The sequence below is a fragment of the Sorex araneus genome, chromosome 10 (genome assembly GCF_027595985.1).
Source record: "Sorex araneus isolate mSorAra2 chromosome 10, mSorAra2.pri, whole genome shotgun sequence".
In the NCBI taxonomy this organism is placed as follows: Eukaryota; Metazoa; Chordata; class Mammalia; order Eulipotyphla; family Soricidae; genus Sorex; species Sorex araneus.
In genome coordinates this window covers 6,376,489-6,498,384 of record NC_073311.1, presented here as the reverse complement: position 1 = coordinate 6,498,384, position 121,896 = coordinate 6,376,489, and the positions used below count along the sequence as shown (strand labels likewise).

The following is a 121,896-nucleotide window of genomic DNA, read 5'->3' as shown; positions in this document are numbered from 1 at the left end:
AGGCTTCTCTCCCCCACCCCTGGGGCTCCACATTCCACTCTAACTCTAATGTTTTAAAGGAGTCATTGGCCTGCCAATAGCTCTTGTGACCTGGTCGGTTGGAACAGGAGAGAGGCCTTTACATTCTATTGGTTTGAAGCAACAAACTGTTTCGAGTGATTTAGATAGAGGAGTCTCGTGTGAGTGTGAAGAGGATATAATTCTAAGGAGAATTTGGAATGAAAGAGACATGATGGTGTTGGGGGGGGATGGGGAGAGAATGGCTCACAGAGTAAAGGAAAAGAAATTACACACTCTGTGCTGGAATAGGGCAGGGGGGTGGAGGGCTCCAACCTGAGGTGTACCGTAGCCTTATTTATGTCTTTTCAAGGAAATAGCCAAGCCTTTGAGGTATTTTTTCATGCAGCTGTGACATCAAATCAGGGAGTGAGTGCTAGGTTATCTAAGATTTTGTCAGCAGGTGGCACTTCTTTCCTTACCAAATTCTGTCTCTCCAAGGAAAGAAGCACTGCTGTGGTCTGAGTTGCTCTGAGGTCTTGTAAAGACTTATCAACCTTTCCCCTCAGTACCCTCTTGAAGCAACTTTGTCTGCAGCATGTTCTATGTTTTATTTATGTCTTTTTTTCCACAAAGAATTTCCAATTGCTTCCAACATATGAGGAAGAGAGAATAGAAACAGCAATTTAGATGGGGCTGGAGAGACTATAGCTGGTAGGGCGCTTGGCTTGCACATAGCAGACCTGGGTTCCATCACTGGCATCCCATACGGCCCCTCAATCACTGCCTCAGTGCAGAGCCAGGAGTAACACCTGTGGATCGCTGGGTGCAGCCCAACAACAACAACAACAACAAGCAATAGCAATACAGAATACACACATACACACACACGGTTAACTGAAACCCATTAAGGTTATCAATATCTACACACCAATATATTCAGTTATAGACATATAGGCAGTAGTTTTCCTCTGAGGGAATACATTTCAAGACACCCACCCCTCCAATGAATGCCTGAAACTATGGTAATACTGAGCACTAGGATAGTTTTATATGTTTCTTCCTATGATAAAGTTTAATTTATAAATTAGGTTCAGTAAAAGGCTAACAGCAGCAATCATAAAATGGAACAATTATAGCAGTGGATTGTAATTAAAGTTATGTGAATGCAGCTTCACTCAGAATATCTTATTGTAATATTTTGACTATATTTAAGTCAAGCAGTGCATGAGGGGAATGCTCTCTGTAGAAATATACATTAGGAGTAGTTTTCATTAGGAGAGCTTTGGTGAGTGTCCAGGGAGAGAAGAGAGAATTACTTTCCTAGGATTTGAAATGAAAATGCATGTTCTTACACAAGTTACTGAAAGCCGGTTTCTGTTGTATGCCCTTCTAATTTCACAAGCTTGATTTACAGTAAATTATTCTCCATCTCCAAGACCCATGCAGCACCTTCACTCCCCGGCAGGCTGGAGCTTGTGCCATCAGCCTTGCTCCGTTTGCGCGCTCGACATTTCCAAGGTGCAGCCGTCACTCGTTCATTCTGTGCAGAGGGAGCTCGGGTTGTCCGCCAGACTCAGGCGAGGCCTTGGGCCCCCCGAGCGTGCCCGCTAAGTATGCTGAAGGCGTGTCCAAGCCATGTGCTGTCAGCTTGCTCTTGCGGTAGAAGAGGGAGGCAGGTGCACAGCCGGGGACTCTTCCAGTGGCTCCGGGCTGCTCAGAACTGAACGTGAAATCTGCGATCGGGTTATCCTGCCGAGGTGGGGGGAGGAGAGAACTGCGCCTGGCGCGGGTTTCTGTCGGAGCCCGGGGCCCCTGGGCCTGCCTGTCCCCGCGGGGCCGCCTCTCCCCGCCCACAGGGCGCGGGGCGCGGGGCGGCGGCTCGGGGCTTTGTGGCGCGCGCGGGTTCCAGGGCCGGGTCCCCGCATGGCCAGCCCCGCGCGCCGCAGCGGCCGCCTGGACGCCTTCCTGCGCCGCCACCTGCCGCCCGCCACCTACGACGCTGTCCGCGCCTGCGAGCCGTGCGTCGTGGTCTCGGACACCGAGCGGCGCGCGCTCAAGTACGTGGTGCTCAGCGACCGGCTCATCTACCTGACCGAGAACCCGCCCAGGTCCATCCGGAGGGTCGTGGCGCTGCGGGACGTCGTGGCCATCGACCTGGTGAGGAGCGCGAGCCGGGCGGGCCAGACGCCCCCCTCTGGGGGCTCCCCACCCCGCTCCCGACCCCCTCTGCCTTGCCCAGCCTGGACCCCCGTGGTCCCACGCGGCACTTCTAACTGCGTTGCCCTCCGCCACGTAGGGAAGGGGTGGGTGGCTGTGTGCGCTTGGCATCGAGGTGTCTTTGCAGCGCCCTCATTTGTGAGAGTAGGGCTGCGCAGTGGAGAACATGGTAACAAACGACCTGATCAAAAAGTAGCACTGTAGCACTGACCTCCCGACTTGTTGGAGCGGGCACCAGTAACGTCTCCACTGTGAGGCTTGTCACTGTTTTTGGCACATCAATACACCATGGTAGCTTGCCAGGCTCTGGTATGCGGGTGGGATACTCTCGGTAGCTTGCCACGTTCTCCTAGAGGGACAGAGGAACCGAACCCGGGTTGGCCGTGTGCAAGGCAAACGCCTTACCTGCTGTGCTATTGCTCCAGTCAAAAAGTGCATTTATTATTATTATTATTATTATTATTATTATTATTATTGTTAGTTTTGGGGGGGAAACATAGTGTGCTCAGAGCTTCCTCCTGACCTGGCAGGCTGGAGGAACTATTGGGATGCTGGGAATCAGCCTAGGTTCCCGCGTGCAACGCAAACGCCCTGCCTGCTGTGCTCTCTCCTGTCTGCAGAAGTACACTTTAGTTACTGCTTCCCTCTTTGAGCCTGTGCCTGCGGTGTCTGGCACTCTACCAGGCACTGACATGCACAGTGCTTCTTCAAAGTCACTGCAGAAGGAACTTAAAAAAAAATTATGAACAACTTTGTAACTGCATCTCACTGTGATTTTAAAAAAGGTAACAAAACCCATCTCAATGCAAAGAAACACCATGTGGTAAGTGTTTGCCTTGTTTACCTTTTCTCTCTAGCTCTTTGAGTGGGATGGGTGCTCAAAATATACTCTGGATACTAGGTCATCTCAAACAGGACTTTTGGTGCCTAGGGGACTAGGGGGGTAGGAATCTAGCTCAAGGGGCTGGAGTAGATGCTGAGTATGCTGAAGGCTGGGGGTTCAGTCCTTAGCGCCACATGGTTCTGGGAGCACTACACTGAGCAATACCTGAGTACTTGGGCTGTGGCCCCTAAACAACAAAAGCGAAGGTCTTATTACAGTGGTTAGGGCATTTGCCTTCCACCCTGACAACCCAGTTGTGTCCTCAGCACCAGATATGATGCCCACAGCCCACCAGGGCTTATCCCCGACCACAGACCCCGGGGAAACCCTGAGTATCATTGGTGGTGCCCTGCACCCTTCCTCCACCCCAACAGCAGCGAAGGTCTCTCCCCAGCTGGTGAGACTTCCTGGGAGAGTCATCCGCAGTCCTGAAGGGGAGAATCAATGCAGCCCAGCCTTGCTCTTGTGTTTGGTGTCTGCTGCTACCCGCAGCAGCTTGAAAGCAGTCTTCTCTCCAATTACCGCTTCCCCGAACCTGGCTCCTTTGTCTCAACTGCTCTCTAGGCGCATCCTTCCTTATTCCACGGGGACAGGTGTCTAGCCCGGTTTTTCTTACCTGTGTCCCTGTGGATCCCCCAGGGAGAAGTTGGCGAGACTCTTGCTGGGGCTATATTGCCAAGAGAATTGTAGCTTGTTTGGAACACTTATGTAAGAAAAGAATAAAATTAAACAAAAACAGTAATTGCTTGTGTTTTTTTTTCTTCTTAAAATGACACTGTGGGTTAATACTAATGTTCAAGTTTATTTGCTTTTTTTTTTTGAGTGAAAGTTGGAAACAAAAGTTTTCCTTTACTGCTATTATTTATATTCTTTTGAGCTCGATTAAAAATAATTAAATTTAAGACTAAATGTTTTTGTTTTGTCTTGTGGGTCACGCCTGGTGGATGCTCAGGGGACCGTATCGGATGCCCAGTCTTGAACCCCAGGCAGCTGCATGCAAGGCAAATGCTCTACCCATTGTACTATTGCCCTGGCCCCCAGACCAAACGTTTGAAAAATTAAACTCTGTTCCCCCTCCTATCTGCAGGTATAAACATTTATTATTTTGAGAGAAAGTAAAGTAACTTTAGGAAATTATTTCTCTGCAACCAAAGATATTTTATATGTTTAGTAGTTACTATGGGGTCTTGGGGGTTTTGTTTTGTTTGGGGGCCACACCTGGTAGGATCAGGGCTTACTCCTGGCTCTGTGCTTGGGGATTATTCCCAGCAGGACTCGGGACCATCTGTGGATATGTGGTGCCAGGTATTGAACCAAGGTCAGCCGTGTGTAAGGCAAGTACCTACCTGCTATATTAACTCTCTGGCCCCACAGTATATATTTCTAACTGTGAGACTCACACAGAACAGTGAAGTCCCCCAAATGTTCGCTCAAAGAATCCTACAAAAGGCCCTCCAATGTAGGGCCCGAGAGATAGTACAATGGGTAAGGTGCTTGCCTTCCCCATTTTGACCTCTAGCCATCACATATGGTTCCTAGCATTGCCAGGAGTGACCCATGAGCAGAGCCAGGAGTAAGCCCTGAGCACCATTGGGCGTGCCCCCCAAATAAAGCATTAATAAATACATACAAAACAATGAAATGGAGAGATTGTTTTGGATTATCCAAGTGAATAATCACAAACTTGTATAATCACAACAATATAATCACAAACTTCCTCAGAGTGGAAAAGGAGGCAGAAGAGTCAGGTGCATGGTGATACCATGACAAGACTCTTTGTGAAGGTGGGATGGGGCCACTAGCCAAGATATGTGGGCCCCTTCTTCCTCTTAGAGCTGGGAAAGACAAGCAAACAGGTTTATTAGAGCCTCTGGAAGGAATGGGTCATTTTAGACTTCTGTCTCCAAGACAGTGAACAAAAGACACGTGTGTTGTTTAATGTCACCAGATTTGTGGTTCCATATTATAAGTTTTGTTTTGTGGTGCCAGGAACTGAATTGAGTCCAGAGCTACAAGCTTGGAAGGCCTGAGCTTTACCACTGAATTGCATCTGTGGCCCCAGTTGGTTAAGGTGTCGGCTGTTTGTTTGGAGGTGGGCACAGCCAGTGGTGCTGGGGGGTTACTTCTGGCTTAGTACTCAGGGGACCATTTGGTGTCAGGGGTTGACCCCTGGGCTCCCTTTGACCTATATCCCCTGCCCCCATGATGGTATTTGAAGTAAGCCATGATTTAATAGTGTTTCATGATCAGGAATTTAGCCCAGTCAGGTCTTGCATGTGTGAGGCCCTGCATTCCAGCCCTGGCACCATGAACACTCTTATTTCAGAGAGAAAAAAGTATAATCTGGCCAAGCACAAATTCCTTAATTTCTTTATCTAAGCTTTGTAATAATATAATTCGAGAGTTCTTATAGTCTGGTGGCTTATACTAAACTCTAAAAATATGTGTGGAAAAATGAGTGCCACAGAATTGCTTTACCAGGTACCCATTAATAACCTCGGGCAGGGTCGAGCAGTTAACCTCCAATGGACACTGTATATAAGCCACGACTACACAATGGAGAATTTTCCCGATTTCTGCATATGCCACATCTAGTCATCTCCTATCCATGCAAACTCTGTCCCTTCAGTTCTGCTATTTCAGTGCTAGGCTGTTTTGTTCTTTGAGAACCAGTCATTCCTTCCATGAAAGACAGACTGTTTATTTTTTATATATACTTTTGAAAGACAAACGGTTTAAATCTCCATTTCTGGTAGGGTGTTGCCTTCTTTCTGAGGCCAACTCCTTAAACATCCCTCTTCCATTCTCACAGTCTCATTTTACTGTACAAGTTTGCCTTCTTGTTATTTAACTTTCAGTGCACTCAGGTTTCCATTCTGCTTTGTTCTTACTGTCACTTCGATACGGACCCTTAGCTAACCAGCCCTTTGTGCCTCTGAGGCAGAAAGTCCTGCTTGCTTGATGCTTAGCCAGACTCCTCTATTTAATTCATGTCACATGCCACAGTTACACTTTCAGAAAACATATGCAAATAGATATATGAAATTTCATTCTTTTCCAAAGGGGAGGGTGAAAAATGGAGATTAAAATAAAAAAAATTAAACAGGGTCAAGAGAGGGGGTTCAAGTGACTTCATATGCAGGCAGCCCAGGTTTCAGCACTGCTCCCCTGAGTTTTGCAGGGATTGATCTTGAGCACTGGGCAAGGAGTAGTGCCTAAGTATCACTAGGTGTGACTTATCCTCTGCCCAAAAGAAAAACAAACAAAAAAAATAGAATTTGGATTGGGTACAAGGGATATTTCCTTTACAGTGAAGGTCCAATCCAAAGCCAGAGAGATACTGGGGCGAAGGTGCTTGTCTTTCATGTGGTCAACCCTGCTCATTCTTGGCACACATGACTGCTCAGGCCCTGAGCACAAGGCAGGGGTATCCTGAGCACCACTGGATGTGGCTCAGTTCTGCAAATACATTCAGCAATTTCAAGACATATGACTCGTTTCCTAAAAGAAAATTTCTAAGTTTGCCTGAGCAGAACTTATACAAAAGTGCCGTTGTCTTTATAACATGCTGCCCTAGGCTTTCTCTAGAGCCCCAGGCTTCAACCTGTGTCTACAAACCAGTGCCCATTAGTGGAAATTTCCAAATGGTCTGGCAAGAAATTTCCCCCAATCACGCAGAAACAGTCCACCGGTGGAAAAAGGTTGAAGAGCACTGCTCTAGAGCTCTGGTTTAGCTCTTGTTAGCTTCTAAGAGGGAGTTAGGTGTGTGCTCTCAAGTTTTCTGTCTTGAAGGTTTATGTAACATTTCATCTGTAAAGAGCAAATTTATGTTTCTTTTGTCTTGAGGTCACCTCTGGCAATACTCTGGGGCTACTTCTAGCTCTGTGCTCCTTGGCCTGTGTGGTGCTGGGGATCATACGCAGGCCTCTTGCATGTGAAGACCCCTGTATAAGGCATTCTTTTAATGGTTTTTGTTTTGTTTAGTTTTGGGGCTACATCCACCAATGCTCAGGGAGTTACTTCTGATTCTTCACTCAGGAATCACTCCTGAAGGTGCTCAGGGGACCATATGGGATGCCAGGGATGGAACCTGGATCAGTTGTGTGCAAGGTCAATGCCCTACCCACTGTACTATCTCTCTGGCCCCTTAACCAATGCAGAAATAGGCCATAGGCAGTGTTTAAGTGGCTGCTGTTATTTTGGCAAAGAATCTCTGCTTTCCCTCTTTTATAATCAGATCCTAAGTTATTCTTTCTCCAAATTGCTCTTCCTTGGTATAGGAGCTAAGGCACTTGTCTTATGTGCAGTAGCTTTGGCTGAACCTGGTTCAATCCTGAGCATTTCCTACGGTCTCCTGAGCACAGAGCCAGGAGTATCTGCTGAGTACTGCTGGGTGTGGCTCAAAAACCACCCACAGACAAACAAAACAAATTGCTTTTCCTTTACTGAGCCCCTGAGGTCAGGTGTCTTCAAACTGTCTAGGGCTGTCTCTCCAGGCCCTAGAAGAGATGAGATGATCAATAAATATGGAACTCTTCAACGTAGTCCAATTCACCCATTTCTAAATTTTTTATCTATAATATACATTTGAAAATTTAGTACTTTGTTTTTATTCAACTTCTACTTTCTATTTGGATGTACTTAGTCAATTCACTTAAATTCCTCCACTGTAGAATAAAGGAAGTAGAACCTTTCTTTCAGAGTTGTTGGGAGGAGTACATTCATTAAAAATCTGATACTAGTGAAATAGTACAGGGGCACCGAGGTATGTGGCACAATGGGAGAGCACCTGCCTCGGTGGGAGACTGTGGCTGTGATCCAGACTCCGCAAAGGGAAAACTAAGTGTTTGGTACATGGTAAGCACTACATACATGCTATTAACTCATATTTAACAATAGTTACTAACAGCTGTGCTCAGGTGTATTCAGTCTCTCTGGGTTTGCTTTTTTCAATGCCAAGGATTAAAACCATGCATCATGCATCAAGGCATACACTTTACCTGAAGTCACATCCTTAACCCTTAGACATAGCTAATTATAGCTCATCATGAATCTGTAAGATTGATATTATCCTTCTTTTCTAATTTACTTTTGGGGAGGTAGCAGATTTAGAAATAGAATGACTGATTCCTAAGCTCTGATAGTGCATACTGAATTATCTTGGGACCAGGTTATGTGGTTGGGTTCAATTCCTAGGCTGGGTTCAATTCCTAGCATCACATGTTCTGTGTTCAATCCTGGCATCACAGCACCACATGATCACCCACCCTAGCAGAACTTAGTGAGATCCTGGTGGTCCTCCACATCTCTGGGTCTGGTCCCCTCAACATTAAAAAAAAACATGCCTTAACTGTGATGGAAAGATGGTACACTGGTGGGGACACTTGCCTTGTACACAGCCAATCCAGGTTCAATCCCTGGTACGCCATATGGTCCCCTGAGCCTTGCCAGGAGTGATCCCTGAGTGCAGAGCCAGGAGTAAGCCCTAAATACCCAAAAGCCAAAGGGAAAACATTATTTTGTTTATTTCCACTTGAGTTGTTGTTGTAATGGCTGGGGCTCATTACACTTGATTGTGTTACTCACACACTTTGTATGGCAAGCAAAGCAAGCAAGCAATAGACTACTGGACTCCTCATCTGCTATTCTTGGAAATAGCTTAATACGTTCTGAATTAAACTCTAGCCTTCATCCTCCTCTTGGTTTTATATGCTTTAGGAAATTGCATCGCCTTCCATAACTCCCACCTTTTGCCCTCACCCCCCACTCTTGGTTGTGTTGTTGGAGGTTGTACACATGCCTGGCTGTGGTGCTCACTGGGGTTTCCCATTAGGTTGTGGTGCTCACAAACTCAACTGCAGTGCTCTCCAAGATTTTCACTCCTTTAGTTGTGCTTGCACAAGTGCTCAGCCACAAATGTTGCACTTCCTGGCTCTGGAGCTCTCACATCTCTTTTGTTAAGTTGCTGGCCAGAAGTTAAACTTTTTTTTTTAATTTTATTTTGTTGAATCACCGTGAGATAGTTAGAAGCTTTCATGTTTGGGTTACAATCTCACAATGATCAAACACCCATCCCTCCACCAGTGCACTTTCCCCACCACCAATATCTCCAGTATACCCCCCCTTTCCCACCCTCCCCCTGCCTCCATGGCAGACAATATTCCCCATACTCTCTCTCTACCTTTAGGCATTATGGCTTGCAACACAGACACTGAGAGGTCATCATGTTTGGTCCATTATCTACTTTCGGCACACATCTCCCATCCTGACTGATTCCTCCGGCCATCATTTTCTTAGTGATCCCTTCTCTATTCCATCTGCCTTCTCCCCTCCGCTCATGAAGCAGTCTTCCAGCTATGGGGCAATCCTCCTGGCCCTTGTACCTACTGTCCTTGGGTGTCAGCCTCATGTGATGTTATTCTATACTCCACAAATGAGTGCAGTCCTTCTATGTCTGTCCCTCTGTTTCTGACTCATTTCACTTAGCATGATACTCTCCATGTCAATCCATTTATAAGCAAATTTCATCACTTCATTTCTCCTAAAAGCTGCGTAGTATTCCATTGTGTAGATGTACCAAAGTTTCTTTAACCAGTCATCTGTTTTAGGGCACTCGGGTTTTTCCAGACTTTGGCTATTGTGAACAATGCTGCAATGAACATACAGGTACAGATGTCATTTCTACTGTGCTTTTTTGCATCCTCGGGATATATTCCCAGAAGTGGTATTGCAGGGTCATATGGAAGCTCAATTTCTAGTTTTTGAAGGACTATCCATATGTTTTACAGAAAGGCTGGACCAGTCGACATTCCCACCAACAGTGAAAGACTGTCCCGTTCCCCGCCACATCCACGCCAGCACTGGTTGCTTTTGTTCTTTTGAATGCGTGCCAGTCTCTGTAGTGTGAGATGATATCTCATTGTTGTTTTGATTTGCATATCCCTGATGACTAGCAACGTGGAACATTTTTTCATGTGCCTTTTGGCCATTTGTATTTATTTTTTGAGGAAATTTCTGTTCATTTCTTCTCCCCATTTTTTTTTTTGATAGGGTTGGAGGTTTTTTCCTTATGCAATTCTACTAGTGTCTTGTATATCCTGGATATTAATCCCTTATCCGAAGGATATTGGGTAAATATTCTTTCCCATACTGTGGGCTCTTTCTGTATTTTGGTCACTGTTTCTTTTGAATTGCAGAAGCTTCTTAGTTTGATGTAGTCCCATTTGTTTATGTTTGCTTCCACTTGCATGGTCAGTGCTGTTTCATCCTTAAAGATGCTTTTAGCTTTAATGTCATGGAGAGTTCTGCCTACATTTTCTTCTATGTACCTTGTATTCACGTATGATATTGAAGTCTTTACTCCACTTTGATCTGACTTTTGTGCCTGGCGTTAGACAGAGGTCAAAGTTCATTTTTTTGCAGGTATCTATCCAGTTTTCCCAGCACCACTTGTTGAAGAGGCTTTCCTTGTTCCACTTCACATTTCTTGCTCCTTTGTCAAAGATTAAGTGGCCATAAATTTGGGGGTCTATTACAGGATATTCAACTCTGTTCCATTGGTCTGCAGGTCTGTTTTTATCCCAATACCATGCTGTTTTAATTACTACTGCTTTGTAGTAGAGTTTGAAGTTGGGGAGGTGATGCCACCCATCTTCTTTTTTCCAAGGATTACTTTAGCTATTCGTGGGGGTTTATTGTTCCATATGAATTTCAGCAGTGTCTTGTCTATTTCTTTGAAAAATGTCATGGGTATCCTGATAGGGACCGCATTATATTTGTATAGTGCCTTCGGCAGTATTGCCATTTTGATAATGTTAATTCTCCCTATCCATGAGCAGGGGATGTACCTCCATTTCCTAGTGTCCTCTTTTATTTCTTGAAGTAGTGTTTTGTGGAGGTGGGCCTTGAGCATGGCTGTGACTAGGCTCTGGAGGTCTTCGGCCACCGGGAGCTCTGCTCGGGGTGGGGAGGGAAACTGGAGCCCATCCCCTCCGAGGGACCCCAGGGAAGACAGGCAGGCGCGCGGGCAAGAGACTCTCTGTCTTATACAAGGTATAAGAGATACCTTATAACCTACTTCTCCCTCTGGGAGAAACTGGCAAGCTACTGAGAGTTTCCTGCCCACGTGGGAAAGCCTCGCAAGGTCCCCGTGGTGTATAAATATGTCAAAACCAGTAACAAGCTAGATCTCATTCCCCTGACCCTGAAAGAGCTTCCAATGCAGCATTGTGAGGAAGGACGAGTAGAGAGAGATTTCTAAAATCTCAGGGCTAGGATGAATGGAGACATTACTGAGACTCGTTACTCAATACATTTGACGATCAATGGGATGATGATGAGTGTTTTGTAATTTTCTTTGTATAGGTCCTTCACCTCTTTGGGAAGCTTAACCCTTTTTGTGGTGTTTACATACCACTGGCTGTGGTGGGGTTGGAAATCACTAAATGGCACCATGACTTTCAGACATCAGGGCCACCAGGTTCACATAACAGTGGATAGGATCCTGCTGAATGCATAAAGGATACTAGGGATCTGAATTCATGACCAGATGCTTGGAAAGAGATGCTCTAAGCCACAGAGCTATTTCTCTGGGTTCTTCTATTCTCTCTATTTTTCTTAAACCGCACCTGGTGATGCTCAGGATTTACTCCAAGCTCTGTGCTCAGGGATCACTATTGGTAGTGCTGGGGATCGGACCTGGGGTTGACCTTGTGCAAGGCAAGTGTCTTACTGCTGTACAATTTCTCTGACTCAACATAAATTGGTGTCAGAGAGAAAGAATAGGGGAGTTAGTCTTGCTTTGCATGTGGCTAACCTGGGGTTTGATCTCTGGCACCACATGTGATCTTTGAGCATAGAGCTGGGAATAGTCTCTGAGCACAGTTGGGATTGAACCCCAGTCAGCTGCTTGCAAGGCAAGTGTCCTATCCGCTGTACCATCTCTCCAGCCTACTGCCTCTTTCTGCCTCCCACAGTGAGAGCAACTGCGTGCTGCCAGTGAGTGAAGGAAGAAGCATCATCCTTACTATAACTTCTTATATAACTTCTTATATAATTCTCCCTACTTCCCAAAGCACATGACGTGGCTAAGAACACAGGAATCATCTCAAGCAAGCAACAAAGAAAGCATGAAGAGAGGCAGATCTGAGCATCAAGAGATTTGTGAGCAGGCTGAAGAGATAGTAACAGGCATAAGTGGTTTGCTTTGCATTCAGCCAATCCTGGGTTCTATCCCCGGTATCCCAAATAGTCCCTGATAGGGGCTGGAGCAATAGCACAGCGGGTAGGGCATTTGCCTTGCACGCGGCCGACCCGGGTTCGATTCCCAGCATCCCATATGGCCCCCTGAGCACCGCCAGGGGTAGTTCCTGAGTGCAGAGCCAGAAGTGACCCCTGTGCATCATTGGGTGTGACCCTAAAAGCAAAAAAAAAAAAAGTCCAAATAGTCCCTGAGGACCACCAGGATTAATTCCTGAGTTCCTGAATGCAGAGCCAGAAGTAATCCCTGAGCACTGCTCGGTGGAGCCCAATCCCTCCCCCACAAAGGAAAGAGGTGGTAAATGCGTATCCGTCACCTGGCTCCTTAACAGCTTGCACAGAAGAATCTGGATATTGCATGCAAGTCTGGAGCACCCTTTGCCAATGCAATTTCCTGTTCTATCCTGTGATTTTAAGCACGATGTGCTGGTCAGCATCGCCTCCAACCACTCCCAAATCTGAGTGCTTTCTCACAGCTGAAGTTCACAGTTCCCTCGAGCTATTGGCACATTGTGGTTTAGCAAAGGGCTCTGCTCATCTTAGTCACAAAATCAGGTACTCAGTCACATCTTAATCTCATAGCTCCATCTCAGAATATCCTAATCACCGTTGACTGGTTAACTTGATCAATTATGTTTTGATATTTACTTACCTGTATAATCATTTCTATTTATTTTTAAGCCCCACTTGGGAGCACTGGGAATTTCTTAGGGCTTCTAGTATTCAGGGAGCACACAGGCCATGCCTGGTGATGTGGGGGGGGGCGGGGGGGGGAAGGCTGAGGCTTGTGGTGCTAGGGATCAAACCCAGGACCACGAGGGTTTGTTCAGCCACGAGTACCACTTTCCTGACCTGTACTGATGTTTCCATTTCTACACATTTCATTATCCTGGCTCCTGGTCCGGACCATTCTGAACTTCAAAGAGGACTGGCAAGTGTGATCCTGCTACACGTGATTCCATGTGTCTGGAAGACAGAAATAGGAATGTTTGTGAAGTGCTCTAATTGGCAACATTTTATTTTTACATTTTTAATTCTTTTGGTTTGGGGCCACATGCAGCTGTGATCATAGCTTACTCCTGGCCCTGTGCTTGGAGATCACTCCTAGCGGGGCTCCAGGAGCTTTATATGATGCCTGGGTTCAAACTTGGGTCAACTGCATGCCAGGCTAGCACCTTACTAATGTACTATTTCTTCAGCTTGTAACTTTTCTCGAATGTGCACTACATACCACTCAGTTGCTGTTCTAAGTATTTAACTTGCAATTTCCTTTCTGTCCCTTGGATTTGGGGCCCTGTCCAGCCGTGCTAAAGGGCTGCTCCTAGCAGTGCTCAGGGGACCGTGTGGTGCTAGGAAATGAACCAGATTCCTGCATGCAAAACATGTGCTCGACCCTTTGAACTGTCGCCCAAGGCCCAAACTTTCACTTTCATTATCCTTAAAATAACTTCAGATAGTACTGTTAGCTCGGCTTTGCAGATAAGGAGACAGAATGGGGAATTCCAGCAATTTGCCTGAGGTTATTCATTAAATGGCAGAACCAGAATCTGAAACAGTGGGTCTCATCCCGGAGTCAGTGCTTTTCACCTATGTGCTGCAACAGGTGAGGTGCATCGTGGAGCATTAGAAAGGAAAGGTTTTCGCCTCAGAGACGGTGATTTTCAACTTTCAGACTCCAGCACATGTTTACAGGTGGAAGGTGGCCCAGCACTGCTGAGTACCCTGAATATTGCCAGATGATCCTGTCGATCAACAAAACCAAAAAAGAAAGAATATTGTATTGACAGAGTCCTCAGAGGCTCTGACTTGGTTTTGACCAAGCTTTGCTTGCTGCCGGAGCTCAGAAACATCACGGTGAATGGGAACTGAAGACATTAGAAACTAGGTATCAGCTGCTGAAAGCGTGCAACTGCTTTTTTTTTTTTTTAAATGAAATTAGAAGCTCAAGGCTATGAAGTCAAGCTGTTTCTTGTTGGGTGGGGGGATTGAGGGCCACATGCAGTCGTGCTCAAGGGTTGCCATGGTGGTACTTAGGGGGCCATGTGGTTCGGGAGATTAGACCCAGGGTTTCTGCATGCAAACCTGTGTCCTAGACCTTGTGCTCTCATTCTGGCTTTGGAATCAAGTTCTTTCCATGATTGTTCTGTGCTGTCATAATGGTTCACATGAATGTACTAGCTGATGTTCTCTATTCTTTCTCTATTCTATTTTTTTTTTTTTTGCCATACCCAGTGGTGCTCAGGATGTACTCCTGGCTCTGCAAACAGAAATCACTCCTGGTGGGCTCAAGGGACAATATATGGTGCCAGGGATCAAACCTGGGTAAGGTAAACTCCATACCTGCTATACTATCTCTTCATTTCCAAGCTGAAGCTTCTTTACGAGTGACCCACTGATGTCAGTGGGCCCACGAGTGACTTATGTGAAGTGGGGGAGAGAAATACGGTCACTTTCTCCCCATCCACCTCTGCCATCTGGGACCCAGGGTTACTGGGTTCTTGTCTCACCTTAAAGAAAGGAATTTCCTGAGTAGACAAGCATTGAAGCAAATAGATTTTATTTGGAGGTTTTTTTTTTACATAAGAATTTTATTTTATTGAATCACCATGTGGAAAATTACAATGCTTTCAGGCTTAAGTCTTAGTCATACAATGCTGAAACAACCATCCCTTCACCAGTGCCCATATCCCACCACTGAAAAAAAAAACCACAGTACACCTCCCATCCCGCCCACCCCCCCGCCCCCCCACCCCGCCTTGTAACTGATAAATTTCACTTTACTTTCTATTTATTTTGGTTACATTCAATATTTCAACACAAACCTCACCATTATTGTTAGGAGCACCCCACTAGAGTCAGACCTGTTGTGAAGAGAAATGAGGTTTTGGATTTCTGTATTTTAACAACTAAGTCCAGGGAGATTTCTTCCGGATATTGGATCATTGCAAGCTTGTAAACCCCATCTGTGGTCATCATAATATGGCGGTTCCCACGCCCTTCATCCCCGGGAAGGGACAGGCGCTCGAGAGAAATACCTTTCCCCTCCCGGGCGGGCATGGTGTCTCGGCTTAGTTCTCAGACTGGAGACATTCTGCTAGTAGCTGCCCATGTTGAAATTGGTTCAGCTGGGTCTGGATTCGTGCTCGTGCAGCTGTGGAGCACGCACGTGCGGCCCCTGGGGTCACATCTCAGCAGCTGCTTGGAGGGTTTTTGAGGGTGTGGAGGAAGAGACAGAGAGAGAGCAATGCACTCAAGAGAGAACGCAGGCTTCCCCAAGGGCAGAGAGAGCCCCTAGACACATCCCAGCATTAGACATGAAAGCATGAAAGTACACATCTCAAGAGGGGAGATGCGGGTGACACATGTGCTCAGCCACGTGGGCACAAGCAGCACATGAACTCGGACAGCATATGCGCCCTTCCTTTGTTCAAGGTGTCTTATAGGCTCTTCTCAGGTTGTCTGGATCTGGAAGTTCTGGAGTCCTCTCGGGGCTGGATCACATTTTAATCAGATTAAGGGAGAGGTCCAAAGTTTGAGGAACTTCATGGGGAGGGGTCCAACCTCCTCAGGGTCTGCTGAAGGTCTTATCAGGTCTGTTTTCTGTGTCCACAGGGTGGTTCAGTCTTAGGCTTTTCCTCCTGAAGTTCTGTTGATCTAAGTTTCGTTGCCGAGGGCCTTTCTCTGCCTGTCTGCTTATATCACCACAACTGCATATAGAATGGTGAAACTAAATGTGGAACTCTTTGTTTCTTGTTTTTGAATCACACTCATCTGTGCTCAGGGCTTACTCTTGACAAGCACCTTACCCACTGTACTACTGCTCCAGCCCCAGAGATTTTAAAACTAAAAACCTCTTAAATATCTGGTTCAAAATACATTTCTTTATGATTTACTATCATTAAATGTTTGCTTTGTATACACCTATATGCCTGGGTTTGTGTAAACAGTTCCTGGGTGAAAAGGGTTGTGAGTGAGAAAAGTTTAAGCGTCAGTAATGGGAGGAAAAGGCCAGGTTCTTATTAGGCCATACTCCAGAGTTGTCATCTGGTTTCTAACTGTGACAATATGGCACACTGGCAAATTTAAAATCATTGACAGTCACAAATCTGGGAAAGGAATTGTGAATCCCACAGGAGGGAATAGTCCCAGACTCGGTGTGCAGTGCAAGGTCTAGAAAAACAGCAGACAAACATGCTGATTGGTTTGGTTTCATCACACTGACAACTTCAGTTGGTAAGATGGTTCATGAAGAAGCAAGACCCCAGAGTTGGACTCTTTAACAAAATCCCTAAAGATAGCATGATAGTACAGGGATTAAGGCACTTGTCTCTCTTGTGACTGTCCCTGCTTTTCACGATCATGAAATCCCGTTAATCACCGATTTCTCGGGCGGACTCAGTAACATCTCATTTCGTCCTTTCCCTGAGATCTTAGAAGTCTATCTCAACTCGGCCCTCCTAACGATGTTGCACTGGGGGCTCTTCAGGGTCAGGGGAATGAGATCCAGCTTGTTACTTGACTTTGCATATGAATACACCATGAGAAGCTTGCAAGTCTGTCCCATGTGGGCAGGAAACTCTCAGAAGACTGCCAGCTTCTCCCAGAGGGAGAAGCAGGCCAAAGATATCTCATGGCCGCAAAGCGGCCGTGCCCTTCTGAGAGCTTGCTTTTAAGTCTCACTGGATGTTGGCCGTTGATGGGATTACACACACCTGGGTTCCTCTGCCGGTACCTTCATGCATGAGGCCTGTCCGAACGTGTGGAGAGGGGCCTCCAGCATGGCTGTAGCTAGGTTCTGGTGTTCTTCGGCCACTGGGAGCTCTGCTCAGGGTGGGGAGGGAAGCTGGAGCCCATCCCCTCTGTGGGCCCCGGGGAAGACAGCCAGGCGTGCGGGCAAGAGACTCTGCTTTGACCCTCTGCAAATATATAGTCCCCTGAGCATTTCTAGGAGTAGCCCCTGAGCACCGCTGGGTCTAATCTTCAGCCTTCCACCCTGCAACAATAAGAAAACACCAACAGAAAATCCAGAGTTCTTTGTCTAGGAATGTACTACCTCAAAGGACACCGCCTTTAACAAAAACAAAAGAAAAGATGATGAATTCAGACTAAGGTATAAAGTAAATATGGAGCTGTCCCCCCAAATACTAGAAAACAAGAAATAAGGCATACCCATTGCAATTTGAAGGTAGTATTTTAAGAGGAATTAATACTCACTGAAAAATATAAATTTGATCGAACGGTTTAAATACCTTAATAAGTGCTGTTTTTTGGAAGATGGATTTTGAGTCCCATCCAGCGGTACTCAGAGGCTACCTCTGACTCTTTGCTCAGGGGTCACTCCTGTGGTACTCAGAGTGGGCTATATGGAACCATGGCCAGACACTGGAAAGGAAGTCCCTTGATCCCTATATTATCATGCTACCTGTAGAGATTTAGATAAAGAAGTTAGGGATATTTCAAAACAATTGTTTGATTGTCTTATGCCTAACCTGATTCCTCCGAAAGAATAACAAAAGAGGTCAGAAAGATCCTTAAAGGGACTAGCTCATGTTTTGCATGCAGAGACTTGAGTGAAATCCCTAGTGCCATATGGTCCCCTCAGCACCAGCAGAATTGATCCTGAGCAGAGTTAGGAGTAGCTCTTGAGCACCAACACATGTGGCTCCAAAACAGACAACAAAAAGAATAACAAAGAAAGAGTATCCACTTCCTCTTAAAATGCGCTTACTGCTGTGATTAAAGCCTAATATTAGGCTGAGTGGGGAGTGAATGGGACTTGGTATCACATAGCTGACATTCTTCTGAATAATCAAGTTCATTGGATACAAGGACTCTGTTGGCCATGAACTCTGTGCCAGCCTCGTGTCAGGCACCTTGATGGAATATCCTGTTTAATCTTATTAACTCAATTAGGAAAGTGATAGCTTTCTTTTCATAAATGTGAGAACTGAGGCAGAGAAAAGGAAAATACCTGCCTGGGGTCATGTGTTGAGAACATCTCTGAGCTTAAACGTAAATCAAATCCTTGGTCCTTGCAGCCAGCATTCTCTCACTGCTTGCACATAGTAACTGGTTTTCTATAAATTCATGGTATTTCTTTACTGGTTTTTAGATTTTGCAATAAGCGTAACATACTTAACTGATTATGCAAATTACAAGGTTCCTGAGCATTGTTTGACAGGAAGAAGGGGTGAAATAATTAACAAAACACTTGTTTTGATTTCTCCACACCACAATAGTCTAGATTTAAGACTATTGTCCACCCAAATTGAGGGGTATCTTTGCTGTTTCTGAGGAGGTCTAAGAGCAGGTTTGGCTGGGAAGACCCTGGTAGGATGTAGTATCTTTTCCATCGAGTTAAACATTGAAAGTCTTTTTTTTTTTTTTTTGCTTTTTGGTTCACACCAGGCGATGCACAGGGGTTACTCCTGGCTCGTGCACTAGGAATTACTCCTGGCGGTGCTTGGGGGACCATATGGGATGCTGGGAATCGAACCCGGGTCAGCCGTGTACAAGGCAAACTCCCTCCCCGCTGTGCTATCTCTCCCGCCCGGAAGTCTTTTTATCTCTTGTTCTCTTCTTCTCCTTTTTTGTTTTATTTTGTTTTTGGTTTTTGGTTTACATCTGGCTGTGTTCAGGGATTACTCCTAGTTCTGTGCTTGGAGATCTCTCCTGGAGGTGTTCAGAAGGCCATATTCAGTGCTGGGGACTGCACCTGTGTCGGCATGTGCAAGGCAAAGCACCTTGCCTGCTTTATGATCTCTTTGGCCCATCTCTTAGTTTTTTTTGGTGGTGACGTTGTGCCCAAACACAGTGTCTTGCTCAGCTTTAAACCAAAACCACTCAGAGAATCTCCTGCAGTGTGATGGGTCAGTCTCCAGTCTTCCGAACAGGTTAATTCCTTTTGGAATATGTGGGTAGATCACTCATACTAGAAATATTCATGGATTCCAAAAATAGCTCTTCTCGTTAGACTGCCTTAGGGATTGGTACTCTAAAGCCCGTGCAGAGGATAATGAAAAAAAAAAAACACCTGGTGGAGATTGAAATTAGGTCTGCAGTAAAAATAATTATGACAGTGGAAGAGTTTTCTAAAAGCTTCTACTTAGGAATAAGCTTAACAACTGTGGCACTGGTATTTGTTCCTGTGGTTTAATTTAAGGGAGATCCATTCAGATTAGCTCCTTATGTTGATTGGCCACTTAATCAGTCAATTGAATTCTTTGGGTTGACCATTAGTCCAACTGCAGATTCTCTTTGGATCAGGTAACTAATTATATTGCAAATTTGAGTGAGCTAATTTATTACTTGCTTCTCTTTTGGAAGTTGTAGTGTCTTGCTAGAAAAAACACAGGAACAGCTGCATAGGAAAGGGGTTTTAATGGCGATCAAACAACTAAAGTTGGAAGGATGTCTGCCGGCACGGGCTAGAGAAGAGCTTCGAAGACAGGGAGTCGGGGTCTGTTCTGATGTTCAGCAGAGACAGTAATGTAATATTTCATACATATTCTGGTAGTTTATTTTTAGCACCTATACTTATCCATGAGGGAGAGTGGGTAACATGTATAGTTGTATAACATACAAAGAACATGTGTCCCATGTATAGAAAATGTCAGAGAATGTCATTAGCATTGTTCATTTACTTTAATCTTGTAGTTTTATGTTTTGGTTTTGGAGACACACTTGGAGGTACTCAGGGCTTACTACTGGCTCTGTGTGTAGGAATCATTCCTGGAGTTGCTCAAGGGACCCTCTGGGTGCCAGGTCAAACCTGGGTTGGTCCCTTGTAAAGTGAGCGCTCTATCTGCTCTGCTCTCCCTCCAGCCTGAGCTGGTGTATGTTAGCCTGTAATGAAGGTCACGGAGGGCAGAGGTCTAAATAGGTTGTAGTGTGCAGTCTCCACTGGCCAGAACCATCTGGCCAAGGATCTGGGGTCCTTAACTCTGTGAAAGGTTCCACTTGAACCAGACCAAAGCTGGCAGAATGCAGCGGGGCAGCTTCTCTTGGTGAAAAGGCCATACCACCAAACTACAAGCTGACTTTGCCTAACACTAGAGAGTCTTTAAAAAAGAAAAAAAAATTTTTTTGGTTAGGTTAGGGGATGGAGAAAAGGAGTGAATAATAATAACAAAAAATTTTTTGACAAACACTTCCTAAATCTTGTTTCTGATGTAAATGCAATATACATATATGTATATATTATTATTATTTTTAACGAACACAATGTCTAAAATAAATTGCTAACTAGGGATTGAATTCAACTCAGTTATTTTCAGTTTGCTTTTTTCCCTCCAGGCACCGACAGTAAATTCTTTGGAGTCTTCTTGCCCCACTGACTACTGTCAGCCAAAAAGTTTTCTAGTAAAAATCATTCACCCCCCCTTGGATTTATAAATTAGCTTTGCTCAGATCTGGGTTGATAGCTCTCATGCCTCATAAGCATCTTGAAGGCTTTACAAAAATATTTTATTCTGAGCCAGAGCAACAATACAGTGCAGTGGGCACGGCATTTGCCTGGCGTGTGGCTGACCTGGGTTCCCTGCCAAGAGTTATTCCTGAGTGCAGTCAGGAGTAAACCCTGAACTTCGCTGGGAGTGGCCCCAAAACAAAACAAAAAATTTAAAAAAATATATTTTTGTTTTGTTTTATCTTCTGAAGGACCATATCACACATCAGGTGGTATGTGGGGAAGGGGCTGCTCCTATAGGTTGTTTTTGCTTGTGGATTGCTGCCAGCACTGAGAGGCATGGGGGGTATCATGGGGTGCTAGGGATCAAACCAGGCCTCTGTCATACAAAGTCTGTGCTCAACCAGTTGAACTAGCTCTGCGGATCCTTAATAACTTTTTTAAAAGTAAATTAAGAAGAAGGGAACCAGGCCAAAGAGATAGTACAGGGGTTAAGGCACTTGCTTTGCACTTAGCCTACTCTGACTCTATCCCCAGCATCTCAGATGGTCCCCCTCCAGCACGACTCTCACTCGGGGCCTTTCCCGAAATGTCTGAGTGTCCTGTTTTCCCACAAGATCTGCAATTTTGTCTTCAGTTCCACGTTAGTTTGTACTCTAGAATGTCAATTCCCAGGATATTTGGGAATTGACATTCCAGAGTATGTCATTTGTTCTAATGTCTGTCTAGAGAAGTTGGGGGACAGATATTAGAACAATTCTATAAATGTCAAAAGGCTTTAGACTGTTCACAATTCAAGATCTCAGAATAAAACTCACAAGGAAGTTTACTCAATTTTGTGTTTACTCAATTTTGTGTAAATTTTCCTAAAATTTACAGAATTACCCAGAATACTAAAGAATCAGTCTTCTGTATTTAAAAATTTAGAATACTCACATTATTGTTCATCTATGTTAAGGAAGTTAAGCATTTGTTTTCCACAAAGTTTTAACAGACCAAAACTGTATATATTTATCTATATTTCTCTTTCCATTAAGGATAAAGTAATTTTTTTGTTTTTGTTTTTGGATGACACCTGGCTGTGCTCAGGGCTTACTCTTGGCTCTGCACTAGGGATCACTCTTGTCAATGCTCACATGCATTTCTGGAGCTAACCTTGGTCCACGGTATGCAAAGAAAGTGTCAGATACACTGTACTATCTCTCTGGCCAAGGAGAAAGTAGTTACTCTGGGCTGCCTTAGCTCTTCTAAAGCCTTCCATATTCATTTTCTCTTTTTTTTTTTTTTTTTTAAATTTTATTGAATCACCATGTGGAGGGTTACATAGTTCTCAGGATTATGTCGGTTATACAATTCTCAAACACCCTTCCCTTCACCAGTGCCCATCTTCCATCACCAACACCCCCAGTATACCTGCCGCCCCCTCCCACCTCCCCAGTCCCCACCCTTGTAAATGATGTTTCGCTTCATTTACGCCTTATCACGATTACATTCCATGTTTCAACACATAACTCACTACCGTTGTTGGGGTTTCCCCCAAAAAAGAAAAGCAGTCCTATTGCCAAGGAGGCATTTGATAGTTCTCCACTGCTAAGAATATAGAGATATTAAGTCCCGCTGTTTGTTACCTAACTTTTCTTTTTCCCCTTGCCCCGCGCCACCGAGTTCACGCCTGTTTAGTAATCGCCACGCTGCCTGACAAGGGAAAAAAAAACCGAAAAGGGTGGTTATTTCCCGTCATCAGCAGGCGTGGGGCTCTGGCTTAGTTGATAGACTAGTAGAGTGTCTGCAAGCAGTTTCTGGAACCCAAGGGTCCTGCGCTGGTATCGGCTCCGGCTCGAGATTCCACCAGCGTCCCACTGTTCCATGTACATAATTTTCCCCTTATATCCCATTTCCACGCCACCAGGTCTCTTTGCTTAATGGACATCACACTATGTTTGACACCACGCCGCATTTCTTCCCGAGAAAGAAGGGTATTTCTTCTCAGCCGGCGTGGGGATATAGCTTAGTTCAGTCTAGAGAGATGGCTACCACTTTGATTGCCTTCAATATTTCAGCAACAGACTATTCTTGATAGGATCTCCCACAAAAGTCCGACCTGTTAAGGAGGAACCATTACATATTGCTGATGCTAAGATGACATTAGGTCGCGCGGGTTTGTGTATAAAGTCCAGGGAAAGTACAACCAGAAATAACATCACTACAAACTTTTACCCTTATATGGTGCTCATAAGATGGAGAAACCTAGAGAGAGACTCGGAGTTGAGAGAGAGAGAGGTTAGAGGAATTGGGGGATGCCCGGCTCCCACTGTTTCAGCGCCGTGAGGTCTCTGGTCCCGTGGCGGAATTGGTTCAGTGGGCAGCTTAGAGTCCAAGGGCGCTTCCTTGGGCTCTTCCATCGTGCTGGCTCCACAGCAGGTTCCAAAAGGAGGCACACGTGGGGGAGGTGGGTTTAAGTATCTATTGCGGTGGGCGGGGGTCACTGCCCCCGCCCCCTGGGGCCTCCCGCAGGCGCGCGCGTCCTCTTTCAGCCCGCTCAGCATTTCCATTTTGCGCTCAGGAAAGCCGCGGGTCCTGCGCTCTGTTCAGAAGGAGTTGAGAGAGAGAGAGGTTAGAGGAATTGGGGGATGCCCGGCTCCCACTGTTTCAGCGCCGTGAGGTCTCTGGTCCCGTGGCGGAATTAGTTCAGTGGGCAGCTTAGAGTCCAAGGGCGCTTCCTTGGGCTCTTCCATCGTGCTGGCTCCGCAGCAGGTTCCAAAAAAAGCTTCATTTTCTCTTTAATCAGTTAAGATATTTTATTTTTCTTTTATTTTTGGGAGTGGGAGTGATGAGCCATACCAGGCAGTGCTCAGGGTTTACTCCTGGCTGTGCCCAGGTGTTAGTCCTGACTCTTCTTGGGGGACCGTATGCAGTGCTAAGGATCTCACCCAGGTCAGCTGTTTGCAAGGCAAGCGCTTAAACAAACAAAACAACTTTTCATAAAATTACACTAAATATCCTTGGAAGTGGGTTCAACTTCTCCGCCCCTCTCAAAGAGCCGGCAATCTACTGAGAGTATCCAGTCTGCAACGACAGAGCCTGGCAAGCTAACCGTGGCGTATTTGATATGCCAAAAACAGTAACAAGTCTCATAATGGAGACATTAGTGGTGCCCGCTCGAGCAAATCGATGAGCAATGGGATTACAGTGATTTTTACAGTGAAATATCCTTGGAAGTATAGCCACTTTGCCTGCAAGTCATAGAGTATTGTCCAAACTACCTCCCTGGTAAATAATTTGGAAGGATTAGAAAGCTAACTGTAGAAAAGGAAGCCAAAAGGCAAAAATTAAATATAGGTAAGGGACTAGGGAGATAGCTCAGATTCAGGAGTATCCAGGTTCAGTTCCTGACATGCATGGTCCCCAGACACAGCCAGGAGCAATCTTCAAACTGTGTGTTGAAACCACAGAGACTGCTGGATGAGTCCTTAAAAGGACACATATAAAAAGTAGATGTAAAGAATAAAGAGCCTCTTTCATAACTGTGGCACCTTTGTAAATGAGGACATTTATCAACATTATTAAAAGAGCTTTTGTAGAGAACATTTAAAAAGAAGCAAAAATATATCCTTAAACTTATGCTTAAATAACCAATGTTCCAATCAATATTTATTGTAATTGCTTAGGTAATCAAATTATCTTGGTAACCATCCAGTACCAAAAGAGGAGAGAGAGAGAGAGAGAGAGCTGTAAAGGCCAACTGGGGGTGGGGTGACGGGAGGAGGGAAACTGGGACCCCTGGGTTTGGGAACATTGTATGACTGAAACCCAACCATGAACAGCTTTATTACTGTGTATCTCACTGTGATTCAACTAAAAATAGAAAATAAATTATCTTGGTATAAAATGTTTTGCTATTAAAGACTCAATTTAGTATCAGTATAAGATTGTCTCAGGATTGTGGGAATTATCTTCAACTCAAGATACTTTAAGCATCAAGTTAAATATTTAAGTCAGAATAGTTCCATTTTCTTGAACACAAATTTACACTTTTCAGAGTTTTAACTTTATGTATGAGTAATGTTAACTAATTTGATAAGAAAATGTCTAAATTTAGAACAAGTCCTAATAAATTAAGGCATATCATTTGTAACAATGATAAGTCTGAAAAAATATGCTAGTTTTCATTCAACTAAAATGATTATTTTACTTTTGTTTGGGTTCCACACCCACCAGTGCTGAAGGGCCACATCTGACTTTATGTTTGTGTGCTCCTGGCTCTGTGCTCAGGAACAACACCTGCAGTGCCTAGGGGACCATAGGTGGTGCCAGAGATTGAACCAGGGTTGTAGCTACAGTCACATGGTAGACAAAGACCTTAATCTTTGTCCTATCTCTTTAGTTCCTATTGAACTAGTTTTATTTGCCAAAAACATACCATAGGTATGTAAACTCTTAAGCCTTTTGAGTTGATCTGGCCAGAGAGAGTATAGGAGTTAAGGCATTTACGTTGCTTGCATGTAACTGATTTTGGTTTGATACTTGGCACTGTATATGGTCTCTCAGTACCACTCTCAGGATCACTTCTTGTCCCCGAGGCCCCAGGGGTTACTTCTTAGCAGAGAGCCAGGAATAGCCCCTGAGCACCTCTGGGTGTGGCCCATCCCTCCCTCTCCTTACACCTCAAAGGCTAGTTTTTGTAGGAATAAAATGTCTTATATATCACACATTTAAAGATGTGTTAGATTTCCTTATTTGGAGGGATTTACAGAAATATTTTTTACCTACACAAGTGCTTATTTATCTTGACAAGACAGACTTGTAGAGTCTTTATAATGTAATTTATTGATTTACTTTATTAAATATATAATGTAATTTATTGATTACCTCTGGAAACAAGAAAAGTGATCCATGAATACAAGAGGAGGTGAAGGTTTTTCTGAATCACAGGTAACTACATGGACAAAGTTTCAGTAAACACAGAAGCACAAAATCTCAAGCACAAAACACAAAATCTCAGTGATCCAGATATCGAAGAGCTGTTTTCTTTCCCCAATAGCAATGATCAGTTTTATTCAACTGGATATACTTGGTGTGTATCAGTGTGAACAGAAATCACTTGTACTATGACCAGTTTTCTACAATTTAAAGCAATTTTACTGGAGAGATTGAACAGGGATTAAGGTGCTTGTCTTGTACACAGTTTACTTGGGGTCAACCCTGGCACATCATTCAGACTCTTAGCAGCGATCCCTGGGCAGTGCTGAGCACTTGGAATTGCACAAAAACAAAATCAAAAACTAACTTTTAAACAGCTCAAAGACATGTGGCCACGTTTGTGGCCAAGCAACATCTCCAAACTCTATAATACTAACATTCTAGCAGGAGCGCACCAGATTAGATGGGAATGTAACTAGAAACCAATGAAGCTCAATGAACAAAAACATTAACACAGAAGGCTCAACTAGCAACAACAGCTTAATAAACCCTCAGACAAGCACTTCATGTCCCCATGGTGAGAAAAAGCAATTTTCACAAATTTTCTTTTACTGAAGAATGTTTTTATAATCCCATTAGCTATTTAGTGGTAATAAGCAATGTAAAATAAATTATTTTGCGCCTGCTATCGGAGAAGGCTTGAGAGGTGGTTGCAAAAATGGAGACAATGGTGGAGGGAAGGTGACAGCAGTGGTAGGATTGGTGTTGGAATATTGAATGCCTGCAACAAATGTACCATGAACAACTTTGTAACCCACGGTGTTTCAATAAAGTGATGGGAGTGGACAGAAACTGTTCAAAAACTGTAATAGGTGGATAGCACTTAGTATTTTTTGCTCATTTTAGAACCTTTTTGGGGCCTGAGCTATAGTAAAGTGGGTAAGGTGCATGTGCTGACCTGGGTTTGATCCCTGGCATCCCATATGGTCCCCTGAGTACCACCAGGAGTAATTCCTGAGTGCAAAGCCAGGAGTAATCCATGAGCATTGCCAGATGTGACCCCAAATTCCAAAATAAATAAATAAAATTTTCTAATAAAAAACCTTTCATAATTTTTCCTGGCAGACGCTGAACAAAAATATCTAATATATAATACAAACCAAACCAAAAAACTATATGAGCTATATGATATATGATAAAATGACTATAATTATATAAACATATTTTTGCAGAGTTCACTTAAAATGTTTCTGGAGAACCTTTCACATGGAAGAAAATTCCTTTACTAATTATTAAAATCTTGCTAACTAAAGTATTCCTCTGAATACCTCTACAGGTGATATTGCTGGCAAGGCCTAAAAATGCTAAGTATTTATTGAGACCTTTCCATTTTTTAAAATCATCATCATCATCATCCAGTTGATCATCAAATTTCTCGAGCAGTCTCAGTAATGTCTCCATTCGTCCTAGCCCTGAGATTTTAGAAGCCTCTCTCTACTCATCCTTCTCAATGATGCCGCATTGGAGGCTCTTTCAGGGTCAGGAGAATGAGACCCAGCTTGTTACTGGTTTTGGCATATGAATACACCATGGGGAGTTTGTGAGGCTCTCCTATGCAGGCACGAAACTCTTGGTAGCTTGCCAGGTTCTCCCAGAGGGAGAAGTAGGCTATAAGATATCCAGGAGCTTGCTTTTAAGTCTCTGGATGTTGGCAGTTGGTGGGATTACAGGGCGCCGGGGGCAGTCCCTGGGTTTGACCGCCTAGCTACTGGAAAATGGGAAATCTGGGTGGAAGAGGCCCAGCCTCGATCCAAGCAGACTTGGAGGTCTCAGCCCCGAGTCTCGCATACCTCGGTTCCTCTGCTGGTACCTTCATGTGTGAGGTTTGTCCGAACTTGTGGAGAAGGGCCTTGAGCATGGCTGTGGCTAGGCTCCAGAGATCTTCGGCCACTGGGAGCTCTACTCGGGGCAAGGAGGGAAGCTGGAGCCCATCTCCTCTGTGGGGCTCCGGGGAAGACAGCCAGGCAAGAGACTCTCTGCGTCTCTCTCTTCTGGGAGCTTGCTTAAAATCAAGAATGGCAAATGGAGCCCTTTGGAGAGAAGGAAAAGCTATTTCAGAGCAGAAAACCTCCAATCTTTCAAACCTTAGTATTTATAGTCATAAAATCTTTGTAGCCTGTTCATTATAAATGGACATTGTCTTCAATATTTCAAAATTGGAATTGGGGAGATTTTTCTCCCCAATAACGAGCTGGAGCGATAGCACAGCAGGTAGGGCGTTTGCCTTGCACGAGGCCGACCCGAGTTCGATTCCTCTGTTCCTCTTGGAGAGTCCAACAAGTTACTGAGAGTATCCCGCCTGCAGAGCCTGGCCAGCTACCCGTTGCGTATTCAATATGCCAAAAACAGTAACAACAAGTCTCACAATGGAGACGTTACTGGTGCCTGCTTGAGCAAATTGATGAACAATGGGACGACAGTGCTGCAGTGCAATATAGATAGATAGATAGATAGATAGATAGATAGATAGATAGATAGATAGATAGAGATAGAGAGAGAGAGAGAGGGAGGAAGGAAGGTAGAGGGAGGGGGAGAGAGAGAGAGAGAGAGAGAGAGAGAGAGAGAGAGAGAGAGCGCTCTCCCAGTGATATTCACCCAGCAGTTTACGGTGCTGGGTAGTGCTCAGGAGCCACTGGGGCTATACCAGTTGTGGGCTCTGCTGGCAGGGGTGGGGAATGTGGTGCCAGAGACTGAACTCAAGGTCTTGCATTTGCTTGGCATATGCTTTGCCACTTGAGTTATCTCCCTGGGATATACTTTGGCCAACAAAAATACTGTTACTATTTATTTAGCAATCCTATAGTGTGAACAGTGTCTTGAGTTCTGTTACTCAGCATGTTTTTAATAAGAACTAAAACAAATAGAAGAGGAATTGGGAAACCTAACAGCAATTGAAAAAAATTCCTAGAGAAAAAATAAGAAAAAAGAATGCAGTTTAAAAAGTTCAATTTATCTTCAATCAGCTCAATTTTTTTTCCCCTAGATCGATGATTACCCAGAATTTTTGAGTTCACCAGATAGAGAAACCAATCAACACATTCGTATCATCTATTCTGCTGTTTTAGAAAACGAAGGTGAAAAAACAAAAGGGGACTGGAAGTTCTTGTTTCCATTTCATCGTGCTAATACCAACAACAAGAAAGGTATTTCCTCCCTCCTTCTCTCCCTCCCTCCCTCCCTCCCTCCCAACTATAATCTATAACTATATGTTGTAGTACAACTATATGAACTATAAGTATAATATTGTTATGAACTATAGTCATACTGCATGTTTATGCTGTGTTTTTGTCTCCAGAACTTACTTATACCTGAAAGTTTGTACTAGTTGGCCAACACCTTCCTCTCCCATCTTCCAGCCTATATAACTGGGAGCTGCTGCAAAGGACCGAACAAAGCAGGCCACGTTAAGGTGCTTGATTTGCGTTCCTGGATCTCAGCAGAGCTGGGTGCAGCCCCACCCCTCATCCCAAAACAAACAGAAAAGAAAAAAGGAACGTGGACTATGAATTTAGCTAACCCCAGGTTTGAAACCTGACTTCTGCAAGTCACTTAAACTGTATAAGCCTCAGTTTCCCTGTGTCCATCATTGATTTACAGGCTTGCTCTGGAACATGTACTATGGTATTCTGCTGGTTGCACAGAAATGAGAGGCCAGCTGTACAGGTGGCATCCTGAGCAGATGAGAACAGGGGCTGTGTGAGGCGCAGAGGGCCCCTTCTGGTTTCAGCTGGTGTGGCTGGACCAGCCCAGGCAGTCTCTGCTAATCTCACTCTAAGTTCAACTCAGAACCACTTGGGTGTGAGAAAGGTGTTGAGTTCACTCTCACGGATGTAACTTTCATCCATGATCTGCTGTAATTATCAGACTTATTAAACCCCTGGGTGCTCACCCAGGTCTCTCATTGCACTAATTAGGATATCTAACCGGTGTTGGTTGCCTTAAATGCATATTTACCCTGATCCACAAGCATAATTATTCTTGCCTTTTCCCCTAACGTGTGCAAGAAGATAAAAACACATGCTGAAAGAAGCCAATTTTGGGTGGGAGTTTCGTCAAACTTTGCAAGAAACTGCAAGTGACATTGGAAGCAGTAGAGTCTCTTTAGAAAGAGCGTCTTGTGGAGGTACCTGGTTCTTCATTAAGTGACAGCATCCACCTGTTCTTCCCTTCTTATCTCTGAAAGTACCATCTGATATTATTCCCAAGGTCTCTTGAGAACACAAAACGGCAGCTGTGCAGAGACAGGGGCCCAGGTCAGGATGAGACGCTGCCCTTCCTAGCCGGGTCACAGCAGTGTGCTCTGTGTTACTCCCTGTCCTCCAAACTGTCGGATACTGCTAATGCAGGTGATTGTTCATGTTGGGGGCAAAGGCTCAGCGCCAAGGGGGTCTGTGCTATGAGATCCTGAAGCAGGAGTAAGGTACAGCCCCCTTCACCATCTGTGTAACCCGGAATCAGGCCTGGGGTGCAATAAGGATGATGTCATGCCAGGAGAAGCAGCCACATTTGCTACTGAGCATCTGAATAATGATAATTATTAGAACAGCCTCCAAACCTCTTGGGTGAACGCCTAGGGAATATTTATATCAGGTGGCAAATGTGATCGCACCCCAATCAACGGGATCATCTTAACAAAGGGAAGTCAATTTACAAATCACTTCGAGTAAAAAGACTTAGTTTCATCATCACACATCTGTTTGTTTGGCTTTAGAGGCACATGTGGCTGTGCTCAGGGCTTACTCCTGGTTCTGTTCTGGTGCTTGGGGAAGCCTATGTGGTGCCAGGAATGGAATTGGAGTCAGCCTCTTGCAAGGGAAGCATCTCTCTCCCTCTTCATCTCCTTTCTCCTCTCCCTCCCCCATACATTTGCTGTCTGCCTCTGACTCCTGAGTAATCACTTTGAATTGTACTTTGCAGGGCAGTGTGGGTGGGGCTCACCCAGTGGTACTCAGGAGCCACTCCTGACTCTCTGCTCAGTAGTCACTATTGGTGGTGCTTGGGAGACCATATGCTCTGCTGGGAATTAAATTGGGATTGGCCACATGCAAGGCAAGCACCGTAACCATTGTACTAGTACTCCAGCCCTGGATTGTACTTCTTTTTTTTTTTTTTTTTTTTTGCTTTTTGGGTCATACCCGGCAATGTACAGGGGTTACTCCTGGCTTTGAACTCAGGAATTACTCCTGGCGGTGCTTGGGGGACCATATGGGATGCTGAGAATTGAACCCGGATCAGCCACGTGCAAGGCAAATGCCCTACCTGCTGTGCTATCGCTCCTGCCCCTGGATTGTACTTTTTATGTATAGAGAAAAGTAGATTAAGTTCTATAGTAGTTTATTTTGGTGCGGAGGGTGAATTTGGGTCCTCATACATGCAAGGCAATACTCTGCACCTGAGCTCAGTTGCCAGCCCCTGGTATTAGGCTGTAGTCTAAACGAACAAAGCTGACAGGGGCAGAGTGACTGGTGAATTGTGTTTGCAGCTAAAGCCCTAGAATAAATTGGATTAGTAGCCCTTTCATTTCAGATGCATTCTGTTTCAACACTCCAATAGGATTTTTGGCAATGATGGAATTGTTCTCTAGTCTCTCTCTCTCTCTCTCTCTCTCTCTCTCTCTCTCTCTCTCTCTCTCATTCTGTAGTCATCTACCTCCTGTGACCATTGAACACTTGAGAGGTAAATCACCACAGGTTAATAGTTGCTGCTTACTGGTCACTATAGCTATAAAATATCTTAGAGGCTCTAATGATATATTTTGAAAGATTGACATGAAATGATCCTGAAACCAGAACAAAGCACATTTAGTAAACTATAAGTGGAAATATATATATATATACATGCATATATTCATAAACACATATTCTTGCTCTAATTTTTTATTTAAATTTAAAGCCTGTAAACTTTGATAAAACCAGTGATGAGGGGTGAAACGGAAATCACAGATACCAGTCTCTCAGATTTAGTAGACAATTTTTTAATTGAAATAAAATGATTTAAATAATTAAGCAAATTTACTTAGAGAAGTCTGAGGGTTGAGAGTGAGAGATAGATATAGATAATTAGATAGATGATAGATAGATAGATAGATAGATAGATAGGGAAAGAGAGAGAGAGAGAGGTGTTCAATAGGTTCATTAGATTCATAAGATTGAGAGAGAACACAGGCTTTTCCAGAGTGAAAAAAGCCCTTAGCAAGCATTTTCTACATAAGTTTAATGGACTTGTTTCCAAGGATTAGAATTTGGATAAACAGAACCTTCCTGAAGGTCAGTTCCAGTCCTGCAGGTGCAGTGCTCTTAATTCTAGCAGTAACCAAAGTTACTCCATGCATCACATTTAGTATGAAAATTTGTGAAATGCCTTTTATTAGATGTGTCTGTGATGACTGGACTCAAACACTTAGGTATAACAAAAATTCTTGACTTGCAGTAGAAAAGGGATTCTATCTCTGAAGGTGCAAAGGGAAACAGAAGAGCCAAACAGTGGAAGATCAGAAACGTTGGTTCTGAACAGCCTGAATAGCTTTCTAGACTCTCTCAGGAGCCCATGTCCCAAGTCTCAGCTGAGATTAGCCCAACTAGGGTCAGGAACCTATCGCTGTGCCGGTCTAGCTGCAGCATAGGCAGGAATGAATTGGTGATGAAATGAACAGAAACTTTAAGGATTTGCAAAACTCTCTATGAGAAAAACAGCCCAAAAAACACCCACAATGACTCAGCACCTCAGGAAACCTGGGCAGAAGAAACCAATAATCTCTGACTCCTCTTGCTGCCACCAAGAGGGAAGTGAGACCCAGTGGAAAGTGCTTGTGGTCAAAGATGATTGTGGTTGAATGTCGTCGGCTTTTTGTGTATTTTACAAAGGCATTTCACCATGAAACATACTATTTGAAGCTCTCCTAAGATTTTGGAAGAAATGTATGTGAGGGCCAGAGCAATAGTGCAACAGATAGGGCACTTGCCTTGCATGTGGCTGACCTGGGTTCCACTCCCAGCATCCCAGGTGGTCCCTTGAGCACTGACAGGAGTAATTTCTTAGTCTAGAGTTAAGTAGTCACCCCTGATTATCACCAAGTTTCACCCCAAAACAAAACAAACAAGCAAAATGTATGTGACGGCCACTGATGCTTATCATCATTAGTTCTGTAGAAGGGATACAGTCATTTTTTTCTGTTCTGTATTTTGTATGGACAACTACAGGAAGGAGGTTTGTCATAGAAGGGAGATGCTGGCAGGAACATGCCATAGATCCTCCAAGAACACTTGTCCTGAGTGGTCTCTAGTGCTGATGAGCCAGGCTGGACTCTAGGGAACTGAGTTGGCCTCTAGTGTGTCAACCAGAACAAGCACCCCCCCAATATTTCTATCAACAGCCCACCCAACCTCTCCATTCATTGTGGTCATTATTTCTTTTCGTCAAGCAAGGAGAAGCCCAGGCCAGAGGAAGAGTGCAGGGCTTAGAGCACCTGTCTTGCAAGCATGTGGTCCCAAGTTCAAATCCTGGTTTCTCACATGTATGGAGCAAGTGATTTTCTGCCTCACCGAAGCCAGGTGGGCACCAGATCCCTTTTAGTGATCTGACACCCAGCAATCACTACAGCTGAGAAAGGTGAGCAACACAGCAGGAAGTATGACTCCTGCTGAGCATGGGTGCACGCACAGCTAAAGTGACGCAGACCTCGATAAGCTCTGCAACCAGTGTGTGAGCACCACAGCCAGGCATATATGCGACCCCTGCTCTTCCCATCAAAAACATCCACATCAACAACAGTGAAGGAACGGGGTTGGGGAGAATACAAACTAAATAAATAGGGGCTGGAATGTAGTCCAGAGGAAGACCATTTGACTTGCAGTGGGAAAATTAGGAGTAGAAGTTGGTAACAAGAGGCAGAACCTCTAAATGACCCATCCTAGGAGTTGGGTAGAGACGAATAGGTCATGAATTGTAAGGTATGATAGGAACAGAGTGGAAAGCAGATCCATCTGGTTGTTTGAGCAGAATCGGTATAGGGTGAAACAGTGAATGTCTGTGTGGAACTTGAGACAGAAAGTATCCATCACTGATTATACCAATACATAGGCTAGCATATTACATAGGCTAGCAATCATTGTATGTTAGATGAGAAAATTCCTCTCTTTGAATTGGTGTATCCTGTATTTAACTTCCTATATGAGCTCTGTATGAACCGTGTTTATGGCTTGATCCATTTTGGTGTTAGCCAGGTTGAGCCCACATGTGTTAAATAAAACTTGGTTCTCCCTCTAATCTCTCAATCCTGCTTCTGATTCTTGGTCAGATTTTCTCTAACAGCCTGTCATGGGTGAAGCCCCGAGTCAGAGCCCCAGTACACCCTGTCCCTGCCCCCACAAAAATTCAAGTAAAATTTATCTCCTACTCTAGCTTGTTATGAAATCTAAACTTGGTTCTAGTTCAGAACACTTACTACATACTGTTTTTACTTATTAACCCCTAAAAGATAAAATATGCTGAGGCAATATGGAGAGTATGAAAACGTTTTGATGTAAGTTATGATTAGTTCTTTGATTTTTCTTTACCTTAAGTATGGCGAATATATATTATATAACTCTCTGGCAGTAATTATGAGTCATTTTTTACTCATTATTTCCTTTATTCTCTGAAGAAGTTTCATCCTTAGTATTACACTTTAAAATACGCTGTACAAAGTTCAGAAATACTTCATACTTTATAAAAGTCTGAACTCCATAGAAAACTTCTTTTTTGTCTTTTGTTTATTTTGTTGTTTGTTTCTGTGCCACACCCATCATTCTGACTCTGCACTCAGGAATCACTCCGGGTGGGCTCAGAGGACCATATTTGAGGCATTGGGCATTGAACCCGGGTTGCCTGCACGCAACCTGTACTGTCTCTCCAGCCCATGGAGTCTGAACTTGAGAACTTGAGTTTTTTTTTTCAGGAGAGATAGAAGATTTGGACCACACCTATTGGTGCTCAGTGCTTGCTCCTGGCTCTGTGCTCAGGGGACCATACGTAGTGCCGGCGATTGAACCAGGGTCAGCAGTGATCAAGGCAAGTTGCCTTACCCACTGTACTATCTTTCCAGCCCCTTAGGCACTTGTTTTAATGTCAGCATCAAAGTTATTTTTGCTCCATCATGCTGCCCAGCTTACCAATTATTTTTATTATTATTGTTGTTTTTTCAGTTGTTTTCAGGGGATACTCCTGGCTCTGTGCTCAGTTATTCTCCCTGAAGTGTTTGGGGGGCTCTATGGTGCCAGGGCTTAAATTTGAGCCTCCAGTAAGCAACATGTATCCCAACCTGCTAAGCTCTCTGACCCCCAAATTGCAATCTTGGATTTGCACGTTTCTGCAAGGAAGGATTTGTGAACACTGATGTCAAATTAGTGAATGGGACTTCATATTTTTCATAAAATGCATAAACTTATGTAGTTAATGATGAGTGAACTTTATTTTTTAAGTCAAGGAAGAAAATAACGACCCTGTCTTCTGGAGAGATAAAGAACCCAAAAGTTTGGATGACTCTTCCTCCCCCAGGTGAGATTGTTGTGTGGAGTTATGTTTATAGCTTACTGATCAAAACTTATGTTTTAGTTTGATTTCTTTTGTCATTTGTTGTGTTGGAGCACTTATGTTGGTCCTTGGGGTGTGATGTTCAGGGGACCAGGTGGTGCTGGGTATAGAAATTGGGGCTCCCACATGAACTACAGCCCTTTGGCCCATCTCTGTTCCATCAATTTAATTGGGGAGGTGTTTGAGTCACACCTAGATGTGCTCAGGGACCATTCCTGGCTCTGTGCTCAGGGATCATTCCTAGTGGTGCTCAGGAGACCATATGTGGTGCCATGGATCCAACTGGAGCTGGCTACGTACAAAGCAAGCACCTTAACGCCTGTACTATCTAGATCACCAGCCCTGTCAATTTGAGTTTTTAAAGATTTTTCTCTTTTGTTGGTTCTGCACTTAATTCTCTTCACCCACATATGTCATAGTAGTGTGAAATATGTTATAACTTTCTTCAAAATTCAAGTCCACTGAGTTAAATATTAACATATATTTTGTCTCATTTTAGTGGAATACATCAGAGATGTTAAAGTTCAATTGTACAACACTTATTGATACAGAGGTAAACAAGGCATAGTTTTATCCTTGAGTAGCTGATTCCAAGCAGATATGCAATATTTGTACAAATTGAGATAAATGTAAAGCACATGTGCTAATTGAGCAAATCTTCTTTAGCAAACTTTTTAAGAAATGTAAAGTGAGATAGGTAGAGAGTCTGGTCCGGAGCACAAGCTTTGTATGCTGGAGTCAGGTTTCATCCCCAATACAACATGGTCCCCTGATTATCCCTGGGTGGCTCCAAGACCCCTGAGCACTTTCAGGTATGACCTGGAGAACTCCTCAGCCCTGCCAGGTGTGGTCCTGGATGCCTTTGAGCATGATCAGGGTGGCCCTGATGTTCCCAGACACTGCAGGGCTGGAGAGCACCACTCTGGTGGTCCCAGCAGTGAGCCACTGCCTATAGATCAAGTATGGCTGGGAGCAGACCCAAGGATCCCTCTTCACTGCCTGAGAGACCCCTGCCCAAGCCACCACACAACAAAAAAGAATGAAATAAGCATGGGGCCAGAGCGATAGTTCAATGGGTAAGGCACTTATCTTTCATGTGACTGGCCCAGGCTCCATCCCCAATATTTCATAATGCTTCCCTGAGTACCACCAGGAATGATCCCTGAGTGCAGAGCCAGGAGTCACTCATGAGCACTGCTGAGTGTAGCACCCAAATAACAAAACAAAATGAATCAATGACACAAAGAGATGTCAAGAGGAGTAAGTAGCAGTCCTTGTGGGGAAGATGTTGGCATACCAGATGCCAGCTGGTAAAGGAACAACATAGTGATGTGGAGATGCTGTGATTGCAGGGAAAATGGGACATGTGTTAGTAAAGCTAAGCAGTGTAGTGACCTAAGGCCTGCAAACCAGATAGAAACTTAGAAATCACACCAAGTCCTTATTCTGGAAGCCCCTACAAGTTCGGGTAACAAGTGCTGTCATAGGATATGTGACCATTCTTGAAAGTTTTGGGAATGTTAAGATCATTTTTATAGTGAAATGATCTGATAGGCATACTTAAAACTGGATTGAGGAGGAGCCAGTGACTTAGTACCATGGATAACGTGCCTGCTTTGCATGCGTCCCACCCTGGTTCTATCCCTAGCACCACATAGAGTTCTCCAAGTCCAACCAGGAGTGATCCCTGAGCACAGAACCAGGAGTAAGCTCTGTGCTCTGCTGGGTGTGCCCTTTCCAAACAAACAAACAAACAAAAACCAAGGAAACAACAATTTTTTGAAGAGGGGAGATCTGTAGGATCCACAGTAAGGAATGAAGAGAGGAATCATGGATGGTAGTGAGGATAAAGCAGGAAGAAAGGTTGCGGGGAGCCCAGAGGGCCAGCACATGCTTTGCATGCTGGAGTCCCAGGTCCGAACCCCAGTACTGCCTAAAGATTGGTCTTACGGAACTGGGAATTGTTGTCTGCTTGGTGGAGGTGGTGGTGGCTCAGGGTCACTTCCTGTGATGCTTGGCCCAATCTGGAATAAAGGGAAGAAAGATGGCCTGAGATCATGGTCCGATCATTGTCTCCACGCCTGCATTGTCATTGTGCCCAGGGAGACTGGGAAATGTGGACTCCTGGATTCTGCTCCAGACCACTGAAACCTCAGCTTTAGGAACAGGACTCAACAATCTGTGAGTTAGGTCCAAGAATTCCGGTGCAATTCTGTAGTCCAACCTACAGAAAGTTCTTTTGTTTCTGAATGATTAAGATCCTGAGTTCTACACCTAACTCTGTGTGTGGGGGTTAGGGGGATTGTGGCTATGTTCAGGGTTTATTAAATGTATTTTTAATTTTTTAATTAACTAATTTAATTTTTAAAAATTAATTATTTTTATTTTCATAAAGTGTTTCACAATAATTGATTACATTCAATATTTCAACACCAATTACACCTTCCCGCCACCATTATTTTGAATTTTCCCACCACCACTCAAGCCTGCCCCACAAGCACATGCTGGATAATTTATTTTGTATTGCTTGTTATTAACAGTATGGATGTCTATAAGGGTATATGATTCAACAAAAATGTTTTTTTTTTTTAAGTATGAGATGTCATGCAGCCACTTTTGCCTGGAATTCTAAAATTTTAAATAATTGGGGTCCGAAACATCTCTGCAGCGAGCTGCTCACTTCTGAGATTTCTTTGTGAGTCTCTGGATCATGGCTGTTAATGTGCTTAACTGGCACCTGGAGGCAGTTTGAGGGCATGACAGCTGGGACCCCAGAAGGGTGGGGAGATGGAAGGGGTGGCCCAGTCCCGGCCCCTTGAGGCTTGGTGTTTTCAGTCACTGGTCCTGCATACCTGGGTTTTTCAGCGGATTTGTTCTCTTGCGTGAGGGGCCTAGGACGAGCCTGTGAAGATCAGCTATGAGGGTGGTGGCACTTGGCTTCTGGAGGTTTGTGGCTGCCGGGGCTCCTCTGGGGCAGGCGGAAAGAGGATGCCTGCTCCCGTCTGAGGTGTCACGGTTTATTCTTGACTCTGCTCAGGAATCACTTCTGGTAGTGCTCAAGGAACCATATGCAGTGCTGGGGATCGAACTTGGATCCGCTGCGTGCATGGCAAGTGCCTTACCCACCACACTACCTTTATATGTCCCTAAGGTACAAAGTTTGCCTTACTCTCACTGACAATACCCAGTACAATCCACTGTCAGCTTTCACCTGGGCGAGTGACGTGTCTCTGACTAACTCCTCCATCCCCACCCCTGCCACCTGCTGTGGTCTGAGCGTTGGTGTCTTCTTCAGTCCATATTTTTAACCCTAACTCCCAAGGATGATGGCACCCCTTGGTCTCCTGTGCACCACCAGAGCAGCCCGTGATTAACGCTGAATGTGGTCCAGGAACTGAGAATAATTCTAAAGTTTGCTATCCATCATTTTCTAGCACTGTCATATCTGTAATTAAACATTTCAGTCAAAAGTATAAACAAGACAGGCTCGGGTGGAAGACACTAATTAGAGGACTGAAGAATGTTATGTACAGAGCCTTGAATGCCTCCAAGGTGTAAAGTTTTATGCCTAATTATGAGAAGCTGCAGGTCATAAGAAGTATACGATTATCTGGGGAGTCAGACTTAACGTATCTTTTCAGGGTAATAGTAAACAAAGGCCTTTTCACACCTAAGCGAGAGAAAGCTGATGAGTGATCTCTGATAATGTGATTCAGAACTTGCTTTTCTCTCTCTTCATTAGCCGGTAGTTGCACATACTCATCTTACAGAAAATCCAAGTAGATATTTCACTAAAATTTTCTTTTAGGAAAAAGCATATGATCTTAAGCATGTAATCTTCAGGGTTCCTTACGCATGAAATGGTGTGTGTGTGTGTGTGTGTGTGTGTGTGTGTGTGTGTGTGTGTGTGTGTGTGTGTGTAGGGGAATGACGAGTTTGCAGAAGATTTACCAAATGTTCTGAGTTCAAGAAAAAAAAGAAAAACGCAAAATATTGATAACGGAGCTCAGAACTTTTACAATGCCAGCACAGATTAAGATTAATATAAATTTTATTGAATTTGTCTTGAACAATCCATGAAGGAAAAGATTAATGGTAATACGTTTCCCTTATTCAGGTGTATTTTGCTCTGATTTTCCATCTCGCTATAGCTTTTCCTGATAGTTGGTTAATGGAACTGTAAAAGCAGTTTTGTTTTGGCATTTATTTTGTTTTGAATCACACCCTACAGTGCTCAGAGGCTATCTCAGCTCTATGCTCAGTAATTAATCCTAGTGTTCAAAAATCAACTCCGGATTTCCTGAAAGCAAAGCATGTGTTCATCCCATTGAGCTCTCTTTCTGGGTCCCATAAGCAAATTTTCTAGCTACAGTGCATGATGAGTAAAAGATGAGAATCGGGAGAAAATGACCCATTTAATAAGCAGAATTAGAGCTGATTAGTTTGGCATCCTAATGAAATGAGAGTGTGTGGCACATAATTAACAAAATAGGAGAAGCGGAGTGGATAATGACCAAGATGGGGAACATTATACTTTTCTCTAAGAAAAAGTATTTCTTGGCAGAAAGTAGAAAAAGGAAGCTATATAAGGTGACTGCTTTGCATGTGGCAGACTCTGGTTTGATCCCTGAGACCACCTGATCTCCCAGCATCACCAGGAGTGACCCGAGTACAGAGCTGGGAGTAACTTCAGACGGTCATAGGGCGAGGCTGTACTCCTACCCCAGCCCTCAAAATGTAAAAGAGAGCTGTGTGTTGCTCCCTGCAGAGCAAATAAGCACGTAGGCTCCATAGCCGCAGGTTGACTTGAAGACCTGACTCTGCATTGGCCTATTTCCTTTCCCAGGCCTCCCTTGCAGAGGCAGGATGGACTCACAACTGTACCCACCCTGCAGGGTGACGTGCAAGGGCTGAGTCACGTGCATGCGTCAAGTACTTCAGCGGCACGTGACACTCAGTGAGGTTTATTAAAGTTCAGATGTGGGGCCATGGGAATCGATCAACAGGCTGAGTGTAGAGCAGAGGCTTTGCATACAGGAGGCCTGGGTTCAAATCCCAGTACTCAGAGCGCTGCCTCCAACCACCACCCAACACACACTGAGAGTAGCCCCCGAGCACTGCTGTGTGTGAGCCCAACAACCAAAGACAAAAGGGAACCAACCAAAGACTGAGCTGCTTTCTTGTGCTAGTTATCAGTTAGTTTGTTACTGGGTAATCGGCCATTACCCTCATCAAATCACCCTCCATCAAATCCTGGGACAAGACTTTCCCCTTCGATTCTCACTAATAACCCTGTAGAATTTAAAACATAAAAATGCTGCCCTAGGGCTGTAGCGATAGCACAGCGGGTAGGGCGTTTGCCTTGCACGTGGCCGACCCTGGTTCGATTCCCAGCATCCCATATGGTCCCCTGAGTACCATCCCATATGGTACTCAGGAATAACCCCTGTCCCCAGGGGTTATTCCTGAGTACAGAGCCAGGAGTAACCCCTGTGCATCACCAGGTATGACCCAAAAAGCAAAAAAAAAGAAAAAAAACTTGGGATAGAGGCCAAAGTAATAATACAGTGCTTGCCTTGCACATGGCGGACCCCAGTTAGATTCCCAGTATCCCACAGGGTTCCCTGAGCAACTGCCAGGAGTGATCCCCAAGGAATATAAGCCCCGAGTACAGCTGGGTGTGGTCCAAAGGGGGGGGGGGAAAGGTGCCCTGCGGAGGCTGGAGGGACAGTCCAGAAGACAAGGCATTGCCTTACACGCAGCTGACCGGGTTTGATTCTCGGCATCCCATATGGTCCCCTAAATGCCACCATGAGTAATTCCTGAGCATAGAGTCAGGAGTAAGTCCTGAGCACAACCAAGTGTGCTCCCCCAAACTCCCAAAAAACACAACAAAAACAAAATCCTTCTCTAATAAGTAATTTAGTATCAGGTACCCGTAACATAAATTTTCTAAGAATTTCTTATGAGATGGGTTGTTTTAGCAGCTGGTTTCCTGATTTTTAAAAACAAGTGTTTTCCACATTTTGGTTTTTGATTTTGTTGCTTGTCACCCGAAGAGGTGCTTCAGGCCCCCACTGGTGTGGCTGGGGCTGGGGATCAAATCCAGGCCCTGTCCACGCTCGGCCTGAGCTCTGGACTTCAGCCACCTCCCACCTCCTCTCCAGCAAAATGAAGCAGCTGAGCTTTTCCCCTCAGAGACTTTACTTGAGTCACACACTGACATGTCATTTTGACATGTGAGTTTGTGTCCTGACCATCACATTCTGATATGTGTGTATGTGTCATGTACATGCCTGTGTCAGCATACATTGCTGTCAGCAATTGTCTGACACCAGTAGGGTGTCTAAGAATTCAGGTAAATTCCAGACTCACTCCACCCGGAGCTAGCCTCCCTTGTTGAATGCTACCTGCAAGGCAGAACTGCTTCCCTTGCTACTCACTTAAACCTTGAAATCACAGGTCCTTCCTGAGCACCACTGGCTGTGGCCCCCAAACCGACAACAGCAAACAGAGGTCTCCACTGTAATCCCCCCAAATCATAAGAACAAGAGCTGGGGAGACAGCTCAAGGACTAGAGAGGGACATGCACGGGCCCTGGGTTCCATTCCCTGTACCACGTGGCCTCTAGCACTGCTGGGTATAGCCCTAAGCTCCCCAGCACTGTAGGGAAGGTCCCCAATTCTCCAATAAAGCACAGGAATAACTGAATGGGAAAATGGTTTGTTTGGTTTGATAGAACTTAAGTGGGGAAGATTGTCTGACCTGCACTGCCTTCGAGAGAGCAAACTTCGAAGACAGGAGTGTGGGTCTAGTTTAGACACCAGCAGAGCAAGGCTGAAGTCACAGTTGATTTATGATCTAGTAGTTTCTCAGGAAATCATGCATATTCGTGAGTGGGGTTGAGCACGAGCAGTGGAGGAATACGCAATGGATTTCCAACATATGGACAGAAAATGGAAGGCCCTCCTGGGGCCGTGGGGGTGTTTTTTAGTATGGTAGCGAAGAGCAACCTTGTGTGGTTGCTGACCGGGACTGCCGGGAGGACAACTGATCTCCACCTGGGGTCTGGGCCTGCTGGTGCTCTAGGGGGCTCTGCCAGCAGGCTGCTGAGGGGGGCTTCCGGTGTGGTCAGGCGCATGTAATTTCAGGGCTGGAACTCAGACCACCTTCATGCAAATCCTGTGCTCCCACCCATTGAGCTTTCTCTCTGGCCCTCTAAGTCTGTTTAAAGAAGCTTCTGGAAGCGTGCTGGTGAATCACTTGGCTTGGTTGAGTTTCTCCCATGTGTACAGGAAGTAAACATGCTATTTATAGACTCCTTTTTACTGCTTTTGTTTATCAGTCTGCCCAGTGCTTGTTTGATTATTCCTCTATATGCTGAGAAGCCCAAAGTGGTGTGGGTTGACCTATTTTGCACCCTGTTGGGTATGTCTCCTGAGTTAATGAATGACAAAAGGCCTGGGGCCTCAAGGAGAAAGAAGGGGAACTGGCATGGTGAGGAGAGGGTGACTCACACGACACACCAGCTGTTGTTGTTAGCCAAAAATCAGAGGAAATGGTCTTGAACTGTCTGACCGTTTTTGCGGAATAATGCAATGCCTCAGATGACTTCTGGGAACTCCTGAGCACTGTTTGGGAGCCCCCTGAGAAGGTCAGGAACAACTGAAGAGAGAAGAGGGGCTTTGTTAAATTAATCAATTTATTTTTGGTTTTGGGGCCGCACTTAGGTCAGGTCTTATTCATGTCTCTACGCTCCTGGTGGGCCAGGGGGACCATATGGGGTCCCAGTTATCAAACCCAGGCAAATGCTCCACCGACTGTACCATTGCTCTGGCCTCAAGAAGGGCTTTATGGGGGAAAAAGCTTAAGGATGGCCGGTCCAAGCTACAGAATAAGCTACAAAAAAGGAATTACCTGTCGATTTTATGTTGAATAAAAATGATGTAATAGTTTATACATCTTTGGGAATATTTCAGAAAAAATCATGCATTTTTTTTTCTTTTTGGGTCACACCCAGCGATGCTCAGGGGTTACTCCTGGCTTTGCACTCAGGAATTACTCCTGGCGGTGCTTGGGGGATCATATGGGATGCCGGGGATCGAACCCGGGTCGGCCACGTGCAAGGCAAACGCCCTACCCGCTGTGCTATCGCTCCGGCCCCAAATCATGCATATTTTGAGGGAGAAAATGAAGAATACACAGCTGAGGAATATCCAGTGAACACACACTGAACGTACAGAGAAGACTGAGAATCATCCCTGGGGGGTGCGTTAAGTAAGGTAACGAGGAGGAAAATGATACAGGTCGAGGAGGGCTATGTCACCCAGCCTCTGCTGACCAGCTCTGCCCCGCCTGGGTCCGAGGCCCTTCTCAGAACCCAGGGAGTCCTGAGACTCAGTCTTGGCCCAATCAAAGCCCAAAGAATGGAGCAAGATGATTTCTCTCAGAGAGGGGCTGTCACACATCCTCCAAAAAGCAGCTTTTCAGGCTTTTGCTTTTTTAAAAAAGTTTTTTTCTTTGTTGGGTGGAGAGATGGCCCAGCGGGTGGAGCACAGGCCCCAAGTTCAAGCAGGGACCCAAGAGTAATCTCTAAGGACAGCCGAACATGGCCCTGAAACAAATAAAATACTACTGTTAATTAATTAATTAATTAATTAATTAATTTTTCTGCTTTTTGGGTCACACCAGGCGATGCACAGGGGTTACTCCTGGCTCTGTACTCAGGAATTATCTCTGGTGGCGCTCAGGGGACCATATGGGATGCTGGGAATCGAACCTGGGTCAGCCGCGTGCAAGGCAAACGCCCTACCTGCTGTGCTATCGCTCCAGCCCCAATTTATTTATTTGTATCTGTTGCGATTATTAAAGTTTTAGGGGCTAGGATGTGGCTTAGTGGTAAACTGCTTGTCTTGCATGAATGAGACCCTGGGTTTGATCCCAGTACCATACAAACCCGTTTTTGGTTTTAGTTTTATTTGGGGGGTCATACTCGGTGGTACTGGGTGGCAATAGGGGGTATTCAATGCTCAGGTATCACTGCTGGCTCCTGAGCACTGTGAGTTGTGCTCAGGAGACTATGTGATACCAGGGAGCAAATCTGTGTCTTCTGTATGCAAATTATGTGCCCAATAATTTCCCTGAGAGCCATCCCCTTGCCCTAAAGTTTAAAAATAATAGTAGTGTATAGGGGCCACTACTGACAGAGCTTGGCCTCTATGCTTGTGGCACTCAGTACTGTGGAGCAGGGGCCATATTGGGGTGCTGGGGATCAAACTTGTGTCCTTGCATATGTTAGGGATATGCTCTACCAGTGAGCCATCTCCCGGGCCACTATTTTATATTTTTTCTTGGCCTTTCCCTTCTCCTGGTTTAATTATTGTGATGATTGGGTTGCATGCAGTTGGTTGGGTTCTTTCCTTACTGTATTTGTGGTGCTTGAAAAACACTTTTGGTTGCAGTGCTCAGCAGGGTCACACAGCTGAGATGCGTACATCCTTTGTGTTCGTGTGTGCGTGCGTGCGTGTGTGTGTGTGTGTGTGTGTGTGTGTTGCTGGAGCTAACACACAATTATGGTTCTGGGGATCCCCAAAAGCAATGCTGCAGGATTGCATACACACATGGGGTGCTGCTGGAGATGGAATTTAAGGTCTCCCACCTGCAAGGTGCTGCAGTGCTGAGCTATCCCAGGTTCCCTGTTTTTGTTTTCTTGTCCCAAGAGTTCATCTAAGTTTGGAAATAGCTCAGTAAAGGAAGATCACAAAGTCACAAAAAGTCAGTGGGATGGTGTAATGGTGTTGGGATTGGTGTTATAATATTAAATATAATAAATTATTATGAACAACTTAAAAATTAAAAAAAATTAAAATAATTTTTTTTCTGGAGCTGAAAAGATAGTATGGGGGCGAAGGCACTTGTCTTGCAGGGAGCTGACATCAGGTTTGATCCCCGGCACCGCCTATGGTCTCGCTAGCACCCGGAGTGATGATCCCTGAGCACTAAAGAAACAATCCACATAGGGCCCAAGATATAACACAGACAGTACAGCACTTGCCTTGCACACGGACGGCTCTGGTTTGATCCCTGAGCCCTGAGCCCAGAGCCGGGAGAAGGCCCTGAGCATGGCTGGGTGTAGTTCAAAAACCAAAAAAACAAACTGTTTCTCCCATTAAAAAAAAAATCACACTGTGCAATGATTACATATTTGTCCTGCATATTGATAGGTTGTTCTAAAAGTAAGTAAACATCTTAATTCTGGGACCCCCCACCCCCGCCATTTTCATTCTTCGCTGTAGTTAAAGAGATGGTTTAAAAGTTTCTCTTGAACCTGAAGGACCTTGTTTGTTTTAACATGGAATGATCCACATGACAAAATACATGTGTTGGGAATGTCTGGCCATCACGGCCTGCTAGATCTTGTCATCTGCTGGGACTCCCTAACCTCTGCAGCTGCCTTCCTTGTGTGGAGGAGAGAAGTAGGTTGTGGACGGAACCAAGATGGTAAACCATGGGACCCAAAAATTCTAAATAATGTGCCGCACCAGTTCAGTTCTGTGGGGAGCTCTGTGTCCACTGCTACTCAGGGGGCCCCTCAAAACTGAGAGGCAGTGACAGGAGAGAAGGAGCTGAAAGAACAAGCTGGGAAGTTAGAAAGTGGTGAATTCGTGTCTTTGACAGCCATCTTGCCTGCAGAGTCCTATGAAGAAAAAGAACAAGACTTTCAAAAGGGCAGTGAGGGGGCCGAAGAGATAGAACAATGGGTAGGTTACTTGCCTTGCATGTAGTCAGTCTGGATTCAACCCCCGGCACCATAGAGTGTACCACCAGGTATGCCCCTCAAGCAGAACAAAATCCTAAAAGTTAGAAGGAGCAGATTGTAGACTGGGGGGCGCCAGGCTGGCCCGTAAATTCTGTTGTGGACAAGTTCTTTGGCGCATGCATGCTGCAGTGTATCTTCTGTGAATCTAAAGGGAGGCTGGGTAAAGGGTTCTGTGTACGTGCTGTCTTCCTTGTATAGGCTTGGAGGGAAAAGGACAAGATAAGGGAAAAACGGGACATTCTTTACATTCTCAACAGCCATGCCCAGAGGAATTTGTGGGCTTTCAAGTCCAGTTCTTAATTCCTTTTGATCCGGAATCAATCGGAAAAATTGGGGGGAGTATTTTGCATGGGATAAAACCAAGAAAATATCCTTAACGTTTTCCTCCTTCATAGCTCCATGTGACTAGGTTTTTCTTTCTAGGATCTATTAAAAAGACAAAAAGAAAGAATAATCCATTTTCAAGACCAGAATAAAAAGTGCTTTTAATGGAAATATCAGGGCTGTGTGAAAAACCTTCCTTTCACGTGAAGACATTTACCTCTGAATTCTGCTGCAATTGGGCTTTTGGGTTCTTTTCGCTCCTTCTCAGTGCTAAGTTTAATGCTACATTCTCCCTGGCAGGTACCAAGAGCACAGCACAGCCCGGGCGGCGGACGCCTCGCTCCGTTCTCCTGGAGACCCCCAGAAGCCCTTCCCTCAGGACCACAGTGCCCCCCGGCCCTTGCCGCAGCCCTCCAGGAGGAGCTGTCAGCCCGCATCAGCCCCTGGCAAGGCTGTCACTGTGCCATCTCGCCCAGCAAACACAAAAGCACCCCAGGGACTTCCAGGTCACAAAGACTCTCTCAGCGAAATCCCTTTCAAGTGCAATGGGAACGGAAATGAGTTTTACTTAGGAAATTCCTCCCCGGCCTTCCCTCCGCAGAACAACACAAACAAGAAAAAGAAATCGGAACTTCACTTGTATGTTACTTCCACAACGTCATCAATATTTTTGCACTTAAAAAGTTCATGGAACAATTATATTATAGTAAGTGTCCTCATACGTTAACCTTGACGTGAGGGTTTTTTTCTTTTTTAATTTTGCATTATTTTGTTTTTAGAGAAAACAGGTCTCCTCTGCTGTATCTCCCCAGTTTGGAGATCTAGCCTGGGAATTTAATAATATGGTGAAAGATTAACTTTAATTATTCAGGAGGTTATTTTATGCGAACTCTTACACTAGGTAAATGCTCATGATCAGGGTTGGAGTAATAGTACAGCGAGTAGGTGTTTGCACATGTCAACTGGGGTTCCAGCCCCACCACCACAGACAGTCCCTCCAGCCCTGTCAGGAGTGATCATTGAGCTCCGAGCCAGGGAAAAAAAAAAAGCTTATTACCAACTGTCTGAAGGAAAAAGAGATGTGGATTTGGGCTGTACAGGGCAAGTGTGCAAGTAAGTGAGGAAGCTCTCGGTGAGTTTTCTCCTGAAGGATGGAGATGGCCTCGTCTTGCATATTTGTGAGCATATGAGCAGGATGATCTTTGGCAATGATCTGGGACGATTTTAGAGAGCACAGGGCTCAGAAACCAACTCTGCCAGTATGCTTCTATATTTCTTTGTTGGTTGGTTAAAAGTAGGTTTAAATGGGAGAGAGAATTAAAGGATCTGGTCATTTTCTGAAGATTGCTTAATCCTAGTCTGTTATTTAAAAAAAAATTTTTTTTGGCTTTTTGGGTCACACCCAGCGATGCACAAGGGTTACTCCTGGCTCTGCACTCAGGGGACCATATGGGATGCTGGGAATTGAACCCAGGTTGGCCGCATGCCCGCTGTGCTATCGCTCCAGCTCCCCTAGTCTGTTATTTTATGAATGAGGAAAGTATAGCACATTTTAAGTGACTCACTCACTCAAAATGACCTGCAAGTTTAGGAAAGAAGCAGAATGCCAAACTTAGTTATAATTTAAAGTATAATTGGTTTAACAAATGAAAAAACCTCATGTCTCTTCATGAGCTCTAACTTTTGTTACTGATCTTCCAACTTATTAATGTTAAAGAAAATCTGCGGCTGAGCGACAGTGCTAGGGTGAAGGTGCTTGCCTGAATGCAGTTGAACCTGGTTCTGTCCCTGGCACCACATGGTCCCCCAGGCTTTGCTGGGTATTGCCCTGGCGAGGTGGCCCAGGTCCCTTCTGTTATCATGAGACTTGAGCAGCGCCTTATTCTCAGGCATCAGCATTGACCTGCTGCACCAGGTGACTGAGAATCACTGAAAGACCCACCACCCCACCCCTGCCCCAAAGAAGACACTGATGGCCAGGTATGGCTTTGGGCAGGGCGTTTGCCTTGCATGTACGAGGGCCAAGGTTCCTTCCCCGGCATTACCACCACCAGCAAAAGGCTCTTTTTTTAATTCAGAAGAAGCTGTAAAGCAGACTGACTATGTAGGCTTGTAAATGACTGAAAATGGTGAACTGCACTGCCCATTTTCCTCAGAGCACAGTTCAAATGTTTAATGCTTAACATCCTTCTCTAAATTATTAAACAGATTCTCCAAATGAAGACTGTCGGGGTCAGGGTGGCTCAGCACTAAGGCACTTGTCTTGCACGTGTGAGGCCCTGAATTCGATTTCTGGCTGTTTTTGTTACATTATTTTTAGTTTGGTTGGCAGCCTTTGATGCAGAGAAGAAATTCCCCACTACCATTCTGTGTTATTCTCTGGCTGCTTGAGCAATCAAATGAGCATCAGACAGATTACGTGGAGAGAAGAACAAGTTTAATTACATCTGTAGAGAGAACCTGCATTGGAGTGAGGGGGATGGGGGGACTCACTGTCTCTGCCCCCACTCCCCCAGGGAGATGACAAACTGTCTCTGCCCCCACTCCCCCAGGGAGATGAGGCTTCCCCAACAGAAAGGTCATTTCTGAAGATAATCCAAAATTTGGACAATGCCCCAATTCTCTTTCTTTCTTTCTTTCTTTCTTTCTTTCTTTCTTTCTTTCTTTCTTTCTTTCTTTCTTTCTTTCTTTCTTTCTTTCTTTCTTTCTTTCTTTCTTTCTTTCTTTCTTTCTTTCTTTCTTTCTTTCTTTCTTTCTTTCTTTCTTTCTTTCTTTCTTTCTTTCTTTCTTTCTTTCTTGTTTTTGGGTCACACCCGGCGATGCTCAGGGCTTACTCCTGGCTCTGCATTCAGGATTTTATTTCTGGCAGTACTCAGAGGACCCTATGGGATGCTGGGAATTGAACCCGGGTCTGCCACGTGCAAGGCAAATGTCCCACCCTCTGTGCTATCGTTCCAGCCCCATCTTTTTTTTTTTTTTAAATCCTTCATATTAGGATTTTTATTAAAATACCCTGATTTGGGGGAGTTACTTGGAGCATGACTTTCATTCAGTGCCTCAATTTTCACCCTTCTATGTAGATAAGGTGTGTGTGTGTGTGTGTGTGTGTGTGTGTGTGTGTGTGTGTGTGTGTGTGTGTGTGTGTGGAGGGGGCGAGGGTGGGGGTGTTGGTGCTGAAAGTTTCTCTTGGGTTTGGAGAGATCTCAAAGGGCTGGAGTGTGTCCTTGCTCTGAAGTGCCTGGAGTTCTCTGTGGTCCCGGGGGCCCTGATGGCTTAGCCCTGGTAGCTCCCAAGCCTCTGGGAAGCTCTGCTGGGCCTGAGCATGAATTGCACCTTCCTCCCCATTCCTCTTAAATGTGCAGGACCTTGATTGACTTACCTTGGAACAATCCGAATGCCACAGTGACATCCTTGGAGGCCCATTCTTCACCACTTTCGGTTGTCTTGGTGATGTTTTCATAACTTAGAGGAAAGAGGAAGAAAATTACCCCCTAAACCAGTCGGTCTTACCTTGGTTCACTGATTTCTTCTGCCTTAGAATTTGTAATGATTTTCATGTTGATATGTGGAAGTGTTCCTAAAAAGGATATATAATTTTTGTCCTGTTTTGGTTGTTTTTAGTATCACACCCAGAACTCTTCAGAAGTCACTCCATAGTGTTGGGGCCAGGGCTTGAACCAGGGTCAGCCAAGGGCAAGGCAAGCACATTGAGCTTTGCATTTTCTCTGGCACCCAAGGAATGACTATTAGATTCAGAGGAAATTTTATCTAGATTTAAAGGAAGTATAAACATACAGAAAAGGTTTTTTAAAAAAGCAACTTGATAAAACAACTTAGAGCAGTGACAGAAATATCACTTGTATCACTTGTCATCCCGTTGCTCATCGATTTTCTTGAGCAGGCACCAGTTGTCCCTGTCACGTGCTAGTGTAGCCCAATGGTGTCTGCTTGCTCCAGGAACACGAAGAGCCTCAAACCGTTTGTTCAGGGTCTTGATGAGGAAGTCTGACCATGTCATAGATGGATGACCAGGCGTTCTTCTGATGTCCTATGGAATCCAGTCGGTAACAGCTCTAGTCCAGCAGTCGTCTCCAAATCGCATTACGTGTTTGGCCCATCTGATTTTCAGTGCCTTGGCAAACGAGACAGCATCCCTGATTCTTGATCATTGATGGAAGTCAGAACTCTGGATTCCTTCTATCACTTGAGTGAAATGTGATACTCCAAGCATAGCTCTTTCATTTCCTCTTTGGGATACCCGAATAGCGTTCTCATCCTGTTTTTGTAGGGCCCAGGTCTCTGAGGTGTATGTTAGTGAAGGAAGAACAGTGGAGTCGAAAAGATGTGCCCAGAGCCGGAAGTTCTTTGTCCTTTTAACAACTTCTTCGATGCTCATGAAGGCATTCCACGCCACTCTCTTCCTCCTGCACAGCTCAGGTGCCAGGTCGTTCGTCATGTTGAGTTCTCGACCTAGGTACACATAACTGCTGCATTCGGAGATGTTTGTTTCATTGAGAGCAAATGGAACATCAGGAGCTAGTCCGTTTCTCATGAATGTTGTCTTCATGAGATTCAGCTGCAGTCCAACCTTTCCACATTCACGGTCGAAGTTGGTCAGCATTCATGCCGCTTGGCTGATGTTTGGTGTTATGAGAATGATGTCATCAGCAAAGAGGAGGTGGTGTAGTTGCTGACCGTCTGTCTTCACTCCCATTTCCTCCCATTCCAGTCATCGCATGACGTTCTCAAGGGTGCCACTGAAGAGTTTCAGTGAAATGGTATCACTTTGATAAACCCCTCTCTTTACATCAATGATCACTTCCTTGTAGAATGGTGAGATCCTAGTGGTGAATCCGTAATACAGCTCACAGAGGACCCTGATGTACTGAGTTTGAACACCCTTTTTGGCTAGGGCTTCGATGACCACTTCAGTCTCAACAGAATTAAAGGTCTTCTTCAAATTGATGAATGTTAGATGGAGGGGCATTTTTTTTTTCAATTTCATTGAATCACTTTGAGATAGTACAAGCTTTCATGTTTGGGTTACAATCACACAATGATCAAACACCCATCCCTCCACCAGTGCACATTCCCCACCACTAATATTCCTGGTATACTCCCCCTGTACCACCCTCCCCCTGTCTCCATGGCATACAATATTCCCATACTCCCTCTCTACTTTTTGGCATTATAGCATGCAATACAGACACTGAGAGGCCATCATGGGAGATGTGTGCTGAAAGGAGCATCATCTTGAACTCTCAAGAAACCTCAATGAAACCTCAAGCTTGGTCACTGTGTGGATATGGTCGATCGTGCTGAATCCTTTTCAGAACCCGGCTTGCTCGCATGACTGTCCTTCGTCTAGTGTTCTGCTAATCGTATTCAGGATAACTTGAGTGAATAACTTGTAGAGGATGGACAACAGGCAGATCGGGCAATAGTTGCTGATGTGGTGGATGTCTCCCTTCTTGTACAACAGGACAGTCCTGCTGATTTTCCTTTGGGATGGGACTTTTCATTCAGACAGGTAGCGTGTGAAGAGCCGAGCCAGTGCATTGACGAGTACTGGCAGCAGATTCTTCAGGTGCTCAGGTCTGACCTTGTCTGGACTGGGTCCTGTACGCTTCTTTACCAAAGACATGGCGTGTCAAATTTCGAAAGGGAGAATGCTGGGAATGACATATCCATCCTGCAGAATTTGGTATGTGGGCAGGTGGACATGGCTATCGAAGAGATCTGAGTAGAAGTTGTGAATAACCTTTTCTACTGCCCTTCTGGAAGATGTGATAGATCCAGCAGGACGTTGGAGGGCAGTCGTCTTGGTCTTGTAGTTGGTGAAGGACAGAAGGGCGTTGCGAATACTTTTCCCGGCTTCTGCTGCATAGGCCAAAACTGCTGCTCTTCTCTGTTCAACGTCTTCTTTATCGCTTCTCTGCACAGCTTTGCAAGCTTGGACGTTAGGTTGTGATTGCCTGAGGCTCATGCCAAACCACGTTGGCAAATGAGTTTGAGAGTTTCTGAAGACAGGCGTCTATTTGTGGCCTTCTCTCTCTTGGCGTTCCTCGCACAATCATGGAGGTGCTAAATCAGTCGATCGAAGTAGTCGACCAGTGAGAGAAGCAGTAGGGAAAAAAAGAACACATATACCCCCAGCCTTTCCACCCCTTCCCTCCTTCTTCCCACCCACTTCCATGCTCAAATATAGGGAATTATGTGTAATATAAGACAGGCACAATCTTGTTTGGAGTTAGAGATCAGCAATATTTCAGAAATTCCTTCTGAGTTGAATGTTAAGTCTCAACATAAACAAAAGTTTATTTAGAGAACCTACTGAACACTGCATGTGCATTTTCTTTAATACCCCAGAATTAAAGGGAAATGGTAACACTAAAGATCTGGAAAGAAAATAACCCCATTCATAAGAGACTAGTTAACAAAATTATTATATATCTGTGCAGTGAAGTACTGTCCAGGTAATCATTCCAAAAACTATAGTAAATAAATGTGTACAGACATGAAAAACTACCACAGATTAAGTAAAAATTGTAATTAATACATGATATAATTTAAATATATGAGACTATATCATCCACTATATAAAGATTATAGTGTATATGTTATAATATGGTTTTGGATGCTTGAAAGACTATAAACTGCACTGATAATACTAAGATTTGAATAGTGGGATGGAAAAGGTAGGGAGAGACAGGGAATTTTTTTAGGGGGGGAATTGGGGGCCACACCCAAATGTGCTCAGAGCTTATTCCTGGCTCTGTGCTCAGTGATCACTTCTGGTGGTGTTTGGGGGACTATGGAGATACTTTGGACAAAGTGGAGTTTCTCTTGTGCGAGGCAAGTGCCTTAATTCCTATATGTTCTCTGTTTCTATCTTCTATTTTTTACTTTAGGCATTTCTTTATGATTATTTTCCCTTAACATGAACAAATGTTGTTTTTATGGAACTTTAATAAACCTATAAAAGGAAAAGATTCTATGTGAGTTGAGCATTGAAAGGAGCTTCATAAAGTAAATCATGTACTATGGAAAAGACTAAAGGAGAGAGAAAGGATGTTGACTAAAAGTAGGGGGAAATGATTTTCAGTGTACAAAATGTTAATAATTCCATTTTCCCCCTCTTTCAGAAAGCTACTCTTTTACAAGATCCCTTAAATGCTAGTGAGCTCAGTTCTGCATTTGGAAGCCAAAAGCCATATAGGTAAGCAGACTGGTACAGCAGAGGTGCCTGGATACGCCTGTTCTCTCCTCTCTGCCTCTTTCAGCTCGTGTGTGGCTTCCCATCACCTTTTTCCACTGCCCAGCTCTGACCCAACTTTCAGATCTGCAAGCACTTACCCACAAGACATCACTTCTATGGGAGATCTCCCTGAACCTTCCTCGCCCCTTCACCACCCCACATATTCAGCCATGTAGTTCAACCACTCATGATATTTCTTTTTTAAAAATTTATTTTATTTATTTGTTGTTGAATTACATGAGATACACAGTTACAAAATTGTTCATGATTGGGTTTCAGTCATACAATATTCCAACCCAGTTGCCTCACCAGTGTACATTTCCCATCACCAATGTCCCCAGTTTCCCTCACACCACCACCCCAGCCTGCCTCTATGGCAGGCACTCCTCCTCCTCCTCTCCCTCTCCTTCTTCTTCTCCTCCTCCACTTCCTTCTCCCCTCCTCCTCCTTCTCTCCCCCCTCCTCCTCTCCCTCCTCCTCTCCTCCTCCTCCCCTCCTCCCCCTCCCCTCTTACTCCTCCTCCTCCCCTCCTCCTCCTCCTCCTCCTCTTCTTCTTCTTCTTCTTCTTCTTCTTCTTCTTCTTCTTCTTCTTCTTCTTCTTCTTCTTCTTCTTCTTCTTCTTCTTCTTCTTCTTCTTCTTCTTCTTCTTCTTCTTCTTCTTCTTTTTTCCTCTTCCTCTTTTCTTCTTCTTCTCCTCCACCTCTGCCCCCTCCTTTGTCTTCCTCTTCCTCCTCCTCCTCATACTCTCTCCAGCACTCAGTCCTTGTCCAAAGTGATTATTTCCAACTATCATTGTCATAGTGGTCCATTCTCTGTCCCAATTGACCTTCATGATATTTCTTGAATGTGTCTGGATGTTTCGGGTTCCAGTGATCTCTGTTCTGGACTCCGAGTCACTCAGCTGACGTCTCTTTTCTCTTTGGCCCCTATTTTGCCTCTCAGAGAGGTCTTTTCATTTTGTAACTTCCCTAAAGCCCGTGAATGACTCCCATTTATCTGTATGAAAAGTTCTAAACTCTATCAGGCCTTACACAGATCTTCCTGATGTCACTTTTCATCTTCTATCCTTAACTATTGTGTTTCTCCCACTCCTGATCCTAAACCCCTGACCTAAATGAACTCACAGTTCTTAGAAGCTTTCTGCTTACTTTCCCTCAGGCTCTAATGGGATGGCTCCTGTTCTGGACTCCTGTTCTCTACTCTTCCACTGTGAATAACTTCAACTCATCAAGTTTCACCTTACTGTCCATTTTTTCTTTCTTTTCGTGGGGGGTGATTTTGGGGTCACACTTGGTGATGCTTAGGGGTTACTCCTGGCTCTGCACTCAGGAATCACTCCTGGCAATGATTCCAATCAGGGATCGAACCCCGGCTGCATGCAAGGCAAATGCCCTACCAGCTGTACTATCACTACGGCCCACCTATGTCCTTTTTTCAAGAATCACTTCTTTGGGGCTGGGGTAATAATGCAATGGGTAGGGCATTTGCCTTGCACATGGCCAACCTAGGTTTGATCCCCCGCATCCCATATGATCCGCCAAGCACTGCCAGAAGGAGAGCCAGGAATGACCCCTGAGCATCACCAGTGTGATCCCAAAAGCCATAAGCCCTCAAAAAAGAATCATTTCTTGACCGCTCAAGACTAAGATGAGACTCTCCATAATGTCCTGTGCTTACGCATCCCATAGCACATACCTGTATGTGTTACCATGGCCAGTCTGATTCTCTTCTACCCTTTCATGCACTAGGTTCCTTAAGGGCAGTTGGTATCAACCAGCATTCATAGAATGAATGAGTGGATGAATGAATGATGGGGAAATATGGAGTTTGGGGCCAAATCATAAAGGGCCTTCCGTGTGAGACTAAGGAGTTTGTATGTATTTCAGACTTCATAGTTCTCTGTGTTCTAATGTAAGTTAGCGTTATATATATATATATATATATTTTTTATTTTTATTTGTTTATTTTTTTACTTTTTTATTTTGTAAATTTTTATTGAATCACCATGTGAAAAGTTACAAAGTTCTCAGGTTTATGTCTCAGTTATACAATATTCAAACACCCATCCCTTCACCAATGCGCATATTCCACCACCAAAAACCCCAGTATACCCCCGCCCCCGCCCCCCCCATCCCCAACTATATAACTGATGAATTTCACTTCATTTTCTCTTTACCTTGATTACGTTCCATATTTCAACACAAAACTCACTATTGTTGTTGGAGTTTCCCCCCAAGAAAGACAGCCCTACTGCCAAGGAAGCATTTGATAATTACTTTTCCATTGCTGAGAATGAAGAGATATGTAGCCCCACTTCTCCAAGTAAATAACTCTTTTATTTCCTTTTTCCTTTTCCTTTCCCCCCCATCCCCCTTCCCGCACCTCATAGTATGGTGGACGCCATGCCGAGTTTCTCCCTGAAAATGGGAAACAACCGGAAAAGAGGGATATTTCCTCTTCTCGGCCGGCGTGGGGCTGTTGCTTAGTTCACAGTCCAGAAAAGTGGCTGCTACTTTAATAACCTTCAGTATTTCAACAAAAACTCATTGTTATTATTTGGAGTTTCCCCCCCAAGTCAGACCTGTTAAAAAGGAACTGTTTCACATTGCTGACAATTATAGATGTTAAGTCGCAAGGATGCTGCTGTGTCCGCACGGTTTTGGATATCTGTATAAAGTCCAGGGAAAATTCTGCCAGAAATTGCATAGCCCAGCTCACAGTCCCAGTGCATTGCTGTAAGAAGTCTCTGGAATCAAAGTCTTTAGGCGCAGAGGGTCCGTTTCACTCTCAGCAGCTCCGAATTTATCTGGGCCGAGGAAGTCAGCCTTATATTGAAGTAGTTTCTTCTGATGTGATTTTCTATCCCAGCAAGTAGGCTGTGAAACCCCAGAAGACAAAGAGAATGCTTTTTTAAATATGAGTATTTTTCTTTCTTATCACAGTACTTTGCACCCTGAAAGCACTCACTGAACTCATTGTTGATGCTGTCAACTTTTTGTTTGTTTTGGGGCCACATCTGTTGGTGCTCAGGGCTTACATCTGGCTCTGCACTGAGGGTTCACTCCTGTCGGTGCTCCAGAACTGTATGTAGTATTTGGGTCAAACCAGGGCTGGCTGAGTGCAAGCTAGTGCTTTAACTCCTGTTCTATCTCTCTAGCCCAGCACTGTTAGTGTCTCCCAGAGTGATATATATTGGGGGCCATGTAAAAAAGTTAAGGGTCAGTTTCATCCTTTGTTTTGACTGTGTGGGAGCCACAAGGAGTGGTGCTCAGGCAGGCCATGAGTGCCGCCCACGTGGTGCTGAGGGTGGGAGCCTGCAGGGCTGGGACTCAAGCCACTCAAACCTAGGACCTCATACAGGCAGGGATGGTGCTCTTCATGCTGAGCCTCAGCCTTAAGCCCCCGAGTAAGAATTTTCAAATTTTTAGGGGCTAGAACGATAGTACACTGGATAAGGCACTTGCCTTGCATGCGGCCAACCTGGGTTCCATCCCTTGCATCACAAATGCTCCCTGAGTCTCAGGGGAGATCCTTGAGCACAGAGCCAGGAATAAGCACTGAGCACTGCTAGGTAGAGCCCAAAAGTAAAAAATAGAATAAAATAATAAAAATCGCACAGTTGGAGAAGTACTATCATTATTTTCATTTTACAGATGAGGAAACTGAGGCACAGTCTAGGAACTTGGCTTTGGCAGTCACCCAGTTGAGTCGGGGTATATCTCATATTTTTATCTGCCAGGCTGACCCTGCCTCCATCATCAACATGCTTTTGTGCTACTGAATTCCATTTTTATGTTTTCTCTCTCTTTATCTCTCTCTCTTTCCACAATGCTCAGCGGTTGAATGCTCAGGGGAAACGTCCAGATTATTGTTTGGAGGGCTGCTCCTGGTGATGCCAGGACTTGGACCCTGGCCTCCTGCACGCAGAGCATCACGCTCTCGAGCCCACGAGCAATCCCTCGGCCCCACCGGCACTGGATTCTTAGTAATCACTTCTCCTGTGTCTCCGCTAGAGAAGGTTTTGTTTGGGGGCCCCTCTGGTGTGTAGGGGCTAATTTAGCCTCTCTGCTCAGAAGCGACCTTGGTGGTGCTCAGGGAACATAGGTGGGATGCAAATTGGACAGGGCTCCTTTATGATCTCTCTGGCCAGAGAAAATTTTTCTTAAAAATCCTTTTTTTGTGTGTATAAAAATAGACTTATTGATGGGCTAGCAGAGAACATCTTAGTTTAGTTATTTATTTTTGAATAAAGGGGGAGATAATCGGTCAAGATCCAAAATTTCCTTGCAGTTGTGTTTGGCTAAATGGCGCCAGCCAGGCCTATAGTGTAGGAAGTAGGACTAATTTTACTGGGAGGTGGAATCTCTAACTTGAAGTAGAATTATTCTTGAAGGCTCTCAGGTGTTTCCGTGGACTCCATGGGGTGGGAAACGCCGCTCCTGTGCGCCCTCGCACCCAGTCCCCCTGCATCACTGTCTGCTTAGGCCCCTGTGGGTTCCATTGCGAGTCCCGCCCAGGCCCCTCAGTGGAAAGGAAGGAGCCTGTCCCTGGCCCTGGGCACTCGCCAGCGTCAGGGAAGAGCAAGCCGCTCTTGCCCGGCACAGTGGAGACAGAAACAACCATGTTTTTCAGCTTGCTGAAAATGAGTGGCAGGGCCGGGACAAGTATCCCGACCCGCCCCAGGGGTTGGGGCGGGATGAGTGAGCTCTGAGGGGTGTGGGGAGGGTGCCTGGGAGAGGCGCCTGCTTCATTTGTTGCTGGACTTTGGGAAAGCTCCTGTGGCTTGAGCAGCTTTTCCTGATGCATGGAAAACACATGCATGGGTTAAAGGTGGGGGAGACGTGCCTGTGCTGTGGCATGAAAGATCTCTGAATTCTGTGGTGGAAACAGACCGCCGTTCCCAGCCAGCCTGACCTCCTGAGGGAGGACCCTTCAGGAAGGTGCCAGGGCGGCGGCTCTCCAGCACGCTCCTCCGCCTTCTTGTCAGAGCAGCTGCATCCAAGCTTGGAAGGTGAAGCATTTGCTTAGAATTTGGGGGGCTTTCTGCAGAACCAGGAATAGTTCCTGAGTGCTGCCAGGTGTGGGTCCCCCTCTACCCTGCCCAAATGGGTTTGTTTCTCTTTTGAGATTGACAACTCAAAGGCTGAGCAAATGCTATGCAAAGCTAGGTCCTTCCTTCCTTCCTTCCTTCCTTCCTTCCTTCCTTCCTTCTTCCTTCCTTCCTTCCTTCCTTCCTTCCTTCCTTCCTTCCTTCCTTCCTTCCTTCCTTCCTTCCTTCCTTCCTTCCTTCCTTCCTTCCTTCCTTCCCTCTCTCATTCTCTTTCTCTCTCTCTCTGTCTCTCTCTCTCTCTCTCTCTCTCTCTCTCCTTGTGATGCTCAAGGGTTACTAGAGGGGCTGACTCAAAATTACTCCTGGCAGTGCTTGGGGGACTATATGGGATGCTGGTGATTGAACCCAGGTTCGGCGTATGCAAGGCAAGCACCTTTCCTGCTGTACTATCTTTCCAGCCCCACAAAACTTTATTTGTCAATAAAGCTTTTTCCTTTTAAAAAATACTAGCTGGGGCTGAAGGGAAAGCTCTGGAGTGAGTACATGTTTTGTATGCTGCAGCCTAGTAACCTGAGTCCCGCCTAAAGTGACTCCCCCTGCCTCCCAGCACAAAGCTGAGAGTAGCGCTGGAGCAAGGCCAGATGTGGCCCCCAAACAAAAGTAAAGGGGCTGGAGAAATAGTATAAGGGTTAAAGTGTTTGCCTTACAAGCGATGACCCTGATTTGATCCTTGGCATCACATATGCTCCCACAAGCACTGTCAGGAGTGATCCCTGAGCACAGAGCCAGGAGTTAAGTTGAGCACAGTCAGGTGTGGCCCCAAAACCAACCAAATAAAAATCTAAACAACATAAAATAAAGGTTTTTTTATTTAATGAAAATTATTAAGCAAATGACAGAGCAATAGGTCATGCATTATGGTAAGTGGTATGCGAATAGACTGAGCAAGATTGTGAAAGGTGAAGATATTTACAAAGACAGAGCAGTCATGCTGTGGGTAATCTGAGTGGGGGAGAATGAGCTTGAGAATATTGGGATAATGACAAGGAGTTTAATTTGGGCAAAACAACTGATGTTCCATAATTGGAGAATAAGAAAGCTAGAAGCACAGAACAATATTAAAGATCCATCAGTAGCAGAGTGTTACAAAGCTGCCAATAATCATTGTAGTTCCTTCTAATTTATTACATGGAATTTTTTCTTGTGTTTCTATAGATCTGAGGAGAAAATCAAGCACTTCAGTCAACTTAAATCTGAGCTTTTTCTTAAGGACAATACATTGAGGAAGATACTTTGTTTAATTACAGAACTTAAAGTTGCAGCCCAGAAAAACTTCATTCTCAAAAGGCTTTTCTGGAAAGTAGGTATTTTGTTTTCAATCTATAAATGTGTTTATTTATGAAATGCAGCATTTCAAGCATAAAGTAAAATATACATGAATATTGCCTTATACTCTGATGCTGTGTTTTTAAATATTGATGACAGGCCAAAGTGATAGAATAGCAGGGATGGTGTTTGCCTTGCATACAGCTGACCTAGGTTCGATCCCCGGCATCCCATATGATCCCCTGAGCACCACCAGGAGTGATTCCTGAGTGCAGAGCCAGGAGAGATTCCTGAGCATTGTAGGGCATGGCCCCCAAACAATAAATTAACTAATAAATATTAAAAATTGAATATCAATGAAAAAATGCAATATGCATGATCAGTTGAAATGTTATGTAATCAACTGTGTGTGTGTGTGTGTGTGTGTGTGTGTGTGTGTTTAGGGAAAAGGAAAAAAAGAGACAGTGTTGGCTAAAGATAGCTCACATGGGTATAGTCAAAGAAGAGAAAATCAGATGCCAGAAGTTTTTCTGGCATCTAAGAATGAGTGCACAGACAGTCAAAGGAGCAAGTAGGCTTCAAGAAGTTTTATTATGTAGAGTTCCCTGCAATAAAAATGTAATAAAAATTACTTTTGAGTGTAGGACTATTTTTCTTGGTTTGTTTTTGGGTCACATTAGGGGTGCTCAGGGGCTACTCCAAGCCCTTCGCCTGGGGGTAAGTCCCGGTGGTTCTCAGGGAACCGTGCGTCACTGGGGGTTGAACGTGGGCTTCCCGCATGCGAAGCAGGTGCTCAGCCCGCTGAGCCATCTTTTGGCCCCTGTTAATTTTTCAGATGTGACTCCTGGGGGGTATAGTGCTCTTTCAGAAAGTTGCCCCTTTCTAAGGCTTTAAGTGAAGGTGAAGTACCTTGTAAGTGAGTTACTGAGCAGCCCAGGTGAGTGCTGGTGTGATGCTAATGGGTCCCAGGAGGGGCATGAGCCTGAGTGCCTGTTGATGGCTATCCGCTGTGGCCTGATTCTGGCCAGCTGTCTCCTACATATTTGCCACCTTTTTGTCAGGCAGTTGCCTTGTACACAGCGGCAGTTGGCCACCCTGGCCCCTTTCCAGACTCTCAGTGCTTCTGACGTGGGGTAACCAGCTTTCTAGTTTGCCCAGATTATCCTGACCTGCTGTTCTGTTTCACCTGGGTCTGAGGAAGTTCCCAGGAAATAGAACTTTCAGTGCTTATGTCAGAACCAAGAAAATCAGGATGGTTAATCCCTCTAATTAGAGGGCAGATGAGCCAAAGAGAGTACTATACCCATCACGATAGATAAGGATGATGTTGCATGGCGTAATTTCACATTTAGTCCTGGACAGACCCTTTTAGCAATACACCATCCTTCCTCCCCTCCCCTCGCGACCCCCTGCACCCCAGTAGGGCATACCAGCCATGCTCAGGGCCTATTCCTGACTTTGTATTTAAGAATGACCCCAGGCAGTGTTCAGGGGATGGGGACCCTGTGTGGTGCTAAGGATAGAGCCCAGGTTGGATACATTCAAAATTTGCCTCCTGTAATCTTCCTGGCCCACCATCCATGTTTTGACTCTCCAACTTCAGAAGATTATGGATAACATGGTGCTGACATCAAAATGACTAACATTATACCCAGATGCCTGCCCCAACTTTGGGTACTAGCACGATAGGCTCATTTAGGATTTAAAAACTGGGTCTTTGTGAAATGCGTAGCTGGGGACGTGGCAAGGAGAGAAAGGGGCCCAGTCAAGAGGAAAGGGAGAGCCAGGGGGAGGAGTGTGCGGAGAAGCTCACCTAGACATACTGGATGTAGGGTTGGGTTTAGAGTAGATGACTGAGGAAAACTCAGGAGAAAAGAGGTGCTATATAAGGTGTGTCCTAGGAAGAAGGATGTAGAATACCAGGTGCTGGTCTGGGACCCGTTAAGCAATTTCTGTTTTAAAAGAGGCTAGTTGCCAGTGCTCTTACCATGGAGAGATAGAAGACTGTCAAGAAAAGGAATTAAGCCCAGCCCCCTCGACCGACCTACCAGGCCATGGCTCCCGTCTTCTCTCTAAAAGCTTGAGCCATGTGGGATGACTTGAACCCCTGTCCTTTCCAGCCCCTCCATGACTTTCCCTCCAGGTTGCTTCCTCTAGGGCCCTCTTTCCCTTTTCCTGTTCCATTTTCCATTTTCACTCCCTCCTGTGAAAGTCCACCTGTTCTTCAGGGCACAGGTCAGGTGTGAGATCCTCAGTGGGAGCTTTGATGCCCTTTACTTTTGATCTTTTGTGGCAGTTCTGTGACACAGAAAATTCCTTGATGTATTGTAATCTATGCTCTTTAATAAAGTAGCTCCCTGCCACAGATGGCTATTAAGTTCTTTATGTGGTTACTGATTTTTTTTTCAAGTTATCAAGGTTTTATTTATATGGCTAGAAAGCCCACGCATAATATGTGCTGGGAACTCGGAACTCTTCCTTTGAAATCCTTCTAGACATGGGTTCTGTAGTGCAGAGTGATTAAGGAAGTATTTCACCACAGCACAGAAGGAACACAGGAAATGAAATGGGAAGGACACCTAGAACCCCACCAATCTTTATGAGTGAAAATAAGAACATGTAAGGCTCTACGAGTATCAACCAGGTCTGTGAGCTCTCAGAGAGTAATTTAATGACACCATGTTGAGAATGTCTAATGAGCTCAAAGAAACAATGGCACAGGTATTCAGCAAAGCACAAGAAAATTTTAGAGTGGAAATGAAGAGTATGGTAGTGATATAAACACACACACACACACACACACACACACACGACGGTGTCTGAGCAGCAAAATAACAAGTGAGGAAAAGGTCAAGGAGTTCCAAGGTGAGATGCAGGGAACCTCTGGAAAACAATAGAAGATGGAAAAAATTTGAAAGGAGATGAGCAACATATCAGAGAACTGTGGGATGAAATCAAAAGGAAGAATGCAAGAATCATTGAAGTATCTGAAGAACAGGAAGGAAAGTTCAATGAAGAACCACTAGTTAAAGATATCAAAGTTAAAAATTTCCCAGAGTTGAGGAGTGCAGGCACCCAGATCTAAGAAGACAGAGGGAAGTATTTTTTTTTTTGGGTCACACCCAGAAATGCACAGGGGTTACTCCTGGCTCTGCACTCAGGAATCACCCCTGGCGGTGCTCAGGGGATCATATGGGATGCTGGGAATCAACCCTGGGTTGGCTGCGTGCAAGGCAAACTCCTTACCTGCTGTGCTATTGCTCCAGCCCCAGAGGGAAGTATATTGGTCCTCATTGATTTCAATGTTAGTAGCTACATACGACAGTGGGTATTATATTATACAATGCAGACATCCAATTATTACAGCACTTTCTCTTTTACAATTCAATATATATATATATGTATTTCTATGTACACATACATATCTCCTTGTTCTATATCAAACACAGGTAATGGCTATTAGAAATGTAAGCATGATTAACATTCCTACCACCAAAAGTTAGTGTTTTAGACAATCTTTTTACTACAGTTTTAAAACATATTTTTCTTTTCTTTTGGTTTTTGAATCACATCTCACAGTGCTCAGGACTTGTTCCTGGCTGTGAGCTCAGGTATCACTCCTGGAAGTGCTTTGGGGGAGACATGTGGGGCACCAGGTATCTAACCCAAGTCAGATGCTTGTAAGGCCAACACTTTACCAGTTACAATTTCTCTCTAGCTTCTTCCTCTGACTTTCTCCATTAAGTCTTAAAATAAAATATTTGGATATTTTATAACACATTCCTTATTTTGAAGACTGAATAATTTCCCATTGTGAGTATGCCTCATGTATATTGTATATACATTTTGCTTTTCCAGTCATCAGCTGATAAACACTTGTGTTGCTTCTGGTTTGACTGTTACCAATAACAATTCTCTGAACATGTGGGTACAGATGTCTCGGGGACATCCTGATTTCAGTTATTCTGATTATATATACAAAGTGGAATTTTATGGTAAATCTCTTTTATGGCAAATCTCTTTTTTTGTTGTTGATTTTTTAATTTTTTAATTGAATCACCATGAGATACAGTTAAAAAGCTTTCATAACTGAGTTTCAGTCATACAACAATTGAATACCCATCCCTCCACCAGTGTACATTTTCAACTACCAATGTCCCCAGTATCCCTCCCACCATGCCAACCCCACCCCACCCTCTGCCTCTGTGGCAGACAATTTCCTTCTTACTCTCTACTTTCAGGTATTATGGTTTGCAACATAGATACTAAGAGGCCATCATGTTTGGTCCTTTATCTACTTTCAGCACACATCTCCCACCCCGAGCAATCCCTCCAACCATCATTGACTTAGTGATCCCTTCTCTAATCCAGCTGCCTTCTTCCCCAGCTCATAAGGCAGGCTTCCAACCATGGAGCAATCTTCTTGGCCCTTGTCTCTACTGTCCTTGAGTGCTAGTCTCATGTTATTTTATATTCCACAAATGAGTGCAGTCATTCTATGTCTGTCCCTCTCTTTCTGACTCATTTCATTTAGCATGATACTCTCCATGACCATCCACGTATAAGCAAATTTCAAGACTTAATCTTCCCTAACAGCTGCGTAGTATTCCTGGTAAATCTCTTTTTAACTTTTTGAGGAACCACCATAGTAATTTCCACAGCAACTCTATCCTTTGATCTGACTACGAGCAGTGCATAAAAATTTCAGTTTTCTGTGTTCTTGCCAAAACCTATTATTTTCTATTCTGGGGGTGGGGGGGGGCACATCCGACTGTGTTCCTGGCTCTGGGCTCAGGGATCAGTGCTGGCAGTACTTTGGAGACCTTATACAAAGCTGGGGATTGAATCTGGGTCAGCTGCCTGTACTATCTCCCCAGTAGGTTATTTTTATAGTCTGGGAATGCTAAGAACTTTGTAGAAATGATAAAAAGTAATTCCAGATCCAAAAAGCCAATTTATCAAATTAAACTAAATGGAACATTCTATTTTTGGATAGTGTGAATCCTGGGTGTGTTTTTTTAAGCCCTGGGAAGAAAACAACAGAGGAGTGGAAAAGAGAAGCAATTGCATTATGTTCTCATCAATTACTAACTTACCTGATTTCATGGGCCAGTGCTTTTTTCATGCCACATCATCTCATGAGCCTGGCTAGCGACATACTCAAAATGGTTCACAGGTTGCAGAGATGACTGAGGGGCTAGAGCCCATGCTTTGCATGTGGAAGTCCCAGGCTTGACCCTCAGCAGTGCACGGTCCCCCCGATACAGCTGGTAATAATCCCCAAGCACCAGTGCGTATGGACTAAGGCGGGGAAAAAGGCAAACCCAAAGTAGTTTCCACCACTCTTTTTATTATTTTTTTTCTTTTGTTTTGGGTCCTACCCAGAGGTGCTCAGAGCTTACTCTTGGCTCTGTGGTTAGAAATCACTCCTGGCAGTGCCCAGGGAACTCTGTGTGGTGCTGAAATCAAATCAGAGTCATGGCAAATCCAGGCAAGTGACTGATCCTCTGAATTATCTCTCCCACCCCAGTTTCTCCCCACTTAAGTCAGAGTTTATTTTGGCAAAAATGACTATTTGAGTGACCAGTGTCTAACAGAAGTGTTAGTGCTATTCTGCCTCTTCCTGGACTATGTGAGGGCTGTGACATTGTTTTCATATTAGGAAACATTTCCAAGTGAGAGGATCTCTAGCCATTATTTCATCTTCTCCACATAAAGCTCGAATTGCTTTGGAAAGACTTAGAGGTGGCTCCAGTTTACCTTTTGTTCCAAGGTGACTGACCCCTGACACTACAGAGATGCTTCTGGAGGCTCTGGGACACGAATGGGCAGGCTGGGGTCAGAAGGAAGCTCTCCACAACTCCCTGTAGACTTCTCCTGGGCAGGAATATCTTGGTTGTAACTTAAGCTCTGCTTTCAATACAGGTTGTGCTAGTATTCATGAGGATTGTAATTTATTTTATCTCCAGAGGACAAATCATCTTTTCTATTTTTATTATGTCAGGATAGTGTTCAACCAACCGATACTATAATTACCAACACCTTCTTTTTTGCTTGCTTTCATAGACCAGTGACCTTTTCTACTTCCTGGTGAACAAACTTCAAGAGTATTTGCCAGAGTCTAAGGATAAGAATACACTTCAGAACAAAAGCCAAAGAGCTGATGAACTGGTGTAAGTACTAACCCGCAAAGGTATTTTTTCCCCCTAGAGTCTTAAAGAACAATGGATGACACTGGGGAAATATATACTGTATGAATGATTAATGGTATCATAAATTTTGCTTCGTGTGTGTGTGTGTGTGTGTGTGTGTGTGTGTGTGTGTGGTTTGGGGCCACAGCTGTGGTTCTCTGGGGAATTTACATTGGGGGGTCACTCCTGGCCATGGTTGGGGAAACCACAAAGTGCTGAGATCAAACCCAGGTATAAAGCACGTGCTCCAGTCCTTCGTGCTACTTCCTGACTCTCAAATGGATTTTTTTTTAAAGTCAACCATTTGTTCTAAAATTTAAAGAGCAAATACTTAGGAACTTAGTAATATTATTTGTCCTTTTTAAAAGGAGAAGGAATAGTGTCTGGACTAAGGACACCTTTCATTGTATTTTTTTTTCTTTTATGCCTTTGAATATATTTATTTGATTTTTGGGCCATACCTGTTAGTTCTTGGGGGTCACCTGCTGGCTTGTAGCCCAGGGGTCACTCCCAGTATTTCACGTGAGACTGGGTGGTGCTGGGAATCAAATCAGGGGCTCTAGCATGCAAGTTAAAGTTATATGCTCCAGACCTTTGAGCTCTTTGACTTTTGAAGTTTTGAGCCAATTATTATCAATTAAAAAATTATAATTACTAAATGTTAAAAAATAAAATTGAGCATAATTATTGTAAAAACTATGGCAAAAAATTAAGTAGAAAGAACATAGGAAAATGACTTCTCATCCTGACTTCAAACTTTTAGTTTATTCAACTAGTATTTATTTTTTTTAATTAAAAAATTTTGGGGGGGGGGCTGGAGTGATAGCACAGCGGGTAGGGCGTTTGCCTTGCACGAGGCCAACCCGGGTTCGATTCCCAGCATCCCATATGGTCCCCTGAGCAACGCCAGGGGTGATTCCTGAGTGCAAAGCCAGGAATAACCCCTGTGCATCGCCGGGTGTGACCCAAAAAAGCAAAAACAAAAAAACAAAAAAATTTTTTTTATTGAATCACCGTGAGAACAGTTACAAAGCTTTCAGGTTTGAGTCTCAGTCATACAATGATCAAGCACCCATCCCTTCACCAATGTACATGTTCCACCACCACGAATCCCAGTATACCCCCCACCCCCCACCCTGCCTGTGTGGCAGATGATTTTCACTTTATTCTCTACTTTGATTACATTCAATGTTTGGACAGAAAAGTCACAACTATTATTTGGAATTTTTCTCCAACAATCAGACCTGCAGAAAAGGCATCATTTGATAATTTGTTTTTTATTGCTGGTAATGAAGAATATATGATTTTGGATTTCTGGCATTTTAGTAATTAAGTCCAGAGTGATTTCTGCCAGAAGCTGTTGGGTTCTAAAAGTGGTTTGTGTGCCTCTAGAATCATGGGTGTTCAGGAGCGGAGGAGCCACTTGTGGGTGGCCGCTCGGGGTCTCGTCTGAGTGGGGAGCAGTGCTGGTACTGCCACCCCATCCCGAGATTTCCCACATGCCCTGTCACTGCAAACTCGTACCTCTGTCCAATGGGCTCTGAAAGATGGCGGTCGCCATGCCACTGCCGCTAAAAGGAAAGGCGGAGGGACAAAAACCTTTCCCTTCCTGGGGCAGCACGGGGCTATAGCTTGGTTCACAGTCTAGAGGCATTTCTGCAAGAGGCCACTGGTTTCTGAACTTGGTTGTGTGCCTCTGGGACTCTGTAGTTTGGGACATTATATTTTGCTTGGATATTCAACACCACCATTCAAGCCTGCCTTCAGAGGGCATATGCTAGATCATCTATTTTCCATTGCCCACTTTGTTTATCAAGAAAGGTTGCGTGGCCGCGTAAGTTCGGAGAAGTAGTCCTGGTGCCCACATACCGGAGCCATGTTTGTAGAAGAAACATCACAGGAATTCCATCTGGAGAAGGCGTGGAGTCTGCACCTCCTCCTTCTGGGGCACCCTGGTGTTATTGGCTCGGTTTTGGGGCGGGAGCATTCTCCGGTGTTGCATGGCCTGCTGGCCAGGATTCTTCACTCAACCAGTATTTCTGAGTTCTCATCCATGGTTGGCAATTTGATGTACAAAATGTCTTTTTTTAATATATTTTTTCTTCCTGAGTATAGGAGTGCAATTCAATCAACGCTTCCTGAAGTTCTAAAATTTGGAATTGAATTGAACTCATATCATTTTGTGCTCTCTTGAACTTTTCTCCTTGTGTTCTAGGGCATGTATTGAAATCATACAGACTCTGGGACTGATGTTCAGAGAGACAGAAACTGAGTCTTCACGCCTGCACACATTAGCAGCTAAGAAGTAAGTCCTTTAGAAGACACTGGAATTGTAGTTACAGTCTACTGACTACTTCACTGAGAGGGTAGTTGGCACTTCAGTCCATCCAAAGCGACTAAAGCTCACTTCTCTGTTCAGTCTTTTTATAAATATATTAAATTCTGTTGTCTTTTCACTTCCTTCTGTGGAAAATTAATCAGCACATACTGAGTCCTGTTTGTCTTCTAGATGATTAAAGTCACACACATTTTTTTCTCAACTTAATCTTTTGTCATAATCAGGTGAATCTGGAAAAGACCAATGACATATCAAACATATCAAACACTGATCAGTAAAATCCAGGAGGTGCAATAGAACCTTCCATAATATCTTTATATACTCACAACCAAAAAAATTACATTGAGAGGCAGGAGTAGCCACACATACACTGTGTGGCCTTGGAGTGGATGACTCTGGGGAACCTATTAACCTAGAGGGTAAACTGCTGTGCTAAGGATGCTCTAAAGCTTAAGGCCCAAATTACGTCTCCCTCACGTAATAGTCCAGGATAGTCAAACTCCCCAACACCCACCCACTCAAGTCAGAAAATCAGAGAACTTCATTATAGTTAGAAAGTCCCTTACCTTTCTCATCAAACATAATGTAATTAACAGGGTGATAGCCCGATAGATTCATTTTTCCTAGCTAGACCAAATATATAATATAGATTATATATCTATATCTATACCTATATCTGTGGGCTGGAGCGATAGCGCAGCAGGTAGGGCGTTTGCCTTGCAAGCGGCTGACTTGGATTCAATTCCTCCACCCCTCTTGGAGAGCCTGGCAAGCTACTGAGAGTATCTTGTCTGCATGGCAGAGCCTGGCAAGCTACCCATGGCATATTTGATATGCCAAAAACAGTAACAACAAGTCTCCCAATGGAGACATTACTGGTGCCCACTCGAGCAAATTGATGAGCAACGGGATGACAGTGACAGTGATACCTATATCTATATCTATATCTATATCTATATATTCACTTGTTCTGGCTAGACTGAATTATGATGATGATGATGATAGATAGATAGATAGATAGATATAGATAGATAGATAGATAGATAGATATAGATACTTAAATCTCTCTCACTATATATAATAGAAGCTTTTGATTCATAAGACTTTCTCCTTCAAGTCTTTCTTATTTAAGGGGTGGAACAACACCTAATGCAGCTCATTGTTTACTCTCAATCTGATTTCAGGCAACTTGTGGGTGGGCTCAAGGAACAATATGTGGTGCCAGGAATCAAATCCAGGTTGGCTGTGTGCAAGGCAAGCGCCCTGCCCACTGTACTATAGCTCTGGTCCTCTCCTTCAAGTTTTTATTTGTTTTATTAAAGTAACATTGGTTTACAAGACAGGATATGTTTGAAGGATATAATTTCACACCCATTTAAAACGCTATTATACTACATTCACCCCCCACAAATGCCATTATCCCTCCACCATAGTCACTGGGCATATCTGTACTCTTCTCTCCTTTTGGTAACTTCAGCTAAGTTCTGTATTTTGAACAATATTGTAATACTTTCACAATGTGGTCACTGGAAATAAATAATAATCCAAACAGTGAAAGTATCACACTGTTGACACCATTTTTGAGCTTGTGATGTCAATTCTATATTAATCTTTGTTTTCAGGACAAAACTAACATTTAGAAGAAAATCTCCACTATTATTGACCCAGTAGATTTTAAATTGAGTTTGCAGAAGGGGTAGATTCCATTTCAGCAAATTTAAAAACATTTAAATATAATGCTTTTAAGAATTTTCCTCTATTTTTTTCCATAAGTGGAAATTTTATTAGTTCATCCCACTTCCTTATATTCCCCTTGGAGTGTCCTATAAGTCTTTCATATTTTAGCAGTTATGGTTGAATTCATATATTATCACAATAAGTGACCCAGAATTGAAGAGTTCCTTACCTTAGTCTTGGATGTACTTTGAAAAGCTACTGCTGAGAATAAAGGACTATAATTAAATATAACAGCAAGTGAAATGTCAATTTAAATTCAATATCAGAAACAGCTTCTAAGTGCAGTGTTTTGTCGATTTTGGGAGGGTGTCATAAAAATAATATTGAACATTTTACAGTAACATGAACAAAACATCAGCAAATGTACTACAGGACATTTTCAAAAAACCCTGTTTTTTTGAAAGTGTACTGACACGATTTTCCTCACTGACCCACCTCCTCAGAATGTGTATTTTAAATTGTATTTTATTTTTCCTGGTGGTGCTATGGGTGCCATGAGACCTGTGGGATCAAACCCAGGTCTCCTGCATGCAACATACGTTCTTAGACTATTGAGCTATTTCTCTGGTACCTGGTACACTTCGTTTGAAAGCAAAAAACTTGGAAATTGTTACTATTTTTATTAACTAAGAGTTACAGTCTTTAGAGAATAGAACATTGCTGAAATGCTTGGTTTGCTTGTGTGTGTGTGATCAAGGATCAAACCCAGAGCCTCATACACGCAAGGGATTGCTTAACTCTACTGTTAAGCTATGTTCCTGGCCTAAAATACTTCTTTTTAAAAGGGTTCTAAACATGAACATTTTTATGTTCTGATAGTGTTTTAAAATACTGCATGGTGTTTCTTTTTTCCTTTTTTTTTTTTGCTTTTTGGGTCTCACCCGGCGATGCACAGGGGTTACTCCTGGCTTTGCACTCAGGAGTTACTCCTGGTGGTGCTCAGGGGACCATATGGGATGCTAGGGATCGAACCCGGGTCGGCCGCGTGCAAGGCAAACGCCCTAACCGCTGTGCTATCGCTCCAGCCCCTGCATGGTGTTTCTTTATCCCCGAGTACATGGTGCACGTTAGCAATGAAGGGCTCTGAGAAGTCCTATAATATTACCTGGAATTAGTAAACCATATAGAGACCATTGGAAACTACTGCTATAATGAACACCTCCCGCCCCTAATCTTCCTTAAACCCAACTTCTCTAAGTTTTCCAAACTGTATGAACTTTTAGAGCCTTGTTGCTCTAAGTTAAAAGACTAAAATGTTCTATTTTTGTTTCAATGTCCTGTCTATATATGTATCTGCATGTGTAAGAATGCAAAGAAATTCAGTTAAAATGCTCTTCAATGCTTTGTACTTCTAAGGGTAATTATATTAGGTGTCTGCAAACTTATCTTCATCAATTTAAAAAAATTATTCATGAGTTGCCTTTCATGTATATTTTTCAGGGGAACGCTTTTTAATCTATTGCTAATTTTAATTAGCAAGCCTCAGATTCCAAAGTCTTGTGCTCCGTTTGATATCCAGTTGGTGGCTGACTCAACTTTGGTGGAGAGGTCTTTTGATGCTGAGGTGAGAATTTTTGGAATAAACTAAAAATAATAAATTGACTTTTCTGATATGGACTGTGGTCTTCTAAAGTGCATTCATTATGACATAGACCATAAAAATATAATTCAAAGAAAAATATTTTATTTTTATGCTCAAAACTTAAATATATATTCAGTAAATATTAATATACACAATATGATATATTAGCTCACTACTTAGATATATATTCGGTCAATATTAATATACCCAATTTGGTATAGTAAAATATTATACCAAGGAAAATAATAAACGTATTTTATAAATTAGATGGACCTCTTTGCACATAAAATATATCTATATCTAATTATATAGAAGGAGTTGAATAGGAAAGTGTTTTACTTTCTCTTTACCTCAGTAATGTAAACTGAGTTTCTCTTCCTTTCTTCCTCTCCCTCCCTCCCTCCCTCCCTCCCTCCCTCCCTCCCTCCCTCCCTCCCTCTCCCTTCCCTTCCTCCCTCCTTCCCTCCCTCCCTTCTTTCCTTTTCTTCCTTCCCTCCTTTTTTCCTCCTATCTTTTTTAAAAATTTTAACCACCCCTGGTGATGCTCAGGCATACTTGAGGCTCTGTGCTCAGGTTTCATACCTGGGGGTCTCAGGGACTGTATAAGATACCAGGGAGCAAATCAGGCTTGGTCACAAGGAAGGCAAATGCCATGCCCCTTGTACTATCATCCTGCCCCCTAAACTGAGCTTTTCTAAGATTGTACTAAAGCATTAGAAATATCAAGCCACCTAGAAATGATTGAGAGACAAGGTGAACGGTGGGAAAGAGCTTTCGTAGCAGTAAGGTAGCAGGTGCAAGAGCTGTAGCAGCAGCAAGATGGCAGACTTGTATTCTAGAGAACCATCTTGGGGTTGGTAACAGCACACAGTTTAAGTAGGAAAAGAACTGGGAAGCAGATGATTTGAAAGGCAGTTTGCAGACTGGTGGGTAGGCACCAGGATTGTCAATCAATTCACTGTGGATAGGTCCTTTGATGTATCTTGGAATCTAAACAAAACTTAATGTTAAGGGTTATCTTAAAATGAGCTTGATTTTAGGTGAGTTGATTTTATTTGCTCATGGTATTTCCATATGAAATGATGTAGTCAGCAGTACAGATGGGTGTGTTTTTGTTTGGGAATCTGTCAATCTTTTGCACCTGGCCTATTAGTACAACAAGGAGCAGATCTTATAAATTTTGAATCCAAGGTGTAGTGGGATTTGAAGCCAAAGCTCTTTCTTGCAAGAAGCATTGTCAGCAAGTATGTGTTGACTTGTAGACACTGCAGACACTCTTCTCATGTGCCCAGTGGATAGAAGACAGAATCTTCCACTAGTCAGAATTTTTGAGAGTGAAAGTGGTTGCTAAGGTTGGAGCTAGAGCTCAGGAGAAACACACATTGCATGTGTGACACTCTGGGCCTGATCCTAACACCAAAACAGTCTTTAAACCCTTTATATACTATCTCAAAAGGGCATGCATCAAAGAGGGCATAAGCGTAAATAATCCCGGGAAGCCTTCCACCTCAATTTTGGGGATCATGTTTTTAAATTCCTGAAAGGAAGTGGGACTCTTGTGTGACTTGGCAATCAATAGTGCTCTTCTCTTTTGGCTAGCACTCTATGTTATTGTATCATCTTGCTCCCATGGTCCACTTTTGTAACCAATATTAAGCATAGTTCTTGTATGAGATCCTTTTTTTCCTTCTTTGTGGTGCTTGGGATTGAACTCAGGGCCTCTTGCATGAAAGGTTAGTGCTCAAATTCTGAGCTATAGCCCTGATACTAAGAATCACTTTTCACTTTATTTGGGGGGAAGAGGTTGACAGTGCTCGGGACTTACGCCTGACTCTGCATACAGGGATCACTCCTGGAAAAGCTCAGGGGACCACATGTGGTGCTGGAGATGGAACCTGGGTCAGTTGTGCGCAAGGCAAATGCCTTATCCTCTGTACTATCTCTCTAGCCTTCTAAAAACCAATTTAAAAAATAACTAAATCAAGACTTGAGAGATAGTACAGAAGCTAAGGTGTTTGCCTGCATGTAGCTAACTCTGGTTTGATTCCCAGCACTATATATGGTACCCCAAATTCTGCTAGGAGTGATCCCTGAGCACAGAACCAGAAGCAGTGCCAGATGTGGTTCCAAACACTCCCCCACTCCCAGAGTAAACCAACAGGAAAATGGAAAAATTTAATTAATTAAATTATTTAATAAGTCTAAAGAGATAGTACAGGGTTAAGGCTTTTGCTTTGCATGCGATTGAGTTGATTTGATTCTAGGCACGGCTTGATTCACTGCAGTGAGACCCCTGACAAAACCAGAATAACTCCTCATCACTAATGAGTGTGGCTCAAAAAATCAACAAAAGACAGGCTGAAGCAATTGAGCATTGGGTAGGGTACTTGCCTTGCACACGGCCAAACCACTTCAATCCCCAGCACCACATATAATCCTCCAAGTCTGATAGGCATGATCCCTGAGCACAGAGCCAGGACTAAATCCTGAGCATAGCCAGGTGTGACCCCCCCAAACCAACCCCTAAAAATATTTTATAAATATCTAAAGAGAAATCCCTATTTTCTGACTGCTAAATCATAGTACATTGATGGTTATTTAAAATTCTAGTTACAGAAGCTTATCCTGGAATACACAGATACAGCCACAGCACTTTTATATGAGATTCTTCTTGTCTTTCAGCAGGTATAACATATTTTAATTTGCATAATAATGTGATTAGATATAGTATGATGAATATTATATTTACATATGACTATAATTAATTGTATAAACACAATACAAAAAAGGGGCACAGCACAGTGGGCACAGGGCAGCGGCGCTCTATCTCTCCCGCCGCCCACCTCAGGTAGTCTCCAGCCACTTTCCCCCACCTCAGGGAGGTTGATGGCAATGACGAGGCTGATGGCGATGACAAGGCAGGAGAAGGAAGGAACGAGGGCCAGGCTGGTTAGTCTCAGTTGCAGTTTATTCCATTCCCATCTCCATTCTCCTCTGATTCTCCTCCTGCTTCTTTCTCACCCATGCTACTTCATTCTCCTTCTCGCTCTGGATCTGGATCTTATGTGGCTTCTCCAGATCTAGCACTGGCACTGGCCCCCAGCCCACTCTTACAGCCTAGTTAAATCCCCAAGCAAGAGGGGTTCGGGCTTACACATAGGTGTGGTCACAATCAGTAGGGGTAAAGTTCTTTTTTCCTCAGGGGATGCTGCTTCCAGGACAGATTCTCTTTCAGCAGGACACCCGCCCAAGAGTGGAATCCCATGGGTGTGTTTCTCTTCTCCTTGTCCAACTAACATATAAGCATTCATAATATTAATCATTTTGTATGGACATAGCAAGAGATGCATTAAACTTATAGAATTGCTCTCCTGGGGTCATCTCGATCTCAAACTACAGTGCTCAGGCCAGATTAGTCTTTCCTACCCCTAGCAGGGTCCTAGTGTCGTCGTTACTTTTGGATCATGACAGCATTTGTCCATGACCAAGCTCTTAACTTATAGTTAAGAATTAGGCACTTTGGCCAGGCCCATCTCGATGCCAGGGTAGCACATAACTCACTGTTTGCCCTGGGTCCGTCCTGTCCCTCGTCGGGACCCTGCTTCTGGGGGTGCTGGGAAGTAAGGGCAGCTGAGGCTTAAGTCGAGAAAGCATATGCCCAGGAGTGAATAACATTCGAAGCCAAATAAATCCCATGTTACAAAAGCACATTAACAACTGTCTTTCTTTGTCCAGACAAAAAGGACATTGCTTTAAAGTAAACTATTCAAAAGACATAAGGAGAGGAGAAAGGCAACATTAACTTACAATACAAGTTCAGTGTCCTAGAAAGGTCTGACCTTACAAATTAACAGAGTCTGATTAGGGGGGAAAGCTGATTAACTGGTTGGGGAAGAGAGCATAGAGAAGTGGTTACAGATAGACAAAGGAATGGGAGTGATTCGGGAGCACTTTGATGGGTGTGACCCCATAAACCTAAGCTCCTCGTGGCAAAGGGAACAGGACATACCAATGTTGTCTTAAAATGTGTAGAGATTATTACCAGATAAACCTAAACTCTCATTGGCAAGGGAGAAAGGACAAACCAATGATATCCTACAATTAATAATATGCCCTTCTAATGCTAATGTTCATATAAGGCCTGGGATATGGCTCATTGGCAAAGCTCATATCTTGCATAATAAAGATACCTGGCTTTGATCCTCAGTAACTCACACACACACACACACACATCCCTTGTATTGAGATGGCCTCCAACAGTAGTTTACTTAAAATAACAGTATATTTTAAGCTCTCATATAGCACTGTTTCCTAATTGTTTTCTGACTGCAACACCCTTTCAACCTTATTTCCTTACTATACCCCCAAAACTGCTTCCCCCGACCCCTCCCCCTACATCCTTCAAGTTGGCCCCCTAGTGTCATGACTTGGCCTCTCATTGACTCAATTTCACCTGTGGCTCCTTGGAATATCCTAGGATCCAATAGGGGCCCATAAGGCTCCTGATTGAGAAATGCTGGTAGCATATTTTCCCTAAATATTGATTTTAAAGATTTGACTAATCATAATAAATTGCTTTGAGATAGAATTGTTTTTAAGATACTTAAAAGCTTATATCTTAAAATGTATCTCAAACTTCATAAATGTAACTTATTGATTTCCTGAGTCATTTAGGGAAGTCTTGAATTGGGATCAACAAAGTTTGCAATTAGCTGGATGATGTCATTTCTACAAAGTTGTCCTCCCATAGTAAGTACCTAGAAATAAAAATAAGACTGTTGGGTCCGGGAGATAGCTGACACACTGGAGCACATGCCTGGTGTGTGCTGGGCCCTGGGTTCAATCCTCAGCACTGGCTGGCAGCACATGCATGCCAGGGCTGCACACAGCAGTGCTCAGGGGACCCTGTGGCTCTGGGGCTGAGCCGGAGTTGGCTGCATGGGTCTGTACTCCCCGGACTTCTCTCCTCTCTGAAGGGACTTTTGGTGTGTTATCATTTTTGAACCCAGAAGTGCTCAGGGCTCACTCCAGGAATCTTCTCAAGGATCACTCCTGGTAGAGTTCAGGGGAGCATATGTGATACAGGGGATTGAAGCCAGGCTGGCTGTGTGCCAGGCAAGCTTCTTACCCTCTGTACTATCTCTCCAGTTCAGGGGACTTGATTGTAACTTCCAAGTAGCATTTATTTTGTGTCTAGACATGCCAGTTGTGCTAGGCACAACCATAACTGTTCAATAAAATATGTGTTGAATTCTAATGAATATTTGATTCCTTTACTCTCATTAGTTTCCATTATTCATGAATTCAACCAACATAAATTTAATTGGAAATGTCCTCAGGTGGTGAATAGGTAGTGAATCAGGTGCAGAGAAGTAGTATAGGGTTTAAGGTGCATGCCTTACATCACCCTGATGTAAGTCCCTGGCACTATATATGGTCTCCTAAGTGCCACCAGATGTCACTCTTGAGCACAGAGCCAGGAATAGCCCTTGCACACTGCTGGTCCAACCTCAACCTTCATGTATGCTCAATGTTCTCCCACACTTTGCAGCTACACTTCCTTAACAGTCATTATTAGTTTTGACCCTCCCTAAAGGGAAAAATGGGCAGCCCCAACATGTGACCTGGTAATCTGAATTCTGCTTCACTGGGAAATAGTGGAGGGATGATGGGTGGTGTGAGGCCACTGCGGTTTCAGCCTTGGTTTGTAGGTAAGGAGTCAACTGAAAAAGGGTAATATAGTAAGTGCATATCACAACTGCATTTTACTTGTCTAGATTACTTTTGTGGCGAGTACTGTGAAACAAATGGTGAAGGGACTTTCAGCTTCATTCCAATTCCTAAGTCCCTGCCAAGCTGTCTTGTTATATCAGCAGTTTTACATTCTCAAGAGCTGCCTGCGGTACAGCACTACTCTGGCCGAATACATCAGGAATGACCACAGAGAAGAATTCAGGTAGGGAAAAGTCTATTCTGGGGTCACGATGTGGCAGCACAGAAAGACGAGTGTGTGTGTGTGTGTGTGTGTGTGTGTGTGTGTGTGTGTGTGTGTGTGTGGTGCCAGGGGTCCAACCCAGGCTTGCCTTGCCATGCAGTTACATCTCTGACTCCTCTAGTTTTTTTGGTTTTTAATAAGTTTCCCTTTGATCTGAGAGGAAGAGTAGGATTTGGGGGAGCTTTACCAACCGTTACTGTTTGAAGTCTGTTCCCATGCCAGGGAAGACAGGCGAGCCACGAGGCTATCTTTGAAGCGCTGTTTCCCACTAGAAGTCTCTCCTGAAGCCAGCACGTCGGGAAGCATTATAATCCCCACCGGCATGAGTAACCACGGGCGACACGCCCCGCAGAAAGGGATGATTAATGGCAAATTGTGAATTCAACTGAGTCACTGGTCTTAAAAAGGGTGATACATTAATGAGCGTGTTATTAGCTCCTTGGGCTTGTTTTCCTTATCCCGTCCGTGACTCTCTGTCTGCATCATTAAGAGAGCGCGGCGCCAGGCACTCGTCCTGGCTTCGAGGCGTCCCCCTTCTGCAGAGCCAAGTGTGCATCGCAGGGCTGGTTACCATCAGGACAAAACTCAGCTTGGCTGGGATTTAGGATGGAGAGGGTGTGGCAGGCAAACCTTGCTGCCAGTTTGGACGGGGGCAGGTGCGGAGTCCTACGTTCTGGCCTTAGACCAGCTTTTTAAGAAAGTCACTCTAATTTGTACACCCTGTTCTGCCTTCATGTGGTATACCCTGGATTCCATTCTGATTCTGTCTGACACACTTTGAGGTGTTCCACACACACAATCCAATGTTTATTCTTCATCTTTATTCCCCCCACCCCACCCCGTCCCCGGTAACATTCAAAGCATCAAAAATTCACTATTTTAAACATGTTTCAATGGGCTTACTCCTGGCTCTGCATTCATAGATCACTCCTAGCACCTAGCAATGATCAGGGGATCATATGGAGGTACCAGGGATTGAATTGGGATTGAATTGGGTAAGCCACATGCCTTTACCCACCGTGCCATCTCTCTGGCCCCTCCAGTGACTTTTAATACATTTCACAATGTTGGTGCAAATATCACTATTCTTTAAAAAAAAAAAAAACAGTGTCTCTTATGTTCACTGAGACACTGTTCATAAACCCAAACTTTCCAAACAACATGTGTCTAATAACAGATGATTAAATAAACCATGGTATACAAACTCAATGGAATACTGATAAATTTATGCAATTTACCACTACATGAATGGATTTGGAGAGTACTATACTGACTCCAGGCTGGAGCGATAGCACAGCGGTTGGGCATTCGCCAACCCGAGTTCGATTCCTCCACCCCTCTCGGAGGGCCCGGCAAGCTACCGAGCGGTATCAAGCCCGAGCGGCAGAGCCTGGCAAGTTACCCGTGCATATTGGATATGCCAAAAACAGTAACAAAAAGTCTCTCAATGAGAGACGTTACTGGTGCCCGCTCAAACAAATCAATGAGCAATGGGATGACAGTGACAGTGACCAATTCATACTGACTCAAGTAAGGAGAGGAATAGACAAATAAAGATCTCTCTCGTATGTCAGATATAAACATAGAAGGGGAATAACAAGTTACCCAAAGTAATAAAACTGAGAACTGGTCTTCAGTAGGAAGCGTGTCACTTGAGGGAATTGGGTAGGGGACACTGACAGTGGTGGGGAATCAGAAACTGGTGGAGGGCATGATGCTCAAATATTTCACTGATGCCTAACATAAAAATTTTTAAAAATCATTAAAAATAACGGTAACTTCCAAGGATTGGGGTTTTAATATTAAAAGTCTTACATTTTTAAAAAGTGTTGTTTTTAATTTGTGTGTGTGTGAGAGACTGGATATTGAACCAGGGTCCTATATGTGCAAAGGCCTCTATTCTACCACAAGCTCTATCCTTGGCTCCTGTCACTACTGCCTAGTTGCAGAACAATTTCATCAGCTCCCCTAAGAAACCCGCCGCCCGTGAAGCAGCACAGCTGACTCTCCCCTCCCAAGGCCCCGTCAGCCACTCACCTACCCTCTGTCTCTGTGGATTTGCCCACTTGGAATATTTCATGTAAATGGCATCATAGAACCTGTGGCCTTTTGAGTCTTCCTTCTTTCACTTTGCATGTATTTAAAATTCTTCTGTATCATAGTCCTCACATAACCCAATTTTAAAGATCAGGAATATTAAAAAATCAGGACAACCGGCAAAAGGGGGTTTTGCCTTGCTATGGGACATTGGAATGGAGCTTATTAGCAGCCAAACCTGTAGGTGAAACTCAAGTACTATTGAATTTGTCACTATCTCTTCTATTTCTTTTCTCTCTCCCCCCCTCCTCTCTTTCTCTATCTCGCTCTCATGCATACCCAGTGTTGCTCAGGGCTTACTATTGGCTCTGCCTCAGGAATAAATCCTGGAGATACTCAGGGGACCTTATGGGATGTCGGGGACAATTGCATGCAATGCAAGTGCCCTTCCCATTGTACTATCTTGCTGGCCCTTGTTACTTACTCTTACCCTCTACTGCCCTAATGGATTACCAGATCACTGAAATTTCTAATCCTTATTTTCTTTTCCTTTTTATTTATTTATTTTGATCCACAGGGCTGGAGAGATAGTACAGCGGTAGGGCGTTTGCCTTGCACGTGGTCGACCTGGGTTAGATTCCTCCACCCCTCTCGGAGAGCCCAGCAAGTTACTGAGAGTATCTCACCTGCATGGCAGAGCCTGGCAAGCTACCTGTGACATATTCAACATGCTAAAAACAGTAACAAGAAGTCTCACAATGGAGACGTTACTGGTGCCCGCTCGAGCAAATCAATGAGCAACTGTGAGAGTGACAGTGACTGTGATTTTGATCCACACCTGGTGGTGTGCAGGGTTTACTCCTGGACTGTACTCAGAATTATTCCTGGTGGGATTTGGGTGACTATGTGGAGTGCTGGGGATTGTACCTGGGTGGTCTGCATGCAAGGCAAGTACCCTATCCATTGTACTATCCCTCCACTTCCTGTAATCCTTTTCAACTATTGATTTTTCATCTGATATGCAAAAGAGTCAGTTTAGTAAGTATTAAAAAATAAAAAACAGCAAGCCCCGTCTCACATGTAGAAGTTCTGTTTGACTGAGATCATTAGGCCTAGGTAATGGCATTTTAAGAAAGTTCCCTAAGAAACCACTTAAATTCCCCTGACCACTGAAGAATCTTTTTAGCCATTCATGGGAATGGCTAAGAACTTTCTCACTTTCAGGACTAAGAGAGTGTACAGGGTTCAGGTGCTTGCCTGGCACCCAGCTGACCTTGGTTAGATCCTGGCCCACATGTAATCCCCTCAGCCAAGTACCACAGCACATCCCCTGAGCACTGCTGGGTGTGGAGCCTCCAAATATACATTCCCCCCCCGAAAATATTTTCTCACTTTCTTCTCTGTCTCTCCTCTTTTCTGTGTTTTCATCGTGCCCCTGCATGAACTTTGCTCCTCCTGGATGTGGCCCTAGTAGTCACATGGTTTAACCCTTTCATTCGATTCACCACTGTGTGTTGCCTGAGAGACCAGGGAGTGGGGACCCCACCTCAAGCTAGCTTGAACTTTCTCTTTCCTGCTTTCACAGTACATACATTATTAAGGAAGCTCACTTCCTTCTTTTTTTTTTTTTCCTTTTTGGGTCACACCCGGCAAAGCACAGGGGTTACTCCTGGCTCTTACTCTCAGGAATTACTCCTGGCGGTACTCAGAGGACCATATGGGATGCTGGGAATCAAACCCAGTGGGCTGTGTGCAAAACAAACGCCCTACCGGCTGTGCTATCGCTCCAGCCCCAGAAGCTCACTTCCTTTGCTAAAGTTAGGTGCTTATGTCACCTGAGATGCATCCACATTAGAGGTTTTCTGGGTCACCTGTGAAGGAGGTTGGCAACCAAAATAGTTGGCTGAGGGGCCAGGAGATAGTACAGTGGTTAGAGCACATATCTGACATGCACCCAACCTGATTTGATTTCTCGTGGCACCACATGGTCCTCTAAGCGTCACTGGGTGCAGTCCTCAAGTCCCCAAATACTGCCAGGTATGGGGCTGGAGACACTCAGCATCGCCCGGGTGGCCTGTGTATTCCCAGCCCTGCAAGGCCCAAGCAGCATTGCATCCCTGGGCTCTTGCGGTGAAACAAAGGCCTGATTGGCCAAAATTGCCTGTGGGCCCCCCAAACTTCCTTAGCACTGCTTGGGAGTAGACACCCCACTCCACACCACATCTGCAGAGAGAAGAAAAGAAAGGAAGGAAAGAAGGAAGGAAGGAAGGAAGGAAGGAAGGAAGGAAGGAAGGAAGGAAGGAAGGAAGGAAGGAAGGAAGGAAGGAAGGAAGGAAGGAAAGAAAATTCTGGATGAGTCTTATGGCTCAGATATCCCTATCTACCAATCCCATTGCAGCTAGAGTAGCCATACTGATGTGACCAGTATGAAAGTTATTTATTTATTTGGATTTGGGGCCCCACCTGGCAAAGCTCAGGGTTTACCCCTGTCTCTGTGCTCAAGGATCACTTCCGGCAGTGCTTAGCAGAAGCAGGGTTGGCTGTGCGCAAGGCAAGTGCCTTAACCCCAGTTGTATCTCTCCACCGTTACCCTCAAATTCTCCTCTTATAAGCGCCTTTGTTTTTCTTTCTCATTTACAGGTACTTCATACACATGTCAGCCTTGGAGAAAAGACTCCCCTTCTGCTACCCGATCACCCAGCCTACCACTCAGCTTTTTCACGAAGTCCTGGAACTGGTTGAACAGAAGCGATTTGTGGATGTGTGAACAAGAGCACAGAGTGTTCCTCTGGAGTCCTCTGAATATTATGAGAAATTCTTCCTGGTTTATTTTAAATCTGGATCCCCTTTATTTTATGAACAAGTATTTTATTTGCATGTTCTATTAACACCTCTCTAGTAGAAGTTGTTATTTTCTTTTTATCAGCCACACAAAAACACTTTAAATAAATTGACCTACATGAAATGATGCTTAAAAACTAGTGTTTCTCTGGTGGGAAAAAGATTCTAGAAACAAAAACAAACAGAAAAAAAAAATAAAGAAAAAGAGGCTCATGGAGAAAATAAATGCAGTAAGTACAGCCTGTTCAGTTTCATTGGACGAGAACAGTGAGTGGCATAAAGCTGCCCAGACATGCAAAGACAGACTGTTGTGTGGAACAGACACAACACAATGATCACCAGGGAAGCGCTGAGCTGTAGGGTGAAATCGTCTCCACTTGAAGAGGTTCTCAGATTGTAAATATTGCTGGGGAAAATGAAGAGAAGTACAGACACTAGAAGGAGGCTCTCAGTAAGCTATAAGCATTTCCACATAGAGAATTCTAACCCGGGGGAGAGAGGCCTGGGTTCCTGCCACTATTTCAGACAACTTGGGGCTCCCCTGAGCAGTCCCAGAGTCTCTAAACAGCTATTGTTCTCCAAAAGCACTTAATAAGCTGTCTCCCTTTTATTGTGTAGAATAAACTATGTTAGTCTAAAGAAATCCTAACTTGCCATCTTTCAGCAAGGTACCGAGGTTGGGCGGCTGAGAACTTAGAAACTGGTATCTGCAGTTGATTTATTATAACTGGAGCATAATGAGGGAAAACTGACCTCCTGAGACAGAACTCAATTTGCCTGCACTACACAGTGGAGAGAGGATTAAACCCATTAGGACATCTCACCTCCTGTGTTGTCTGAGTCAATCACCAGTTACTTGATCTGGTAGCAGAGGTTCCCCCTCTCCTGCCTCTGTTATGCGGGAGGGAGAACTAGTTCTCAGAGTTCTCATCCAGCTCACTCTGCCCGGGACAAGACACCGTGCGCATGTGCCGCACGCAGGCCAGGCTAGGGGATGACTCACACGGAGTCCCACTATTCTGGCTTTCTCTGAACGCAGCATTTCCCCTTCAGCTGTCACCAGCATCCCTCCGGCGATCAAACCTTCTCCCCAACACCATCAAGCACTACAAGTCTTCTATGGTCCGGGGGCAGCAGAGCGGGCAAAAAGAGGTCCCTGAGTGTCCTGGGCTGTGAGATGGAGGATTATCCCCAAGATGTGATCATTTCGGAAGAAGATTAAAGGATTCTTAAGGCACAGGCAATCTCCGTTTCTAACTGGACTGTAAAAAGTAGTCAATGGTGGGCAGGCGCTGGAGCAACAGTGAAACGGGTAGAGAATTTTCTTTGCACATGGCCATCTGGGGTTCCATCCCCAAAAGCCTGTGGGTGGTCCCCTGAGTCCTGTGCTAGGAGTGAACACAGAGCGAGGATTAAGAACTAAGCACCACTGTAAAGTAGTCAGTGGTGGTCCATTTGCAAGACAAAGTATATATCCCTAAACAAAAAGTTATTGCCAGCATGCCGTTATAATGCCTAGATTTATAGTGTTTGAACAAACGTGTATTAGGAGGGGTTCAACATAGAGGCTATCTACATGAAAGCCACCCCAGGAGAGCCTCCCTGCCATAGACAAAGGGCGATGGAGATAACCAAAACTTCCTTCAAAAAACCAACAGAAAACAAAAACAACAATGCAGTCATTCAATGATCTCTGGCATGTAATAAGGAAACAGCAATTATTATTATTATTACCAAACTATTATCAAACCTGCTGAAACTTCAGAGACAAAAAAGCATTGTTTTTACTCTTTTAGGATCTATTTGGGATCTAGTCACTCAGAGAACTCCTGAACTGTAAATTCATTTGGTTATTAACTTTAAGTTAAACTTGCATTAGCAAGAATGTGGTTTAAGTTACAAGGGCTGAGCTGCCCCTGCACCTCCAGAAAGGCCTTTGGCTGTAACTGGTGCAGTCAGTGTCAGCGTTCTCTGGGGAATCATCTGGGAAACAGTATTGCTTTGGGGTCACATTAGCTTTCTGAGCCTCTGCTCAGTTCATTGACTGATCAAACTGGTGTCAGTTGGTACTTAGAGAGTTCCTAATTGATTCACAAATAGGTCAGAAAGAAAGTGAAATCTAGATACACTAGATACCATGTAAAGGAGGAAAATCTTGATGATCCTAGATTGATAATGTATTTCACATATCGACATATTGAATCTCACTGGTATTACCACTTCTAATGATACACAGGAACGCCTGAGAAAACAGTAATGCATGTGCTTTTTATAAGGCATTTGACAAAAATGATCAAAGTTTATTTTTTGGTTGGATATCTCTTCAACCTGTGGCATTTTCTTTTCTTGAGCTGAGAGCCACTTATTTTGTAATTTATGTATTTGCAAAGTAGAGAGGTTCAGTGCTGAATATGGAAAATTAGACATTTCTTGAAGGAGTGAATTTGATTTATTTTTATTTAGGGGGTGGGTACACCCACAGTGCTCAAGGACTACTCCACAGTGCTCAAGAAACCATGAGATGCTAGGGACCAAACCTGGGCATTCTCCATCCAAACCATATGTTCTAGTCTGTTGAGCTGCTTCTTATCGATTAGACTATTTTATTTGTTTATTTGCTTTGGGGCCACAACCAGTTGTATTTAGGCTGGTTGCTGGCTCTGCACTCAGGGATCACTTCTGATAGTATTTGGGGAACCATATGGGATGCCAGGGATCAAATAGGGGTCTGCTGCATGCAAGGCAGTCACCTAAGTGACATCAGACCACATGCGTCTTGGAGGCTCCTGCAATATCTGATACGGTTGATAACATTGTTCCTATAGGGAAGTTTTTCTTTTTTCTGTACATCCTTGGATATAGGGCTAGAACGATAGCACAGCACAATGGGTAGGGCATTTGCCTTGCACACGGCTAACCCGGGTTCGATTCCTCCGCCCCTCTCGGAGATTCTGGCAAGCTACTGAGAGTATCTCACCCGCACGGCAGAGTCTGGCAAGCTCCTCGTGACATATTTGATATGCCAAAAACGGTAACAACAAATCTAACAATGGAGACATTATCGGTGACCGCTTGAGCAAATCAATGAGCAACGGGATGTCAGTGATACAGTGATCCTTGGATATACAGAATGGGTATATTGAATGAAATGGATGTGAAAATGATATGAAATAAAATGAATTCATATCCAAATTCATATGAAATTAATTCGGAGAGCAAACTGTTTAAGTATTTTTACGGGTCATATTTTAGCAACTGCAACCACCAGAGGGCATAGTAGGATTAGGAAGACAGAGAAACAGAACAGGCTCTGACTCAGAGCATAGATGCTCCCCTCAAACCCCACCCCACCCCCAAACTCCCAGGTAACTTTTTTCCCCTTTCGAATCTAATTTTGTGTTTGGGCCACATCCAAATTCAGGGTTTACTCCTGGTTCTGTGCTCAGGGATCACTCCTGTCAGTGCTCTGGCTGAGGACCCCGTGGTACCAAGGATGGAACCAAGGTTGGTCACCTTAACCCCTGTACTATCTCTCCAGCCTGGGCATTGATTCTTAAAATTTAAAAAATTTCTGTAGGTTGTCAAAATTAAAGTATTCTTTGTTGCCATGTGTCTTTAATATAACCCAACATAAACACAGGTATGCTTATAATCACAAATGTTAGAGCCCCGAAAGCCAAAAGCCTCCACACTCCACAATCCCGCCTTCCTCCTGGTCAGAAGCCACTGCTTATGATGAGCTTCATCCAGAAATGGATCTGTTGAAAATCTCAGGTATGTGGGTTTTGTGACTGAAATCTCCAGGCTTTCATGGAATTGGGGATAGGCTACCTCCCCCACTCCCTGTACTTCCAGAAGCCCCAGCAGTTACACACTTGCACCAAAGCTGCCACCTACTTAAAAATTTAACTCCAGCTATATCCCTTTTTAAAAATTATGGACTTCCTGAAGCATGCAGCCACATTTGCAGCTCTGTGACATCTCAAACTCTATAATACTGATAAACCAGGAGTAGCACACCAAATTGGATGGGATATAATGTAGAAGGCAACTAATCTCAATTATCAAAACATAAACAAAGAAGGCTTTACCTGTAATAACATCTTAGTTATGTCTTATACAGAGTCTTAATGGCTCCACTCTGAGATATACAACAATCTTCACTAAGGAAATGTTTTTTGATCATTCTTTTAGCAAATTATTTATAATAAGCAATATAAAATAAATTATTGAGCGTGGTTGGGAAAATAGGAGGTATAGTGGTGGGAAAGTACACTGGTGGTTGGATTGATGTTGGAACACTGAATGTAGTAAATTATGAACAACTTAAAAAAATAAATTATTCAGGGCCTGCTATGGGGGCAAACAGACTCAAGGGGTAGTTGGAAAAATTGGAAATAATGGTGGTGGGAAGGTGCAATGGTGGTGGAATTGGTGTTGGAATATTGACTGTAAACAAACTGTAACCCTTGGTGTTTATACAAAGTGTAAGAATTTTTTTTAATTTTGTTTTTCTTTTTGGGCCACCCAGCAATGCTCAGGGGTTGTTCCTGGCTCTGCACTTGGGAATTACTCCTGGTGGTGCTTGGGGGACCATATGGGATGATGGGGATTGAACTTGGGTCGACCGCGTGCGTGTGCAAGGCAAACGCCCTATCCGCTCTACTATCACTCAGGCCCTAAAAAACTTTTAAATTAAAATTTTTTTTTTTTTTTTTTGCTTTTTTGGGTCACACCCGGCGATGCACAGGGGTTACTCCTGGTTCTACACTCAGGAATTACTCCTGGCGGTGCTCAGGGGACCATATGGGATGCTGGGATTCGAACCCGGGTCGGCCGAGTGCAAGGCAAACGCCCTACCCGCTGTGCTATCGCTCCAGCCCCTAAATTAAAATTTTTTAAAACTAATTTAAAAAAAATAATAAAAAGCATTTGAATGCTTTGAAAACAAACCCCACAGATTCCTAATTTGAAAGCTTATTAAATTGCAAGTTGATATGAATACAGAGCCTGTTGTTTTGCTGAAAGTTTCTTTCCTCCTGCAACAAGAACCCAGCGGACAGGGCACCCAGGCTTCCAAGGAGCTGGACCTGCCTGTCACAGTTCACTCTCCAAGGGCTGCCACGCTGTCTGCACTCAGAGGCTATGCCGACCTTTGACGTTCTTTTGGCAGGGACATTTCGCCCTTTGTGAAGGCTTCTGCTCGCTCTGGACCAGAGACAATGAAAGTTCTCCCACTCCGGGACACAGTCAATGGACTAACATAAGCAGTGTGAACTCTGGCATTTCTTTGAAAACAAAACTTCAAATTCCTTAGGAAACCTCATCAACTCTCAAGGGGAAATCAAGGTTTCCTGGGTGGGTCCTGGTTTAAGCTCCCCCCCCCTCGCCAATATTCCTGTTTCCCTTTCCAAAATGTCCTCATTTAGGAGCTTGGGTGACAGTAGGGTGGGCAGGGTGCTTCCCTTGGCCACAGGAGACCCAGATTGATCCCCAACACCCCATATGGTTTCCAGAGCTCGCAAGGAGCAGAGCCAGGAGTAAGCCCTGAACATTGCTCCCAAAACAAACAAACAAACAAACAAACAAACAAAATCCTCATTTGGATGATAAAAGAGAGCAATCCTCCTGGCTAGAAGGCGCCAGGGGTGGGCTTGTAGGAGGAGGAGAAACCAGTGCTTTAGAGTTAGGAACCCAGGAAACTGACACAGAAGTTTCCAGGAATCTTTCACAAGCATGGCTACTTTATTTTGAGGGAAGTTTTGGGGGTACAATCAAACACGCTCTGATCTGTGCCTCGGGTCTCAGCCAGTCCTCACACCCCTAACTCTCGAAACTTCAATACACAGGCTAGGAGGAGAGAAATAAAGGGAAAGATTCCATGGCCTCTGACACCTGAGAGCACGTAAGGTCAGGTGGGAGGATGGCACTGATGCAGAAAAGCTGGAGGCACAGCACTGTCGTAACTGTCTGACATAGTCTGGCTACAAGCGTGGCTGTGGCTTTCTACACAACAAAATGTTCCCCTGGCTGCCAAGTCTCAGGACTAAACACAGTTGTTAGGGTTGACTTTACATGGTTGCAAGTTAACAACAAAAGGATGCCATGAATCGTGATTTTTCTTTTTAAAGGAGACCGAGAAAGAATAATGGAAAAAATATCCTGTGTGCCGAGAGACAGGGAGTGTGTACTCTGGACCAGCTCCAGGAGCCAAATGGGTCCACAAAACGGAAATAAGCTGAGACTGCCCGCTGATGTGATGCTAATGAGAGTGTCCTGGCAACCTGCGTCCTCGTTCCTTCAAGAGATAAGTATCATCAGCATTCTTTCATGTTTATCAAGCCCCAAATGGGGCAACTTGTCATCATGGGAAGGGACGGGGGAGGGAAGCGCCAGAGGTGCTCAGTAGGGGGACATGTCCAAAAAGTGACTTTCAGAAGATTGAGGAGGCTCCATATGGTCTAAGATGCTTCTTGTCCTGGAAAAAGACAAATTCAAGGCCAAAGAGAACAAGCGTTCAGAATTTACCTTGCATGTGGCCCCACCCAGTTTGATCCCTGCACAAATATGACCTTCCGAAATTCCACCAGGAGTAAGCTCTGATATACTGCTGCTGGCAGTGCCAACCACTGCCCCAACACACACACACACACACACACACACAGACACACACACATACACACACACACACACACCACTTGGGGGGTGGGGGGAAAGAAAGAAAACAAATGAAATACAGAAGTGTCTGTTCTGAGTGAATTGGATGCTAAGGGTATTCAAAAGCAACCCAAACAGCTCTCTGTTCTGATGTTTGTCTAATCTAAATTATTTGAGTATAGCTTTTAAATTATTTTTTGTATCACTTATGCTCTTATTTTTTTATGATTTCTTCAATATATTTCCTATGTCTTAGTTTGAGATTTTTAATTTTATTCTTATCTTATTTTTTAAATTGAATTACTGTGAGATACAGTGATTCATAATTAATTCATAATTATTTATAATTGAGTTTCAGTCATATATTCCAACACCTTATATATATCACTGTATCACTGTCATCCTGTTGTTTGTCAATTTACTCGAGCAGGCACCAGTAACATCTCTATTATATATTGGTTTTGGGGCCACACCTAGTGATGCTCAGGCTTCTTTCCTGGCTCTGCACTTAAGAATCACTCCTGGGGCTGGAGCCATAGCAGAGTGGGTAGGGCGTTTGCCTTGCATGTGGCCAACCCGGGTTCGTCTCCCAGCATTCCATATGGTCCCCTGAGCACTGCCAGGAGTAATTCCTGAGTGCAGAGCCAGGAGTAACCCCTGTGCATTGCTGGGTGTGACCCAAAGAGCAAAAAAATAAATAAAAGGAATCACTCCTGGCAATACTTGGGAGACCATATGGGATGCCAGGGATTGAACCTGGGTTGGTCATATGCAAGACAAACACTCTCCCCATTGTAGTATGGTTCCAACACCCATATTTTCTAGTATAATTATCTGCTTAACATTTTTTTTTCTTTTGCTTTTTGAGTCACACCTCAGGAATTGTTCCCGGCGGTGCTCAGGGGATCATATGGGATGCTGGGAATCGAACCCAGGTCAGCCGCGTGCAAGGCAAACACCCTACCCGCTGTACTATCGCTCCAGCCCCTGCTTAACAATTTTTGAATCCCTCTGCATACTTTAGCCATGTCCTAAAGATGATCTGGAAGGTGCAGGGAACACAGCTTAGTGATAAATGAGTCTTTTGCATGTATGAGGTTCTTGGTTCAATCCCACTCATTGCTCCTCTAAAGTCTAAAGTCTAAAGACTATCTGGGAAGCCATGAATTTAATGTTCCAGATAGACATGAACTATTTGCATGTAAAAATTTGTGATTGCATGCTAATAAGCTCAAAATATATATTAAATATATTTTACTTGAGCCAAATAAAATAATCTTTGTACCACTTTGTTGGAATAACCCTAGCAAGGACTCTATAGAAAGACGACCCACTTGAGGTCTGAGTGATAGTACAGCTGGCAGGATGCTTGCCTTGCATGCAGCTGACCAGGGTTCCATCCCTGGCATCCCATATAGATCCCCCGAACCTTCCGGGAGGTGGCCCCTGAGCACAGAGCTGGGAGTCAGCCCTGAACACAACTGTTGTAGCCCCCCAAAATGAAAATGAAATAAATCACTTGTCCAAGAAAAGAAACACGAAATACACAAAATCCACAACAGACAAAACCCCAGTCACTGTTTAAAAACAAGGCAGCAGCAAGCAGTCTCTGTCAAGGTGACTGTCGTCATGAGGCTGGGCTTCACAGGGCCCGGAGGCACAGCCAAGGTGCCCAGCAGTCACTCCTGCGCCTGCTCCTGGCCACTGAGCCTCGGTATGAAGGGGGCCAACACAATGTGACACCAAGTCGCTGAGACCCACACTCATGTGTGAAGTCCTGGCTTTGGTGCATGCAGTGATGGGACCCAACGGTTCCTCACAGCCGGGCACTTGCCTCTACTGTGACGCCGGCAGCCCTGTGCTTTCTCCACCTTCTTTCCCCATCACTGACCAGTGCCCTCTGAAGACCAAATATTATTCAAGGCCACACCCAGGGAAGATATCTGCTCCCCCTCTTGCCATCTCAGAAACTCCATCTAGCTGCTCTGCAGAAAAGTCACAGTGCTCCAAGCAGCCCATCACACAAAGGCCCTCCCAGGTGTTCTGACCATCCTGATGGGTGGGGGGGTCAACAAAGGGTGGGGTGAGGGAGACCTTGTGTACTTCAAACAACCAGCCAGCCTCAGTTGGCTTCTTCCGACTCTCCCTGCGTGGGTCCCACCCAGCCTATGACCAGCAGTGCCCACACAGCTTCTCGACGGAGAATCAGGGGCTCCCACAGCCTCTGCCGAATGCTAGATCATGTTGTTCACAGCCTCTGTGATCACCTACAGCTTTGGGGCTAGAGGTCCTGGGGGGATGGCGATGTCCTTGTAGTGCCAAGCTTCAGGGAGATGCCAGAGAAACGCCAACGGAGCTTTTTCGTTTCCCCATTCCTATCCAGAGTGAATCCCTACCTGTAGCCTTGCCCAAACCCAAACCCAGAGCAAGACCCCTGGCCAGATTTGTTCCCAGCTCTTCTCTTCTGTGCTGTCATCCAGATAGAGATCACGTGGGACAAGGTTTCACTTATAAACATTTTATAACTCAATTGACTCAGTCGTCTCCAGGTTCTTTTGTTTGTCCTTTTTATCCTTATGATCTGTCTCCTATGACCTCATTTTCCCCCTTGGAATATCTCTGCTAGTAATTCAGAGCATGTTGGTGTAGTTATAATGACCGAGGCATGTAGGTTAATGGCACATTGTGACTGCCCACATACAATGAATCCCTTACACCAGGGGTGGGGAATGTCCAGCCCAGGAGGCACATTAATGCCCTGAAGTCCTGAGGTCTGGCTCTGGTGCATGGTGGGACAGACATGTATGTTTCTCATCAGCAGCCCTCAGGCCATCTGCTTATATTTTAGGGCCCAAGAATCAGGTTATGAATATCCAAATGGCCCTTAGCAGAGAAAAGTTTCCCTCTCCCTGACCTACACCCTTACTTTTTTTTTCTTGGCTTTTCTGGTCACACTTGGCAATGCTCAGGGGTTACTCCTGGCTCTGCACTCAGGAATTATCCCAGGTGGTGCTCAGGAGACCAGGAAGGATGCTGGGGATCGATCCCCGGTCAGCCGCGTGCCAAGCGAACTCTCTCTGCAGTACATCATCACTCCAGCCCCTAGACCCTTGCCTGACACACTCAAGTTGGGTTTTCTCTGCTTCTTAGCAGTTTCTTGAATTTTATATCATCATTGGCTTGTTTAGGAAAATATGTGCTCACTTCTATTCCCCACTCCTATTCACTCTTTTTCTTTTCCCATCAAAAGGATGTTCTGGTGACTCACTCAGATATTTATTTGACAAGGTCCTGTCTTGTCTGGCTCTGAGAGGCACCAACTTTCCCTCCTGCCCTATTCCCAGCCTGTCACGCTGCTTCAGTCCCTCCGACCATGAAGCTCTGCCAGGCCCCCTGACACTAACCTCTGGGCCCTCTTCTACAAGCGGCCCCTCAGGATCTTTCTATTCTACTTTTAGTCATTGCAGTTTTGTTTCTTCCAATAAGGAAGCAAAAAAAAAAAAAATACGAGGAAACACAAATCCCTGTAGATGCGGTGGTGACCGAACATCCTTTGTCAAGGTGACGTCACAGTCTTCCTCTGAGCCCTGCAGCACCTTCTGCACACTGAGAGGAAGAGACACAACCGAGCAGTAACTGCCACCATCATCCTTGAGAAAGGTGACAGAACAAAGCCCTGGTTGACCATGAGCATGAATGATGCTTCTTCACACTGTTGTTTTCTAACTGAGGAACATGGAGTTGCCATCCCAATGTGGGGGATAGAGAAATAAATGAAGAACCAAGAAGCAAAATATTTTCAGGCTAGCATGAATTAGATGATCTTTCATCTTCCTCTATTTTCACTCTGCTAATGGTACATACCCAAACCCTAAAACCCCCATGAAAAGAACCTGAGCCAAGTGTCAAGATAGTCATGGCACTGTTCTGAGAATCCTCTTTACGGAGCACTTTGTGACTCCACAGCCAGGATAGGTCAGCTATTGAGATGAGAATGATAAAAAGTTAAGTCAAATAGCTCCCTGACCTCCAAAGGCAGCCACACAGGGAGAATACCATTAAGGAGCAAGTGATTGCAATCCTGGGTGATTACCAGCAGGGAGTGGGTGCTGGGGGTGGGGTGGGGAGCTGGCATTCAGAGAAAGCTTCTTGGAGGAAGTGGCCTTTAAACCAAGCCAAGAAGAGTTGGTAGGATTTAGGAGATGAAAGAGAAGCCCAGGGAGGGGAGACGGCTCAGAGATCTAGAGCACATACCAGGCATGGGGGAGGACCTGAGTTCAAGCTCTGGACCCACATGTCTAGCATTGTCCCCCCAGCACCCCACCACCACCAAATTGTCAGACCCATGCTGCCAGGCTGAATACCACCCTGGAGCCCCAGCACCATAGGGAACCCCACTCTGGAAAGGTGTGGTACAGGGAAGACACCAGTGGGGAGGAGGGGACGCCTCCCGGAAGGAGCAGCAAATAGTGCGGCTAATAGGCATCTCCCCCGATGGAGTATGAGCCCCGCCCTGAGCGTGGCTTGTTTCAGGCTCTCACGATTGCTGGACCTGAACTAGGGTGAACTGCATGGGCCATTGTTCTACATAGTTCTAATTGTTAGGATTCCGTGAAAGGTTAGGGGGTAAACATATTCAGTACAATCTCCCTCAGAATGCAATGTCTTCCCATTCAAATGAAAATACACAACTTTAAATTGCCTAGTGATGTATAGTGCGTGGGGGTGTTTTATTGATTAGGAAATGATTTAATATTTCCTCAGTTCACCTAGAATTTTGTAACTTAAGAGGCTAAGTAACACTTAGATGGATAAAATGAAACCTGATCTTCCTCAGTTTATAACCCCAACTAAATTTTAAATTACTTGCCAGTAAGGAATCTTATCTTAAATGTTCTTGCTAAGCTTTGTAGAGTCTAAACACAAAGGAATACATGGTTCAGTATATTTTAAAGAAAACAGTATTTTTTCAATGTCAATCTAAGAGGTCGGAGAGATAGTCTAGAGGTTAAGGCACTTGCCTTACATGAAACTGACCCTAATATGATGCTGGCCACAGGTGGGCACCAGGTTACCACCAGGAGTCATCCCTGAACACACAGCCAGGAGTAAGTCCTGAACTCATCCAAGTGTGTCCCTACACACTTAAATTAAAAATAAATGTTAGGGCACTGGCCCCTCCTGCCGCCGAGATGTGACCCCGGGGGCCGCACGTGTGTGCGGCCTCTCCGCAGCTGCATGAGCGTGAATCCAGACCCAGCTAAACTACTTTCGGCATGGGCAGCTCCTCGCAGAATGTCTCCAGCCTGAGAACTAAGCCTCGGCTCCATGCCCGCCCAGGAGGGGAAAGGTATTTCTCTCTCTCGCCTCTTCCTTTCCGGGGACGAAGGGCGTGGTGACTGCCATATTATGACGACCACAGATGGGGTTTACAAGCTTGCAATGACCCAATATTGGAAGAAATCTCCCTGGACTTAGTTGTTAAAGTACAGAAATCCAAAACCACGTGGCCATGGCCGTGCGACCTCATTTCTCTTCACAACAGGTCTGACTCTAGTGGGGTACTCCTAACAATAATAGTGAGGTTTGTGTTGAAATAGTGAATGTAACCAAAGTAAACAGAAAGTAAAGTGAAACTTATTGGTTACAAGGCGGGGTGGGGGGTGGGATGGGAGGTGTACTGTGTGGTTTTTTTTTTTTTTTGGTGGTGGGATATGGGCAATGGTGAAGGGATGGTTGTTTCAGCATTGTATAACTGAGACTTAAGCCTGAAAGCATTGTAATTTTCCACATGGTGATTCAATAAAATAAAATTCTTATTAAAAAAAATGTTAGTCTCCTCCAGCTGTTAGTCAAATGTTAGTCAACAAAGGTAGAATAAGGGTGAGTGTAAAATGCTAAAGTCTCCTTCTAAGCCACAAACAAAATAGATAACAGAGTGCTTCTTGCTGGAGGCACAGGACAGTTGAATTGATGAAAATAAAACCTACAAATCTCATGCATCTCAGCCTCTGTATCATCCCCTGGGTTTGTATTCACATAAAGTAGCAACAGTCATCCCAACACACACACACACACACACACACACACACACACACACGGAAATAAGGCTACAGATGTTTAGATAGCAGGTCCAAGAGACAGATTATTGAGATTTGAATGTGGAGTCTGGCAGTAGGCAAATTACTAAATGTTGCTTCATGTACCAATGTGTAGATAAAAATTATATGACCTCCCTCAGAACCAGCTCTTCTATATTCACTGAGCACTTAGGTACCTGACTACATCTCCATTCCTCCAATTCTTTCATTACCCTAAAAATTGTCAAGTCCCACATCGAATCCAACTCAAGCCTTGTGGTGGTTTTTCATTCTAAGCACCACTGACCTTCACAGCTTATGGATGTGTGCATGTGGCCATCCACTTTCAGGGTCACATATTTGATTTATTTGTTTTTGGTGTTTGGGCCACACTCAGCTGTGCTCAGGGGTTACTCCTGGCACTGTGCTCAGTGATCACTCCTGGCAGGACCCAGGAGACTCTAAGTGATACTAAGGATCAAGTCTGGGTCAGATGCATGCAAAGCAAGCACCCTAACTCCTGTACACTCTTCCTGACTCCAATAGCCACTTCTTGAACCATGTTATCACCCCTGTGACTTCTCATACCTTCTAACCACAGCCAATTGCTCCTCTGTATGTCACCTTCTCTGGCTCTCATGACACTGCCCAGTCATGGGTTTCCTTCTCAGTCCATTGAGGGAAATGTCTCTCCTGCCCTGCATGCTCCACACTCTTCCTGCACTTCTTCAGTCATTTCCAGCTTTAGGGCTTCTATGGCCCCAGTATCTGTTTCTCCCCTGCTTTGGTTCTGTAGCTACAGAAAGTATTTTCTCTCCCACACCCGTAAATTCATTTAATGCATCCCCTGTTCCCCACTTGAAGTCTCATTTTTTTTTTTTTTTTTTGCTTTTTGGGTCACACCTGGCGATACACAGGGGTTACTCCTGGCTCTGCACTCAGGAATTACTCCTGGCAGTGCTCAGGGGACCATATGGGATGCTGGGGATCGAGCCTGGGTCGACCACGTGCAAGGCAAACACCCTACCTACTGTGCTATCGCTCCAGCCCCCAAGTCTTAGTATCTTAATTCTCTAATTTCTTAGATTTTCCATCTACTGAGGGTGAGAGAAGCTAAATTATTCCACTAGAAATCGTACATTACTGGCGCTTACAAGTTAATTTCTATTCTTACCTCAAACCATGCATCAAAGAGACCTCAGATTATTATAGATTCAAGATTTTTTTAAAATCCATGCAACAAATGCAGTGGATCTAGTTTTATAATCCCTTCTTTTAAAAATGTAGGAAACCAACTTCTGCTAAACACAAGACAAATGATAAAATCTTATATACAAAACCTGAATTTCTGAATCCACTATTGAGCTAGCCAAGAACAAAAGTGTCAGATTATGGTTGGAAAGCAAAAATTACATATTACAAACAGTGATAATATAGAAATGGTTGGAAATAAAAGTTGAAGGAAGCTCCGGGTGGGAGGAACATGTGTATAAATTTCTCCCTGTAAACTTAAAACAGCACAATTACAATGACTGCACACAGAGTAACCTTGTCATGCATTTGCTTCTTTGTCATGTATTTATAAACCTTACAGTACACTGGTTTTTTTTTGTGTGTGTGTGTTTAAAATTATTAGGAATAGTTAATAAGCTCAGTAAGGTGGCAGGATACAAAGTTAATGCAAAGACCAATCTGTTGAATTTTCATGCATAAACAGAGAAATTGAGAAAAGCATTGAAAGGAAATTAAGTAAAGCATTGATGTACAATGGCATCAGAAAAGACTGGAATAGCTGTGAGTCAAATATGCTTTCCAGCTTACAGAATTAGGAGACGAGATGAGAGAGCTATGGGCGAGTTAGGGCAGAAGAGCCCTGCACTGATTCCAGCATTACAGACAGGACAGAGATGCTTCCACTCCGTGGGTGGAGCCCTGTTCTACTGGGGATTTCAGGGGTCACCAGGCCAGGATCTGGGATGCACGAGGGAAACCTCCAACTTGAGCAGCGCCCGCTGAGGAACCCTGATCATGAGAGCCACTGAAAATGAGTAACAGGAGTTTTCTTTCTGGGAAAGATGATTCCGGCTGCCGTGGGAAGAAGGGATTTGAACATCAACAGGCTGTCTGCAGGTGGTAGTTTGCAAGCCTTTGTGGTTGGGCCCCTGTGGACTCCAGCTGAACTTGCTCCTTTCAGAAGTTCACTAGAGGATGCAGCTCTTTAAACTCGGAAAAGGAAACTGGGGAGATCTGGACATGACTGGCTGCCCTTGCGCTGGGTCTTTTGGGGAGGGGACTTTGGTGACATCTAGATGTATTCTTAAGCAAGCCTGGTGTTTTAGTAGTTCAGTGTTGGAATTCAGTCCACATGCTCAGATTCACGGTGGCTTCCAATCCTGGGTACCTGCAGAGCCACTCGGCTGTGAGGACCTTCACTTGGTCCCAGTAAAACACTCCACTCATTTCTCGTCTTCTAGACCAGCTGGCTAATGAGCTTAAATTCATAAACTTCCCGGGGCTGGAGAAGAAAAATCCATCTCATTTTCTCTTTGGAGAGCTAATGTGAGAGAGTGGTGGGAAAATATTACCTAAATGTTTTCTTGTAGTCAGTCTTGGCCAAGGCAACTTGCTTCCATTAACTTCTGAACTACATTGACAGCCTTCATTAGGCATTCATTAAAAAAATAAATAATATCTAATATATACTGGGTCCAAGAGATAAAGTAGAATGCCACATGCCAAGTATAATCCTGGTGACACTGCTATGTGTGGTCCTGGATGCCAGTTTGTGATCTCTGGTAACACTTCAACTAAGTACCTGCAAACTCACAACTGAAGGGCAGTGTCCCTGATAAGCAATGCAATTAGGTACGTCAGTCCCCAAACTGTGTGTGACCTGCCCCCATCCCCTCCCAGCAAGTGCCACAACTAAAGTGTGTGGCGTCTGCTGAATATTGTAACTGTGTGTGAGGAACACAACCCAGTGTGTACAAACCTCTGGTCATTGCAACAACAACTAAAAGGAAGAGGGAAAAGAGTGTGGAGAGAGGGCAGTGGGGTGGGGAAAGGACAAATTCTTTTAAAAAAATTAAATATTAGGAGAGCTGCAGAGGGGGGTGGGTGAGAGCCCTCCCTGCCCCAAGGGACTCAGCTCTGGCAGCCAAAAACCTCCACGATTCAACCATTGCCACAGTCAAGGCCGCTCCCACACGCTCGGGTGTCGTCTTACATATGAGTGAACATATTCCTGGACACATCATAAAACACCCCCTACCCATTGTCCATAATTACCACACCACTTTGATGGGATTCAGGTAATAGGCAACAAATCATAGAGGGAAATGTATATATATACATATGCATATATGCATATTTTCAGATATATATATTAAAGCTCACATCACCCAAACTTTAACAACATTAGTGATATCCTATAGAATGTCTTAATGGCTCCTGCCATAATAGAACAATCTTCACACTGTTTCCTATATGAAAACTTTCTTGTAAGCATGTTCAGTAGTTCTTCATAACAGACAATATGAAATATATTATTTCGGTTATGTTTTGGGACAGGGATTGGGGTTTGGGATGGTGGTGGGAAGGTGTAATGGTGGTGGGATTGGTGTTTGAATATTGGATGTAATCAAACATTGTGAACTGTCACTGTCATCCCGTTGCTAATTGATTTGCTTGAGCAGGCACCAGTAACGTCTTCACTGTGAGACTTGTTACTGTTTTTGGCATATTGAATATGCCACGGGGAGCTTGCCAGATTCTGCTGTGCAGGCAAGATACTCTCAGTAGTTTGCTGGGCTCTCTGAGAAGGGTGGAGAAATTGAACCCGGGTTGGCTGCATGAAAGGCAGATGCCCTACCCGCTGTGCTATTGTTCCAGCCCAACATTGTGAACTAACTTATAAAATTAAAAAATTAAAAAAAAAGTAATGTGAAGTTCTTGCCCAATTCAACCAGCTTAATCAATGGCTGAATAAATAGCAGTGCTCCTACATTATAAAAAATTAAATATTAAAATTTAAAAATTTTCTGTCCGTCAGCTACATGCAAAAAAATGGGCTTAGACCTCCACCTATCACCATGTACAAAAGTCAGATCAAAATGGATTAAAGACCTCAACATCAGACCAGAATCCCTAAGGTACATTGAAGACAAGGTCGGCAAAACCCTCCACGACATTGAAGCCAAAGGTATCTTCAAATCTGACATGCCACTGGCCAAGCAAGTGAAAACAGAGATAAATAAATGGGACTATCTCAAACTAAGAAGCTTCTGCACCTCAAGAGAAACAGTGACCAAAGTACAAAGACAATCTATAGAATGGGAAAGGATATTTATGCAGTACCCATCTGATAAAGGGTTGATTACAAGGATATACAATGCACTAGTTGAACTCCACAAGAAGAAAACTGCCAACCCGATCAAAAAATGAAATGAACAGAAACTTTCCCAAAGAAGAAATCCGAATGGCTCAGAGGTACATGAGGAAATGTTCAACATCACTAATCATCAGGGAGATGCAGATCAAAACAACCATGAGATATCATCTCACACCACAGAGACTGGCCCACATCCCCAAAAACAAAAACAACCGGTGTTGGCGTGGATGTGGGGAGAAAGGGACTCTTCTTCACTGCTGGTGGGAATGCCGACTGGTTCAGCCCTTTTGGAAAACAATATGGATGATTCTCAAAAAATTAGAAATTGAGCTTCCATTTGACCCAGCAATACCACTCCTGGGAATATATCCCAGAGAGGCAAAAAGGTATAGTAGAGATGGCATCTATATTTCTATGTTCATTGCAGCACTGTTTACAATAGCCAGAATCTGGAAAAAACCAGAGTGCCCCAAAAGAGATGACTGGTTAAAGAAATTCTGGTACATCTACACAATGGAATACTGTGCAGCTGTTAGAAATGATGAACTCATGAAATTTGCATATAAATGGATCAACATGGAAAGTATCATGTTGAGTGAAATGAGTCAGAAAGAGACAGACATAGAAAGATTACACTCATATGTGGAATATAATGTAACTGAGAAGTACAAGTTGGCAATGATGCAACTTCTGGCAGATATCTCTGTGGACTTTAGTTACTAAAATGCTAAAATATAGAAACCTAAAACCGTGAGGCTGCTAAGTGTTTATGCAGTACCTATCCGATAAAGGGTTGATTATCACTCGACCTCATACCTCTTCACTCGACCTCATATGTCTTCATTCTCAGCAATGGAAAACAAATTAGCTGATGCTTCCTTTTCAGCAGGTCCGACTTTAGGGGAGAGACTCTCCAAACAATAATAGTGAGTTTTGTTGAAATATTGAATGCAATCAAAGTGAAAGTAAAGTGAAATTTATTAGCTACACAGGCGGGGGGGGGACTAAGGGCGGGGGGGTTGGGGTGTGGGGGGCTAGGGGTTCGGGGGTGCGGGGTGGAGCTATACTGTGATTCTTGGTGGTGGAATATATGCACTGGTGAAGGGATGGGTGTTCGAGCATTGTATAACTGAGACTTAAACCCGAAAACTTTGTAACTTTCCACATGGTGACTCTAAAAAAATTTTAAAAAATAAAATAAAAAAATAAAAATTTTCTGTCCTTGTGATGTTTATATTCTTTTTCTTTTCTCCCCACTTTATTTAAAACCATAGTTTACAAAGTTGTTCATGTTGATTTGCTGTAGGCATTCACTATTCCAACACCAATCTCACCACCACTGTCACCTTCCTTCCACCATTGTCTCCATTTTCCCAACTGTCCCCCTAACATGCCCACAATAATTTAATTTATATTGCTTTTTTACCACTATATGGCTAGCAGAACAATAAAAAAAATTTCCTTAGGAAAAAATTCATTAAAATTGTTGTATCTCACTATGGGGACATTAAGCCCTTAGTAAATCTGAGGATTTACTAAGCTGTTGTTACAAGTTAAACCTTCTATGTTCATGTTTTTGTTAGTTGAGATTGGTTGGCTTCTACATCCCATCTGATCTGGGCTGCTACTACTGGGATATCAGTGTTGTAGAGTTTGGAGAAATCCAGAAAATCCAGAATACTTAAATGGGCAGTCTGGACGAAGGCACGACGGAGGCTTTGGGGTGTGGGAGCAGCTGGAGGGGCTTCGTTAGGGCAGGCCCAGTCCCCCTCTGAGATCGTGCTGGAGGACTCATCAGAGAACAAGTGTCCAAGAAATTTTGGTGGCTCCTTTGAGGTTTATTTATGAGGCTTTGAAACAAGGCTGGTAGATGAGCTTACATGGCAGTAGTGCCAGGATGTAGGCCGTGATGTTTATATTCTAATCAGATAAAGATTTCCCTCCTGTTTGTGGGGGCATATGGGTGCCATGGATTGAGACCTGGTCGGCCATTGTAAGGCAAGTGCCTTACCCGCTGTACTATCTCTCTAGTCCCTCAGTTTATCTTTGTGTTTTATTTATATTTTCAGCAGTTTCCCTAAAAATATTCATTTACATAACTAAGTCTTATTTAAAAGTTATTCATTTATAACAATTAAAGGAACTTAGAACAATGTATTAACTCTCTCTGAATGCTTTTTTCTGGTTTTGTTGTGAATGTTAGATCTTATTTATGTTTTATTCCATAAGATATTATTATGATATCAACCTACCACTTGTCTTTGATTTACCTATGCATTTACAATGTCTGATGCAAATGTATCAGACATTCTTATAGGTTAGACCTCTTCCTTTACCTAAGCAAGGGCGAAACTGATGCCATGACAGGGGGCAGAAATGAGAAAAATCAGACAGGCCTCAGGTTCAGTTCCTGGAACTGAAACAGATTCTGTTTCCCAGCAATCAAACAATGCGGTACTAGCCAACCTGAACCCACCTGGGAAAGTTCCTGGGCTCATTAAATGGGCTCAATCAATTCTCACAATGCCCCAGAAGTTGCTTTTTGTTAACCCTAAAAGAACGAGAAGTCTATGTAATCATAAAATTGGTACTGCTACTGGAATTATTGTTTAATTGTTGCCTAACCACTGTTACCCTAGACATTTACCAAAACACCTTTGTTTGGTAACTAAGTAAGATTCTTTCTGAAACAATAAGGCATGTACTGCTTATGTAATTAAGCCCTATATAAACTGCTTGCTGCCTAAAGTCGGGGTCACTATCAAGAGACCACTTTGTGGGTGAGATGGTTGACCCTAGTATACTGGAATAAAGATCCTACTGCTTTTGCATTATCGAGTTAGTGTTTCTGTCTGTCTCGCCCTTGGGAACCCAGAATCCTGGGCTTAGCACCTGCAGTATATCCTTTTGAATGCCACATAGAGACAGTTATGTTTGTCTGAAAATGTTTGTTTTGCCTTTTTCTTGAAAGATATTTTCTGAGTTATCAGATATTTTTCCTTAGTTGATGAAGATATTAGTTCACTCATCACATTTCCATTACTACTGTTTGGAAGTCATCTGTCAGACTAATTGTCATTCTCTTCTCATCAATCTGCTAATCTCTCTGGTACCTTTTAAGATATCTCTATGAGTTTTAAGTTTATTGTGATATATCTATTGATTCAGAAAAGTAATAATGGGGGACAGAGTGACAGAGTGATAGTACAGTGGGTAGGGTGCTTGCCTTGTATGCAGCCAACTTGGGTTGAACCCCTGAAATATCATAAGGTACCTCAGTGATCCCTGAGTGAATTGTCTTAAATAAGACTCTTATTCTATTAGATTCTATTTCACTTCCTCCTCTGCCTGTCAGGAGAGAAATAAACTCAGTAGAGACAGAAGTATTAAATCCTATGACTTCCGTCCACAGTTTAGTTTTTTAATAAAAAAAAATACCTACTTAAATTTCTGGAGTGGTGGTACCATGGATAAGGTGCATGCCTTGCATGTGGCCTACCTAAGATTGCTGGCATCCCCAATGGTACACAAGCCCACCAGAAATGACCCCTGAGTGCAGAGCACAGAGTAAGCCCTGAACACTGCTGGGTGTGACCTCAGAATAAACAAAACCAAAACCAAAACCAAACCTACTTTGTTGTTACCAGTCCAAACATTACATTATATTATCATTAATTATAATAACACCCCCTACAAGTGGACCCAGTGAAGACAGCCAGGTGTGGGGGCAAGAGACTCTGAGTTGCACTGCGGGTTGAGTTTCCTTTTCCGCTCCGAACAGAGCTTCGGCAGCCAAAGACCTCCAGAACCCAGCCACAGCCATGCTCAAGGCCCCTCTCCACACGTTCGGACAAGCCTCACGCATGAAGGAACCAGCAGAGGAACCCAGGTGTGCAGGGCCTGCAACTAAGATCCTCAAGCCTGCTCGGATCGGGACTGGGCCTCCTCCACTCGGATCCCCTATTTTCCAGTAGCTAGGCAGCCACACCCACAAGCTGCCCCCAGCACCAGGTAATCCCATCAATGTCCAAGATCCAGAGACTATAAAACAAAGCTCCCAGAAGCACACTGCCGAGAATAGCCTAGTTCTCCCTCTTGGAGAACCTGGCAAGCTAATGAGAGTATCCTGCCTGCATGGCAGAACCTGGCAAGTTCCCTGTGGCGTACTCATATGTCAAAAACAGTAACAATGATGGGTCTCATTCCCCTGACCCTGAAAGAGCATCCAATGAGGCACCATTGGGAAGGACGAGTAAAGAGAGGCTGCTAAAATCTCAGGGCTAGGACGAATGAAGACATTTTTGGCGGCTGATTGAGCAAATCGATGAACAATGAGATGACAATGATACAGCGAATTATACTAACAATAGATAAGTGAGGAGTAGGGAGGGACCAGCTACAGTAGGGAGGGACCAGCTACAGAAGATAAGTGAGGAGTAGGGAGGGGGCCAGCTATTGTAGATACGTGGAGGAGTAGGAAGGGGGCCACTTCCTACATGCCACCTGCACGGCAGAGCCTGTGCATCGCCAGGTGTGACCCAAAAAGCAAAAAAAAAAAAAAAAAGTTGCTTCAATGTTCAGGCATGCAATGTTCCAACACCAATCCCCCCACCAATGTCCTCTTTCCTCCTCTAGTGTCCCAGGTTCCCACCCAGCCCCCAGTCTGATCCATTGGAAGGCATATAATAAACTTTTAACACCTCTTGCAAAACAGATTTCAAGGCTATGTATTCCCTAATTGTTGTCTGTCCATAAAGTTCTGTATTGTTTCTTCAAATCTTAATGATAATATTGTTAGAGTATTCTTGGTGAGATGTCCATTTTATATTATATACCTCCATTCTCTTTTTGCTTGTAGAATCTCATTTTATAGATCTGTTGAACATCTTATGGGATTTCCTTTGTATGTAAGTTTCTTTTTGATCTTGCTGCTATCAATATTCTGCCTCTTATCTTTGAATTTTGTCATTTTGAGTATACTGTGTCTTGGAGTTTTCCAAATTGGGTCTATTTTCACTGGGAATCTTCCTGCCTCTTGGTCTGGATGCTTGTAATTTTCAACTCTGGAAAATTCTTATCTATGCTTTCTCTAACTATTGTTTCTTCATCATTTTTGCCTTCCTGTTCTTCAGGGACTCCAATAATTCTGACATTGCTCTTTTTGAACTCATTCTATAGTTCTCCAGTAAGCTGTTTATTTCTTTTCATATTATTTTCCACCTTCTGCTATTTCCTTAGTGGTGTCCTCCTTCTCATCTTATAGCTCCGTAATCTTTTGCTAGGCTGCTGTCATTCTGCTATTTAGAGCTTCTACTGAGATTTTTATATTACCTACTATACTCTTCACTTCTATCTTTCCTGATTGTAGTATATTTTCATTTTGACTCTTATACACTATTGTGCTTTGCTGACTACCTGAGCCAGGATTTTTTTTTGAGTTTCTTAAACATCCACAGCATGGTATCACTAAAAATATTGTCTGAGGATTTACTGAGCTGGTTGGTGTTGTTTGTGTCTCCGGTGACATTGTTTTACTCATTGTGCTAGATAGGCTCTCTGTGTTTTCCCCATTGGTTTTCTACTATTCTTGCTGTGCTGGGGGGAGTGTCAATTGTTATACTTAGAGCCCCTGGAAGATGATGAGGGATGAGGTTGGAGGTTGCTTACATTCTTCTCTGCCCTTCTTCACTGAATGACAGGAAGCCTAACTGTGAGCAGCATGCAGTTTGTTGAGTAGATTTGTCTTGTGGTCACGTGAGCAGCCATGTGCTTCAGGAACTGTGGTGTGAGCCCTTAATATGGTGCAGGACAGGTGGAGGCTAAGGATTCCGAGGCAGGTCCAGTAATGTTAGCCAGAGGCAAGCCTCAACTGGGATGATGGTCATGAGGAATAGTTCTATATGGGTACCTCTGATTCTCCCGTTTTATTCTACAGTTACTATTAAAATAATTGAATCTGATAATAATCTTTCCTTATTTAATGAGTTTCCAGTAGCTTTTCCATTTTTCTTAGAATTAAGTCCAAATTGCTTACCTTTGTCTATGGTGGCATTACATGCTCTCATCTTTCACCTCTAATCACTATTACTTTTGGTTCAAAAAGCCTCAAAACATTGGTTTTTCTCTCATAATTTTGAACATACTAAATCCCTTTTTAGCTCAATCACACTTGCATTCACAAGGTTCAGCTTAAATGGCACTTTCTCTGTACAGCTATCTCTGATTCCTCCCTATTACACATTTTCACTTATGAACTGTCTCTATACTATTGTTTATTTAAAGACTGTCACTTCCATTAGACTGTGAGCTCCATGAAGTCAGGACATACAAGATTAATTGATGACTGTATCTTTTAACTTACTCCAGGATATAGCCACTGCTCAATATATGTGTTCAATAAGAATAGATGTTCTGAAAATTAAGATAGTTACTATGAAATTATGCTAAAACATGAAAGGGTGTTTTATGATTAAATATTATCAATATTAGAATAAACAGTGGGGGAAAGGAGTTGAGACCTAATTGGAAAAGGAAAAAAGGAGATAAAGAACTGAGTGGTAAAGAAATAGAAAAGACAGGCCAAAGCACAGTTTATATCCAAGAAAAGTAGCATCATGAAAAAAAGAATGTGTGTGTGTGTGTGTGTGTGTGTTGCTATTGTTCAAATCCAGTGCCTCACAACAGGTGAGACATGTCTTTTACCACTGAGCTACAATCTGGGCAAGTCTTTAATTTAAAATGCAGATTGGAAGGGGGGCTGGAGCGATAGCACAGCGGGTAGGGCATTTGCCTTACACACGGCCAACCCGGGTTCGTTTCCCAGCATCCCATATGGTCCCCTGAGCATCTCCTGGAGTAATTCCTGAGTGCAGAGCCAAGACTAACCCCTGTGCATCGCCCTATGACCCAAAAAGACAAAAAATATTTTTTTAATTTAAAATACAGGTTGGTAAAGTGCCTAAATGGAGTTATATTTAAATAATAGTGCTTTTAGAAGATGTGAGAAGTTGTTATGCAGGACTGCTATCCATATATGCTGATCAAAAAATTTAAGAGAACTTTGTTTACCTCTTTACAGCTTTTTTGTAAGTTTCTGGACACAGCCAGCCATGCTCAGGGGTTACTCCTGGCTCTGAACTCCAGAATCCTCTTAATGAATTACTGTAGGGTTATTCCTACCTATCTCTCCAGCCCCTATATAATTTTTCTTTCGTCCTTAGAATATCTCAAATGAGATGTAACAAACCTTTAGGAAGACTACAGGTTTTGAAAATAAATGTTTTTATTTTCAAAAAATAAATACTTTGCTTTGGGGCCACACCTGGCAGCCTTGGCTCTGGGCTCACGGATCACTCATGGTGTCATGGTGGTGTTCGTGGAACCATATGTGGTTCTGGGAACCAAACGTGGATCTTCTGCATGCAAGGCAAGTGTCCTACCTGCTGTACTATCTCCCTGATTCCAGAAGAGAAACTTCTTAATTCACTGTCAGGCTTAATTCTGGGGTAATGTGTTCTCTCTCTCTCTCTCTCTCTCTCTCTCTCTCTCTCTCTCTCTCTCTCTCTCTATCTCTCTCTCTCTCTCTCTCTCTCTCTTTCTTTCTCTCACTTTCTCTCTCTGCCTTACAGGTGTTAACAGTTAATTTGAAAAATCTGGGGGTCTTTGATTTTATCATTAAATGTTGAGAGGACATTTGTGGAAGGAAATGTTTAATAAAATCATGCACAGCCTCGGCGGTCTCCATGGAGACTTTATATAAATGGATGAGTGGAAGGAAATGCCACCTTTTAGTTATATAGGCAAGAAAGACAGGAATGATGGGAAAATGACATATATTTAAGAAAAACTCATAATTTTTTTCTTGAAGAGTACAAGATATGAATTTCAATGATACTAAATGATATTAATAAGGGTCAATCAAGTTCATGATCATTTTAAAGGAAGGTCATGATCATCTTAAAGAGTATTTCCAATGAGAATCAATTGGGAAAAGTGTTGACAAAGATAAAATTCAAGTCTATTTCTGAACTTTAAGTAATTTTCACACTAAGATCTTCTTAGTATCTTTTATTAATAAGATACAGCACGTACCTTATTAATAAAAATTTGTTGAGGCTCATAGGATAGCATTAGTAAAAATGATTACTTATTTCAACAACTAATTATTTAGTATCAACTATATGCTAGTCACGTAAAGATTAATAAGACTTGGTGCCTATCTTCAAAAATCATATTATGTAGCTGATAATAAAAGCCTAGGCGGTTGGAAATTTTATGAGAGTAAGGAGGTGGAAAGGCTCTTATCTTATTGAGATAATCAGTAAAGTTTTCAGAAAGGAGTATCCAGTATGAGTTTTGAAAAATAGCAATGTCTTAGTTTGGAGTCTGAGAGAACATTAAGGAGTAGACAGAGCAGTAACAAAGATACATAAGCAGGAAAGGGAGTTTTTAGGAAGCTCAATAGCAATTTTTCCAATGTAAGTATGTTTTAGGGAAAAGGGTGCAGAAGGAAATAGAGCTGGAAAGGGAGGTAGGGGATGGATTATGAGTTTTTAATTCATTAATTCACCCAATCATTAAATAACATTTATAAGACTTCCATGCCTGGCGCTATTCAACTTTCCATGACAAAAAAAATTGATAGGACGAGAGAGCTGCATCCACATCAATTGTCACAACTGGAGGCCTAAACATTTCTAGCTACAACGAAGTCACACTATCTGTCTTATCCCCAACCCAACATCATCAGAAGTGGTGGTCTAAATTCAAGTGAAGAGACATGCTTTCCTCTTTTCTTATGATTCAAATGCACTTTTGAGGAATAAAGGCATACATTTGCAACCAATTACACTTTCAAGTTATGTTCTAGTTTCAGGGAATTAGATCAAATTCTTTTGCAGGATTGGAAGGACTTAACCTGTTCCTCTCAGAAAAAGGTGACTCCGACAGCTCGCCTCACGAGAGGCTAATACTAGGTAGTCTTTCCCGGGGTAACAGCATGCACAAGACTAGTCAAATTTTAGCACATCAAATGGAAGCTTAGCTAAAAAAAAATTGCCAAACCCTATTTTTTGGAGGGGATCTCCTAAACAGTGCTCTGGAGGTCCTGTGCGTTACTCCCAGTGGTATTTGCTCCAGTGACGCTTCAGTCCAGTAGTGATGGCGCTGTCAGGGTCATTCAGTGCCTGGGGGGGGAGAAGTGGGGTTGCATAGGATGTGTAGTATCAAACCTCAGATTCTCTGTGTGCCAGACATGTACTCCACTAAAGTGGCAACTCGAGGTGCTCTGCTATTAAAATATTGAAGGTGTATACATTTAAGCTCTTTTGAAAAGAAATGTGAAATAACAAACAGTAGCCACAGAAAGGAAGTAAGTGAAACACAGAGCAATTATGCAGATGACAATTATTTTAAACATAGGAAAATATTAGGGATTAGGCTGTAATAAATGATTGTGATGAACTCACGGAGTGATAGTGAGGCTGAGAGTTCATTAGATGTAAGGTAGGAGAGAGGCTTAAAAGGCTCTCTCAGTTTGACTCCAAGTCGGTGGCACTCCCTCTCCCTGGTCTCTAACTTAGACCTGACATTAACATCTTTAGAAATGGATGCTCAACTTGTTTCTACACCTAAGAAACAGTTTTGCGAATCTTTGCAGAGTTTCTGGTGATCCTAAACTTACTCTTTTAGTTCCCGCTTATGGGTTAGCTTTCTAAGGACACAGTGGATCTGTGTACCTCAGAGCTGTCCTTCCGTGTTTGGGGCCTTTTCTGTTTGTCATTGTTGTTGTTTGGGCCATACCCAGCAGCACTCGAGGTTTACTCCTGGTGCAACACTCAGGGATCACTCCTGATGGGCGTGGGGAGCCGCATGGAAAGCTGGGGATTGAACCTGGCTTGGCTATGTGCACGGCAAAGCATACCACCAGCTCTCCTATCGCTCTGGACCCCCTTCCATCGTCTTTTTTTTATCCAACCCCCACTACTTCCATGGTCTTAATCTGAAATTCACACGGGGCCAGGCCATCTGGAAAATTATTCTGACCTCTTATACAAAGGTAAGAGCCATTTTAAATATCAATTTTCTGCCAGGTGACTATATAGCTTAGAAAGGAAGACATTGGCCATCAGAGAAATGGCCCAGAGGCACATCTCCAAAAGAATGTGATATCCTGCATCTTCCCAGGCAGAGTGGTCCAGGCTGAGAACTCTGGGGCCTCATCAGACCGGAAGCAGGTTTTCTTTTCTGCCTGAAGGCACAGCTGCTCATCCTTGTGAGATAAAACAATTCTCACAGATTGACTACCATCAATCTAAGGTTTGATAATTCCATTTGCCTTTGCATTGTAACAAACAATATAAAGTAAACCTGTGCCTGTAAGAGGGCAGGCTGGGCTGGTGGGTGGAAAGTTGGTGACAATGGGAAGGGAAGGCACACTGGTAGTAGGGTCAGTGTTGAAACATTTAGTGCCTGAAACAACTGTATTGTAAACAACTTCGTAAATCATGGTGTTATAATAAAAAAATTCTTTAATAAAGTAAGACATAGACACACCATTTATTTAATTAGTCTCTCAGTGTATATGTTTGAGTGTCTAATCTTTTCCCAGCACTAAGCCTAAGGCTAACAGTCAGCTGTAGAGGATCAACAGAACTGAATAAAGAGGGCATAAGACATTACATGATTATCTGTTCTCTCTCTCTCTCTCTCTCTCTGTCTTCACCTCCCCTTTGTATGTACTCCCTAAGAAGGCACCCTGTCACATTGCATTGCTGCCATGGCAACAGTTACTAAGAAATGCCTGTATCCACATATGAACAAATGAGGCTTTCTTTTCTGCTTTAATATGGACTATTTCATCAATTATATGAATGGTTCTTCTTCAATTTTCTCTACGGAGTCTGGTTTCAAGTCTTTAAACCAAAGTGAATCAAGAGTATGTAGAACCATCCAAGTACACCTGCAGTTTGTGGATTTTTCTGTTGCTCAGGGATCATATTTTAACCTTTTCTTTTCTTTTTTCTTTATTTTTGGCCACACCCAGCAGCGCTCAGGACTTACTTCTTTTCTGTGGTCAGGGATCACTCCTGGTAGTGCTTGGGAAACTATATGGGGTTCTGGGTATTGAATTCAGGTTTGCAATGCACAAGCTATCTCTCGAATCCCATAACTATTCTTTTTCTTTTCTAGTCTTTTTGTTTGTTTGGGGGCCACACTTTGCAGTGCTCAGGGCTTATTCGTGGCTTTGTGCTTAGAGATTACTCCTGGTGGGGTTCAGCGGTCCATGCAAGGTGCTGTGACTGAATCTGAGTCTGCACATGCAAGCAGATGCCCTACCTGCTGTTTTATCCAGTCCACAGACCTCTAAAAACACGTGTAATCTAGAATGACCTTGTGTCTGAGACTTCTAGGTTACCCATTTTCTCATTAAATCAAAAATAAATCACAGAGATAGTACATGAGGTAGGATGCTTTGCACCCAGCAAACTTGGGTTCAATCCCCAGCATTCCATATGGTTCCCCAAATCCACCAGGAATGATCAATGGGCTCAGAGCCAGAGTAAATTCTGAGCACAGCCAGGTGTGCCTCCCTGACCCCTCCCAATTCCCCCACCCCAATACCAACAAAATTATTTCATAGATATGATTCCTTATGGTTATCCTGGGGGCTGGAGGAGTTCCCCATGCTCTCAGTCCCTGCTTTCCTCTTCCCTCCGGTAGTTGTTCCCTCCCCTAAACTCCCAGCTTATCCTACTTGTACTTCCAGTCTCCATCTACTCCCCAAGCCACTTTGCAAATGTTTAGAACAGACTCTACTGAAAATCTAGGATGACAGAAGCAAGGGCAGGAAATACCAGAACCTAAACATTCTTTGGCTATCTCCCACACCTAGAATTTTGCACGGCAGTTTCTTCTCAGTCCTTTCTGCTGCCCTTTGGCTCTTTCTTTCTCTCCAACTATTTTCTGAATTCTGCATGTTTGAATTTCTGTCATTTTATTATTCCACGCAAATGTAATTCTCACCCTCACCTTCCCCCCTGGGTGAATGAGCTTACAACCCAAAAGGCCCATCTCTGTTTTCGCCCCATTTAAGAAAAAGCTCTAGTTTCCTCAGATAAACATTTTGCCATTACTCTAAAAAATAAAATATAACTCTTTTAGGATAACTTTATTTTTCTTTTTGGGTCACACCCGGCGATGCTCAGGGGTTACTCCTGGCTCATGCTCTCAGGAATTACTCCCGGCGATGCTCGGGGGACCATATGGGATGCTGGGAATCAAATCTGGGGTTGGCCGTGTGCAAGGCAAATGCCCTATGCGCTGTGCTATCATCTCTCCAGCTTCTAGGATAACTTTTTTAAAGTTACTTATTCTTTATCTCTGCTCACATACGTTTTCCCTTTTTTCTTCCATTTGACCTATATTTAATATTGTTCTTATTTGAGATTGTCCAAACTGCAGATGTAAAGTTGAAGCTCCAGAAATATTTGATATTGTATCTAAGTTATCCATATACTTAGGAAGAAATATATCTCCTTCTTGAAAAGTTTTCTTTAAAAAAGTGATTCCTCGAAGATTTAGAAAAGCTACTGAATGGCTGGAAAATTTCTAATTATCCTGTGAGAGACAGGGACAGCATAAAGATGATTCCCGGCAGAAACTTCTGACTGTCTCTGGGATTATCCGCAGACAAGACCCCTTTCCTTGTACTCAGCTCCAGTCCTCATAAAAAGCATCTTTCTGCCTGCAGTCGCCGGAGGAGTTGTGTGCTCTGGCCATGGCTCTGCTGTAAAGGATAAGAATCTTATCTCTGATGACAGGAAAGTTTCCAAAGGAGCTCAGTGTTGACTTCCCTGTGGCAGACCTAAATTACATTTTGGATGTCATCCCCCAAGGAAGGGGACATGTGACACACAATAAGTACCACTTCCTGTGAGAATGGCTATTTCCCTCTGGACAAATCATAATCTCTCGCTCTCTATATACATCTCACGAGCTGTTGGTACTATGCAGACTCAGCACATGAAACGGGTAAGAAAAGTAAATAAAAACTGAGATCTTTTAGGAGCTCAGAATTTAGAAGGTGAGAAAAGTCTTACTATGCAGAAATATTAATTATGGAATGAAAAATAAAGTAGAATTCATTTACAGAGTTCTAGAATTGTAAAACTACAAGTATTTTAAAGATCACTTGCTAATCTGCAAAAGAGAATACAAGGGCAGAAAGGTTAGTTGTTCATGCACTGAATTAGTGGCAGAACCAGATGTAGACCATACATATCAAGAACTTTGTCTACAAAAAAAAGACAAAATAACCCCTTGTCTACCTTGCCACATGTAATGACTATTGAACATCAATCATATGTAAGGAAATACATCGTTGAGATAATAGCTGTAAATCCTAGCACAATGTCTGGAATCATTAGCTGTAATCATTTCCTCAATCACTGCATCATTAGAATGATTAAGTGAGCAAATTTTGACATTTGTCAGACATCAACATAATCCCTAGTTTGCCATTTACTTTATATAGTTGTAGCTGTGTATCTTCTCTAAGCTCCTGTTCCTTCATCTGTAAAATGGAATAAAATAGTATTTAATAGAGGACCAAGAAGATTATGTGTGAATAAACTGTTTATATTTTATTGAGTCTAGTGTTACACATGTAATTTATATAGTATTTAGTGTACAACTTATATGATGAAATCACTCAAACATTAACATCCCATAGTGTCTATTGGTCTGTATTAGAATACTTAAAATCAAACAAGAACACAGAGTATTGGTGGAGCTTCTTTTCACACTCGCAAAAAGCAAGCCAGAGAGTTAATTTTTACTATTTTTATTGTATGTACCAATTCTACCCAAAGTGGCTGAGAGCACCCCCATGGGGAAGCTGGAACTGTGCAGGGGGTAGGTGCAGTAGTAGCCTTATGTGCTATGGATGGGGGCGGGGGGTACTTTCTATTTGCTTGCTTAAAGAAGGCAAGGTTTCCAGTGTGCAATAATTGTTTTTTTGTAAAGGGGGCAGTAGACTGAATAAATCTGCAACCTCTGGTGTATACTAAGAATAGCACACAAAATTACAGAACAAAGGAAACAGGACAAGAAATGCTTTTTGGGATGCTAAAATCTAGCAACAATTTCTTATTCTCAACAAATGTAGAATCAATCACCTATGCAGTGAAGAATAAGATTGAGCTTATGCTTTCTTTTTTTTTTGGCTTTTTGGGTCACACCCAGTGATGAATAGGGGTTACTCCTGGCTCATGCACTCAGGAATTACTCCTGGCAGTGCTCAGGGGACCATATGGGATGCTGGGAATCGAACCTGGGCCAGCCGCGTGCAAAGCAAACACCCTACACGCTGTGCTATTGCTCCAGCCCCAAGCTTGAGCTTCTGCTTTCTATCTTGCAAGCTAGATGGAGAAAGCCTTAAGAAAACACGACATAATGATATGGAGTGACAGGCAAGGGAGCAAAGAGCTCCAGGGTCTCCCCAAAAGGCACCCAGTCCAATATGTGTGGAGGTAGGCAAGGGAGTGTCAGAAGTTTCTCAACAAAATAAGGAAAGCTGAGTAAGGCTTTCCTTTTGCCTTCCTTTTTCCTTTCCATTAGCCTTGCATATGACAGCCGACCATGACTGAATCCCTGGCATTACATATGATCTTTGAGTACCACCAGCCATCACTCCTGAGCCTGGAGCTACAACAGCCCCAGAACTGAGCATGGCCCAGTCTCATTTTCCCTCCTCCAGAGGAGCTGAAGGGAAGAGTAAGAAGCTGGCTGGACTTGAGGACAGCTAAAGAGCCTGATGCCCTAACCCAGCTGTAGTAGGTGCCCAAAGTGGCTGTCAGAATCCAGCCATCGGTGCTCACTTGAGCAGCATTTATACTGACATCCAGCCCTGGAAGCCAGCAGGGCAGTCCTAGGACAAGACTACAGTTGTTACTTTCCGCTCTTGCCAATTAGAAGTGCTTGGAGGGTGACTCAGGCTGACTCACTTGTTTCTGCTGAAAAACTCCAATGTAGACACTGTGGCTTTTCTGCATTATTTCAAGCCCTGGCACTGAGACCAGGGGGTTTAAGAAGCAGCTATAGGCAGCAGTAGACTTTTTCCTTCCTTCCTTCCTTCCTTCCTTCCTTCCTTCCTTCCTTCCTTCCTTCCTTCCTTCCTTCCTTCCTTCCTTCCTTCCTTCCTTCCTTCCTTCCTTCCTTCCTTCCTTCCTTCCTTCCTTCCTTCCTTCCTTCCTTCCCTCCTTCCCTCTTTCCTTCCTTCCTTCCCTCCTTCCCTCCTTCCCTCTTTCCTTCCTTCCTTCCCTCCTTCCTTCCTTCCCTCCTTCTTTTTTTTTTTTTTTGCTTTTTGGGTCACACCCGGCAATGCTCAGGGGTTACTCCTGGCTCTGCACTCAGGAATTACTCCTGGCAGTGCTGTGAGGACTATATGGGATGCCAGGGATCAAACCCGGGCAAAAGTCCTACTTATACTATCGCTTTGGCCCAGCAGTGGACTTCTGAGCCATGGATCACAGCTACAGTGGGATGTCTGTGAATCTAACAGTACCACTGGACAGCAACTCCCCCTCCCCTGCCCCCGCCACCCTGCTCCCCAACATTCTGATTATTGCGAAGGCAGCAACTCTTCAAGCAGACCAGTCCAGTAGTCTTGTCCTTGGTATTTTAGGGCCTTGGAGACCTCACTTGATAACCCCACATTTAGCTTTTCCATCAATGTGGCAAGCCCCGCACTAAATCTCCTTTGTTTAACATGGTGTGAATGGTTCTTATTCCTTGCACTTGATACACTAACAGGACGAACACACACACACACACACACAACATGCAAAATGTGCCATGAATACAAATTGCAAAGGATAACCATCTTTTTCTGTAAGGGTCATCACAGAATATTTTAAGCTCTGTGAGCCACTCATGACCTCAATCTTCTCCAGGCTCAACTTCCTCCCTCCCTCTCATTCTCTCCAGCCCCCTACTGTTAAATATATTCACAGCATTGTGTGCTGATATTCAGAACAGTTTCATTTTGCAAAACTGAAACTCTATACCCTTTAAGCAATTCCTCATTTTCTAGTCGCTGGCAACCACCTCCTGCTTTCCTTCAGAAACATGCCTACTCTTGCTGGCTCACAAAGGTAGAATCATACACGATTTTTTTTCCTTCTGGGATCACTTCTGGCAGTGCTGTGGTGCCAGGGTTTGAACAGAGGTCAGCTGCATGTGTGCTCTCTCCCACCTAGATTTTCCCTTTTAATCTTGCTTATTTCACTTAGCAGAATGAATCCAAGTCCGTGTTGTAGTATATGACACAATTTCCTTCCTCCTTTGGATCACTGATAAAACTAAATTGTATGTGACTGTGCCACATTTTGTCTTTCTGTTCACCTGTCTGTGGACATTTGAGTTGTTCCATTTGCCATTGTGAATAATGTTGCTCTAGACATGGGTATGGAAATATCCTTTTGAGGTTCTGCTTTCAAGTCTCCTGAATACTTAGCCAGAAGCGGGCTATCTGGATCCCATAGCAACTATTTTTAATTTGAGGAGGGGGGAATTTCCAGTTTCCTAGGGGAACTGCATCACCTTCCTTACAAATAGTGCATACGTGTTTCAATTTCTTCAAGGCCTTCCCCACACTTAGGTATTTTATTTATGTTTTGGTTATAGCTATTCTAAATGGATATGAAGTGATACCTCATTGCAGTTTTGATTTGCATTTTCCTAATGATTAGTAATGATGAGCCTCTTTCATATGCTTGTTGACTCTACATCTTCTTTGCCTGTTTTGAAATCAGGTCGGATTTTTTTGTGTCCTGATTTTTATGAGCTTCTACTTGATATGACTTCCTTTAGTTTATTTTTTCATTCTTGGCTGTTTCAGTTCAATTTTTATCGGTATTTGTGAATGGAAGTCTACTCTGGAGCAACTTGCAGACAGACTAGTGAGATTTGGGGCCCATCTTCCACCCTAACAACATTAATGGGCATAAACCAGAAACATCTCTTTAATGAAATCTTGCTTTTTTTGCAACAATATGGATGAAACTGGAGGGGATCCTGCTAAGTGAAGTGAGTCAGAGAGAGACAAATACTCATGATCTCAGTCAGATGTGGGATAGGGAGGAAAGGAAGGGAACAAACAAAGCCAAGTGAAAACAAACCCCCACATTCTGACCACAGAACTGAGGTTACCAGAGGGAAAGAAGGAATTTAAGGGTCATTCCAAGTGACTGTGGAAGGAGGGGGTACTGGTACTTTGGTAACGGGATGTGGTGTGGTAACATATTCTGAAAACATTTGAAATTGCACGTAAACATAATCTTGCAAATTGTAACTTCAGTGAGGGGGGGGGATTGTTTTTTAAAAAACATCTCTAACTTGGACATTTCAGTTTCTAAATACTGACTCCCTACGTGATCCCCATGCCTTTACTTTTTGCACAGAAGCAGCCAACCTGGGGTTTCTGGAGGCACAATCCTAAATAGCCTCAAGACTGGGGGAGTAAGTGGCCAGCAGGTGCTCTGTCTAGTGCCTGTCACTAGAAACTGCTCTGTCTAGTGCCTGTCACTAGAAACTGAAATCCAACACAGTCCAACGTCTATTTGCTACCTCCCTTTGTTCTTTTAAGTCATTAAAAAAGTAGTTCATGTCTTCAACATGAGAAAGTAAAGATACCTTTTGACCACCATCTATGAGTCTCCATGTTTATTCTGAAGGGATAAAACAATCCAACTCTAAAGACCTCAGTGATTTCCCATCAAAAATTTGGTGGTGGTGGTGGGGGTGGTCTAGAGCAAAGTTTCTTTTTTGGGGGGGTCACACCCATCGATGTTCAGAGGTTACTCCTGGCTCTGCACTCAGGAATTACTCCTGATGGTGCTTGGGGGACAATATGGGATGCCGGGGATCAAACCCAGGTCAGCCATGTGCAAGGCAAGCACCCTACCCCATGTACTATTGCTCAGGCTCCTAGAGCAAAGTCTTATCGTTTCTTATATGGTTGGCCATGAGCCAGTATGAAGTTGTGTAACTGAATCTGTGGGCTGTGAAAACTTGGCAATGATAAAGATTTCTAAATGTGAAACAACCAAAAATTCATTTAAAATCAAACATGTAATAAATCTAAGGTGATTGTGGTGGTGTTTGCCCTCTTGCATTATTGGACTCCATTCTAGCCTCAGTTATGGACACACAAATGCATGTTGTGTATCTATACCACACAGCACCAGCAAATACTGGCAGAAACAGCTCACTCAGATGTAAGACCTGTGAACTGCAGTTTTTACAGCACATTTTTGTTCTTTCTGAATCAGAATTGCTTAATTATGGAAATTAAAGACTATTTTCTGTCATCATTCATCAGCACGTATGTATCAAATTTGTATATCTTTGGACTGTATTGTGTTAGAATGCTTGATTTTTAAAAGCTACTTATCTCCACCTTTTATAGAAACATAATTTAATTGCATTGGGTCTGTATAGACAGTACAGTGGTCAGAGCATTTGCCTTGTATATGCCTGGCCTGGTATGGATCTCCAGAACTCTATATGGTCCCCCAAGCCCTGCCAGGAAAGATCCCTGAGCACAAAGCCAGAAGTGAGTCCTGAGCACCACTGGTTGTGCTCCCCCCAAGAAAGTTTAATTGCATCAAGACAAAACCCCTTAAATAATATTTCTCCATCATCACCATTATATGTGTATATAATTGTGAATATCAAGGTTTTTAAATTAAGCACAAATATCACTTCACTTGTATCACTTGTAGTCCAGTTGATCTTTGATTTGCTCGAGCGGGAGCCAGTAATGTCTCCATTTGTCCCTGTTGCGTGCTAGTGCAGCCCAATGATATCTGCTTGCTCCAGGAACAGGGAGAGCCTCAAATCGTTCATTCAGGGATTTGATGAAGAAATCTGACCATCTAGTTGGTGGGCAGCCTCGAGGTCATCTGACGTTCCATGGAATCCAGTCAGTAACAGCTCTAGTCTAGCAGTCCTCTCTGAATCGCATTACATGAGTGGCCCATCTGATTTTTGATGCCTTGGCAAATGAGACAGCATCCCTGATTTTTGACCATTGATGGAGGTCAGAACTCCAGATTCCTTCTCTCACTTGAGTGAGACATGATATTCCCAGCACAGCTCTTTCGATTCCTCTTTGGGATACCCTAATAGCATTCTTATCCTGTTTGCATAGGGCCCAGGTCTCTGAGGCATATGTTAGTGCAGGAAGAACGGTGGAATCAAAAAGATGTGCCCAGAGTTGGAGGTTCTTCGTTCTCTTAACCTCTTCTTCGATGCTCTTGAATGCATTCCACGCTGCTCTCTTCCTCCTGCGCAGTTCTGGCACCAAGTTGTTCCTCAAGTTGATTTCTTGACCCAGGTACACATAGCTGCTGCATTTGGAGATGTTCGTTCCATTGAGAGCAAATGGAGCTTCAGGGACCAGTTTGTTTTTCATAAACATCGTCTTGTTGAGATTCAGCTGCAGTCCGACCTTTCCATACTCATGGTCGAAGTCGGCCAGCATTTGTGCTGCTTGGCTAATGTGTGGTGTTATGAGAACGATGTCATCAGCGACTCTTCACACGCTACCTGTCTGAATGCAAGGTTCCATCTCAGTGGAAAACCAGTAGGACCGTTCTGTTGTACAAGAAGGGAGACATCCACGACATCGGCAACTATCGCCCAATCTGCCTGCTGTCTGTCGACTACAAATTGTTCACTTGTGTCATCCTGAATAGAATAGGCAGAACACTAGATGAAGGACAACCATGCGAGAAGCCAGGTTCCATAGGGGATTCAGCACGATAGACCATATCCACACAGTGACCAAACTCATTGAAGTTTCGCGAGAGTTCAAGATGCCGCTCTGTCTAACGTTCATCGACTTAAAGAAGGCCTTCGATTCTGTTGAGACTGAGGCGGTCATTGAAGCCCTGGCCAAACAGGGTGTTCAAACTCAGTATATCAAAATCCTCTGCGAGCTGTATTGTGGATTCACCACCAGGATCTCACCATTCTACAAGGAAGTGATCATTGATGTAAAGAGAGGGGTGCGGCAGGGTGATACCATTTCACGGAAACTCTTCAGTGCCGCCCTCGAGAGCATCATGTGACAACTGGAATGGGAAGGAATGGGAGTGAAGATAGACGGTCAGCAATTACACCACCTCCGCTTCACTGATGACATCGTTCTCATAACACCAAAAGCACAAATATAATTTTATTAATTTATCTAGTATTTGAATAATTATTAGCAAAATGTACATTTTTATATAAAAGTAATTTTTGGTTATGGATAGTGGTTAGGTTTAAGCAGAAGATGAGCCAGGGAATGTGGCCAGTAGTACAGCTCTTGCCTTGAATGTCTGAGGCACTGACTGGGCTCCAGCCCTGGAACCAAGAAAAACGTGTTTTTTGTTTTGTTTTTTAATTTTTGAAAAAAAAATGTTATTGAATCATCAGTTACAAAGCTTTCATAATTGAGTTTCATTCATACAGTGATTGAACACCCATCCCTCCACCAGTTAGCTTTCCCACCACCAATGTCCCCAGTATCCCTCCTGCCACCCACCCCACCCCACCCTCCACCTCTGTGGTAGGCAGAAAAACATGTTTTTTTAAATTCTGATAACAGTGAAGCATTCTTTACTACCAGGTCGGTCATATAACAAAATTGACAAGAAAAAGAAAATACATGAAGTAATTTTTACAATATGAATTTTAATAATCATGATGGTATGAAAAAAACCTCTTTGTCTAACTTGCAATGAAGTTTTGGCTGCAGAGCATGAAGGTAGCCAAACTAAAACAACATCCTAGTACTGACTTGCAATATATAGCAGTAAATCAAAGGAGATACATATGTGTGTGTATATATATATGTATACATATATGTATATATATATAGCTTTTGGGGTTACACCTGGCAATGCACAGGGGTTACTCCTGGCTTTGCATTCAGGAACTACTCCTGACAATGCTTGGGGGACCATATGGGATGCAGCGAATTGAACCCGGGCCAGCCACATGCCAGGCAGACGCCCTACCCACTGTACTATTGCTCCAGCCCCTCAAAGGATATTTTGAATGACTTTTAAAATATCAAACAAAGAAAAACAACAAAAAATAATTTACTTGAATTTAAAAAATTATTTAATTGAAAAAACTGAAAAGTCCTATTAGGCAGAGGAGAAGACTTTCTGTTATCTGCTGTTGTGAAAAATATCAAGTCACTGGGCTGGAGAAAGTTCAATAAGTGTGCTGGAGTGCATCCTTTGTGTGCAGGAGACCTGACTTCATTTCCCAGCACTACATGGTCACCTGAATCACCAGGAACGACTCTCAGAACCAAGCTGGAAGTGACTCTGCAAACAAACAAATATCAGAAACAAGATGAAATTAATAAAATCCCTTTATCAAAAGATTCTTTCCAAAAGAATTTCAGAAATTAGTAATGGCCAATTCCAGCAACTAATTAAGAGGCTTAACGTTTAAGTACATGACTTTGGGAATGACCCTTCCACTTACCTGGCATCCAGTGTCTAGAGTAAGGAGCCCGAAGTCTGCAATTTAGTTAGATGAAACTGTGGCATGCTATTTCTAACACAGCAGGGTTGTTACTTTAAGGAAGGTATGGTTACAAAGGGAGCCTATGTGGGAAATTACTGTTTCATCACCCTTTGGAAGGCCACATAAGAGGGGAGAAATGAAAGTCAATGAATTTTGGGGGGCATGGTGCTGCCAGCAGGTCAACCTGTGCCTGCAGGGCGAGTGCATCAGCAGCCTTCAGACTTCCTGATATACTAAAATTGCCACTGTGCCTTTGGCCTGATCCCAACAACTTGGGGTCAAGTTTACCAAGAAAGTAAACAGCCAAAAGTTAGGTATGTGGGAGCCACGCCCACAAACCACCTCAGGCTCAGCTAAATAAGCTC

At 43.8% G+C, this 121,896-nt stretch overlaps 1 protein-coding gene across 1 annotated transcript; it reads left to right on the top strand.

Moving 5' to 3' along the window:
• Positions 1-1,914: 1,914 nt before the first annotated feature.
• On the top strand, positions 1,915-82,922 carry C10H12orf56 (chromosome 10 C12orf56 homolog). Its single transcript, XM_055118623.1, has 13 exons — positions 1,915-2,157; positions 28,729-28,888; positions 35,204-35,279; positions 46,759-47,164; positions 53,604-53,677; positions 59,982-60,126; positions 66,159-66,265; positions 68,499-68,588; positions 71,799-71,922; positions 74,551-74,625; positions 76,615-76,689; positions 77,718-77,896; positions 82,613-82,922. The coding sequence occupies exons 1-13, from the start codon at positions 1,924-1,926 to the stop codon at positions 82,737-82,739; spliced, it is 1,872 nt and encodes a 623-aa protein (XP_054974598.1). The 5' UTR covers positions 1,915-1,923; the 3' UTR covers positions 82,740-82,922.
• The last annotated feature ends 38,974 nt before the right edge of the window (positions 82,923-121,896 follow it).

Excerpts from the sequence above, each read along its gene's own strand:
- C10H12orf56 (XM_055118623.1), top strand. The coding sequence starts at position 1,924 with ATGGCCAGCCCCGCGCGCCGCAGCGGCCGCCTGGACGCCTTCCTGCGC. Across the intron at positions 35,280-46,758 it reads GATGACTCTTCCTCCCCCAG|GTACCAAGAGCACAGCACAG; the intron begins GTGAGATTGTTG and ends TCTCCCTGGCAG. Across the intron at positions 74,626-76,614 it reads TTCTTCTTGTCTTTCAGCAG|GGAAGTCTTGAATTGGGATC; the intron begins GTATAACATATT and ends TGAGTCATTTAG.